Source organism: Callospermophilus lateralis, chromosome 17 (assembly GCF_048772815.1).
Source record: "Callospermophilus lateralis isolate mCalLat2 chromosome 17, mCalLat2.hap1, whole genome shotgun sequence".
Taxonomy (NCBI): domain Eukaryota; kingdom Metazoa; phylum Chordata; class Mammalia; order Rodentia; family Sciuridae; genus Callospermophilus; species Callospermophilus lateralis.
The window spans coordinates 46,106,985-46,250,826 of record NC_135321.1 but is presented as its reverse complement, the minus strand read 5'-3'; the positions used below and the strand labels follow the sequence as shown (position 1 = coordinate 46,250,826).

General features: G+C 46.1%; 1 protein-coding gene across 3 annotated transcripts; it reads left to right on the top strand.

Annotated features, from left to right (window-relative positions):
• The first annotated feature begins 23,979 nt into the window (after positions 1 to 23,979).
• Cables1 (Cdk5 and Abl enzyme substrate 1) lies at positions 23,980 to 131,383 on the top strand. Of its 3 annotated transcripts, XM_076836932.2 has the most exons (10): positions 23,987 to 25,429; positions 69,103 to 69,174; positions 74,007 to 74,099; positions 91,203 to 91,280; positions 110,085 to 110,181; positions 111,293 to 111,449; positions 112,532 to 112,635; positions 124,810 to 124,916; positions 126,321 to 126,528; positions 129,518 to 131,383. In XM_076836932.2, the coding sequence occupies exons 1-10, from the start codon at positions 24,600 to 24,602 to the stop codon at positions 129,656 to 129,658; spliced, it is 1,887 nt and encodes a 628-aa protein (XP_076693047.1). In that variant the 5' UTR covers positions 23,987 to 24,599; the 3' UTR covers positions 129,659 to 131,383. The 3 variants fall into 3 exon arrangements, with proteins under 3 accessions (XP_076693050.1, XP_076693048.1, XP_076693047.1); XM_076836933.2 differs by lacking the exon at positions 91,203 to 91,280 and having other exon boundaries at positions 23,986 to 25,429; XM_076836935.2 differs by lacking the exons at positions 111,293 to 111,449; positions 112,532 to 112,635 and having other exon boundaries at positions 23,980 to 25,429.
• The last annotated feature ends 12,459 nt before the right edge of the window (positions 131,384 to 143,842 follow it).

Sequence of the window (143,842 nt, the reverse complement as noted above, 5' to 3'; positions counted from 1 at the left end):
TTTCTCCTTCACTTACCAAAATGCCTCCTAGACTCACCTAAAAGTGGTGGTGGTATTTTGAATTTTATATAACAGTACCTTCTAGAAAAGATGGTCGTGTATTTACATACGTATTTTGGGATACTTCTTTCTCACAGCTTTTGAAATACTTCCAACTACCAGAGTTGTTGATTCTTACAAGTGCTTAACAGCATAAGTTTCAAGCTTAGGGAATGGGTCCTGGCCTGAATATCCATGAGAATCAGTGGGAAGAATCCCAAGAGAAAGACCCTGGAGCAGATGTAGGCCTTGAACCTCAACAGTCCTGGGAAAGGTTCCCAAGAAGATGCCATGGTTCTCCCCAACCAGGCTTCTCCCAAAGCACTCTGAGAAATAAAGGAACTACGCAGCCAGGGCCCAAACCCCTCACACAGCAGGATAAAGGGGCCTGTGCCATGATGTGTGGGCCTCTAGGAACCAACGTGCTTTTTCCAGATGTGCTAATGGGAGATTTATCTGCTGCACATTCCACAAGGTACTTCCTGGGAGACAGCCTGTTTCCTGTCCTGAGCAGGGAAGTAGATCCACACTGAAAATCTGAGAGGATGTGGCAATTGGTTAACATGACTTAATTCTGTTCCTCATCCACCCAGAACCCTCCCCAGGAGCCTGCCCTTGCATTCTGGAAACAGCCCAAGCTTAGGAATCAGGAAGTTTGGGGACTGGTTCTGCTACTTCCAGGCTATGTGGCCTTGGGTAAGTTGTTTACTCTCCAAAGCTTGGGTTTCTCATGTGTCAGATGAGTTAACTACGTGTAACCCTTCGAGTTATACCTAATCCTGAGAATTCCCCATGTTCTGGTAAATTCTGCACCTTTTTGTGTGGAATTGGGGTAAGGATGGACAATGAGAAGGGCCACAGTTGACTTGGTTTGATGTACAGTGGCAAGAACAGAATTGCTACAGGAAGAAATAAAAATATACTGGAAAAGAATGAGAAACAGGAGAGAAAAACCAAGGAGATTGGGTTGGAGGGAAATTGAGAGAAAAAAGGAGAAGAGATTCCCCGGGCACAGAGGAACATGGGAGCTATATTTAGAAAGGGAGAGAGCTGTGGGTCTTTGTGATTATTAAATTTCCCTTTAGTATTTTTAGAGATAATTTGGTTAAATAAGTGCATCGTTTTGTCAAATAGGTAGTTTAAAACCATTTTCTTTTATCAGCTTGTCCAAGAGTGAAATAAAAACAGAAATACCCAGAAGTCTATTAGATTCCTTTCCCTGGCTCCATCCTCACTCTCAGTTATAAATGGCACCACAATCCCAGTCCCTCACAGGTGTGGCTGTAGGCACAGGAAGACAGCAATCACACATGACATTGAATTATTGTTTTCTGTGCTGCCTCCACGCTTCAAATCTGAAGAAGGCTGGTGGAGAATTACAGCCTCCTTTGACTTTACTGCCATCGGTCAAGGGCTCTACAATGTGCCATATGAAGTAACCACTCCCAGGAACCTCGAGGTGAGTGCACATCAACTTTTCAGAAGCATCTGCAGAGCCCATGTATGTTATCTAAAGCTTTCTGAATCCAAAGGGGACCTTGTAAAAAGTCAGTAAAACACTTGTGCATTTAAAAACATTTCCTGATCTTTCAATGTCACCAAATAACAAAACGTGAAAAAGGTACCTCGGAGTGGTACTTCTGCCATTGTGAGTTGACATGTAAGATTTGATGCAAGCATCTGAACATGTATTTTTAAAACATCTTCCTTTTTTCTATCCTATAATATTAATTTGTTTTCATGACTCCCCAAAGTGCAGTGAAATTTTATATAGGAATTATATTTGGAAATAGAGGAATTCAGGAAATTCAAACCATCACTTTATTTTTCAGTTTTAGAGACTATTCCCATCAGGTTTTATTGCGTGGTTTTTCTGTATCTTCATAAAACTGAGAGCTAAATAAGGGGAAAAAAATAAGATAACTTTGTTTCCCTCTCACAATCCACCCATCCCATTTGGACTCCCCTGCAGGATACTTTCAGTTCACCACCACCCCATGTGCCATGCATTGAACTAATGGTGTCATCCCTTTATTTCTGCTGGAAAAAAATAAAGCAAACTCATCAAAACACTCACCTATGAACAGAAACACTCCGCACGGGGTTTGAATGGTGTTTAGATTAATGAAGTCCTTTCCTCCCCAGTCTTCCCATAGGATGCAGACAAAATGGCAAACCTGGTGTACATTCTCCAGTTCTAGGGAATGCAAAGCACGTACTCCCACAGTCCTAAAAATTTACTGCAGGGGTGAACTGCAAGACCAAAATCCCTCTCACCTTCACTCTGGTCTCACAAGAGAATGGGCTGTTGGAAATGTGCACACAGGGGCCTCGGGCCCCTGTTCAAAGGGGACAGCCATGCTCGTGTCCCCTCCCTATGAAGGGGTGATCACCATGCCACTGAAAAGGACTGGGTATTCCTTTTTACATTCTTCTCCTGAACAGAAAAGTGATGTAAGTGTGGAGCATTTAAAAACACAGAATGGAGATAAGAAAAATAAAATTTAAAGAATTTAAAATTTTTAGTATAAATCATTCTAGGCTTCTTATATGTACATTTCTTTGTGGAATTTCTATGTGTAGTGATGAAAAATAAAAAGATTTGATACATTTGCCCAATAAACTTTTTAAAAAATTAATTTTATAATGTAAATATGTTCCTGTTTCTTTACCTTTTATTTTATATCAGCATTTGGAATGACTATATCATTGCCATAATTTGTTTAACCAAGTCCCAGGGCTACACATTGTTTCCAGTTTTCTGGTATTAAAACAGTGTTTCATGAGGAGTCTTTGTGTACAGATCTTGGCAGAAGTCAGCCATAAATCCTTTGGCATAAATTTGGAAATGTTGAAATACCAGGTCACAGAGCATGCCCATTTTAAAGGTTTTTGACGTGCAACTTTTAACATCAATATTCTCTCCCCAGGCTTTCTAGCAGTGCATATTAACTTAAAAATCACTGATGCTGGGTGTAGAGGCACAGGCAAGTAATGCCAGCTACTAAAGAGACTGAGGCAGGAGGATGGAAAATTGGAGGTCAGGCAACTTAGTGAGAACCTGTCTCAAAATGAAAAAAAAAAAAGGGGGGGGCCTGGGGATGGTAGAACCTTTGCCTAGCATGGGTGAAGCCCTGGGTTCAATCCTCAGTACTACTAAACAGAAAACAAACTCAACAACAAAAACACTGCCTATCTGATAAAAGAAAAATATAGGGTTCAGAGCCCAGCAACACACACACACACACACATGAATTATTTTGGTTCAGTTTCAGTATGAATTTCTAATGATTGCTAATGAAGTAAAGTATTTTTCACCATTTATATTTTTCTTTTAATTTTGACTGTTCTCCTAATTTCTTGGAGTATTTGTCTTTTTCTTACTGAACTACGTGACCCCTTCAAATTATAACCCTTTGTTAATAATACACTGGCAAGTTTTTCCTGGCTTGCTATTGCCTTAATTTTACTTATGATGTTTTTCTATGCATAGAGATTTTCATTTTCTTGCAGGAGAAACAATCTTCCCCTTTATGTTTTCTGACTTTACCAGCAGACTGTCGTCAGTAAATCATAATCATGGCCTGCCTATAATAGCTCTTCTATTGTTATACAAGATTAAAGAGTAACTAAAGTCAAGGACCAGCCCTTATACTTAGGCCTTAAGTGTCTTGTATTTAGCAGAGATTGTAATCCAATCATTAAAAACACATTTTAATTGAGCACCTACTGTGTTCTAGGATTTTTCATTGTAGACGAGATGGATACTGGTCCATAACTGCTTCATGGTGAATTCCTCCTTAATTAATTACTTAATTAAGTAATGAATACATGTGAACTGTGAGGAGAACAGGGCAAGACAGAGGGAACAGTGATGAATCAAAAATCTCTGCCTCTTGAGAAATTTATAGCTCAGTATACTCTCTTTTCAAAAAAGAGCTTCATTATCATTGACATATAAAATTACATGTATTTAAGTTATAAAATTTGACACTCTTGAGGGATTAAAGAGAAGTAAGACTTCAGATAAGTGAATAACTATAATACAGGAGGGAACTATGAGTACCTTAGTGAGGTCAGGGAGGAGCTGTGGAAAGGAGTGTTTGAAATGAGCCTCACAGGAAGAGATGAGGGAGGCCATCCTCATCTTCCTCAGAGAGAAGAGGAAGCAGGCAGTGTAGACCTGATTTCTCCCTGTAAATTATAAACAATGTCACCAGCCAAATATGCTTGTAATCAACCCACAATACCTAGAGCTCAGTGAGGGGTTAAGGAAGAGGATTTTGCATTTCTTTAACCTGTCTTTTGCATTTACATTTTTTGTGGTATTTTTGGTGTACAGATAATTATTTTCTTACGAAGCTATGTCATCTTTTCCAAAGATGGCTGCATTAATACGTTTCACAGTGATGCCCTGTCTCTTTGATTTTTGCAGTACTGAGGATGGAACCTTTGCATGTCTAGGCAAGTGCTCTACTGTTGAGGTATATCCCCAGCCTCCATCTTCTTGTTCTAGAATGTGACCTTAACAGGAGGAGTCTGCGCTCACTCCCTTAAACCTAGGTGAGCCTTTATAACTACTTTACCCAACAGCATGGGGCAGAAGGGACACTACAGGATCTCCAAGGCTGAGTCTAGAAGGCAACATGGGTCCTTCAGGACTCTCTTTCTCTCAGGAAGCTTCCTGTCTGAACCCAGACCTTTCATTGTGAGAAAGTCCAGGCCACATGGAGAGGTCAAAGGTGGATGTTCTGAGGCTAAGAATCAGCCTCAGTTAGATTCTTAGCCAGCAGCAGGCAGGTGGGGTAAGTAGGCTTGGGGCTTGTGATGTAATTTACATCTTGAGATGATAACAGTCGGCCCTCCCTATCCACAGGTTCAGCATGTGTGAATTCAACCAACCAGGTACACAATCTATTCAGAAGAAATCATCTTGTACTGAACTTAAACAGACTTTTTTTTTCTTATATGATTCCCTAAATTATACAGCTATTTACATAGCATTTCTATTATGTTAGATATTATAGGTAATCTAAGGATCACTTAATGTATCCTGGAGGATATGTGTAGGTGATAGGCAAATACTACATCATTTTATATAAGGGAACTTGAGCATCTGTGGATTTTGGAAGCCCTGGAGGTTCCTGAAATGAATCCCCCACAGCTGCTAAGGGATGACTGTCTTATGACTTCTGGACACTTGTGGGGAGGAATCTGAGGCAAGACACGGAAGCAGGAGACCAGATAGAGAGGTATTGCAATGATCCAGGCAAAAGATGATGTGGTTTGGGTTAGGGTTCTGTAGGGGAAATATCTGAAGGTAGAAGCCAAGGTTTGCTGATGGTTTGGATGGAGTGGATGCAAGGCAAGGAGTGGCTGAGGAGGTCTAGATTTCTAGGCTGTGCAACTGGATGTTGGGTAAGGTATGATGTTATATATTGAGATTAGGACACCGGAAGAACAAGCATCTTTGCAGGACAAGGAAGATCAGTTTGATCTGTGGGTGTTCCATGAGAAGCCTGTCAGACATCCAAGGGGAAATGCAAAATAAACAGTTGGATATGTGAGGCTAGAACTCAGAGAAGAGACCAAGGTAAGATATAAACTTGGAAGTCATCAGCATGTAGATGGTATTCCAGATATTACTTTTCACTGTGTTTAAAAAAAAAATTATTCTAGGGGCTGTAGTTGTGGCTCAGTAGTAAAGCGCTTGTCCAGCATTAATGAGGCACTGGGTTCAATCCTCAGCACCACATAAAAATAAAAGTATTGTGTCCATCCACAACTAAAAAAATATTTTAAAAAATTTATTCTAAAACATAGCTTAAAGCAGCTATTGTATCTGCCCACCAATTCTGTGGGTTGGGCTTTCAGGGAAGAACACAGCAGGAATGTGTGGGGTCCATGTCTGGGGTCTCAGCTAGGAAGACTCAAGGACTGGTTGCAACATGACAGCTGGGCTGAATCACCCAGAAGTATCTTCCCTCACACATTGGGTGGTTGAGGCTGGTAACTGACTAAGACCTCAGCAAGGGCCACTGACTGGAATCCCTAATAGTGTCTTCTTGTAGGTTGGGCTTCCTTACAGCATGGCAGCCTTCAGGTAGTTGACTGCTTACACAAACAATGTGGAAGCTGCACTGTCTTTCCTTACAAAGCCTTGGGAGCTGTGCAGCCTCGTTCCTACCTCATTCCAGTGGCTACAGAGAATCTCAGATCTGCCTAGATTCAAGATGGGGTAGGCTGAGGTGGTGGACATAGATCCTGTGTTAGTTTTCCATTACTGTAATGAATGACAAGGATAATTGGTTTGTAATGAGAAAACATTTATTTTAGGTCACAATTCTGGAGGTTTAGGTCATGACTGGTGTCCCCATTGCCCTTCAGGCCTGTGGCAAGGCAGCAAGCAAATCTTGGCAGTAGTGCAGGGCTAAATTGCTCATCTCATGATTGGTACGTAAAAGAATGGAAGAGACCAGAGTCCCACAATCCCCTTTGAAGGTACATCCCCAGTGACCCAAAACCTCCCACTAACCCCCTCTTCTTAAAGTTTTTCACCACCTTCCAAAAATGCCAAGCTGAAGACCAAGCCTTTTCCATATGGGACCTTGGGAGACATTCCAAATCTACCCTGTAGCTGATGCCTTTTCTTGGTGGAAGTGTGCAGATCATATTGGAGAAGAACATGTAAGATGAGGGCTGGGGATGTGGCTCAAGTGGTAGCGCGCTCGCCTGGCATGCGTGCGGCCCGGGTTCGATTCTCAGCACCACATACAGACAAAGATGTTGTGTCCGCTGATAACTAAAAAATAAATATTAAAATTCTCTCTCTCTCAAAAAAAAAAAGAACATGTAAGATGGGAGATACTGTTTTGGCCATTTCTAGAAAATACAATCTGCCATAGATTATATTTAGAGCCCTATAATTGGATGAGATACTTGGGAAATGGGTATATACAGAGACAAGTACTGGGTTGGCCTTGGTACATTCAACCTTTGGAGAATGGGAGGAGGTAGAGGTGAAGGAGGAGGAGCCACCAAAGGGCAGAAGGAAGCCTGGAACAGATGCCACGTCTGGTGGTGGCTGCCACTTCCTGCTGAAGTTCCTTAGGAAGTGTGATCAGGATAGGTTCCTCTTTCCCCGCCACTTTTTTTTTTAATTGTGGTGAAATACATACAACGTAAAATTTACCATCTTAATAAATTTCAAGTATATTGTTAAGTGGAATTCAATAGTATCATCCATCTCCATAATTCCCTTCATCTTATAAAACTGAAATTCTATGCCCATTAAATACTCTGCCCCCATACTCCTCCCTCCAACAATTGGCAACCACCATTCTACTTTTAGTCTTTATGATTTTGATGACAATCAATTTTTTAAAAATCATTCTCTCTCTTTTAGTGACTGGCTTATTTTACTCAGTATAATATCCTCAAAACAGGGCCAGTCTGGCCAGCTAGGGCATAGGCTATGGTCATATCAAGATGATCAGACATCCTGAGTAGCTCTCCATCCTGCAGATGCTCAGTCTTCCAAAATGCAAGGCTGTCGGGGGGGGGGGGGGGGGGTTGCCATGGTCCAGCTATTTCTGTCCCTCCTTTAAGAGCTAAAGAAACCTCCAATTTACCCAACTCTAAAGAAAACTTAATGTCCAAACAGTAGCATCTGTTTATTGATTTAATTTGACTTCAGAGTTTTCTTTAGGAATAGCTGGCGAATAATTGCCTTACATCTTGGAGAATTTCCTATACTAAGAGAGTCCAAAGATAACGATGTTTTCACCTGCAGGAAACTCAACTGCTAGAAGCTTCCTAAATAGCAGGTCCCATGTAACAAAAGGAAATAATTAAGTCCCTCTCTACAGAGCTCCTGCCAACTTAGTTAAAATAAACAGTTCATGTGTTAGATTTGGAGATTCTTATTTAATATAGAGGACTTGCCGAAATGGGTTCTGACCTCCACAGAGAATTAGAAAGAACTAGATGCATACTGTTCCTTTAATGCTGTTTTTGCTCACACAAATGATGCCCTATTACACCCACTAATGCTTAACTACTAAGTTAAAAACTACATGGCAATTTGGACCACTGTAGAGTCTGCTCACTGTTTTGTGGTTTTATGCAATTCATGTATTGTATACAAGAAGACTTGACCTGGAGCAGGCAGCAAGAACTGTGTAATTACAAACACTTCCTAAGGAAATTACAGCGACAAGTGAAAGCTTGAGGATTTCCGTGGGAGCTTGGAGCTGCAGATATTCATTATAGGTACTTGGGAGGCACAGCTGTCTCTGCTGCAAACCATGTCCAATAGTGGTGCCCCTGGGTACATGTATGGAGGACAGCCCGCAGCCACCCAAAGCCAGAAATTGTGTCTATAGCAACGTATGTCTCTGTTTTTAAACTTTTCATTGCTTAAAAAGAATTCACTTAGATTTTTTTTTCCTTTTTTCTTCCTACCAATTTCAGAGTTTATACCAGCAGTGAATACCCTCCAGCTTTAGCATTTCCTGGTACTTAATGACTAGCTGGGTTAAATGCCTTTGGCTTTACCTCCAGCCAGTCCTTAATTGCTACACCAGGAAGCACTTTCCAATCAAATTATTGTTTAATCCAAGCAAAAGAAAATGAACTATTATTGCTGTCAACAATGATCAACTCTCCCTATGAGGCTGGGTGGGAAGGGTGGAAGTTTTAAGTTTTTGAAGTGCTTCTCTGGGGGTGATTGAGAAGGGCAAAGCGAAGCTGCCCAAGTACCTGTGAGGAATGATTCGCTTTGTAGGGATAGGGGCATGCTGAGTCACAGGCAGGAAGACCCACGGCATCCTGGGTCCTGCAGTCCTTCTCCTTCATCCATCCATGTAATCTGGAACCTTGCTGGTGAGCCAAATGCTCCTCTGGGAGAATCTGATGAGAAAGGAAGCCTCTCTGAACCTGCTAGTACAATAGCGAGACTTCCTGAGCACTGACAATGAGCCACGCAGGCACTGTGCCCTGAGGTTTATGACAGATCTCCAGTAACGCAAATGAGGAGGGTACAGTCATTGCTCCATCACAAATGGGGAAACTGAGACCCAGAGAGGTTAATCTGACCAAGATCTATCACTCTGGAAAACAGCAGAGACAAAACTCCATCCCTAGTATTTCTAGCAGAGTCTTCACTCTTTAAAAAAAAATTATAAAAAATCCACACAACATAAATGTATGATCCTCATCATTGTCAAGTATCCAGTCAGTGGCACTGAGCACTGTTACATCATGGTGCAATCATCCCCACCACCCAGCCACAGAATTCTTCATCTTGCAAAAGCTCTGTGCCCATTATGCACGATTTCCCTGTTCCCCCTCCTCAATCCCCGGTAACCACCATTCTCCTTTCTGTTACTATGAGTTTGATGACCCTAGGTCCTCATATATGTGGAGTCACACACTGTCCTTTTGTAATTGGCTTATTCCTCTTAGCCTAATCAAACCTCATCAAGTTACAGCACATGTCAGACTTCCCTTTCTTTTAAAGGCTGAATTCTAGTACCACATTTTGTTTATCCTTTCAGCCATGGATGGACATTTGGGTTCAGGACAGCTTGCAGCCCATGGCTGCCCCTTCACACTCCACCTCTGTGGATCAGAAGAGCATCAGGTGGCTGTCAGCCCATTCCACCAGGTTCCACCTCACCACGTTGGTGGCCTGGGGGGAGGTGTCTGGGGCCACAGACCTCATGCAGGGTGGCCAACTTGGGGCTCCATAGCTTCTCACTGGCGAATCTGAAGAGGAATTTCAGTGTTCAATCCCTGAGTCTTAGTTCTGAAGAAAATAAGGTCCTTTAGATCCAAGGGGCTCAGTTTGGGGCTGGGGATGTATTTCAGTGGTACAGAGCCAGCTTAGCTTGCGTGAGGTCTTGGGTTTGATCCCTAGCACCACAAACAAAACAAAAACACTGCATAGATGGAAATTGACTTCTGAATTCTACACCTGGACCCGTAGCCCACCCTGCAACTGCACAGTCTCATCTAACAGGCCTTGCAGGTCTCTCCCAACCTGCTGGTCCCCAGGTAGATGCGGGTAAGTGGATATTTCACACCCTGGGAACAACATTTATAGGGGGCTTTGTGGACATGTGAGGGCCATCCGGGTTGTCATAACACTTGGGAAACACTACTGATATGTAACCTTAAAGCCAGGAGCCTGACATGACTGGCATTGTGTGAGATAGTCATGCAGCAAATAATTGTTCTGCATCTTAACCCAAACATCTCATCAAAATGGATCTCCTTAATTCATGGGACCTCAGTACCATAGGCTTCCCAGACCCCCTCTTGCCTTCCCTGACTCCAGGATAAGCTATTCTTCCACCTGAAATGCCCACCTCATCCCCCTACTCCTTCAGGTAAGGAATTCTTTCTTTATGTTCCAGATTAAATGTATCTATTCAGGAGACCTCTCCAAACTCCCCCAAAGCAGATCCAATGACTTGGTATGCTTGTTCATTCCGGCTTTTTTTTCTTTTTTCTTTTTGAGAAACTGCTGTGTGCCAGGCACTGTGCTAAAAATGAATTAAGGCAGGGTCCTTGTCCTCAAGGAATTTGTAGAGCAGATAGAGCAACAATTGTCATGCAATGTCATGTGTGTCCAGCAGAGGTGAGTTGTGGAGTGTGGGAACCTGGGAGCCCCAGATTCTGCCCCAGGACTCTTGGAAGACCTCATTGGGGAAAAAACAGTTACACTGAGGTTTAAATAGTTGAGAAGGAGAATCAGGCAAAGAAATGTGCCCAGAGACAGAGCTGGAACTGATTCCATAGGGCTCTCCAGGAAAGGGAATCCAGGGAGGTGGGCAGAACCCAATCCTGAGGAGCCATTGCATTATGATGGAGAGTATAGACTTGGGTTCATGGGGTGAGGCCCCCCAAGGCCCTACTTGGGGTACAAGGCACTTCTCTCCCTTTGACCTTACCAAGGGTGCCAGGTTCCCTCTAACTCCTCTCCCCAGAACTGTTCCTTTCCCATGAAAGACAGGAACTTGCATAGGTAGAGCAAACACTTCATGTGCCAAACACTTTGGAAAGTTCTGTTCTCTTTAGAAAGGGGATCCTTGTTGGGATGCCCAGGAGACAAAATCCCAGGACAAAGGTGAAGCATTTTTCTAGAATGTTATTTTTAGTCAAAGATCAGAAGGGAAAGTTAATTCATGTAAATGGTAAATAATTTAGAACACTGTTATTAACTTTTACAGCAAATCAGCTGTGGATATGTCATGGAGCAGAAGGCTGAGTGATCACACATTTTCCTTATTTGAAGATGTCATATGCACTCATGTTACAAAATTCTAAACATATGTATAAAAGAGTTTAGAATGGAAATTTACACCTCTGTTTTCCAACAGGCTTCATTCCCAGGAAGCAACTACTGTTCCCAGTTTCTTGGGAATCCTCCAAAGGATGTTCTACCCATATTCTAAGGAAATACCTATGCATGCAGGTTTGTTTTGTTTTGTTTTTTATTTTTGTACCAGGGATTGAATCCAGGGGAACTCAACCACTGAGCCACATCCTCAGCCCTTTTTATTTTGAGATGGGGGGGTCTCTCTAAGTTGCTGAGGCTGGATTTGAACTTGTAATCCTCCTGCCTTGGCTTCTGGAGATTATAGGCATACATACTGCTCCTGGCTGCATGCAGGGTTTTTTTTAATATTTTTTTTTATTTGTTATTGATGGACCTTTATTTGTCTATTTTTTTATATGTGGTGCTGAGAATCGAACCCAGTGCCTCACACATGCTAGGCAAGTGCTGTATCACTGAGCCACAACCCCAGCCCATGCATGCAGGTTTTTAAGTGCAAATACCAGCATATATACACAGTATTCTGCAGCTTGCTTTTCCCCAGATAATACCACCTTTTGGAGACCCTTCCATGACACACTCATATGAGTTATCTTATTCATTTAACATCTACACAATAATTCATTTGTATGAATGTGCCAGAAGTGTTAGCTACTGGTTAAATACCAGTCATTTCCAATATTCTCCTATTATAAACAACACTTCAGCAAGCACCATCCTCACATTTTCTGCATTTGTATGTGCCTGGGATAAGTGTACGATAAATGCTTAGAAGTGGGTCGCAGATGAACCACATTGCCCAATCCAACTGCACCAGTGTTTGCTCACCCACCCCTGCGCCAACACACAATAGACAGTAGTGTGTTTTCAAACTGTCTTACCTTTGCCAATCTGATAGGCAAAAAGTCGTTTCTCGTAAGACTTTTTTATTTGCTTGTCTTGTATTATGAAAGAGGTTGACTCTTTTTGGGTTGAAGAGCCCTTTGTATTCCTTTTATGGGAACTGCTTATTCATATCATTTGCCCATTTTTCTCTTGTGTTCTTGGTCTTTATCGATGTTTCATATTTCTTTAAATACTAAGGGGGAGACAGAGGTATAGTCCATTGGTAGAGCACTTGCCTAGAATAAAAGAGGCCCCTGGGTTCAATCCTCAGCACTGGGATGTGCAGGGGGGAACTAAGGTATCATTTGTGATATGAATTGCAAATATTTCCCTCCCATGTGTTTGTCATTTGATTCCCCTCCTCCATAGTCATTTGTCATTTTTTTAAAATAGCTAAATTTACTTTTGCTCTGAATTTTATGTCATGTAGAAAGGCTGCTCCCCTATATGAGGTGATTGAAAACTATTCTCTCATTAATTCATTCCATCAAAAGCTTACTGACTCTGACTCTGCCAGGCACTGTTTCAGGTGTTGTGATTGCAGGTTGAACAAAACAAACTATAAATGCCTTTTTAGAGTTCTTTTGCTCAGGCTTTCCTGTAGCACTTTCCCAAAGTACTTTTACAGTTTCATTTTTGCAATTAAATCTTTATTTTTTTTCCATCAGGAATTTCATTTGGTGTAAAGTATAAGGGATCTTATTTTTCCCTCCAGCTGGCAACCCAGTTGTCCCAACACCACTGACAAAAGAATCTCTTCTTTACTGATTGAAGATATCAGTTTTATTCTATGCCCAATTTCCATGGTTCATTCATTTTTTTGTTTTTTGTTTTTTTTTTCCAGGACTGAGGACCAACCTCAGGGCCTTGCATGTGCTAGGCAAGCACTCTGCCACTGAGTTAAATCCCCAACCGCTGGTTCATTCATTTTTTGGTGGGGGGAGCCCCAAACAAAAACAAACAAACAAAAACCCTGAAAGAAATGTACTGTGAATGCATTGAGCTTCACAGACAGATCCATAAGATTGTTAGTATATTTTGCTCTTTCCTTGGAGCACTTGGGTGGGAATTCTGAGTATTACTGACAATTTTTTTTTTGTCTTTAATCATCACAATAACTACCAGCAAGGCAGGTAGTGTATCTCTATTTTGCATATGAAATAATCAGGTCTACAGAAGTCAAGAGTGACCCACAGTCTTGGTGGTGGACCCCTACTGATCCGTCCAGTCACATCTCCCTTTTTCTGGGAATTGCTCCCCACCATGCACCATCTATCTGATCCCCTGTGAGCTGAGATCCAGCCAGGATCTCAAGCCTGCTCATACAAGCTTTGCCAATCACACCCACTTATATATTTTAAATGGAAACTTAGAGGAGTCAGTCTGTTATAAAGGTGGGAATCTGTTAGGGGCCATACTTCTTGTCCCATGACCAGAGAAGCAGAAGAATCTACTCTATCTGTGAGGAGAGAGAATGGAGCCTGAATTAAGCACATGGAGAAGGTTGGATGTCCGGGGAGAGGCCCTACGTGTTCATGTCTGTGGTGCTCAGATGTGCTGGGGGCTCAGCTGTATTCCTAACTCTGTGTTCCTTGAGACCCTTCTATCTCCTTAGAATAAATTCTCCTAAGCTTTCACTTAAGTTTCTGACAAAGAGGTACTGGAAATGCCCCAGATGGGACTCATCCTAGAATGGGTTGTTTTCAAAGACTTCTCCTAGGTATATCTCCAAAGGGAGCCAGGGGGCTGGTCCAGCTGACTTGTGTCTCAAAGAACAAATGCAGAACAGTAATCCCCCCTTATCCATGGGAAATATGTTCCCAACCCCCAGTATTTCAGATGCCTGAAATCACATAGTACCAGACCCCAGATATACTGATTTTTCCTCTACGGACATACCTGTGATTAACATTTAATTTGTAAATTAGACATAGGAAGAGATCAATAATAACAATAAAACAGAACAATTTTGAACAATGTGAATGTCTCTTTTTTTAAAAGAGTCAAGGCAAATAATATCTTTGGACTGCTATTGACCACCAGTAATAGAAACAGCAGAAAGCAAAACCTCAGACAAAGGGGGGCTATATGAGATTGTGGCCAGGGTAGGGTCCCCACAGGCTAGTGTCCTCAGCCACCTATGGTTTGAGGTCATGTAAAACCAAACTGGAGGGTAATGCCAGTACAGATTCAAAGCCTGCTCCCCTTTCAGCTGGATACAGACAGGTCAAATTGTGATTTACCTTTCCCAGCCTCTTCACTGGGTCTCTGTGTGAAGGTATAGCTCAGAAACTCATGCCAAAATTTAACCCGAATTTCACCCTCAAATCTGCTCTCCCCTCCCCTGGGTACTTTTGGTTCTTTCAGGAATGACAGCTCTCTCCCAGGTTACAAATCTGGAAGCCAGTTTTCCCTCATAATGCCTCTGACCCTTGACCCTTCCTTTCCATTCTCACTGCCAAGTCCAAGGTTTATTGCCTCAGGCCTGAACTCTTGTAATAGAGTCCTAAAGCAAATGTCCCGTTCCTCTGCAGGGCCTGAGCCAGTTCTGACATGACTCCCTGAGGAGCCTCTCTGACCCAGAGGGATCACCATTCATAGCCTCTGACCTGAATCTCCATTCTAAGACATTGCAGATGGTGACTGTCAGGTGAACTGTGAGTTGTATGATCTGAGATTTGTCCCCGTGCTTAGCTCTGTGCAGCCTCAGCTTCTTCACCTGAGGATAAACAGCAGGCTGTGGAGAGAAAGTGGAGAAACTCTTGTGTCTAGGAAGGACCCTGTTAGGACTTGCATGTCAGAGTTAACCTGCCCTTCGCTCCCTTTCCCAATTTCCACAAGGCCCAAGGAAAAGCCTGGGTCCTTGCTTTACCCTATGTGCCCAACAGAGAGTATGGCACAGAGCAGGTGTTCAAGGGGGAAGCCAACAAAACCCTGCCTCACGCTTTCACTTTGTCTTCAGTGCCTTACACAAATTGAACAATTAAAGCTCTTCCAATATGGTTCTCAAAAACACGACACTTCTTGTTTAAAAAATCATATGAACATACACTTATTTCTATCTTTTTATTTTTTAAATATGTATTTAGTTGTAGATGAACACACAGTATCTTCATTTATTTTTATGTGGTGCTGAGGATTGAACCCAGTGCCTCACACATGCGAGGCAAGCACTTCACCACTGAGCTACAACCCCAGCCCCCATTTATTTCTATTTAGATAAATAAAAGGAAGCAAATAAAAATCAACATATTCCTACTGGCCAGTCATTTTTTAAAAAATATTTATTTTTTAGTTTTAGGTGGGCACAATATCTTTATTTTCTTTTATGTGGTGCTGAGGATCCAACCCAGTGCCCCACGCATGCCAGGAGAGCGCGCTACCACTTGAGCCACATCCCGAGCCCAAGTCATTTAACTATATTATATGTCTCCTTTACAAACATTGGTGTTTAAAATAATTCCATTTTTTTCTTGCAAAGTTGAGATATTATAATCAGCTTATTCTGTTTAGCTTGGTTAGCATTATTTAAAAGAAAAAAACATTTTTCATATCATGAAGAAAACTTGATAAAGATCATTTTTAAAAAGTGGAAGCATGATATCCCATTATATGAGTAAATCATAATTTACTTTTTAAATAATTGTTCCACATCTAAGGTCTTTCCCTCCCAAGCTTTCTTTATTTTAAATAATACTGGGATGAATCATTTTTGTGCATCAATCTCTGACCCCATTTTTCAATAGCTTCTTAGAAGTTATTTCACTAACCATGATTCTTGAGTGCTTACCATGTTCCAATCATTTTTCTTTTTGAAGCACTAAATCCTCATAACAGTGCTATAAAGAGACAGCATCAAAAAAAAAAAAAAAAAAAGAGAGCATCATTTGAATTTCACAAATGACAAAACTGAAACACAAATAAACAGAGGAATGTGCTCAACACATGATAGTGGGCTATCATTGTCCATTTTCTGTTGCTAATATCATACCTCAGACTGGGTAAGTTATAAAGAAGTTTATTTTGGCTCGTGGTCTGTTCCAAGGTCAAAGGGAAGCCATCTGTGATGGCCTACTTGCCAGTAGTCTCAAGGCAGAGCAGGGCATCTCATGGCAAGAGATGTCTCCTCTGGTATTTCTCTTCTTACAAAGCCACCAGTATTTAATCACAGGGGTCCCTCCCTGATGACCTTCCTTAATCCCAATCACTGCCTAAAGGCCACACCTTAAACACTATCATCAGAACAAGTTTCCACTCTCTTACTATCTCACAATGGGGATTGAACTCCAGCATAAGCTTCGAGGTGAGAAACCAGATTGAAACCATAGCAAGGGCTGAAAGAGTCTTTCTTAGTGCAAAGCTCCTGCTCTCAGCTGTGAACAACTTAAGGCTCTTGATACATATTGCCAAATGATTTCTCAGAGAGGTTATTCTAATGTACACCCCACCAACAGAACGAGTGTCCTTCGCTCTTCCTTCTTCCTCCAGTTGGTTTCTAGCCATTTGCATCTCTCCTTCTGTGAGCTGCCTCTTCTTGGATGCCCATCCAACAGCAAAGGCCACTATGGACCACCAGCCAGTCCAGCTGAGCAGCTGGTGATGTTTCCCCCAGTATCTGGCCACATTCGTTCCACTCTGATGTGAGAATGATCTGAGAGAATGCAAACACTACAGAACAAAGCTGTGACACTGGGAGTCAGAGCCCTGGGAGGGAAGAGTGCCTCCTGCTTCCCTGTTGGTACATGTAGACCTGCCAGAGGCCCAGGCACACAGGCCATCTGGAAGTCACAAGTTTATGAGCTGTATATACACAAGAACTGGTTTCTTTATTGTCCATAAGCTGTGCGTGCATCCCAGTATTATTTCAAAGAAAATAAAGCCAGGAGTCTGGTATGATTCAAGTATAAAGGTAACACAACAAAGAACATTCATTGGTTTTCTGAATGCCAATATCATTTAAATTCTGCAGCTAGATTATGAATGAAGTTTTCATGGAAGCGTCTGAAGCGTGTTTCCCTAACAGTTTTGATGTTAGGTTTTTCCTATGGTCGTTAATGCCTTAGACAGTGTGACATACTGAGGAGTATATATTTGGTTTCTGTCCCTGGTTCCTGGCACAGACAACCTAGACACTGTGTAATTTCCTGACTGATAAGGGTGCTAGGAGTATGTTTTGTTCTAATATTTGGTCTTTGACCCTGGTTCCTGACACAGAGCTCCTAAATTCCTGGGTGATAAGAGCATCCATCCTTTGTTCTAATGAGGTAACTCTTGATGGGCTCCCAGATACCTTTAGGGTGGGAGCTGGTCACCAGAAAGACTAAGCCATGATGAGAAGCTTAGACCTTTCAGCCTCACTCCCATCCTCTGGGGAGAAGGGCCAGAGATTGAGTTGCCCATGTGGCAAAGCCTCCATAAAATTTCCTAAAAGAGTTTTGAGAGCTTCCAGGTTGGTGATACACCAATATGGTGGAAGGGTGTTGTATCCTCCGTCCATAAAGACAATAACTCTTGAGCTTGAGACTCCTTGAGACCTTACCCTATGCACCTCTTCATCTGGTTGTTCATCAGTATCTTTTATCACATCCTTTTAAATAAACATAAGTCAGTGTTTCCCAGAATTCTGTGAGCCATCATAGCAAATTCTGGCACCCAGGTCTGTCAGACCTGGCTTCTAGTCAAAGGTCAAAAGTGGGGGGAATCTGAGTATTTGATACTTGTAATTAATGCCTAAAGTGAAGGGCAGCCTTTTGGGACAGTCTTTCCAGATAACATCAGAATTGAACTGAAATGAACTACAGGATACCCAGTTGGTATCCCGAGGGTTGGAAAATTAGTTGGTATAGGAAAATCCGCCCCCCGTGTATTGGTTTTCAGAAGTTTTAGTATGAATAGAAAAATGGAGTCTTTTCCCCAATTAGGCCAAGAAACAAGATATCTACTCCTCATTTGTTCAGTGGAATGTTTCTCCAGGTTTCTTTTTTATAGCCAGCCTCTAAATAATGAGAATAGCCACCACCCACAAACACCCACTGTATGCTACACACTTGGTGTTTTATACATACCTGGTTTATTTTTCTTTTTGTGGTGCTGGGGATCTGAACCCAGGACCTTTGCATGTGAGGCAAGCACTCTACCAACTAAGCTATATCCCCACTCCCTACATGCCTTGTTTCTAATCTGTATGATAATCCTGCAAGAGATGTAGGATTTGCTCTAGCTTGGAGGTATAGACACGAAGGCCCAGAGGTTCCAGATTTGGTGACGAGTCAGATCTATCTGCAGCTCAAGCCTGCAACCTCATACTTCATAGGAGCCACTTGTCAAATGGACCATTTCCTTCTGAATGCTTATTAATACCCTCTTCTCCACAACTGGCTGAGTTGCATCCAAGGGAGAATTTTGATGAATCAGAGGAAAATTGAAGACTAAATACATCTGCACTGTTGTCTTTGGACATCTCCTCCAACAAGACTGTGGAGGAAGGTTACCTGGAACACTGATACTTCTTCCCATATCGACGAGGTACCAAAACCCATTCTTGGCCTCAGTCATTGCCCTCGATAAATCAATAACACGTTTATTGGACAGTTCATACAGTCATTGGGCACCGCATCATCTACGTTCCTCAGCTTCTCACACAAGTCATAGAATCTGGAAGGCCCTTTGCAGGAACTGCAGTGAAATAACTGCTCTTGGGGCTGGGGATGTGGCTCAAGCGGTAGCACGCTCGCCTGGCATGCGTGCGGCCCGGGTTCGATCCTCAGCACCACATACAAACAAAAGATGTTGTGTCTGTCGAAAACTAAAAATAAATATTAAAATTCTCTCTCTCTCTTTAAAAAAAGAAAGAAAGAAAGAAAGAACTGCTCTTCCTCCTTCCTCCACAGTGTCAGAAGTCCAGACACAAACATGGTCCTGTTTGGGTCTATGCTTGGACAGTGTCAGGGATTGTGGTGTTAATTGCTAATCACCAAGGGAAGGGCAGGTCCTCAGCCAGGAAGATAGGTGGAAGACAGAACCCTGGCAGGAAGTAGCAAAGTCCTCTTGGCCTTTTCTTATAGGGAGATGGTGTCCTAAATGGGTAGCTCTGGGGTACAAAGGTTGAAATAGTCTCTTACATAGGAAGTATGCCAGGGATTGGTTGATCCCAGTGTATAGAGCTCTTCTTTTCTTCTTCTTTTAAAAACTCTTCATGTATTAGTGAATACATATTAGCCTAACTTTCTGTGCTACTTAGCTTGAGGGATCCAGGATAGGACCACATCCTTTTCTCCTGGTACTCAGAAACCAAACTGGAAACTGGCATGAAGTTGGCATTTAGGAAATATAGGGATTAAGGGTAGGAGAAAGTCATATTTTGTAAGATGCTTTATGGAGCTGTATATTTATTCCTTGTTGAGTTTATTTCTTCACCTAATATCCCTCAGCTTTTAGTGAAATCTTATTTAAATGTTATATCTAATCCCAGATGTCCTGGGGAAATTATGCAAGAAAAAAATAGATAAAAAGGTTATCTATGCCAAATTGTAAAAGGGGACATAGGTCCTTCCCCCATCCTCTTCCACCTCCCCATTCTCCCAGGGCAACAGAAGTGATCGTAATTCCCCAAAGGGTAGACAAACTTCTAGAAGAGCAGGAACATTGAGGACCATCTCTTGGACAGTCCCCGTTTCTAGTCTCAGCCTCTTTTACTGGATTGAGGAAAGCAACAGGTTTCTTGGGGCACCAGGCCTATATTTTAGATTTAAGAGTCTGGTGTATGGTTTAGTAGTGGGTAGCAGTCTGCACTTTGGTGGAACACACAGTAAAATAATCCGATCTGAACTGGAGCTGACAGCTAGAGTTTCTCATGGTCTTGTCTGTCTGCTGGCACCAGTGAAAACTACAGAAACCTAGAACCTAAAACATCCTGGCTGTTCTTAAGGTGCACCTTCTGTATTTTACATTTTTCTAATAGCTACCCAGTTAATGCCAGATACTCTGGTGCTAATTACATAATTTATATTATCAGTAATCTTCATAACTCTTCAAGGTAAAATATTGCTAAACCTACATTTACAGATGAAGCTACCAACACATAAAACTTATAATTTGCCCAGGTTGAAGCAAGGTCACATGCTGATAAGGGTCTATATTGGCCCTGGAACCAGGGTTTGCCTGAATCTAAAACCTTATTTTCTACCGTATCAAAAACATATGAGGGTTGTCCACTACCATCTATAAGGAAATTTTCAGACATTTTGGTTGCTGAATTATTTAAGGGTTACTGATTACTTGCAGTTTCTTTCTTCCTTTTTCTCCCCCAATGGACCCCTAGCCCTGCATATGCCAATCTAAACAGTTCTTGCATTTTTGAGTTCATGCATGCAAAGTACATTTTCAGATTGGGACTGAAAACTTGAAAGGAGCAATATGAAAGTGAAGGGGACTTGGCAGTAAAGAATTATATTTCAAGTTCTAGTTCTCCATACCTATAATACTCAGGGAATTTGTATGCAAAGTTTGTGTTAGCTTTCTGTCACTATAATAAATACCTAAGACATCAATTTATAAAGAGAATAGGTTTATATTGGCTCATAGTTTTACAGATTTACATCCATGATTGGTTGGCTCCATTGCTTTTGGGCCTGGGGTAAGGAAGCATATCATGGTGGGAGCATGAGGTAGGGCAAAACTGCTCACCTCATGGTTGGAAAGCCAATAAGAGAAAGGACAGGGTTAGGGGTATAGCTTAGAGATTCAGCACTTGCCTAGCATGTACATGCAAGATACCCTTGGGTTCATGCCCAGTACAAAAAAAAAAAGAAAAAAGAAAGAAAGAAAGAAAGAAAAAGAAAAAGGAAGGGACCAGGGAGGGACCCATATTCTTCTTCAGGGACATGTCCCCAATGACCTAATTTCCCCCCACTAGGCCGCACCTCATAAAAGGTCTACTACCTCCCTATAGTGTCTCCCTGAAGAGCAATATTTTGACACTCCATGGGCCTTTGTGGAACAATCTAAACTATAGCTAACTGCCTCTTCTTGCCTTTTTTATCTCCCAGGTCAACTCAAATCCTGGCTTTTGTTTAACAGCCTCCCCTACAGGTATCAGCTCAAATTAAAAGCTCCTTTTCCATATTCTGATAACATACTGCTCACTTGACACTTTAATCAGAGCTGACTTTGTACTTTCTTTTAAATGTGTCCGAGCTTTTGTTTTCCACTATTTCAACTATCAAAGGTACTAGGGCTTAAGGCCACCCTTCTTTTATCCCTTTGTCACAGATGGTACTGTAATCATAGGAATAGCTCAATAATACTTGATTGACTAATTAATAGTTGAAAAATAAATGAATTTGGGATAATTCAGGGACTAAGTAGATTAGGATAGTGGAAATAACAAGTGACATTTTTAAAGTAAGGTTTATAAAACATTCCTCATGTAGTCTCATTTTTTTTCTCACAGTAACCCAGAGAGGAAACTCAATGAGGTTAAGTGACTCTCAAAACCCAGACCCTCTTACCCCAAAGCTTGTATTATTTCCATTATTGTTGACTCCCAAGGCTGACTATACAATGATGTCTAGAGACTGCCCCTTCCTGCAGAGCATCCTTACCAGCAGAGGGCGCAAGAATGTAAAAGGGTCTTGGGATGGGTCGGGTTTGCATGCTGGCCCAGCCACCCTGGTCTACATGACCAGGGGCAAATTATTCATTTATTTTTTTCTTGAGCCTTCTCTTTAAAAATATTAATGATAATGCTCTCACCACCATAACAGGGTGGTCATAGGACAATAAATCACAACTTTCATGTACTTCGTAAGGGATCATAGAAGCCTGAGGTAAAACAGACATTGATTCTTATTTAATGCTTTAATAAATATTTGAAATTAGTTTGCATACTTGACACTTAAAAAAGAGTTACATCAAGTGGGTAAAGTAATGGAGATTAATGAAAAATTTCAACAGTCAGCAAGAATTCGAGGAAGCAGTTTGGAACAACCTTTCTGGATTGAAATGATAAGTGATTGGCCCCAGCAACTATTTAACTTAAGAAAATAATATTGCATGGTAGTAAGACTTTATCATTGATCATCAGTGCTCTCTTCATAATAGTAAAAGCAGAAATACCAATTTATTAAATGCACAGGTTTATAACTTATAGTTTCTCCATCATATTGAACACTGTGTAGCCATTAAAGCAATGCTCTAGGAAAATATTCTAAATAGAAAGATGATCAAGACAAGGAGGCAAAGCCCACATGATAAAAACAGCCTGACTTTGATTTTGTTTAAAAATATACACAAGACAAATCAAAATATTAAGGTATTTTAATGGATGAGATTGTTGATTTTTGTTCCTCTTTGCTTAACATTTACCACCTTTGTAATATAGAAAGTTCTTTCTTTTATAGGAGCAGAGTTGAAGTCCTTCATTAAATACTGCCTGGTAGCACAATCAGGCCAGTAGTTATGTAAATTAAGTCAACTGTAATAAAGAGACTTGGATGTTTCAAGGTAAATAAAGTAATTAAAATCCTGATGAAATTTCCCCAAGTTGATCACCAAGCTTTGACTTAGCTGCTGTAAGAATGCAGTAAATAGACACCAAGCTCCACTTTTTCAAAAGGCCTAAAAAGGCAGAAAATATGAACAATTGTTCATGTTCATGTAAAAAGCCATGTGACCTGTGTGTCCCAGAGCAAATGTAACCTGAAACACACCCTATCTCCTACCTAAGGCTGGCTGCACATCTCCGGACAGTGTGTTTGCTCTCCATTACTTAATTTACTTTCCTGAACTTGAAATGGAGTGGAATTTCAATGTAGAGTTACCCATTAGCTCCAGGGCTAAATTTAAACCTTTAATTAAATTAATCTGTTGATCTTAAGCACATTGCTTCTCCCTCAGAGAAGTGAAGCAAGTTTTTTAGGTGTCACAGAGTTTAATTCAGTGTGACAGTTGTTCTTTACTGCATTTGGGAGATTACCCAAGCTGCCTATAGAAATCCCCCCACGATTTTTGATTGCTTCAGGCGATGGCTCCACCCCCATCCTCCCTGGTTGGAGTTGGGGTTGGGGCTGCGACACCTCCTAGATTAGGTAGCCGCCCCTCTGGAAGGGTCATAGCGTCCTTGGCAAATAACCCACATCTCAACAAGCAAGATAGGCGTCAAACGGATGTTTATGAAATAAGTACCAGAGTAGCTATCCATATTGGTCCTGGCTTATGGGGGTGGAAAAGATCATAATCCTCAAAAATTTGCAAGGTGACAAGGAGAAAGGAGACTGTTTTAGCCCGTCTCAGTCTCTATAGAAAACCAATCACATTTTAGGGCCAAAGTGAAAATTTATGTTGGTCTTGACTCAGGGAGATGAAAAGTTCCAGCAGTATGAAATAGGGGGGCAAGGGTGTAAATCAGTTCGATCACACAGAAAATGTGCGTGCTCCTCAGCGCATATCTTCATCTTGGGGTCGCTCCCCTGGCCTGCGGATGAATAAGAGACACCTCAGTGGTTAGCTACGCTTTCAGGTGGGGCTGCGTACCTACGGGTGTAACTATTAATAAGACTTATTGGTCGGGTCCAACAGTAAGGCAGGGTCCAGTTAACTTGTCCAAATCTTTGTGTCGCTCCAAATAACTCTCCTGCAGAACCGCAAGTCTCCCAGGAGCACATCCCCACGCTGTGACTCACAGGTTCTGTTTGCACCCCCAATTCTCAGAGCTAGCGTGCCGGGGTAACGTGCTCGCCTCCCGCACCTGGCTTCTGCGCGCCCCGGGAGTCACCAACTCTCCCAGCAGGCAGCTGGGACGACCTGCACAGCCCCGCCACGCGCCAGCTCTCCCGTCCTCCTCTTCTTCCTCCTCCTCTGGCCCCTTACCCTCCCGCCGCTTGCCTCAGCGGCCGCCGCCTGCGGCTTTGTTTTCTTCCCAGGTTTCATTCCCCACACGTGATACTGTGTTATTGCTTCGGAGCGTGAGCGCCGGGCGCGCGCACCTATAAATACGAACACCGGGCCCGGGAGCCGGACCAGCCAAGCGACCCGCGGACGGGCGGACAGCCAGCGAGCCGCCAGCAGCAGCAGCAGCAGCAGCAGAAGCAGCCGCCGCCGCCGCCGCCGCACCAGCAGCGAGGGAGGGAGGCGCGCGCGTGTGGGTCGGCGGCGCCCCCCGCCCGAGCACCGAGGGGCGAGCATGGCCCGCCCGCGGGGGGGCTGGGCCGCCGCGCACGCCGCCTGCGCCCCGCGCCCTACCCAGCCCGGGTCGCCGCGGCTCGCGCCCGCCGCTTAGCATTCGGCGCCGCTCGCTTCTCCGGGCATCGCGGAACTAACGCCGCAGACGGACACAATGGCGGCGGCGACCGCCACCGCCGGCACAGCCGCCTGCAGCAGCGGCGGCAGCGCCGGCACCGACGCCGCGGGCACCAGCGGGTTGCAGCCGCCGCTGCCGCAGCCCCAGCCCGCGGCTGCCGCACCGGCCCAGCGGCCGCCCGAACCCCCCCGGAAGCCGCGCATGGACCCACGGCGCCGCCAGGCTGCCCTCTCCTTCCTCACCAACATCTCGCTGGACGGACGGCCGCCGCTGCAGGAGGAGGAGTGGGGCGGCGGCGAGGAGAGCGGAGCAGCTAAGCCCGGAGCGGGCAGCGCTTACGGCGCTAGGACTCGGCTCAGCCTACTGGCCGCCGGCTGCAGTGCGCTCGCCGCACCGGGCACAGCGGCCGCGGCGTTGGCTACTGGGTCTAGCCCCTTCCCACTGCAGCCTTCGCTGCTGCCGCCCTTGGCTCCGGGCGGCCACGCGACCCTGCCTGGCCCCGGAGCGTCGCGGGCGCTCGCTAGCCCTCTGGGCGCGGGCCGGACGTCGGGGGAGCTTTTGCAAACGTCCCGGTCGGCGCCTCTAGCCGCCTGTTCTCAACTGCAGCTGCTGGATGGGCCCGGGAGTGCCGAGCAGGAGGAGTTGGAGGAGGACGATGCCTTTACCACCGTGCAGGTGCCGGCAGCCGCCTTCTTGAGCTCCGGGACCCCCGGGAGTGGGAGCGGCAGTCGGGGCCGTCTCAACTCGTTCACTCAGGGAATCCTGCCCATCGCCTTCTCCAGGCAGATCTCACAGAACTACTGCTCCCTGGAGCAGTCGGGTCAGAGCGGCAGCACCAGCGCCTTTGAGCAGCTGCAGAGGTCTCGGTGAGTACCCTGGACGCTACACGCGCCCTGCTCTGCGTCGCTGTCCACCCCCCGGCACGCCCAGCCTCCCGGTAGTCTCTAGGCTGTACTGCACACACTGGTAGCTCCCACTTTCCCGCGCCCATTTGGATCCAGGGCTTCTGGTCCGAATTCCAAACCATTTGGGGCACGCGAAAGAGGAAGAGAGTCCAGGGGGTGTGTGGTCACACGTGGGTTTGCGAACCTGGTACTTGCAGAGCAGGAGCACCCTGCTAATGTCATGGCCCAGGAGTTGGGAGTTGCAGGAACCCATTAAAAAGGGGCTCCCGAACCTCACAGCACTAGGAGATCCTGAACTTCCTGAAACCCGGTTCAGACCCGGAGGTGCGATCCTCCAGCTGGGCTGGCAGCCGGCGGTCACAGCGTGGTGCGGTGGGTGGGGCTCGCGGCTGGGCGGCGCGCGGGAGCCTGAACTAGTAGCAGACACGCGAGAACTTTCCAAAGTTCCTGAGTTCAGTGTTGCTGTGGTAGGGGGAAACTTGGCGTTTTCTTTTTGCTTTCCTAAGAAGTGGGAAGTCTTTACATTCCCTTGAGCCCCCGTACCCGATTCCAGGATGAATTTGCTCGAGTTAGTTAAAAGCTTATTTTACCTGCAGGCATACTAGCAAAACCACGAAATGTTTCATATTTACTTATCCAGGAAATGGCAGGAGCTTGTTAACATATGCAAAGGACCGTCTGTTAGATTTGTGTGGGACTTGGAGTTTGGGGAGCAGCGGGAGTGGGGAGCAACTGGCGAGATTTATGCCCATTCCCTGGGAGGCTCTGATCTTAAGTCAATCTACTGTGAAGTAAGTTACAACATAGATTCCACCTGGGTTCGGTTGATTTAGCAGTTGATTTAGCCTCAGTTTACCCTTCAGGGATAGACCCTTGCCAGGATTCTGAAGGCATCAAGATGAGGTGGGAAGAACATTCTCTATTACAGCCTGTCTCCTGTAATGCGCCTGTTTTGCTCTGGCCCACGTAAGAAGGTAGCCTGTTGGAAAACTTCTCCTTGTAATCAAGTCAAAGAACAAGCCGGCTCATCCAAAATTGACTCTTTCCTGTGGATGAAATCAGGCCGGTGCTGATGTGTAGATTGCAGTTCAAGTGCCTGTAGGCCCAAGGGCCAGGAGTGTGGAGTAAGGGAAGCAACTTTGTGATTGCATGGATGAATTAGTGACACTGGGCACAGGTGACAGTCTGCTTCTGGCATTTCTTGTTAGAGCATGCATCTCCCCAGTAGCGGGTGAGTGTGTGGGAGGGGAATCCCTTTCTGGGCAAGTAGTGCACACTCAGCAGTTTCTGGGCAGCCCTGTGTTATTGCTTGACATTGCACACCGGCTCATAATTCTGGAGTTTGAGCCCAAGCCCCAGCAGTCAGTGGGTCATGACAGGAATTATAATAAACATACGTGTTATTTTAAGCCAGTGTGCAAGGACTGGCCTGTGTCACCTGGTAGACAGATGTGTTCCCTGTGCTGCAAACAGCTGGAGATCGGATTACCTCTAGCTCTTTCTCTAAGCAGCTAATTTCAGGGGATATGGATTATCTTGGGTTGTTATTTCTGAGCCAAAGAACATCCACAATTTACTCTCTAATCCTATCTCTGTGAACCTTTAGGATGTTTTTCTTGATCCCTCGCACTTCAACACATTAAGATGAGTTAGTATTAAGATGCATCCTTACCTGTCAATCATGTTCATCTTACTATATCTGAATAGTCCATATCTGGCAACTTGATAAGCACTTTTAAAATGACAACTGTCAACAGAAACAGTATCAAATTTGATGTGCCAGAGAGGGAGGAGGTAGGGAAAATTAATTTAAGAAGAGGCCTTTTAAGAAAGCCCAGCTTGGCTGAGGAATGGGGTCAAATGTGGCGTATCCTAGGACATGTACTGTCTGAAGTATACTGCTTTTATGATTTCTGAAGTGTACTTTCACCTGGTTTAGAGTACAAACTTATTTGAATAAGGCACGGGTGGGGCCTGTTTTCAGGGGCTTCCCTTCCCTTCCCTTCCCTTCCCTCCCTTCCCAGTGTGCTCCCTTTTGGAAAGCCTGTGTGCTTCTGTATACAACTTTACCTGGATGTGGTTTGCCAATAAAATTAGATTTGCCTTGGGTTCATTTCTAGCTGAATTCCATAGAACTTTCCTGCTCCAAAGTTGAGCTCCCAGATCTCAGCCTCACCAGGAGCTCTTAAAAATGCAAACTCCTCGGCCCCACCCTCACCTGCTTCAACCCAAATCTGCGTTTTAACGGGAACCTCAGGGGATTCATTTACAAATTAAATTGCGGAAGCACTGCTTAGTCTTTAAACCAGTCCCAAGGAATTAAAACCAATCGGGGTGAATTGCTTGAACTTCCAAACTTTGAAATACAATAGGGAGGAAGATTTCCATGCCTAAGTGTAGGCATGAGTGTGTGCTCAGTGAAGAGAGGTGCATGCAGAGATCACACCATTTCTGTATGCTGACATCTATCACATTTGACCCTCCCAGCCACCTGTGAGGAGAGCGTGGGCCTTAGGGAGGCCTATTAACTACCTTGGACTGGCCCAGCTACTAAGAGGCACATAAGATAATGGGTGGACCCCATTTGGGCCAGAATAGGAACCTGAGTTGTTTTTTTTTTTTTTTTTAAATTAATTAATTTTACAGTAGAATGCATTTTGACTTAGGGAACCTGAGTTTTTGACATCCACACCTGACATCTTTTCCCTAAGGCACTCAACCCCTGACACTCTGCCTTGCACACAGTAAGGTCACCTATCATGTTTGAGCTGCTGAGTGTAAATGAATGGGATACAGCTTGCAGGTCACTTTGGTGTGATTTGATATCTCGGATTACTGGTTACCTTGACGAGTCCTGCTTCCTCAAATGTTGAAGTATAACACCAGGGAAGCACACCAAGCCTGGAGTAGAAAGTAAGAAACTTGATTAAAGGACAGTAAAACAGACGTCTCCCGGGTGGAAGAAGGGATCAGACCCAAAGATGGAATCCGTGGGATGAGGAAGTCCTGTCGCTTTTATATGTCTAAAGTTTCCCTTGTTCTCCATTCTTCTCCCTTGTTTATTTCCCCTCATCCTGCAGAGTGACTGGGGGATGTGGATGGCCTGGCAGGGGGTGGGGGGTGTGCAGATGCCGGTGGGCTGGAAGGGCCTAGGTGGAGTGCTGGGTGGGAAGGGAGCGTCAGCCCAGGGGCATTGGTTAGCCAGCTCCCTGTCTGCTCTGGAGTTGCTTCATTTACAACCTTTTTGGGAGCCGGAGTACCTAAGGGCTCTGGAGACTTGAGCATCTTTCCAGTCTCTCAGGGGCTGTTTCCAATCCAGACTCAATTTTCTCCATCAGACCCGATTTAACTAGCTACCCTGACTACCTGTCTTTATATCTGGCTTCAATTTGTACCCCTTTAGTGATTCCTGGCAAGTTTTGCCTCTTTGTTTGGGTCTCCCCGGTTTTGCTGCTGCGTCTTAGGCTCTGTTCTGTTGGACTGTGGCCTGGGGATCCTACTAGCCTTGTGAGGGGTCCCCTGTGGCCTGGGAGCCTGCACTGGGGTGTGCAGAGGCACCCTTGTTGGGTTTCCTCTCTGCTGGAGTAGTGAGACTCCCATCAGGAAGGTGTTAATGGGTGAAAGGGAGTGTAAACTTAGAAGGTGTCTTAAGGCTTCTTTTACTTTAAAAACTTCACCCAGGCAGCTGCTGGCAGCAATCCTGATTACTCCATTTCCTGGAGCTTCTGATGGCCACACAGCTGCCCAGCAGCCGTCTCCAGCCCAGGTGGAAGCTCTGTGCCTGCCAGAAGGGTGGCTTGGTGACTGGGGTAGTCCTTAGAAATGGCAAGCGTCTTTTACCTTTTCTGAACACCTGAGTTTGAATCATGCCACTTGGAGAATTGGGCCCTCTATGGGAGGAGGGAACAAGGTGCAGAGGAGCCCCTTGGCCTGGGTCCCAGTGCTGTGGCCAGGGCAGCCTTTCCATCCCAGGCAGGTTAATTAGCCCTTCTCCTCCGGAGAGCCTGGGCAATGGCTTGGGCCCTTTAAGCCAGATGCCTGTGGCACTGACATTTGTTGTGGAATGCAGACTGAGTGTGGGCAGGGGGTGCTAAAAGCTTCCAAAGGCTAGTCAAATGTTAATGTAGTTAGGATGGGGGGAGGGGGGGTCCCTTCAATGGCACCTTCTTCTTTTTGATAGCTCCAAGCTCTGTGGAGGGAGGCTTATCCTGTACTGATTTGTTCCTATTGTAAGGCTGAGGAAACTGGAGCTCAGATGTGTTAAGTCATTTGCTCAAGGTCACTCAGCCCTGCTCGCTGAGTTCTGGCTCATTCCTGACTGCTTACCCTGGCCACTTAGGGCTTCTGCCCCTCCTTTGTGCACCGCCCCTCTTGGGGTGGAAACTGGGCTCTGGCTATAAACTAATGTCAGTGTCTTGCCTGAAAGAAAAATGCAAACCGACCAGTAGTTGAGAATCGGCGAGTGGGAAGGGAGATGGTCATTCTTCCTTAACTTTGTCACCACCTGGCCATGTGACTTTGATCTCCCTAGCTTATTGCTTAAGTTGTCTTTGAGCCATTTTCCCAGCCGCAGTTACAGAAGCCCAGGCTGCACGCAGTCTCAGGCCAGGCCCGGCTCTGGTCAGGACACTTTCCAAAGTCTACGCCTGGTTTGTGCCTGGCTGGGAGTTAGGCAGTCAACTAGTGGCCCTAGCTGCTGGCAGAGGCATCCCGGTCCCCGCCCACTCCCGTCCTTGTCCTCCTAGAGCCTGTGATGTGGGTGAGCTCAGGAGGCAGAATAAACGAGCAGCCTGTTCCGTGCTGGCAAGTGCCCAGTGAGGGCAGCGAGTTCAAGGGTGACCTTTTGCTCTCTGGAAGGGTGGGGCAGCCTGCAGGGCTCTGTACACTGTCCCACAGCTGGCCTGGGAGCTCCCCTTGTGCCTGGAGATTGTTAGGTTGTGGATGGGGGCTGAGGACAGGAGGCTTTGAGCAGAATGGGAAGAACTGGTGGGTGAGGTGGTGACCTCATGTGGGACAGAGACTTGGGGAACCCTACCTTCTGGGCCAGGTGGGTTCTTAGGAACCCTGGTGGAATTAAAGGCTTGGGACAGATGAGTCCGCCTTCTTTTCCTGATCTAGTATTCCTGTGGCCCACTGCAGGGCCTGGGACACGTTTAGCATGGGGACATGTGGGAAATTAAACTCTAGGCACCAAGCAGCTGTGTGTCTGTTCCACAGCACTGGTCTCAGAATGCGCATGAATGAATGAATGGATGGATGAATGGATGGATGGATGGAGTAGGGGGAGCTGGAGTAGCAGGGAACCCTCAGCTGTAGGTCTCCTAGCTGGACAAGAACTTAGGGCCATCCGAACCCCATTCCTCCAGGCGGAAGTGATCTCTATAACTTCGTGGCTAAAGAGCCTCAAGTTCACAAAGGGCTTTTGTAGACATTGACTTCAGCCCCAGAAGGCAGGAGTCCAAGGTCACGCGGTGGACTAGGGGTGGCATTAGGTGCTTTGTTATCTGTCAGGTATGTAGTAGAGGAAATTCTACTAATGAGACTTAATGCCTTGCATCACTTATTCATTCAACAAACATGGAACATAATGAGTATCAATCATGAGGCATCACTGTGCTAGTCGTAGGAGATAGAGACGTAAAACCGGGTCCCTGACTGTGTTGGGTGATGTAAACAAACAAGCATTTAGCACAGTGATGAGTGTGTGGTTAGAGGTGAACTTGGTGTTTGAGCCCCCACAGAGTGGGGCTCTTCTGACCCTCCCCTGTGGGAGGCCTTGCAGATGGCCTAGGACACAGTATGTTTATTTAACAAACATGGGACAGGCGTTATTCTAAGCACTTTATAGGGACTGAATTCATATACAGCACCCCGGTTTCAAAGCACAGAGAGGTTAAGTAACTTACCCAAGGTCTCTTAGTCTGAATGTGGGAACTGGGTTGGCAGCTAGGCTCCAGAATTTGCAGTCTTGCCCACCTCACTTGGCTCTGTGGACTACGGGCCACACTCACAAATGCTTGTTAAACTGGCTTCAGCTGAACCTGGCAGAAGTTGACCTAAATGACCTCAAAGGTCACCACCTACTCTGATTTCCTTATTTACATTTCTATCTCTCTGTCATTCAGGGAGGACCTTTGTGCATGAGGACCCAGAGGCAGGGCCAGGGTGGACAGGGATCACTGTGGCCACAGTAGTGAAATCCTGCCCAGTGCCGCCTTGCACTTCCCCTCTTGAGCTGGATCCCGTCTCCTTTGTTGCTTCTTACTTCTGGCCCTGGCTTGTCGGGGCATGGGGTCACCCTGGGGAGCATCAGCCTGGCCCCGCTCAGGGTGATGTGGGCTCTGCCCCTCATCCTGACCAGGATCTCATCCATGAAATGAGAATAGCAGCCCTGTCACCTTCCTGGGCCTCTGTATCTTCTCAGTGTCGCCTTTTCCCCAGGCCAGGGGTTGGCAAACGGTGGCCCTCTGGCTGTGTATGCATAACACTCTCTTGGAAACTGCAGTGTCTACTTGTGTACCGTGTCGTCTTTGGCTGTCTTTGTGCTCCGATGACAGAATTGAATAGTTGCAACTGAGACCACATGACCTGCAAAACTCTAAGCTATTTTTCCCCCTGTCTTGTCCCAGAAAAAGGGTGCCACCTCTGCCTTAGCCCAGTGCCCAGGAGGTGTGCAGGGCCCTGGGCCCCTCCCTGCCCACACTCACTGTCTTGGCCTGGACTTGTACCCTGGGGGATGAGTTTGCCTTCTAAGAGCTTCTGACCCCTGTCAACCCTCCCTCCCCAGAAGGACCTTGCTGAGACCCACATCTGATCTTGTCAGTCTTCAAATCCTTGTATTTCATTCAGGCAGCCTTTGGCCCAGTGCCTAGTTTGCCAGTGACACCACTTCTCTTCCCCGATGTACTGTCCCCGGCTCCTTTGCACCCTTGCTGTCCTGTGTTGGCTTTCTAGAGAATACCATCGCTGCTCTGGGTGTGGGCTTCTCCCTGGGGAGGGTCCCTCGCGCCTTCCCACAGAATGCTCCCTCCTTTGATGAAGCTTCACTGAGCCCTGCAGGCTGTCCTGGCTGACCTTCTCCAGCCCCTGCACTTTACCACTTCCTCCTCCCGGCTCAGGGGCTTGGTGGTGCATCAGCTGGGGGCTGGCTTCACCAAAATGGATCACCTGCCTTCCTCTGCAGAGCGACCAGGACACCCAAACAAAACCTAGTTGTGTCAGTAGGGAAATCTGATTGCAAGACACTAGGCAAAACCTCTTATTCCTACACGCCCCACTCCTCCTGGGGCTTTTATTTTCTCCCTGCAGCCGCTCCTGCGCCTTTATTGGGTGAAACAGTCTACCAACCACCCTTTTCCTCAGTCTCACAACTGACCTGAGCTGGCCAACTTGACCCTGTCCCTGTCCCTGGGGTGAGGTGAGCCCCGCCTGCCTCTGGGTTTCAGCTGCAAGCAGTAGCATGCTTCAGCTGGTTAATAGAGGTAAGGCCTCTGAGCTGCTTGGTGTCTTGCCTTCTCAGGGTGGGAGTGTTTACACCATGGGAATTGGCCAGCAGGCTTTTTATCCTGGTCCTAGAGAGCTGGCTTATTAGCATGTGCACCAGGGGCTGTGCCAAACCCATCTTTTTGTTCCATTCTGTCCTCTGGGGCTGTGCAAATGTCACTATCAAAAGGAAGCATGTGGAAAACCAATTTTAAAAGGATCTGCTACTTAGCAAGAAGATGTGACTTTCCCCCAGGGTCACCAGCCACCCATTTTTCCATCCCCTCAACAAAACACCCTGCTCTCATCGGTCAGGTCTCAACTCACATCCCATTTAAAACCCAAACTTTGGTGCAGATGCTAGAGCTGAAACAGGCTGCCTTAGCATTACATGTTAAGAATCATAAAATCATTTAGTTTTTTTTTTTTTAAACAAACTGTAATGCTGTGTTTTTATTTTTGTTTGGTTTTTAAGAGCCTTCAGGAACATAATCAATGTTTCCTGTTTTTTTCCCCCTCCCTCTTTGTTTGTGTTAGTAGTTTGGATAATTGCACACCAGTTTATATTTAACGAGGTTATCATTAATGTGGTTTGGGGTTTATTGCTGCACATTTAGTCACAAAGACAAAAGCTTGTAAAATAGAACATGCAATTGTTAGTGTTTGAGGACTTGGAATATTGCAATAAATTTGGGAGTATGTGAAAAAACCCAGTCTTGTCCCTGATTTATAGAATACTGTGTACTTAAATCTAAGGTACATTTTGTGATAAATAGATTAAAATACCGTTCAGCAAGAGACTAATAAAATGTTTGAGAATGCCAAAGATTTCTGTGTGCTAAGCACATTGATTTTTATTTTAAAGCACTTTCCTCATTGACCCAATTATTTATGGAGGAAAATGTCTTTTTTGATAGTTTCAGGAAGGCAGGGATTAAAAGGAATGGAAGACGGGCAAAGTCTAAATAGAGTTTTTTGCTGAAAGACAAAAATTGGCATGTTAATGGGGCTGATGATTGATCCAAAGTTGAAAATTAGTTCTTCAGGAAGTATTATTGAGTTGAATAAAAATTTGCTTTTGGAGGATGAATAGTGAAGAGGGCAGATGAGATTGCAAATGTCTAAAGTAATTGTGAGATTCAATTTATCTGTCACCATGTCATGAGGCCCTTGTGGTGATGCACCCTGTAATCCCAGCAGCTAGGGAGGTGAGGCAGGAGGACCACAAGTTCAAGGCCAGCCTCAGATCTCAGCAACTTAGTGAGGCCAGAGCAATTTAGTTAGACCCTGTCTCAAAATTAAAAGGGCTGGGGATGTGGCTCAGTGTTTCCCTAGCGTGTATAAGGCTCTGGATTCAATTCCCAGTACTGCAGCGGGGAGGGAGCAAAAACCAAAATCCATCACAAAACTCACAATTGGTAATCCTGGTGTTTTACAACTTTTACAAAGTGCTCTCATTTATTTTTTTCATTAAGGCATTTCAAAAAGGTGGTAGAATATCATCAATTAGAAAGTTGCCATGTGTGGAAGAGCTGGAGATTTTGTTTTTTTGGTACTGGGGATTGAACCCAGGGGGAATTAACCACTGAGGCACATCTCCAGCCCTCTTTATTTTTTTGAGACAGTGTCTCATTAAATTGCATTGCTAAGGGACTCACTAAATTACTAAGGCTGGCCTTGATCCTGTGATTCTCCTGCTTCAGCCCCCTGAGCCACCAGGCTTCCTAGAGCTGGAGGGTATTTTTGTTTTGTTTTGTTTGGGTATAGGGGATTGAACTCAGGGGCACGCAACCACTGAGCCACATCCCCAACCCTTTTGTATTTTATTTAGAGTCAGGGTCTCACTAAGTTGCTGAAGCTGTCCCTGAACTAGCTCTCTTCCTGTTCTCCTGTTTTAGCCTCCCAAGCTGCTGGGACACCTAACTGGTATCCAGCTGGAGTTTTTAAATCTACATCTTCAGATTTTAAGTTGAGAGTTTAAAAACAAAAACTCTACCATAGTCATATCTTTTAAGAAAACCAAAGGTTCTTGTTGAGTGCTTTGAAAATTTCTCCTTCCTGCCCCAAAGCTTCATTTATAAATCAGTTAAAAGAACAAAATTCTTAGGCCATTGTTCATGTCAGACCTATTGGCCAGAGTCAGTCAAGGTCAGTATGTTAAAGTACAAAGAAATACTGTGCCCGGGCAGATCAGCACCTTCTCATCAAGCCAGGATGCTGATTTTCACGTGATAACCTCTGGGCCAGGCCAGCAGGACCCTGGGCTGAGGTGAGTGGTGGAAAATTTTCCTACGGATGGCAGCTGTCTGGATTATAGTTTGGTTTCAGTTCCTCCCCCAGGGGGTGGACTCTTGCTCCTTTCCTGCCCCCCTGCTGCAGAAGTACGGCTTTGGAGCACAGAGCTCTGACCCTAAGTAGCACCTTCTGGGCAACTTACTGAACCCCTTTGAGCCTCATTGTCCTTATCTGTAGAGTGGGGATAAGAATTGCTGCCTTTTGGGGTGTCACAGTGTTAAAATAAAAAAAAGCAGCATTCAGCACCTAGTGAGGTCCGCCCCATAGTGGCTGAGCAGTAAAGCCAGAGCTGGTATTTCCATTTGCCATGGAAGGTACCAGACCACACCCTGCACCTTCTCTCAGGAAGCAGTTGAGAAGTTGGGTGAGGTCGTCCGAGATGATGGGGAGCTGATGTTCTGGCACCCTGAGTGTGTTGTTTTAGTTTCATAAATAGTAAAATCGGAGCCCTGAAGGAGAACTGTAATCCTGCATGAGGTGCTGATTTATCCCACCTAGCCTGTGGCCCTGACAGTTTCCATCACCAAAATCGAGCAAGGCTGGATGAATTCCCACGCCCGTCACTGTAGCTTTAGAGCAGAGGAAGGATGAGGTGAAGAGTAACAGCTGGTCTTGCCTATAGAAGAGCCTGTCCTGCCAGGAGTGTCCCTGTCACCCCCAGTGGGGCACCTGTGAGAGCAATGCAAAACTTCCTAGATAATTCCAGGAGGCTCACCTTTGCTCACCCCCTTTTGCAGAAGCCACAACCCTCAAAAATTCTGTGGTCTGTGTGAATCTGCCCAGCCCCCACTGCAGGATAACCCCCTTGGGAGTGAAGGCTCCTTGGGGGTCTCATGGGTCACTGTGCCCTCGACACATGGAGTCAGTGTTGAATGCTACTCAGAGGGCATCTCACCTTTCCCCTCTATCTTCCCTCCCTGTGCTCAGGTTCTTCTGCACGTGGCCCTCACCTTCTGCCTTTGCTCCCCTGGTTAAACAGAGCTAGGTCTTTGTCCAGGGCTCCCAGATATAGCTGCTTTGGCTTTGGGTCAGCAGCGATTTCAGTATCTATTCTGCACGCGCATCTGTGTGCCAGCTGGGGTGGCTTGGTCATCCAGAGATGATGGAGCCCGGTGCCTGCTCCAAAGAGGAGACTGAAAGGGCAGGGTAGGAGCTGAGAGGGGGCATTCCTGAGGTAGGAGCCTGTGGCAGACTTGGAGATGACTTTTGAGGTGGGCCTACAGATTGGCTATGACTTGGCTGTGGGTGCTTGATGTTTAAACGTGCCGGATACTCTGTTAAGAAGAGCGAGTTTCATTTCAGAAAGAGCATGTAGACTTTTGAGCAGGGACAGGTGTGAACAGAGCTGGGATGTTAGAAGCTGGAGGCAGGTGCCATGGTGGAAGGAAACCATAGTTGGCCCCATTGCTTTTGGGCCAGTGATGGGGCAGCACCTCAGGGTGGGAGCATGTGAACTGCTACATCATTGTCCAGAAGCAAAAGGAGGAGAGGCTGGGGTCCCACAGTCTCCTCTGACGGCATCCCTCATGACCCCCCTCTTAAAGGTTCCACCACCCCCGAGTAGTGCCAAGCCTTGAACACGGGGGCCTTTGGGGGACATTCGATCCAGACTACAGCAAGTCCCAGTGCCAAGCCTGAATTGGGGGAATGGGGATCTGTAGGTGGCTGAGGCACCATAGAATTTTGCGGGGGAGGGGAACCCTAAAGTCTATACTGGATACATCTGGTTTTAATTCTTTGATATAGCTATAGACCAGTAGTTCTGAGAATGCGCTCCCTGGTCCAGCAGTATCCGGGAACTTGTTAGCAATGCAATTCCCAGACCCTGCCTTGGACCTATAGCATCAGGAACCCCTGGGGGTGGGCCCAGCCATCAGCTTCATCCAGCTCTCAGGGTGTGTCTGATGCCCATTCATGGTGGACACAGGCAGCTAGACAAAGCACCTGAGTTCCTCAAGCTTCACTGTACCTTCTGAAAGATGGAAACAGTACCTGGTGCTTTTATTAGGAGATATACTTTAATTTTACTTCATGACATTCTAGCATAAATCAGTGGAAGTGACCTCCTAAGCCAGGCCCCGCTGAGAGCCCGGGTGTCAGGATGGAGGCTGTACATAACTGTGAAAGTTCATGGCTCCTTTTCTGTCTTCCCTGGGCCACGCTGTATATGTGGTGAACTTCTAGACTCAGCTCTGAGTTCCTTGCACCTTAGCTCTCCCTGGCAGCCCCCTCCTGTCTGGTGTTTCTCTGTTCCCTCATCTGTGTCTTACGGCATCTTACATTGACTTCTATTTTAAGGTCTTAGCAGTTTTGTTTTAAATAGTGAAACATATTTGTTCAGTGCCTTTTACCCAGCCCTGAGGATCTGGGGGTGCATCAGAGAGATGGGGCCCTTGTTATCGTGGCTCTTCATGTCTAGTCTGGGAGATGGGCTGTAAAAAGGCAATCAGAAAACGACAAGTCAAATACATTCTGGAGAGTGGTGGGGAGGGAATCACTGGGGTCTGAGAACATCTGGTGCATCCAGGGGCCGGGAAAGGCCTTTCTGAGGAAGATGAAGAAGCAGTTAAAGCCGTCGAAAGATGAAACACAGGTTTCAGGCACTGGGAACCATATGTTCCAGGGCCCTCAGATGTGAACATGCTTGATCTGTTTAGGAAGAAAAAGAAGAGTGGGGTTGGGGCACAGTGAATGTGGGGGAGCTGACACACACTGTGAGAGTTCTCTTTTTTATTAGAAGAAGCCCCTGCACAGTGCTACCCTGGGCAGCAGTGTGCTCTGGCTAGTGGTTTAAAATCCCACGGATGGCTGTGTGGAGACTGGATTGATGGAGGACAGGCGTGGATTTGGGGAGACATATTTGGGAGCCTTCTGCTTTGGGGGAGAACATTCCGAGAGGGATAATAGCCTGGGCCAGGGCAGAGATCATGAGGGCTTGATGCGCTCCAGGGGTGTGTTGGTGGTGACATTGGTCGTAGAGGAGTTGAATGGTCCCTGCCGTCGTAAGCTTAGATCCCAATGGAGAGAGACTCTTGAGCAATCATACTGCAGTTGGAAGGCTGCAGGCATGGTTTATGTTACAGGTGGGGGGCAGCCTTGACTCTGTTGGCCTGTGATATGTGCCACGTTGGTGGGTCAAGGAAGGCTTGCTTCAGGAGGTGACTGCTGAGCTGAGGTCTGAGGACAAACAGGCAGAGTTGATGAGGACTGGGTAGGTAGTCAGGAGGAGCAGCAGGTGAAGGAGACTGGGGCTAGGACTGCGGCGGATGGGAGGAGCAGCAAGTATGAGGAGGCCAGAGAGAGGCCATTTCAGTGGTCACTGGGACCACAGTGGTGGGGATGGAAGATCTGAGCAGAGTCAGCAGTCACAGGGCAATGGAATGGGTTTGGAGACGGATTGAGCATGGAGAACAGGGACGGAAGAGGGCATCGGGAGACCCCTGGGTTTCTGGTGTGTAAACTGGATGGTGCGGCAGAGAGAAGAGGATGTGACATGATCCAGGGTTACGAGTTTTTAAAAATGCCACCTAGAGGAAAAAATTGTATAGCCTAGGATGACCCTTTTTCTTTTAATTGCCACAGTCCCGCACCCCCCCAAATCTCATGTCTTGCTCTCCTAACAGAAGGGCTTTATCTACAGATTAGAAGTATCTTTTTCTTCTTTCTGTGCTGGGGATTGAAACTCAGGGCTTTGAGCTTCATCCCCAGCCCCTATAAATAACTCTTTGATGATGTGCATATGGAGAGTTTCCTATTTCTCCCAAAGTTAAGAATGGTGTTTATGCTTAGAGGTCACCCCACATCCTATACTCATTTCTAACATATTTGGCTTAAAAGTTCTAATAATACCTTTCAAAATAAATGTTGAATGTAACAGGGTTTTTTTTGTTTTTTTTTTTTAAAGAATCGGATTTTATGCATCTAATCATAATGACATACAATTTCTGTGTATTACAGGAAAAAAAAAATCCTTGTGCTGGGTCATTAGATTTCCTGAACAATTCCTAAGTCAGTCTGTACAGATTTTCAACTAATTGCCAGGTGCTGAAGTCTGAACCCTCTTAAATATGAGGGAGGATCTGTTCTCCAAGAGGAAAAAAAAAAAAATCTTTGGTCAAGCGCACAGTGGTTGCCTGTGGTAACTAAACCAGTTCCCAGTGTGCGGGAGAGGTGTTCTTGATCTGTGGTTCAGAGTCAGTTTGGTGTAGGCTCTGCATCACGGGCAGCAATTGCATATCTGTTTTGTTTTATTGGCTTTTTTTTTTTTTTGTAATAATGGTGTGTTTATTAAATGCTCACTTTATGAGCTTATGGAGCAATATGGAAATTGCTGCACAGCTCAGCTCTGCCCTTTCTTGGATGTGTGGCTTTCAGAAGTTCAGCCTTGTGTAGCTATGTCCAGAGTTGGTCACTGCATTTCCGTTTTCCCTGAGCTTCAGCTGTCCTCTATGAAGGGGGAGATAATATTTAATAATTGGACACCTCATAGTGTGACTGCAAAAAGCAAGTCTGATGATCTCAGTAAAGCACTTATTATAGTACCTGAAACTTAGTTCTCAGTATCTGATGTGATTATCACATCTCAGATACTCTTCTGGTGTTTTACAGATTTTGCAGGAGCTGATATCACCATGTAAATGAGGGACTTGAACTTGAGAGTGTGTACTTTTCTCCCTAAGTCCTGGGGAGCCAGCAGGATTGGGATCCTGTCTAACTAAAGATGGTGGGTTCTGTCACCTTTTGACACTTGTAACATTTTATCTAAAATTTGGTGGCTTTCCTGAGCAAAGTAGGTTCTGCTCTAGAATTTGGGTGGTGTTTCTTGATACCTGTGCTGTTTGTCACTTCCACTGTCTAGGAATATATGCTGATGTTCTTGTCATTTACAACCCATCCTGTGTTTGACTAAGGCTCTGCGTCGGTGGGAAGCTGCTATGTGTACATGGGATGGTGAAAACCAGATTTTTAAAATGGACCCTGTCTGCTACAAACGCAAGTGAATAATTGAGGCCAGGCAGACTGGGAGCAGTGGGAATGATATATTTCAATCCAGTCTTCCTGCAAACAGTTATTTCACAGAGCTGGAAAGAATTTAGCCTTGCAGAGCTTAGTAAAGAGGTGCGACGTTCATTCTGCGTAATTTTAGTTCTTTTGGAGCCAGGAAAATAAAAGTCAAGACTGAAATATAAGGAAATGAATAAGATACGTGAAGGCTGGTGAAATCTGGCATAAAAAGAAATATTTACATGGGAGTTCAGCATTGATTTTTATATTGTCACAAATTAGTACCAGATGCCTGCATTTCAGACAGTCTCCCGAGCTGATCTGAGAGTGTGAGTTGGACAACAAGTCATGCTGCCATTTGGAGTGCCGATTGGTGTTCTAGAAGTTTTTCTTTCTTTCTTTTTTTTCCAAAGGGAAAAGAATGTGTATTACAGACCCAGAAAAGAGAACTTTTATAAATGGCAATTAACAGAAGATGCCCCAGGGAGGAAGTCTCCAGTTTCTTTTTATAACCCTGGCAAAAGTAATTGAGGTGACATTTTATTAGCATTGGCATCTCCCGCGTGCACTGGGAGTTAGTTCAGCCTTGTGTAGCCATGTCCAGAGCTGGTCACTGCATTTCCGTTTTCCTTCAACCTCAGGGCAGAGGAGAAGTACAAGAGCATTTCTGTCTGGGGCTGCAGGGCCTCATGTGGGCTCCACGTGGCAGGATCCCAGAACCCTGGTGGGGTGGACCACATTTTCCCCTAGAGTTGAAAACAGTAGCTTTTTTCGTTTTTGAGTCTTAGGTTTGGACTGAACAGAATTTCCTTATCCTGTAGGCCCCTCTCTCTGGCCTTCAAATGGGAATGGTCTGATGGCCGTGCCTGCTCCTGGGATGCTCTCACAGAGGTGTGGCCGTGTGAGAATAGGCAGATTTCCCCTGGAAATTATCAGAGGCCACCTGGATGGCTGGGAAAGTGGAGTCTATTCTGGCTCCAAACTTGGGATGTTGTCAGACTTCAGTAAGAAACTCTTTCTGACACTCAGCCTAAAAAAGAGGATTATTGGTTGTGAGGATGTGGTTGGAGGATGGTGGGGTGGAGTTAGCCACTACAACAGAGAGGGGCCCACAGAGACCCCTCCAGCCTGCAGACACACCTTGGAATTGCTCACAGGGGCCGACATGTGGGTGAAGAAGGAAGCTCCTGTACATTGGAACAAAAGCATGAGAGCTGTTGAAGCTGTGCTCTGGGCAGATACTGGCCAGTGGCTTCCTGAATGTGGACGGGAGACCCAGAGATTAGAGGCCACTAAGACTGTGGGTTTCAGTACTGTTACCTCCTTGTCAGGACCAGGATTCTGGACGTCAGGTTCTGGACTCTGTTCTCCTATGTTAGCTGCCTCTCCTAAGGGGATGACTTCTGTAACAGAGTTTAACATCACCAGTTCTCATTACTCAGAGTGGTTCATTTATAAAGTTGTTGTAGACACTGACCTAGGGAACACTGGGCCACCAATCCTAGGGGAAGTGCAAGGTCAGGTTCCTGCAAGCCTCTGGTCACAGCATCATCATAATCAATCTGTACATAATCTTGTTCTTTATGTGTTCCTGTTTAAAGATACTTTATTATTATTATTATTATTATTATTATTATTATTATTATTGTTATTATTATTACTTGGTACCAGGGATTGAACTCAGGGGTACTCAACCACTGAGCCACCTCCCCAGCCCTATTTTATATTTTACTTAGAGACAGGATCTCACTGAGTTGCTTAGTGCCTCGTTTTAGCTGAGGCTGGCTTTGAACTCATGATTCTCCTGACCCAGCCTCCCAGGCCGCTGGGATTATAGGCAAGCACCACCGCACCTGGCTAAAGATACTTTAATAAACACTGTTGGTTCTTAGTTGACTCACAAACAGCAGCACTGTAACTTATGCCTGCAGGAAGCTTTCCTCACACTACTTTTGTCCCTAAAATTCATGGCAGCCTCCTTGTGCTTAGGGATGCTTGGACGGTACTGAAACATTATGCTTTGGACCATTTTATAGTAAAATTACCAACAAAAAAAGAAAGAAAAAGTGTGGTACATAGTGCCATGAAGTGGACGCGTGTTTACCATAGGAGCTGAAACAATGGTCGAGTGTCACCTTGATCACTTCAGCCAGGTGGCTCCCATCTTTTTAACCACTGCACATGCGCATGCCTGCGCATGACCTTGAAAGTGGGATGGATGTTATTATGGGTTACAAATAAATTTTGCAAGTGGGCAGATTTGCAGATACAGAATCCACGAATGAGGATCCAGTGCACTTTCTTCAGACACTGCTTAAGATGGCTTGCTGTGTGCTGGGGGCTTCCCTAGATGGGGGCGTCTGGAAGGAATCCATTCTCTCTCTACCAAGGCCTGCTTTGTCCCATCATATTTATTCCTTGCAGTTCCCTTGAGGTGAGAAGGGCTGGCTTGGTCCTCTTCCCTTTATGGATGAGGATACATGAGGCTCCTGGTCACAGCAGAAGGTGGAATCTAATCTCCCAGCCTGAGTTCCATTTCCCTTCCATGATGCTGTGCGGGCAGCTGAGCTTCATGATGGGACAAGTGTCTTCAACGATAGAAAGTTAAATGCTGTCATCATCTTTGAATAGCACCTAAAGTGACCTATCTGTGATTGCATTAGACAAGAAGCAGCATCGAGTTATGATTAAGAGCTTAAATTCTGGAGCCAGACTCCGCTAGGTTGGAATCCTGGCTTTGCTGTTCCTTACCTGTGGGGCTTTGGGTGATTTAGAAGTAAAGTAAAACCTTTCTGATCCTTGGTTTACTTATTTGTAAAACAAAGATAGTGATGAACCCAACCCTAGGGACAATGTGTGACTTAACTGAATTAATTCAGACTTGGTGCTGAGGTCTGGGCCTAGCACCCTGTAGACCCTCTGCACTTTGGCCCAGATGGTCATTTGGTGTGATAGGTCCTCGGGAAATGCACATCGAGTCTATTAACAATGGGGAAATGGTATAGTATGGCTGTAATTGCACAGCCCAGAGCCAAGAAGGGATTTTGTAATTTTCCAGTTCTTTTTGATCTGTTTGGGTTACATAGCTCAGGCCTGGAAAATCTGTCTTCGAGCTTTATTTTCCAGTTTGACCATCAGCAGTCAGCAGATTAACTTTGTGTCATTTTTTTGGTGAGTGGACTGCTAATCAGGTGAGCAAATATTAGTGGGTACCTGCTGAGTTTAAGAGTCCCTGTGAAAATTTAAAGTAAAAGAGAATGAGGACAGGAGATGTCACAAGGCAGAGCATAACTAGTCAGGGAAGGAGTGAATTCCCCCAGCACTCCAAATCCCCATCTTTACAGCCACTGAAGTATATTTAAATCTTCCAGTTTCCTTCCCTTCCTTCTGCCAACCAGCATCTGTTTAGTAAAAAAGCAGTTGTGTGCCCCACAGGGATGGGGAGGAGGAAGCCACGTCCCATGCAGGGTCTTCAGGTTGCAGCCTGCCCTGGACCCAAACAGACATCTCTCAGGCAACCAGTCCAGCCACTTGGTAGAATGCCTTTCGTGTCACCAACAGAAGATGATTACAAAACACACAGTTGTTTTCCACATCTGTATAATAATGATGCATTAGTAATTTGGGGCATTTATTTATTTCCCCTTCTGAGAGCCCCCTTTTGGCCTGTCTTCGTCCCTCTATTGGCCCTGCTCTCAGTTGAATGGGAGATGCCTCCGTTAGAGATAAGTAAAGCAGGCCTTAGACAACTGAGAGTCACTTAGGAAATGTCTTACAATCAGGGTCTCTGAACCTTCAGTCCCAGGGACCCAGGGGGAAGCTTTGTTATTTCTTTCCACAAAATTGCAGGCCTAAATTCATATTTGCCATGTTCCCTAATAGTAAATTTTTCTTTGTCTCACCTGCTTGCAATAATAGTACAGGCTTGCTGAAGTGCTATTTTTGGAAAACTCCCATTTCCTTGAGAGAAGAGGGGACCTTTCGTATAAACAGATGTTTTGTGACGTGGTTGAAGTAGACCTTGTACCCTAGATATTTTTTTCTCCTGCATACCTTTTATCAGTGAGCAGCTGATTCTTTCTTCATCTTTTCATTCTGCCCAGGGCAAGATTTGCTGCTAAATAGACTCCAGTCAGCTGATCCCGACCATGAGAGCTTATGAAAGGCATCTGTTTAAGTTGAAAAATAAATAATTAACACACACGCCTAGACAAAGGTTGTTGCTCCTAGCAGGATTAAAATTAGTCTACCCTTTTGCACAGACTTTTTGTACTTGTCTTAAAAGAATCTTTTTTTCTTTTTGGTACTATGGATTGAGCCCAGGGATGCTTAACCACTGATCCACATCGTGTGTGTGTGTGTGTGTGTGTGTGTGTGTGTGTTTTAATCTAGAGACAAGGTCTTATTGAATTCCTCAGTACCTTGCTAAGTTGCCAAGGCTGACTTTGAACTTGTGGTCCTCCTGCCCCAGCCTCCCAAGCCGAGAATCTTTAATTTTTACTAAAGATAAAAATTTAAAGGTAAAATGAGTGATAAAGGTTCCCCCTCCCCCCACCCCTGGGATTTTTTTTTTTTTTTTTTTTAACACATTGGAAGCAACACAGGCTATCAGGACTTTTCTATCTCTCTGCGCAATCTTAAGGTAACTCTTTATCTACAGCTTCTTTGAAATTCTTAAATAAGTTAAAACTAGCCCAAGTAAGAACTTTCAAAAGGATATGTTGACTTTTTTTCAAATAGCTTTTTTGGTAAGTGATGGTGTACAAGATTCTCAAATTTAGAAATGGAAAAGGCTAAGCTGTCTTTTTGTAAGATCCTCCACTGCACGTCCAGGACCCAGTAGTGTGTGGCTGCCATCTGTGACCATGTGATGGCCCAACACACCTGTCGATGGCCTGCCAGTGGCTCCAGCAGCCCCTTCCTGGAGGCATCTTGAGCACATTCAATGTCTGAAATTCTAAGAGTCAGGTGTGGGGTACTCAGTCATTGTCTCCAAACAGTTCCCAGATGTGCTTGGTAGGGGACCCTGTGTCCAGCCTGGTCTTTATTCTGAGATTCCCTTGTCGGTGAAAGCTTCTAAATAAAATCTGACCTGTGGCCAGATGTGCTGGCCTGTGCCTGTAGTCCCAGCTACTTGGGAGAAGGCAGGAGGATCCCTTGATGCTAGAAGCTTGGGCAATATAATGAGACCCTATCTCAGAAAAAAAAAAAATAAAAAAAAATAACAGAGGGTTATTGCTGACTTCCCGACTGATAAAAATCTCACTTTGAAAATGTAAAACAAAACAAAACAATAATGGTAACTCTCACTTTATCATCATATCTTGCCTGTTTCACATAAAATTTTTTTGGGGGTGGGTACCAGGGATTGAACTCAGGGGTAATTAACCACTGAGCTACCTCCCTATCCCTTTTTTGTATTTTATTTAGAGACAAGGTCTCACTGAGTTACTTAGTGCCTCGCTAAGCTGCTGAGGCCAACTTTGAACTTGTGATCCTCCTGCCTCAGCCTCCTGAGCCACTGGGATTACAGGCATGCACCAGCGCGCCCAGCTTACCCAAAACTCTTCACTGGTGCTTTCTGTGGGGTGCTGTGTCCTAAAAAGGTTGTATCTAAATTACAGTTGTGTTAAAAATGAGGGTCAGTTGGCCAGGCACGTACAAAAGAAAAAAAGAAAAAGAGGGTCAGTTAAAAACACAATAAGTCTATATGTATATCACTTTTGCTAACTTTTGGTGCATTTAACTCCTGGTGTGGGCTCTATCTGCATCCAGCCATTTATTTTTCCAGTATTTCTACTGCTGTCATGGAGTCTAAGAACTAAGTCATGTATGTGTCTGTATATCTACACCTATTTTTTTTTTTTTTTTTTAGTGTTATCATGCTTTATATACATTTTTGGAATTATTTTCTTTTTTACTTAGGGCAACAAAGAACTACTTTTTGGGGGCTGGTTGCTGGGGATTGAATGCCAGGGCCTCATGCACACTTATCCCATACTACAGTGTTTAAGAATCAAGAAAACATAAGACAGTTCTTATAATAGGTAGCTAATTTTCACTGATTATTGTGGGTGCCTTACAGTCTTTGTAAGCAGGACTCGGACAACTTAGACATCTACCTTCTTAAGGTCCAAATGTCCTTCTACAAATTTAGGCAGTTTAAAGGAGATACACCTGGCATTCGCTTTCAGATCTTTCTTTTAGGAGGCCTTTGTTGAGTTTTTACTGGGGGCATGGAGGGTGGAACAAGATATCCTTGATTCTCACCCTGCAGGAACTCACAGTCCTGGGCAGGAAACAAACAAATAAATACATGTAATATAAGTTGTGTTAAGCGACCTGGAAGAAAAGGATGTGAACTGTGAAAGATAGAAGTGGGGTGTTGGGGGGGGCTGCTGCCATTGGTGGTGGCAGGGAAGACCTCTTGGAGAGGGGTCTTAGGCCACTGGAGGTGGGGATCGCCAGCCAAGAGATGTTCCAAGGGCATGTTCCAAGGCCACTTGGCAAGAAATAGCAGAGTTTGGGCAGAAAGGAAAACTGCAGTGGGGCTGGGAAGGGTGAGTGGTAGGGAGAGGTAGGCAGGGCAGCCCATACCCAGGGGGGGCATTATTGTGTTCTTGGTGCAGTAGGCACACAGCTGCTTGAAGCTCTGCTGCTTGAAGCCAGAGAGGTGATGGTGGGTCAGGCTGGGATGGGCAGGCAGCAGAGGATTCATAGTCTATTTCAGAAATGGGACAGTGTTTGGTGATGCATGGAACGTGGATGTGTTGGGGAGAGGAGTCAAAGGCGACTTGTAAGCTAGGCTTGTGACTGGCTTCTTGGAGATCACTGAGAGGGGCAGCTTGAGGGAAGGGCTGAGTTTGGCACGTGAAGTTAGAGCTGCCTATGAGATGTCTCATGGAGGTTTAAGGAAGCCACTTATATACAGGAGCCTGGAACTTTGAAGTAAGAGGTGACAGTGTTGGGCTTAGGTGCATCAGTATGTAGGCGATATTGAAAACCAAAGTTAAAGATGAACTTACCCAGGAAGAGGTACACAGAGATGACAACCGAACCTCAGAGGGTCTCCTGTATTGAGAAGTTGAATAGAGGAGGCAGGGTGGCCAAGAAGCAGAGCCAGCACCCTGCGCTGTCACTGTTTGGGGCAGGGAGAGACCACATGGGTGAGGCTGGGGAAGGGTCTGAGGACGGGAAGCAAGCACAGGTAGCATTGAGGGAGTATGGAGAGGGAGTGGATGCAGAAGCTTTACAGGCTGGGCACACCATGGAGTGCCTACCTAGGCTTGTAAGCATGATTTATAGTGACACAAGCCACTGGACTATGCAGTCATTTAACAAACGAAGCAAGTATGGTTACCGAAACCAGGGGTCCCTTTAGATGGAAGTTGCATCGGGGAGCATGATGTATCCCAGTTCCCTTTTGCTACGTGAACACTTATCTTGTTGGTTCTTGTTTTCTTTAATAAGATTTAAAAACAAGTGCTTGAAGATATTAACGTATATAATCTGTGTCCTTGAGAGTAGGTGGTGTTATCCCAATTGCAAATGGGAAAACCGAGGCACATAGTGTTTCTTGAGCTCATCTAAAAATCCCTGGGCCCAAGTTTATTCCGTTGGTTCTGGGGTCGAGGTCTTACCCAGTGTGCCATGCTACTTCAGGGGCTCTTTGTCCAGTGTGGCGGACTTTCTCACCCTCCTTTGTTAAGGAGGTAGAATTGTTTCAGGAACTTATGTAGTCTGAAACACCACTTTCCCCTGAAGTATCTAAAGAATCCTTTCTCTCAGATTACCCAGAAACAGCACTGGTGACTAATTTTACTTTTCAAGTTAGGGTTGGGCCAATTCTAGCCCACCCAGTGTGCCATCCTGTGCAAGCGGGTATTTTAGGGTAGTCCCTTCTCAGGTTCATGCATGCCACTGTCCTTCATCATAGTGGCCTACAGCCAGTACACACCTGACCTTGTCCGTGTCCTCCCAGGGGCCCCACTGTCTGGACAGGGCAGTGCAGAGGCACCCATGTGTGTGCTGTAGCCTATTAAAGAATACTTTTTTGATATCTGAGCCGATGTGGCCACTTGCATGAGCGAGATTGAGATTCTTTTTCCATGTTGTTTAGCTCGAGGCCAGGTCTCCCTTGAAAGAAAGGTATGAGACGAGGAAAGGAGATGTTTCTGTGTTCCAGAAATTGCTCCCTGCATCTACCAGTCAAACTAAGCAGAGTGCAAAGCAATAACATGCTGAAGCTTTTTTTTTTTTTTTTTTTTTTTGGCTGAATAGTTAAAAAAATTTTATTAAGGTAAACTAAATCAATTTTTGCCATCTTTTAAATGTACAATTAAGTAGCATTGAGTATATTCCCATTGTTGCACAACCAATCTCCAGAACTCTTTTGCTCTTACAAAATTGAAACTCCGTACCCTCTAAATAACTCCCCTTATTTCACTTAGCCTAATGCTTTTAGGGTTCATCCGTGTGCTGGCAGTGCCAGAAGTTCCTTCCGTTTTTCCACTGTTAGGTATGGACTAGCTTTTGCATATCCGTTCACCTATCAATGGATGCTTTTTCTTTTTGTACCTTTTGGCTATCTTGAGTGATTCTGCTATGGACACGTGCTCGTCTTGCTAAATTTAGCTTTTGTTTTTTTCTCCATCTATCCAGACGCAGCCTCACATAGAAGCCTTCCCTTTCCGAGTTGCAAAAGGAAAAGGAAGTCTTTTTAGAATGCAGTGATTTCTTGATGTTGCCCGATAATTCACATTTCAAGGGAAATGAGTGACTTTCCTGTCTATTGGAAATCAGCAGTTCTAGGAATTTTGTGTGTGAAAGCAACCAAGAAGTATTTAGTCACAGCCTTTTATTTTTTTTTAGGATCAACTTTTTATTGTTTCTTGCCCTTCCACCTATTATGTTCAAGAATGTTGCCAATTGTTTAATTACTACCCAGAATACCATAATAATATGGATATACATGTTTATAACTCTATTTAATAAGAATGCATTATTTTCAAAACTGTATTTTTCTCTAATAATACACAACAAAAAAATTTAGAAAATACAAATTCAGATTACCTATAAACCTACCACCCCAAGATGACTGACCAATTAATACATTAGTATAGGACATGTACATACATACAGGGATGGAGGGGTCATGTTCTGTCAGTTATGATGTTTGATGGTGTATAAATGTTTGATTTTTAAAAAATCAAACCATGGCTGGGGTTGTAGCTTAGTGGTGGAGCACTTGCCTAGCACATGTGAGACGCTGGGTTCGGTTCTCAACCACATATAAACAGACAAATAAAAGGTTCATTGACAACTAAAAAATATTTTTTTAATTTTTAAAATTTGTTCTAATTTGCTATATATGACAACAGAATTCATTTTGATTCATTGTACACAGATGGAGCACAGCTTTTCATTTCTCTGGTTGTGCATGATGTAGAGTCACACCGTATGTGCAGTCATACATGTACCTAGGGTAATGAGGTCCACCTCATTCCACCATCTTTCCTTGTAATTTAAACTCTGCATCCCCTTCCCTCCCTCTCTTTGCCCAAAGTGCCTCCATTCTCCCTATGCCCCCTCTCCCCATTATGGATCAGCATTCATTTATCAGAGAGAACATTCACCCTTTGGTTTTGGGGATTGGCTTACTTTGTTTAGCATGATATTCAGCTCCATCCATTTACCTGCAAAAATGCCATAATTTTGTTCTCTCTTAATGCTGAGTAATATTCCATTGTGTATATATACCACAGTGTCTTTATCCATTCATCTTTATCTATTAAAAAAAATAAAATCAAACCAAACTTCTTTTTGGGTATGCTTCCCCCCCCCCTTTTTTTCACCAATCAGTACGTTGTAAGCATCCTCCCTTGTCATTAAGACCCATTTTTTGTGTGACTTTGAGTGGTAGCATAGCACTCCATTCCTGGATTGTGTTGAGGCTGGACACTGTGTCACCCTCCTGTAATCCCAGTAATCCCAGCAATTCTGGAGGCTGAGGCAGGAGGATTGCAAACTCTGGGTCAGCTCCAGGCCCTGTTTCAAAAAAAATAGAACTGGGGATGTGGCTCAGTGGAGGAGCGACCCTGGGTTCAATTCCCAGTACCAAATTTAAAAAAATATACATATATCACACTGAGTTCCTAGGGTGGCTCTTCATCAGAAGTTGGGGTGTCCTGCAGTGGCTGTGCATGATTTCTTTGCAGAATGTCTTCATGGAGCAGGAGGGGTGGCGTATCCTCCATTTTATAGAGCAGCGAACCAGGAGCAGAAACCAGCCCTGAATGACTTAACCAGGACCAGGAGAGCTGGAAATAGAAACCAGATCACTCACTCACTGCCTTGTGCTTGATTCACTTGATAAAACTAGTCTTAAGATCATTATCAGCGGAAATTATTTCCCTTAATCTCCTGGGAGTATGCTTCAGTATTTTTATGTTTGCTTAATGATAATTTAAACTCTGCATCCTTTTTTTTTTTTTTTTTTTTTAATTGTTAATTAAAAAAATGAAAACTTTCCAGGCTCCCTTGGAATACATCTTGGATCTTTCTTCTTATGTGGCTGGAAACTTGGGGAGCCACTTCACAAGAGTCCAGTCGTCCTGAAGGAACTGGCCCCTTGGGCTGTCTTCACTTCTCCCGTGGAGAATCATCAGGCTCCATATGGTCCAGCTGTGGGCCAGTTTTTTTTCAAAAGTGTTAGGAAATTCTGTCTTTTTTTATTTACCAGATGCCTCTTTTGGCCGTTTTATGAGCTCGTTCAAATATTCTTCAAAAGGACTTACAAGGTGCAATCCATATGGAAATCATATTGGTTAGATTCTGTCGATTAGAATTTGTGGTGTTAATTTGGTGCTAATTATTTCAGGGTCTTGGGGGCACTGAGTATTTTGGTTTCTTCAGTCATTCAACAGTCCTTTGTTGTGGACCTGATGTAAATTACAACCCTGGGCCTAGGGGACCCTGAGTTCTTGGGAAAGGTAGAATAGAAAATGTACCCTGCAGCAGAGGGGATGCCCAGGAGTTCAGGGGACTGTGGGGGAGGGGGTCCTGTATGTAGGAGAGGAGACTGGAAGGGGCATTCCAAGCCAGGGGCTTTCTGGAGTCCATAGGTGTTCCTTTGGGGACTTCAGCAGGTGGCACTGCTTCATTGGAGGAAAGGGGGCATATTTTCGGAGGCATGATGCAGGATTGGCACTGCAGGAGATTGGAACCTGCAGGCATTTGAGCCCTTGGACCATTCCCATGCTTAAAAGCAATGGGCAGATTCTTGTGTGAGCCCCATGGAGCTGAGCTCACAGATCCCTGGGTGACACCAGCAGTTGTGTCAGGACTGGACAGTGGAGCTCCTGGGACTCCCTCCATTCCTTTCACACAGGAGGCTACTTGGGGCAACCCCAACCCTGGAGTTTGGAATTGATGATAATTTTCCCTCTCAGAGTAAAGGAAAAGAGGTGTGAAATTTGCACACTCGTGTTCACAACAGAATTAGGTCCCTTAGCTAAAAAGGTGGAAACAACCCAAGTGTCCACTGAGGAGTGAGCAGATAATGAGGTCTACACATGCCGTGGAATATCTTTCAGCCTTAAAAAGGAAGGAGATCCAGACACAAGCTACAACGTGTATGTACCTGGACATTACCTAAGAGAAATAAGCCAGTCACAGGCGGTCAGATACCATGTGATTTCATTTATATGAGATGCCTCGATGGATCAGAGTCACAGAGATAGGGAGTATAAGGGGGGTTGCCAGGGCCTTAGGGAGGGGCAATAGCAAGTGAGTGTTCTCTGGGTGCAGAGTTTGGGATCATGAAAAATTCCAGAAGATGAAAGATGGTGATATTGGCTGCATAACAATGTACATGTAGTCAGTGCCCCTAAATAGCATTCTTAAAAGTTGGTAAACTGGCGAATTTTATGAAATGTATGTTTTACTATAATAAATTTGGACTTGGAGCAAAGCTTTCTCCAGGCAGGACTGACGTGGAAGCTAGAAGACAATCCCCTGGGCCTGTTCCTGTCTCGGGAGACACCCTGTCCTGTTCAACTCGCTCCCTGATCTGTGTGTGCCCTTATGCACTAATGTTTCCCTGGCAGAATTCTTTTCCATATCCCTGGTCATTATCTCTACTAGACCCTGGTCACCTAAGACCTGATCTGTTATATAAAACCCATTAAACATGGGATCTCAGACCTCTTAAGCAGCTGCCTCTCTGCCAGAAAAGCAAAGTTATTTCTAATGTCAGTGGCGCCTTGGAATTCCAAGAGCGAAGCCTCCTCCAGCCCAATTCGAGGTTCCAAGGTTTATTTTTTAAAACCCAGATCATCCCTCCTCTGCTGGATAAAGCTTTTCTTTTTTTCCTTTGGCATAATAACTTTCATTTGAAAATAAACTTTGCAGTTGTTGGAAGCTAAAAGAGCTTTTTTCCAAACATGACAGAAACAGAAAGAGCATCACTTCTATTGAACGTTCCAGAGAATTCATCAGAATTTAGAAAGAACTTGGCGACAGGTGCCCTATCACAGGGAAAAGTACTGAGAGAGTTTGAAGGGGTGTGTGACCTGTAGAGGCCCTGGGCTCCTTTGAAAACCAATGTTTGAGGAGAGAGAACTGCTAATCATCCTGATTTTGATCATTGCACATTGTAGTCATGTGTCAAGTTATTACACTATGCCCCATAAATATGTACAAGGTTTATGCATCAATTTGAAAAAGAAGAAACCTCATCGTTCCCTCTCATTGGAGCCAGCTCCTCTCTGGGGTCATAGGCAGTCATAGGGTAGATGGCTCATACGTGGACAGCCTATGGGCTGCAGGCTGGCCCAATGTGGGCTGACAGTTGAGAGCCAGCAACAGAAGGGGCAACCAGTCCCTGTAGGAGGGTGATGGCCAAGTAGCCCTCTGTCCCTGCCAGTTCCCTTTGCTCTGGAAGACAGCCCCCATTTCTTTCTCCATGCAGAGACCTACCTCTGAAGATTGAGATATGAGAATGTACTCCTCTAAGAGTAGGGCCGCGGGCTTAGCCTCATCTACCATCTCTTGGCTCTGAGGTCCTGGGCAAGTTATATGCCATATTGGAACTTCAGTTTCTCTATCTGGAAAATGGAGAATGGTACCCATGTTGCAGTTACTGTGAGAATCAAATACGAAGATGTTCTGGACAGTTCTTAGCTGAGTACTTGGTGCAAATTGTTCCCCAAAGGGATTATAACATGTAGCTAGGGTCTGCCTTAAGAGCATTCATGAGGTGTGAAGGACATCTGACCACACACAGAATGATGTCCCCCTCTGCGCTTGCCCTCTGGCTGATGGAGGGCAGGGTTGCTTCTGAGCTTTACCTGTTCCTGGGTTCTGAGACCACACATCCCAGGTGCCTGGCAGCACATGGCTGGGCGTTGGGTTCATTTAATGCCCCTTATGCTTTTTATTGCTTAAATAGCAGAAGCCAGATTGGGGTTTTATGGACCCAGGAAAATGGGCTTTTGATGATTACAAGGCATTACATGTGAGAATCAGTTTAATAGGCACAGATCAGCATAGAAGGAGCTTTGCATGTCCTGACATTGGACAAGTTCAGCTTCAAAGGGCATTGTGAAAGTACAGACCGAGCAGAGAGCCAGGAGCAAGTGGATGGGCTGCCCTACTCTGTAGAGAAAAGGTTAAGAGTGCCTTTTCCCATGCATTGGCTTCTTCCCTTATAGATAAGATGATTGGGTGGGGTGGGTGGGGCTATGTACATGCGACCTCTGTAACTAGTCTCCTTGCTCAGGTTAGTGACTTCCAGGGCTTGTCCTGGTGCCAGCACCCAGGAAGGCTTCTCTGGTTTGTTCCTCTATGTCCCTAACCCGAGCTAGGCTGGCTCTTCCCTCCGTGTTCCTATCCTTGGGTGTACTCTCCATTTTTATAATGAGCTCTGTGTTTGCCCACTACATTTTCCCTGAAGGCAGGGTCTTTGCTGTTGTCATTCTTGATTCCCCAGCACCTTGTACTGGGTGCTTAATCAGTGAAGGATGAGTGACTGGATACATGGATGAACCACAGTTTAAGTCTGGATGGTTTTGGTCCCAGGGTGGTAGAGGGTGAAGAGGGGCTCATGTGCCCTGAACCATTCCACTGTGCATGCTGTATCCATGCCTCAGTTTCTTGGTGAAACTATACAAACTGTTGTCTGCCCCATCCCCTTTTCTGTTTGATAATCAAAGTGGTCTTTGTCCTTGTCATCTTTACAAAGCTACCCATTTTTCACAGGATGGCCTCATTTCTACTTTGGTGTTGCTTTGGCATCTCTCAGCTTTTTCCCAATCCCTGCTGTTCACTGAGACCCTAAAACCTGGTCCTGGCCCCATGGAAGGCACCAAAATTCCACAGAGACTCGGGACACCCACTTGCCACTTGCATACTCCCTGGAAATTGAGTCCTCTGTGACCCCATCAGCCTCACATTCCTGTCAAACCAGGCTGAGCTTGCCCACTTTCCAAGCTCTGGCCTGCGTTGACCACAATCCTAAAGTTTCTCCACAGTAGCCAGCCCAGTGGTCCATGCCTGTAATCTTAGCAGTTCAGGAGGCTGAGGTGGAAGGATTGTGAGTTTGAGGCTACTCTCAGCAATTTAGAAGACCTCAAAAAAAATAAAAAATAAAAAGGACTGGATATGTAGTTCAGTGGTAAAGTACCTGGGGTTTAATCTCCAGTACCCTATCACCCCCCAAAAAATTTCTTGGAACTAGCTTGTCCTATCTTCCTAATACTTCAGACACTACCTAGAATGGGCACAAGTCTTAGATTTCTTGATCCTTCTTTGTATCCCCAGCACATCTGAATGTTAGTGTGTTTGTCACAATGATAGTGATGCCATAGCAACTTGCTTAGGTTACACAGTCAGTTCCATGTGGAGCCTGCCTTTCCTGACCTATTGCCACCCTGTGGTTATTATCCTTTGCCCTACAAAAGTAGTTTCTAATTTTTTCTTGGGATCATTTGGTCTATTTTACAAAAGAGGGGGAAATGGACAGGTGGGCACACCGAAGACACACTTTGAATGTGATTTTACAAGGTTCACATAGAACCCCTTTGAGGTTCAGAGACCCCAGTTCAAACATCTTGCCCAAAAGGATGACATCATTAAACACTCTTAGGAAAATAGATGGTAGTTGATTGCATTTATTTTACCTGTTGCTTTCTGAAAACAGGATATCCCACACCCTTCTTAGTTGTTAAGAATATATTGTTTTCCACAATAACTGTGAGATGCCACACCAAAGCCCTGGCATAAAGGGTGCCAACCTTTCAGACCTTTGAGATTGGCTTTTGAATCCGATAAGCGGAGGAATCCACATTACATCTAAGTGACTATTCATGTGGCTTTAGGCACAGCTCTCTTGCTGCAGCTTCACTTTGGAAACCTGGTAATTAGAACTGTGGTTGCTAATTATATATACAGTAAGGCAGATGCACTAATAATATATCTTCAAAAGGCTCTGAGAGAGCTGTTAAAAAATTAAACTACTCTGCAGACACAGCGGCCTGGTTGGTGTATTGTCTTTCCTCCTGGATGACCAAAGGTGCTTGTGGGTTGCTCTTCTGAAAACCAGAGTGGCCTTTAGAGAGGTGGTTGGCAAGGAAGTCTTCCGCCAGGGGCCAGGGATATGGGAGGGTGTAGCCCCTAAAGTCTCAAGGATGCAGAGGGAAGGAGATATACTCTCCAGCAGACGCTGGGTGCTATATTTGAGGCAAAGTGGACAAATTGTAGGGAAGGGAGCTCAGGGCAGCTTGTTGGAGATGCTACAAAATCTGCAAGTTGAAAGCTTGCTGTGAGGCTTTGTCCATGTCTATTGCCTTCCCTTCTAACCTGATGCCCACTGCTGAGGGCTTGGCAAACCCAGAGGAGCTGTTTAACCCACATTCAGAGGGAAGTGAGATTGACTCTGAAATGAGATCACCTGGTCCCTAATCCTTGTTCTCCCATCACCCAGCTCTGACCTGGGTAAGCCATTCACTCTTGCAGAAATTAGTGCATATCCGTGGTTTTCAAGATGTGTCATCTGGAGGCCTGAGGATCTCACTCAGCAAGACTTTAGGAATTCCATAGTTTCACTATATATTTTTTTCTATATATATATATATATATTTTTTTTTCTCTCTCTCTTTTTTTTTTTTTTTGGTATCAGGGATTGAACCCAGGAGTGCTTAACCACTAAGCCACATCCCCAGCTCTTTTAATATTTTTGAGACAGGGTTTCACTAAGTTGCTGAGGCTGGCTTAGAACTTGCGATCCTCCTGCCTCAGTATCTCCAGCAAGCATGTCCCACCACGCCCAGCTTCCAATATATATTTTGCTATGTACTAGATTTTATGTGTCATATATAAATATTGTAACAGCTTTATTGAGATAAAATTCGCATGCAATCTGTGTAAAGTGCTTTTTAGTATATTCACAAAGTTGTACAACTGCCATGGCTATCTAATTTTATTTTTTATGGTACTGGGGATTGGACCCAGGGCCTCACACATGCCAGGCAAGCCTTCCCCCTAATTTTAGAACATTTTTATCACCCCAAAAAGAAACCCTGTGGTCATTAGCCATCGCTCCCCACTCCCTGTCCGCCCATCCCCCATCCTCCACAGTCACTCACCTGCTTCCGGTCTGTGGACTTGGCTCTCCTGTGACTGGCTGTTTTAGCTCAGCATGGTGTTTTCAAGGTTCATGCTGTAGCATGTATCGGTGCTTTACTGCTCTTTATGGCTGAATAATATTGCATTTTCTTCATCCATTCGTCTGTTGGTGGACATTGGGTTTTTTGCCTTTTGGCTGTTATGATTAACTGCTGCTGTGTAAATTTTTCACATGACCGTATGCTTGTGTTTCTCTTGGATTATATCTAGGAGTGGAGTTGTTGGTCTTACGAGGTAACTAGCATTTTGGGGATATTATTTATATGTGCATATGTATTATATATGAAATGGGTGTATAGAAAGTTTTTGAAACTGCAATAAAATATACAGTAACACATATGTAGTGTCAATGTTCTGTTGCAAAGTTGAACACACCAGTGACCTATGCAGTAATTACCTAATTAGCCATGTACTGATTAACTCATGTTGCCAGAGTAAGTAGATTTTGTGCAGTTAAGCTTCACTGGCCACATCTATTAAATTGAATTGGGTCCTGAGATGTTTAAAAATGGTTACCATAGATACCTACTTATCTCCGTCAAGGGGGATTATATCCCTACCGTACAACCAGGGCCAAAAGAAACACGTTAGAAGCTGAGATTGACCCCAGACTAGAAATGCCATCCATACGTTCTGGATTCACATTCGTTTATACCTCAGAATAGTTTCACTGCTGTAACAGTGATGGAGTTAAAAGTAGATGTTTTACACCTAAATTTATACAAGTTGGAATTGTTCTCATTTGTTTTGTATTTGGAGAGTTGGTGAAAGGTTTAGTTTGGGGGGGAAAAAGCATTTGGCTACGTAAAACAAGTTTGGGCATCAGCGTTATAGATAATCTCTAAGTCCTGGCTTTGGTTTCTACCTCCTTCCTGATGTGGCCTGAGCTGCTCTTGGGTTCATGAGGATCCTCAAAAGGGAAATATTAATCTGACTCCCTGGGGGACTGTTAAGCTCCCTTTTTGCCCCTCCTAGACCAGCTGTGGCTGTGGAGTTGTTCAAGCTGTGTTTAGGATTTATTGAATACCTACTGTATACCAGGTAACTTGCTAGTCAAAAGGAAAGGCATAGTTACCTGACTTCAAGGTACTTATAGTCATAGTGGAGGTAAATAAATGTAAAATAGTAAGAATCCAGTAAGTATCCAGTCTACAAATATTTTACATATGAATATTTCCAAATGTGGTAAATATACCAGATACAGGAATTCAGAAGATGTCAGGGCTGAATTCACAGAGCAGGTGGCCTAGTTCACTGTGTCTTGGGATGAACGGAGGATTCTACCTATTCTGTGTTTTTATTTTTTTCCTTTCTGGTACTGGGGGCTGAACTTAGAGGCAATCTAACACTGAGCTACTTTCCCAGCCCTTTTTATTTTTGGAGACAAGGGTCTTGCCAATTTGCTGGCCTTGAGGCTGGCCTTGAGGCTGGCCTTGAACTTGTGATCCTCCTGCCTGGGCCTCTTGAGTAACTGGGATTACAGGTGTTTGGCACCATGCCCAGCTCTGTGTTTTCTTTTGAAGTAGGATTTGGTCACCATGGGGCATCTCATATCCCTTATTAGGCTCTCATTTAGTTGTGCCCAGCCCTCCTCAGTTTTTTATAAAAGGGAATGTATAGGGTGGCCAAAGAGAAATAGCCACTTTTAAAAACGAATCAGATAATCCAGTCCCCTTGGTAGGAAATCGGGAAAGACAAGAAATAGGTCTCCGTCTTTGTTTTCATAAACTGCTGATCAGCATGGGCCACAGTTAATCTGAAAGACTCCTAGAAAATAAAGATTTATGAAACCCCATCAATCTCGAATTTGCTATAAATAATTGCTTGCTGTTCCTGAGCTGTCAAAATCCATTTCTGTTAAAGGCCCTTCAGAACAGAGAAAGGTCAGGCTGGAAACCAAGGGAGAGAGACTCAGGGGAACATTTAATGCCAGTGTCCTTACCAGGAGGGCACCACATAAAGGTCCCTAAATACCAGCTTGGCTGTAACCAGCTCAGCCTGACCCCCTGCTGGTTCTAATTAAATTAGCTCCCATGGACCAGGGAGGAAGGGAGAGGTGTTTACCTCCATGCAAACTTGGGCTTTCTCGCCTCCCTCTCAGTCTTTGTGCAGCCAACTCCATAGAGCTGGGTCCAGAGGACCCTCATTCCGCTTTCTAATGAAAGATGAATGTGCATCTGACCTAGAAAATCTTCAGCATATAAAGGTGTTCTTCTAAAACACCAATAATTCATCCAGTGTCTGGGAAAGAAAGAAGGGTAATATTCCCAAGGCTCAGGCCATTGCCAGACTTGGTGTTTAAGAGAAGGCTTGGTCCTGAATAGAGAGGAGGGTGCAGGATAAAACCAGCCCCCCACTTTCTTGCAAATGCTGGAGATGCGTGAGGGCTGAGTTCCATCAGACAGTGGACGCTGGTGCTTATGAGGGTGGGTCGCCTCTAGCCCCTGTTTGCTGTGCCTTCACCCCCGAATGAGCCTCGCTAGTGTCCCTGGACCTCCTTTGTTCTGACCTCAGGCAGAATTGGTGGTGTGTGAGCACATGTTTGTACCATCATGATGCAATACCAGCTCTGCCTGTCTGTGCATGTGTCCAGTGTGTCCACTTGGCCTTCAGGGTCTCAGATTCCTCCTAGAGCTAATGTAGCTATCTGGCTAGCAGCCTGTCTGTCCCTGGCTCCTTCCCTGGGCCTGGACTTGGCTTCCAGGCATTCCTCCTAGGCCTCACACAAACCTTTGTCCCATCCTGTTCCACTCTGGGAAGCTCATTCTGACTACACCTGTGGAACCTCCCTCCATACTCAGGGGGCCTCCTGCCGGTAATAAATCTTGTCTCTCCTTTGAGCTCACAAGTGTCCTCCCCTGCCTCCTCTACACTTGGTTGTCCTGGCCTGTAACACCCAGCCCACGGACCACATTCCCAGTCACCCTTCCTTCCTGGCTCAAGGAATCCCTTCTATAGAGAACACCTGAAGCCGGGCGTGGTGGCTTGTTCCTGTAATCCCAGCTGCTAAGGAGGCTGAGGCAGGAGGATGGTGAGTTCAAAGCCAGTCTCGGCAACATCGAGGTGCTAATCAACTCAGTGAGACCCTATCTCTAAATAAAATACAAAATAGGGCTGGGAGTGTGGCTCAGTGGCTAAATGTCCCTGAGTTCAAGCTCCTGTTCAGAGAGACGGGGGGCGGGGGGAATCTGAAGCAGATTTCGTGAATCCTGATTCAGAACATCTGTGAATTGGCCCCAAGCTTCTTGGACTTGTATTAGGGTGTTGGTGGGGGGGGGGGCTTCCCCTTTTATGGTGAAACTACTCTTTTTGAGTGTTTTTCCTTCCTGGTGTGGCTCTCACCTCCCATTTCCCCCCTCTAAAGGGGAATCCAGTGTGTTCTGTAGTTAGATCAGTGCCCTTCACTTAGCAGCCCCACAAAACCTTTCTGTATCTTAACTTAAAAACCCCTGAAACCCCTGTGCGGCCTTCTCCTGGTTTCTCTTCTGGGTACATTTGATCAGTGTGCACCCGCTGGCTGCAGGATAGGCCCCTCCCTCCAGGATGAGGTGACTGTGATTTGTCATCCAGCCAGTGGCCCTGGACTGGCATCTGTATTTCCTGATACCCAAAGATGTCCCAGGAGACTGGGCAGTGTCTTCAGAGTGGCTACATGTGTCCTACCCCTGCTTGTTTCCTGACCTGTCTCCCCAGCCTCCTTATCTGAGGGGTTTGAATTTGTTTCCAGATCATTGTGGATCTTCCACTGACCTGGTGGAAAGGGGCTATTGGCTCTTATCAGATCAGCAGGGTGGCAGTGGACCAGGTGGACCGTGGCTCGGGGGATGAACACCTGGCTTGTTAGAAAATCTGGCGGGATGACTGCTCCTGATCTTAACAGCCTGACAGGCCGAGATGACCTTACGCTGGGTTTTCCAGGATTTGGCAGTTCTGAAGAGAACCTTGAAACCCAAGCAAACCCAAGCGCCGTTTTGTATTCTCTGTAAACTTGTAGAGAGTCTCTTCTTGACCTGCGGATAACAATGTAGAAACAGATCTTATTTCAACGAGCCAGTTGACTGCTCTTGGTGTATTGACTTTAATTGGCTTTTGCCTGACTTTTCAGCAGGAGACTTTAAAATAGGAGTCAGATTTAAAATCAGTTCTGTAGCTTTTTTTCCTATTTAAAAACCAAATCCTGGCCAGGTACAGTGGCACACACCTGCCATCTCAGCGACTCTAGAGCCTGAGGCAGTTAAGTTGCCCACCCTGGACAATTTAAAAAGCCTTATCTCAAAATAAAAAGGCCTGGGGATATATAGCTCAGGGGTAGAGCACCCCTGGGTTCAATCCCCAATGCTGTAAAACAAGACAGAATCCTAACCATTCTTCCTTTTTTAAAGATGATTTTATTTTCCTTCCTTATGAGAAAGACTCCGTGAGCCCCTGGGGATGTTGAGTTCTTCCTCTGAATTCGTTCCAGCTGTGTGCCTTTTGTTCCAGCACCCTGCCTGGGTTCACCCAGCCTGGTGACCTGGCTGAGTCAGTATGCCACTATTCTGTCAGATTCCACAGCTCTTCTTTGGGACTTCTTCCTGCAGCATATTGCCAGATAAACAAGTAGAGGGCCACATTCAAGTTCATCAGCACCTTTGCTGCTGGACAAAAGCGTAGATCTGTGGAAACAAGACTAAGTTCTTACCTGCTGAACACATCCTCAGACTGAAGCGATGGCCATTTTGCTTTAAAAATCCATGCTGTTGGTGTGGGGCTGGGGCTCAGTGGTAGCACACTTGCCTGGCATGTATGAGGGCACTGGGTTGTATTCTCAGCACCACATATAAATAAATAAAGGTCTGTCAACAACTAAAAAAGGTAAAAATAAAATAAATCCATGCCGTGTCTATCAGGAAGTGACAGCTGACTTTGCTGTGAACCTGAGGCACGAGGGCCCAGTGGTTTGCTCCTCCAGTGAGCAGTCTGACTTGAATTCTACTGAAGGATTATCTGGAATCTTGGCTTTAAAGTTTGCCCGTGCTCAAACAATGTTACCTGAACTTACCTGTTGCCCACAGAGCGAAGAGTGTGCTGTGGCCCTTGGCAGCTTAAAATTTAGAGAAGTGAAGGAGGTAACTGGGAGAAGTCATCTTGCTTTAAGGAAAGCCTAGTATCTGAAAACCAGCATTTTCACAAAAGATACGTAAAAAACAGTCTAGGTCTTGGGTTGACACATAGTTCTGCACTGTAGGGCTCCTTTAAGCAGTAGGCTTCTGTAGTAAAACCCATGACAAGTGATAGATTTATGTCATGTGTTAGGACCACCTTTTCTGCATGAGCTAAATACTATTTCCAGAGCAGGAGAATGTGTCTGTGAGGAGGGGTGCAAGATCCAGGGTGTGGAATCTTCTACCCAGAAAGTATGGGACCTTAGAACACTTGACAGAGGGATTGTCCAGCTGTCAGAAATGGCCAGTTCTACTTTTTGAGGCTGGTGAGCCCCCAAGCCTCGTCTTGCTGGGTCCTGACTGAGCACCTTGAGGCTTTCAGTCAGAAAAGGAGACGGAGATGTACCCTCCCTGAGTCTCTAAGGTGGACTTGGAACTCCTCACTGCCCGGCCCCACTCTTTCCCCATAACCTCGCTGTGCCCAGGCATTGGGGAGCTTCCTGAGGATGAGCTCTGGGTTCTGCTGGCCACACTGAGAACTCGCACATGAAATGGGGTGTCTGCTAATAATTGTGCCCAGAAGAGCCTAGAGTAGAAGACCGGGTACTGTTCTGGGAAAAGTCTTGGAACACCCACCTGCCTGAGAAGGGGTTCTTTAGTTTATTCAGCTGCCCTTCTGTTTGCAAAGCCTGGTCCCTTCCTAGGAGACCCAGGAGGGGAAGGCACAGGCCAGCCCCAGGCAGCTCACTGTCTAGCCTGGTTCCCTCTGGTTAAAGGAAGGTTGGTCAGTGGGCAGGTGAGTCCACTGAAGCTTGTGGGTGTCTCGAGACTCCACTAAAATTTTATTTTTATGATTGGGGTTTTTTCCCTGTCATTACAACGGTCTGAACAGATGTGAAGTCATCGTGACCTCAGCCTGCCTGTCACCTGTGTGATGGAGGTCTCTGTGCTGGCGCTCTTCCCCACCTGTGAAGAGACACCTTGCCCTCTAGTGGCCCAGCTCACAGCCAGGCAGGGAGTTCCTACGCTGGGAAGACGAGGGCCACGTGGAAATGGTCTTTCCATGAGCCGAGGATGACTGGCCCTGGGGTCCCTAAGGTTCCCTCCTGTCTCTCAGCTGATGTTTCACTCCCTGGGAAACAGAGCTAGGTCTTTGCTCATCTGATTCTTGACATATGTAACACATACATTCCATACTCGATCCACCTGCTTGTACCTGAAAACCATCCTGGTCTTTCCATAACCTCAGTCCTTTAGACTCAATAGCCCCCTTTCCTTTGCTCACTGACCCTTACAAGACCTTCATTCAAAGAATAGAGCCATGCCCACCCTTGACTTGGGCAGGACGACAGGGAAGACCTTTCTTCATTCCTTATTAAAATCCCCGGGGCTTTAAAAAAAAAAAAAAAAAAATCAAACCTTCACCCAGCCACAGCCAGACAAGTTCGTTAGACTCTGGAGGTGGCCCAGGTGCCAGTGATTTTTTTTAACCTTCCCTGGGCATTTGGATGTACACCCAGGCTCCAGAGCATTGCTGGAAACTAACCTCCCTGTTTTAAGGCAAGGAAACAGACCAAAGCCAGGGGTCACCTTCTAGCACATCACAGGCTGGGGCTAATTCTCTGGCCAATCCCCGTTTCCTTTGTCTTCGAGTTGACCAGCTTGCTCCACTGGACCCGAGGATGACCCTGTGACATCCTCATTGGTCAGCAGGGATAACAGTGAGCCCCAGCCAGGTGCTGTGGCCCATGCCTGTAATCCCAGCGGCTCTGGAGACTCTGGAGGCTGAGGTAGGAGGATTGTGAGTTCAAAGTCTGCCTCAGCAACTTAGTGAGGCGCTAAGCAACTCAGCGAAACCGTGTCTCTAAATAAAATATAAAAAAGGGCTGGGGATGGGGCTCGGTGGTTAAGCACCCCTGGGTTTAGTCCTTGGTACCAAAAAAGAAAAAAAGCCCCATTCCTCTTGATGCCCAGCCCTCTCTCTGAGGTCCTGTGCTTACCAGGCTAAGGAGAGATGGACCTTCTTCTGAAATGGCTGACAAAGTCGCCACACATAACTTTTACTTTGACCTGCTCCTGAACCCTTCAGAGCTGCTGCCAACTGGGACAAAGACGGAGAAATCACTAGGAGGCCTTTCAGGACCCTCAGATCCTGGGGTCCCCTTCCCCCTGGGTGGTTACTTTGTATATCTGGCCACTGTTCCTGCCCTAGAAATGGGGCCAGTGACCCTTCTGTGATAAAAAGACACTTTGGAAATGCTGGCCCAGGTTCTGCCTCTCCTACTCCTCTGCACCCCAGTTTCATAGTCTTATCAGATGGGGGTTTTTCCCCATTTTTCTTCCACAGCCACCTCTCCTTAAGGTCTTGGTGTGGGATTATTATAACAGGACCCCTTTGCCCAGCACTGGGTCCCTGGAGCATATAGCGACTTCCCCATCCCCAGGATGAACCATTAGTGCTTAATGATGAGTGCTGCATTAATTTGGTCTACATAGGTGTGTTCAGATGTCCATGTTGTCTTGGATTGTGACTTAGGCACAATCGTGCACTGAGTTGTTCTAAAACAATTGTTCTAAAACAATTCTGCGTGTCTTGGGAGCAGATAAATGTAAGCATTATGTGTGGGAGCCACATGGGCGTCTTAGCATGGAAAGTCCCAACTTGTAATAGACCACATGAGATGGACGTCAGTCTGGAGACTAGACAGAAGTGCTTCCATTTGATGATGTCAGCGCATAATGCTTTTGCTTTGAGCCCTGCCAGTCTCTTACTGGATGCCTGTTTGGTTAACAAGGTGGCCTGCTATTTTGGACCATGGCTAGGTATTCTTTATCAGTCATTAAATTATGCAGATACCTCTGCTTACTAACTATGCCCTATGATAAGGAGATGGCATGGTGATGCGTTTAGCCCATGGGGCAAATTGTAGGGTGAAAAGTGACTGGTTAAGGTTGGCTGCCTGCCCTTAGCCACCCCATCCATTGTGGGCTCCCTAAGGACAGAAAGGGAGGTGGAAGACATTACTGCATATCCTGGAAGGATCTAGCAAGGTGGTAATGAGCACTATTGAGGTACCAGTCCAAAGGCCTGCCCTTGTGGCAATGCACAGGTCATCGTAGGAAGGGCAGGTATCACAGGATGCCACATGACAGTGTCTTTGTAATGACTGTGGTGGTCCTTACTGAACTCTAGCTCCATCCCGGGTGGCTTATATTAATATAGATTTATTTTCTCATAGTTCTAGAGGCTGGAAGTCTGGGATCCGGGTGCCACAGTAGTGTGGGGCTAGTGTGAGGGCCTCTTGTAGGTAACAGACAACTGGCTTCTTGTGTTTTCACTCCTCCTTGGGAGCTGAGAGCTCTCTGGGATCCCATTTATAGAGACATTAATTCCATTTGTGAGAACCCCACACATCTAATCTACTTCTTTTTAAAAATATTGGACACAGTACCTTTATTTTATTATTTTTATGTGGTGCATGCTAGGCAAGCACCCTACCACTGAGCCACAACCCCAGCCCCTCTAATCACTTCTTACAGACCCCACTTCCAATCCTATCACATTGGGTGCTAGGATTTCAACATGAGTTTTAGGAAGGGAGGGTATGTTTAGTCTGTAGCAATGCGTGTGTGAATCTATACATGTTCAACTCATGAGGAAAATATTAGAACTTTTCTTTGAAAAATGTTCTTACTGGACATAGTGGTACATGCCTGAAAACCCAGCTACTCAGGAGGCTGAGGCAGGAGGATTGCAAGTCTAAGGCTAGTCTGGGCAACTTAGAGAGACCCTATCTCAAAATGAGGGACGAAAGGCAGCTCAGTGTTAGAGCACCTACCTAGCATGTGCAAAGCCCCGAGTTCAATTCCAGTACTACCAAAAAAAAGTACTTATTATATTCTTATAACTGTATAGAAAGACTATATATTCTAATTTGGTTATTTTGCAGATAAATAGCTTTCTCTTCCAGTGTGGGAAGAGCTTGCTGGTAGGGTTACTGTGGAAGGACTTGTTCTTCTAGGGTGAATACGTGCTCTGAATGGTGGACAGGGCCCCAGTCTGCGGGGCCCCTGTGTGGGATTGGGCTGGAGGGCTTTCCTGGCTGCCCCTCACAGGTGGTGGGGTTGAGAGATTCTGATGGAGTTCTTGGAGGTCCTTCAGATTCCCACTTGAATGTGAGCCCCTCAAGGGCAGGAGCCAAGCCAGGGCAGCTCTGGGTCACAGCAGGCGAGGTGCACCAGGTTCTGGTTGAGCAGGTGGGCAGCCGGTGGTCATGGCTCCATGGGGAGGATGAACGTGGATGCACTTTGCTGGGGCCTGGGTTGTGTCTCCCACCCAGCAGCTGACTGCAGACCCTCCAGAGGACCTGCTCTGGGCGAATGAAGGAGGGCTGTCCTCAACTTCAGGGTCCCTGTAGCCACCCGGTGGCACATTCGGTTTACTATTTACTGGTCACCTAAAAAAGCTGCTCTTCAAAGGAAAGCTCAAAGTTTGTGAATTTGTTGAGATTTCCAGCACATGAAGCTCTATGTTTGTTTCTGCCTATGGATGTTACGTTATCTCCAAGGTGATTTAGGTGTGCATACTTGGGTCAACGTTTCACTTTTAATTTCAAAATTCAGTGTTCTCCAGAGGTAGAGTAAATATCATTGAAACCATTAACTCTCTCATTGTTGAGGAGACACACATAATAGCTTTCCCAGAGCACCCTGTGGAAGATAAGCATGGTTATACTTTAAAGTGTGGCAGGAATACGTGACTCTACTTACTACTGACTGGAACTGGAGGGAGGGGTCAGAGCTAGGGCAGTCTTCCTGATCCTAGTCAACTGAACTGGGATGCAGGTCACGGTGCACCCGATATTCATTTAGAATTTCTGAATGCCAAGGACTTTGCATGTATTTGATTTTTAGTTACTCTCATTTTCCCATTTTATAGATGAGGAAACTGAGGCTGGAGCAGCTTTCTAAGGTCCCAAAACTTTAGTATCCAGGAATGACCATTGGTGGAGTTATGTAGACCTGTGGATGGGACTTGTGGGGACGGAGGGTGCCTGTTGCTGAGAGCCACAGTGGCAGGCACATGATGACCCATTCCCAGCTTGAGACTGCATACCAGCTAAACTCAGCACCTGGACAGCCTGGGGGCTCCCTTGCCCGCTTTCTCCAGGATTAACTGAGATTTCAGAGAGGCTGTGCTTGAACTGAAAATGCAGGTGCTTCAGAGCCACAGTTGTAGGATGCTATCACAGGGGTCTTGGAGAGCTGAACCCTCCAGAGTTACAGGGTTGCACTGGGAAATCCTGCTTACTGAGGAATGCACTAACTTTAAAATCGCGTCCCTTCCCCTGGGTCCTCTCCCTCAGTTCCAGTAAGACCAGTGTCTCCCCTGCAGCTCTGGTTAACTGGGGAAACTGGAGCAATATTGTACAAATGGAAAGTCAGGGTTAGTTAATCACAAAGTGAAACTGCGGAGCCTGCAGAAGGTCCAGGGTGTTACAGGGACAAAGGCAGTGATGTTGGGAACTGTTTGGTGCTCACATATTGATGGATGAGGATCTGAGGAAATCAGACCTGTGTACAGCTAGAGAAAAGGAAGGAGGAGTGTGTGTGAGGAGCAGTTCAGAAAGGATTTGAATGTCAAAAGATTAAGAAGGACTCTTGGAAAACTGATGTAGCCCTTGAAGAGTTTGCAAAAATGACCTTTCTGATTATCTTAGCAAAAGTAAAACATGAAGCAAAAGGTTTTGAGGGTAGTTGTTCAGAAGAAGTTTACACAGAAGCCCCAAAGTGTTTCATTCTTTGTTCTTCAGAACAATCTAGAACATAGTTATGATTGCATGCTCTTAACCTAAAAGTTGTCAAACATAATAGAAAATTGACTTTTAATTTTAGTCCTATTTTCTTTTTAAAGGCTTGACCTGGTCAAGCCTTGCGATCCACTCCCCTCCACCCCCTAGGCGGATCATTTTCTATAAAATGAGTGATCCTTGTTCAAATGGATTTATTTAAAGTTACCACCAGCCTGCCCTGCTCCTGTACTAGATATTCTTAGTTAACTAGGACCTGTTCTTATTTCAGCCTGGCAAAAGAAACTAGACTAAGGAGGTTTTAGCAGGTGGTATGCGATTCTTTAGCAGCCCAGAAAAGTTATTGTCACACATAATCATGCTGAATATTCATTCTTACTGGTCTCTGAGAAATTCCTTTGAAAGAAGAATTTCTTCTTTGCTTCTGGTTGTTTTTGAATTCAGGGCCTTGCATAGACAGCAACTTTTTAAATTGTTTTCTAATGATTTTGAGATTTTATTTAGTCTGGTTTGAAAATTGATTTATCCATTCTCCAGTTCAGTTCACTGATACTTCATACTTAACAGTATTATCTAATGTTTTAGAAAACCTTCACACAGTGCTTAAGTTATACTACATGTGACAAGAGATACCTTGTCTTTTAGGGAAAAGCGTAGCCTAAAAAGATAACATTACTTTCTTAGTCACCACAAAGAGGGCCCGATCCCGAGGGGGAATGTTCAGGATGCAGCAAGACAAGGTGGAGGTGTAGGTCCCCTGCAGGGTAAGAGCAGGGCAGCCTTTTACAGACAGCTTTTGTCAAATCTTTATTTATTTATTTATTTTTTACGTGCTTTTTTTATTTTTAATTTTTTGGTACAGGGGACTAAACTCAGCCACTGAACCACATCCCCAGCCCTATTTTGTATTTTATTTAGAGACAGGGTCTCACTGAGTTGCATAGCACCTCACTTTAGCTGAGGCTGGGTATGAACTCATGATCCTCCTGCCTCAGCCTCCCAAGCCACTGGGATTACAGACATACACCACCACACCTGGCAACGGGCTTTCTTTCTTTCTGTCTGTCTGTCTGTCTGTCTATCTATCTATCTATTTATTTATTTATTTATCTATAGGCTTTATTTTTAAGGACAGTTTTAGGTTTACAGACATGTCTGATCAACTTGACAACCTGATTTTAACTCCTAACTTTTGTTTTTTTTCTCCTCTCTGCAGACGTCGCCTCATCTCCCAGAGATCATCGTTGGAGACCCTGGAAGATATTGAAGAGAATGCCCCTCTCCGGAGGTAATTTTTCTGTTTCATTTATGTATTTATAAATGGCTGGTAGTATAAGATTGATTTATTTTTTTAAAGTTATTGATCTACAGAGTTAAAATTTTAAAATGACCATCTGACATGGAGCCCCAACCCTGAGGACACATTTTCTAGTTATATATATGCAAGTCGCTTAGTTAATCTGTGAATTTGGGTGCTTTTCCTCTTGTGGTCCCCGCCCCCTGCCACCCCCCCTTTTTTTTTTCTCTGTTGAGTGCTGGGGATTGAACCCAAGGGCTTGTGCATGCTCCATCTCTGAGTGAATTGCCAACCTTTTCGTTTTGAAAGCTGCTACTTTATAGAAGAGCCCGGTATTGTCCTGGGTATAATTACACAGTCGTTATAGTCCTGGAACTTCATTTTTAGCAAGAAGGGACAACCAGAACTCCTTAGGAGGGCACTGTGACATCACTCCCTGGCTGGTTGCTGGGGAAACCCAATTAGGACAGTTTGAAGAGCTCCCTTGGGTCTGAAAGCATTCCATTTCCCCCTTGAGATTAGGAAAGTGCTGGCGAGGCATCTTTTTTGGGTGACAGCGATTGCTGAGCTCTGCGGTACCTGTGACTTACCCCTCCTCTACTCTTGCTTTCTCTGTTGACCGACACCCATACAGAGGCCCAACCAGGCCCTCTCCATGGAGAAAATACTGACCTCTGCAGCCCCCATCTGGATGGGGGCAGCAGCATGGGGTGGGGAAGGGGGGCTCAACCCTGCAGAAGAGGCTGAGGCAAGATGGAACTCTAGGGCTTCCTTCACAGGGACCACAAGGCAGCCAGTGGGCAGGAACCCCAGCCCCTGTGACCTCCCATGAACTTGCATCCATTCCTCCTTGAACCTGCATCTGTACTCCCTGTGCCTTGGCTGCTGGTCAGGACTTGGAAGTCCCCGGACTCCCCCCCTGAGCCTGGGAGGTGCTGCTGTGGAGGGCGGTGTCTTACCTAGAGAGGGCTCCTTGTCCCACTCCCAGGCTGGAGGTGGTATCCACAGGTCCCAACCACGAGAGAAGTAGAGGGCAGGGTAAGCCCAGACTGGCCAAGGCTCTAATTGAAAGTGGCATGTGACTGTGAATCTGGTCACTGACATCATCCCAAAGAGGGAAAAAAGCCAAAGCCACAAAAGTCTCATCACCACTTTTGAAGTCTTTGAAAATAAGTGCAGCCTCTGGGAGCACAGGAGGATGAAGAGCGTGGAGCCGCCGTGGTGGAGAGTACGCAACTTGGTCACGAGCCTTCTGCAAGGCACCGTTGAATCTTGGGAGGGGGCTGTTTCCCGCAGGAACCTTTCAGTGACCTGCATTAAAAGTCAAGGTGGGAAACTAGCTTTGGTCCAGATAATTGCTAAGCATGGAGGAGCAATGTCTTCAGGGGGTTGGCAAGTGGCTTTGTCCTTAGAGCAGTGTGGTCACCTCTGACCAAGGCTCCCTCTCCCCCTGCTGCAAATGGGGACATCAGTGAAGAAAGCTAAAAAAGGGCCCTGGTGCTTTAAGAGGCTGCTAGAAGCTCTGTTTTCAGAACTATGTGGCAGCTGTGAGCAGGACACTGGGTGTACAGGCGAAAGTTCTCCCTCCCCAGGGTTCCATGACAGGGCCACTGTGCCTCTGAACACAGGTGACACTGGGTCTCTGGGAGCTAGGAGGGAAACCTGGGTGCTGTGTTCATGGTCTATATCCTGGAACCCTCCTCTCAGAATCTGTCTAGACTGGCAAAGGATCTAAGTAAAAAAGTGGCTTATCTACCTTAACTATGACTTCATTGAACTTTCACTTACAGAATATAGTGATGAAAAATTCAAACCAATTTTGTAAACCATTTAAAACAATCAGAAATCAGGGCAGTTTTAAAAGCCTTTATTTTCCCAAATGGACTTTTTTAATTCAAAAAAAAATTTCTCATACTTAACTTAGAAATGTACTTGTTCCTAGGAAATAAAAATTAACACAGTGTAGAAAAAAGGTCCTTTATTTTTGGGATCTGGGGTGCTGAGAGATTGGCCTGACTATTATAACTGGTTATGTGGCCTTGCAACCTCATTAGTGTCTCTGGGGCCTCGGTTTTCCCATCTATAAAATGGGAGGGCTGAGTGGGCTGATCTCTGAGGGTCTTTCCAGTTTCTGATAGGAAAGGACCAGTAATGACATCAAAATGTTTTGGGAACTGTGGGGGCGGAAGGCTTTTTAGCCCAACTTGCTTTTAAGCTTAGCACATAAAACAAATGGCTCCAAGGCATCTATTAAAACTTTTGCATCATTAAGTGTATCCTATAATCAGTGCTAACAAGAAAGAGCTAATATTTCATTAAATTAGTTTTTAATTTAATTCTATCCTACTTTAATTTTGCATCACTTAAAATGTATGGTTTTAAATGGATATTTACAGATTAATGCAGGCGGCTTTGAAATTAATTTGTTCTTTGCTTAACCTGCTGCAACCGGCGCACTCAGTATTCCTGTTTCCTTGGCAATTGTTGCTAATGCCACAATTCTCTTAAAGCATCGCTTAGGTTCCCTGGTGGTTTTAGTTGAGTGCTTTAAAAAGGCAAGACAACAAACAGCTTGCTGAATGAAGAGCTAGATTAGGAGGGTATATAGTTAGAAAGGGGAGCTGATATGGAAAAACAGGACTTTTATTGAGTTATCCTGTTGATGGGTGCTGGTGGCTTCTGCTGTTGAAGTTCTTACTGTCACTGCCGCCTTGCTGAGCTGGCATGGACAGCTGCCTCTGGCCTTTTGCTGACTTCCTGGAATTTGGTGCTCCTCTTCCTAGAGATGGGGAACAGCTAGGATTTCCTCCTATGGGCTGGCACCAATTCCTGCTTCCCAGAGGTGGGAGGAGGAAGGTGCTAGAGTTTGCTAAGGTAGCAGGATCAGTGAGCTGACTGCACTCTTGATCTCTTGACCCCACCACCCTCAGACTAGCTGGCCCAGAACTCTGCTTTTGCGGGTGGAATGAGGTAAAAGTAAGACACTTCTGAGCCCTTGGCCCTATCCAGAAACCCCTGGAGCCATACCTTCCTTTAGGCTTTCGGAGATTTTCTTCTCTTCAGCAACTCCATATTTCTAGAACCTTCTGTGTCTGTGGAAACTTTAAGTGACTTGCACACTCAAATGGTCATGGGTCAGAACTCACGGTGGTGAGTTCACGGTGGAGGTTGGGAGGATGTGGTCTTTGCCAAAGCTTCTGGCTCCAAGGGAGTAGATGATGATCAGACGTGGGGCTGTCCTCCTCTGGATCCACAGCCCATGGAAGGCCCTTGGCCAAGAAATATCTGATAGTGTATATCCCTTTGCTTTGGTCACACTGACTTATTCAAAGGTATTTTTGCAAGTTAAATTGCATTTTAAGGTGCTGTTTCTTAAAGAGGGAAAATAGCATTCAGCACTATGAGAAAGGTCTCCCAGAAGTACTAGCCCTTGTTAGAAGTGTAGGTCAGGGTGGATGGAAGATGCACCAGGGGTGACCTCCCTGGAGATATTCCTGGGAGACAGTAAAGACAGGGATTGCCCTATAGGCCTGTGATCCTACCCATTCCCCAGCCTACTTCCTGTTGGGTCTTGATCTTACTCCTTTGCCTGAAGCCTATTAGTAAGAACTGATTGAATTCAGATGAGGTCCCAGCCCGGCCTTTGTGAAACTGGGCACTGCTTTCCCAAACTTGTTTTTGAAACAAGGTCACGGGTACCTGTGCCCCACAGCAGAAGCCAGCTCTTGGAGCCGATGGTCAAAAAGGATTTTTGTTGTGTGGTGTTGGGGGCGTGTGTGTGCCCAGAAAAGTCATAGCTCCCTTTGTCAAGAAAAGACCAAGGGCTGGGGATGTGGCTCAAGTGGTAGCGCGCTCGCCTGGCATGCGTGCGGCCCGGGTTCGATCCTCAGCACCACATACAAACAAAGATGTCGTGTCCGCCAAAAACTAAAAAAAATAAATAAATAAATATTAAAATTCTCTCTCTCTCTCCTTCTCTCCCTCACACTCTCTCTTTAAAAAAAAAAAAGACCAAACTCCAAATTCTCACTTATTGGGCTTTTTGCTTTGGTGGTGGTGATGATGATGTTAGTTTTGTAACTTAGAATTTCCCAGGTAACTTTGAACATATTGTATAGAAGAAAAAGATCTATATGGCCTTTAGACTTGCAGTACAGTGAATGTCATGTATTTTGGGGTGGGGGAGAAAATTTGAATCCAGATCACTTTGATTCAGTAGATATTTATTTAAAATTTACCTTAAGGCAAATAAATAAATAAATAAATAAAAGATGAAACACACTAGCTGGGTTGACTCTTCTTCACATTAAAAGCATGGTCAGGTTGGAGTTGAGGCAACCGTCCAGACAAGTCAGGCCAAAATTGCGCTTTGGAAGCAAAATGATTCAGGATTGTTTTGAAACTGAGTTTCCCATGTTATTGCTCTAGCCCCAGAGCCTTTAAATTTACAACTTTTGTCTTCCCTTTACCTGTGTTGATGCAGGAGGATTCTTCTTTTTAATGACAATAAAGAATAATGTCTTTGGAATCTGTGTAGACTGTGTTATGATAACTGTAGACTGTAGTTTTCATTAGCCAGCTTTTGGAGACGCATATAAAATATTATCGGTATTATCAAGGAAGTTGTCTGTCATTGGGTTTTTTTTTTTTTTTTTTTAACTTCCTTGCTTCTAGCCGTATTGTCTTCATTATCCCAGCGACTCCTGCCTGCCTGGGGGTGACTCAAACCATTTGTCTGGTCTTTCCTTCCTGTCTTTGTGTGGAGATGTCTCAGCTGTCCAGCGGGCAACTGACTCTGTTTTTGAAACCACTTTATTTTTCAGATGTCGAACTCTCTCAGGTTCGCCCAGACCAAAGAATTTTAAGAAGATTCATTTTATCAAGAACATGCGGCAACACGATACCAGGAATGGCAGGTACCACCTGAACCCAAAGCCGCCTTGCCTGGCAGGGGTGGGGTGGGGGGGGACCATTTTCATGGCCAGAGCTGAACAAGGCTAAGCCTACACTTTTAGGATGAAAGGGATCTCAGGGGACCCTGCCCCCTCCAGATGATCTCTACCCACTCAGAATCACCAAAAGGAATCTTGGTGGGAGCCTTAGACCAGCAAAAATTCGATTTTTTTAGAGCAATACGTAATATTTTTATAAAACACTTTGAACAGAAAAACAGGTTTTCTTCCCCTGCTTTGTTGGTTTTATTTTATTATTATTATTTTTTTTACCACCACTGTATGCGGTGGTCAATAAATTCCCTGCCAGATCTGCTCCTGTACTTGGCTCTAGCTCTTGGCTTTGGTTCTGGCTCTGACTCTGGCTTCAGCTCTCTTTAGGAAGACAGAACCAAGGCTCTGCCAACAGATTCTTTTTCAGGGCTGGTTCAGATTCCTGGGCCAGTTGACCTCTGACATAGGTGTTTCTCCAGCTCTTGGGTACTTCCTTTGAAAAGCACCATTAAATAAAAATTATTGTAAATGACACTTATATGGCCTTGAGATTCAGAACTCTCCTGATGACAGATAGAATCACCATTGCCAGCATGCTTATGATCGCATGGCTAAGTGCATTCATCCCAGCCCTGTGGTGGGGATCAAGCTCCTGATTTCTGGATCCTCTGATGCTCTGTCACCCTCAGGGACAGCTCCTCCCTGCTGGCAAGAGTGGGCGAGTTAGAGATGCTGACCTAGAGCCCGAAGTGTCCTGTTTCAGATCATCATCTTTTTTTTTTGAGGGGTGGTGGTGGTATACAGGGGATTGACCCCAGGGGCACTCGACCACTGAGCCACATCCCCAGCCCCCCCCCCTTTTTTTTTTTTACTTTATTTAGAGACAGGGTCTCACTGAGTTGCTTAGGACCCTACTAAGTTGGTGAGGCTGGCCTTGAATTGTCGATCCTCCTGCATCGGCCTCCTGAGCTACTAGGATTAGAGGTGTGCGCCACCACACCTGGCCCATTTTATTTGGTCTGCTAATTTCTAGAAGACCATATGTGCCCTGCTAATATTCTCCAGTCCTTACAAAAAAATGAAAATTGCTAAACTGTCTTTCAGTGAGGCTCCTTCAAGCCCAGAATTCTAGAAATTTGATTGTTGAAAAATACACTTTACAACCTACTTAATAACACTAAAAGTGACTGTGGTTTTTACGGTTTATTTTCTTAGGAGTTATTTAATTTTTAAGCCTCATCAAGATAGGGAACCTAATTTTAAAATAGTTGGAATGGTTTTGGAACAACAAAATGAAGTTGGTATATGTTCGTACATTGAGTACAGAGCTTTTTTTACTGGAATACTTTAACAAATTTCCTCTCACCCTTACACATACTGTCACAATTATTATACTCTACTCATTTAACCACGCTCTTTTTTCCTTTGAGTCTGTTTAGCATAACCGTCACTTATTTACATTTGTGTTTTTTCTCCCGTCATCTCTCTGACCTTAGCGTAAGCACAGAAAGGATTTAATTCCTAAATAAAATCAATGACAGAGCCAACAAAATGGGCCAAATGAATAGTGTTCTGCCTCTTTGAGGCTGGCACAAAGTCAGATAATTCCCCGGCATGGTTAGGTAGCGAGAGGATGTAGTTCATAAAAGATTTGGATTCATGGGATTTCCAAAGGACATTATTGGAGCCACCTCCCCACGTACCCTTGACCTACAAGCGGCATCGACAGGAGAGACTGCAGTGGCTGGAAGTTTGGCCGGGGGGATTGGAGGGGTTGTCGAGCGACTCTTGGCCTACCCAGGATGCACGGGCTGGAAGTGAGGGCAGGAACAAGAGCTGTGAGGCCCACAGGCCTCTGTGGGCCGTACCTGCCCAGGTGAGAGCTGCCCTTCCAGTGCCAACAGAACGTGAAAGGCCTCATGTTTTGGAGGGGCTCACCTTCCTCCCTCAAGATTTATTAGCAAGGATGGATTGTCCTCAGAACCTGGGAGGAAGCCAAGAAGAAAATAGGATTTCTGAGGTGACAGGAGGAAATTGTGGTTAGGAGCCGATGAATGAGAGGATGTGACCCAGCTTTGGAGAAAGGGAAGCAGAGCACTGTGGGAGCAGAGGGGGGCTCCTGGTGGGGGGGGCTATGCCACTTAGAGGAGCTGCAGCCGCAGTGGTGGTGGGAGGAGGGGGTCCCGTGGTGCTCATGGAGGGGTCTCTGGCCACACCTCAGGAGTGGCAGGTGCACAGCTGCCCAGGTTCCTCCCACCCCAACATTCTCAGTCACCGCTCCAGTCCTGCTCCTGTCCAGCTGTAAGCCACTTCCTGGTGACTTTCATCTAGCACAACCCAGCCCAACCTCCTAGCAGGGCAGACCCAGGGCCCAGTCACTCTTCCTCCCTGAAGACCCTGGTGTTGAGGCTCCCTCCCTTGTCCCCAGATCCGGGACTGTGTGATAGAGGCCCAGTCTTGAGGAAGACTTGGGTCCCTCCTCATAGCGAGGACCAGAGAGCAGCTCACAAAGTGAGCAGACAGCTTTGTGGTGAGACTCTGACCTAAGCAAGAGTTTCAAGAGCAGTTTTGAGATAGGAGAAGAGGATAGATATCCTCAAACGGAGAACCAGATAAGATGAAAGACAATACTAGTAGCATGGAAAAAAGAAAAAAAAAAAAAATTCCCAAGCAGCTGTTGAGGAAAAAACTTTGGGGCCTGGAGAGTGCCGAGGAAGCGAGCTGAGAGTAACTGGGGGTTGTGCTGCAGGCCACTGGCTAAGAAGGACCATTCCCTGACCCAGGTCTCAGGCCAGACACAGCCTCCACCATTATAGCCCAAGGGAGTGATGAGCCCTTGACTGGCCCTGTAGGTGTTTTTTGTCACTAGCAGGTAGGGGAAATCACGAGGGGGGGCTGCTGCTCTTCTGGCTTAACACAGAAGACAGAATGGTGCTCTGGGACCCTGGGGGGAGTCATGGTAGACTTAGAGTTGGAAAGGAAAGCAGCATTCCCCTGGATTTTAGAGGCACAGATCTCCAAAAGTGCAGGCTAAGGAGTGAATTCTTGTGGCTAGGACCATGTTGCCCAAAGAGCCTATAATAGATACATGGTAATGGATGACATTGATTGATTGCTTACTGGGTGTCAGACTCAAAAGTATTTCATATACTTTTCATTAACTCAAGACTTGATATGTGTTTGCTGAATGTCTGAGTGGAGGTACCTTTTAAATAAATTTCAGTCTTCAGGAGTAGATCTTGAATATGTTTGGTTACATGGCAAGGGGGCTTTTAGGTTGCTAGTGAGCTGACCTGTAAGTAGGAGATTTCGGGCCCAATGTAAACTGTCCTTGAAAGTAGAAGAGGGAGCTGGGTGCCTGGTGCACACCTATAATCCCAGCTGAAACTGGAGGATCATGAATTCAAAGCCAGCCTCAACAAGGTGCTTAGCAACTCGGTGAGACCCTGTCTCTAAATAAAATACAAAATAGGGCTGGGGATGGGGCTCAGTGGTTGAGTGCCTGAGTTCAATCCATGGTACCCCTCCCCCCAAAAATAGAGAAGAGGGAGTCAAGATTATCAATGTCGGGTAATGGGATATAAGACTTATCCAGCCTTGGCAGGATAAGAGAGAGATGGGGCTGCAGGTCAAGGCATGCAGGCAGTCTCTAGATGGAAAAGGCCAGAAACCAGTTCTCCCCAGAGCCTCCAGTGGAATCCAGCCACGAGACCCATGTCAGTTCTAACTTCCACAGTTATTATAAATTTCTGTTGTTTTAAGTCACTAAATTTGTGGTAATTTGTTACCACAAACACAGTAAACGAAAGCACCGATTTTCTCCGTCGAAAGAGCACACAGCTGGGAGGAGGAAGGTGGAATTCCGACGCAGGTATCTGATTGCGAAGCTCGTTTCCTTCTTGGAAGGGAAAGGTGAAGTCCACACACGGTGACAGCACGTCCTGGTTGAGTGTGAGAGAAGGCTGGAATTTTGATTTTTTAAAAAATCATTACGACTTAGAAAAGAATGGTTTAAGCAAGCTTAGAAGAATGAAATAAAGTGAGACTAAAGCCCCAAAGGAACTAAATACCGTTGGAAAGAGAAGAAAACTGGAGCCCATGTACCTTGCTGGTGGCACCGTTCAGTGGTGTGGCTGCTACGGAAATCAGTTTAGTACTTCATTAAAAAAAAAACTCTAGAATTACCACATGAGCTAGCAATTCACTGCTAGGTGTACACCCCAAAGAATTGAAATGAAGTATTCAAACAGGTATTTGTAGACCAGGGCAGCATTATTCATGATAACCAGAAGGTGGAGACAAGAAGTGTCCATCAAAGAATGGATGGATAAACAAAATGTGTTGTGGGAGATCACTGGGCTGTGAAGAGGAATCAAGTGCAGAGACACGCTGCCATGCACGTGAACCTCAAAAATGCTGCTGAGCGAACAAATGAAGCCAGATGCACAAGGTCAGATGTTGTGCGACTCCATTTATATGAAATATCTAAAATAGGTAAGCCCTTAGAGACAGAAAATAGATGGGAGCTTACTCGGGGCTGAGAGGCAGGGGAATTATTGTTGAGTGGGCACAGTTTCTGTTTGAGGGTCACAGAGAAGTTTTGGAAGTAGACAGGATGTTTGCACGCATGGTACATGTCCTGCGTGACACTGAATTATACTCTAACAAACTGTCCGATGGCATGTTTTTTGTTATGTATAAAATAAAACAGTGATACCATGGTGTTTAAAAAAAAAAAAAAGTTGTAGATGGACACAATACCTTTGTTTTATTTATTTATTTTTATGTGGTGCTGAGGATCGAACCCAGTGCCTCACACATGCTAGGCAAGTGCTCTGCCACTCAGCCCCAGCCTTCCATGGTGCTTTTAAAACCATATTCAGCAGAGGAAGGGACAGGATCTGAGCCTTTTGGGGTTGATGGCAGCTGCTGGCCTACATTTAGCCTCTTCAGAGAGGAACTATAAAGAACTATAGTTCTTCAAGCAGAACTATAAAATGTAGACCCTACCAAAGCAGTGTGCCAGCACACAGTAGGCACTCACTAAGTGTTAAGTAAATGAATGGAGAGGTCTGATTAGTAGGTTTCAGTCTTCAGATCCCAGGAATTGGAGAGAATTTAGAAATATTCCTTAAAATGCCATGAAGGCTAAAAGCAGTTCTGAGTCTAATGCCCAGGCAAATGCCGCCTTGTGTAGGAAAGAGGCTGCGGTAGTAGCGGAGGGTGAATTCTGATAATCACCCTGGAGAAGCCTGGGGCTGACTGCAGGCAGATATTGGGAACAGATGGTTTGTGTGCTGTTTAGCAAAGAATGTGGAGGGTGCTTGCCGTCCGCATGAGTTCACCAAGGAAAAGTCATGTTAAATTAACTTCATCTTCATGGATGGAATAACTAGGTTAGTAAATGAGGGGGCTGCTGTAGACATTACAGTTTTTATTTCAGCAAAACATTAGGCTGCTCCTGGAGGCGAGCATAGCCCAGTGGATAGGACGGTGCAGGGGCTTGGCGATTCTGAAGCAGCAGAAGCTGCTGCAGCTGGAGTTTGTTAGTGACCTTTGACCATCATCTGCAGGGGCGTACGTGCGGGGATTGGAGCAGAACAGCACTTGTGTTCCCAGCAGCAGCATCTCCGCCACATAGACTGTGATTGGAGAGGAGGCTGGGAAGCCTGGCCGGCAGCACATGGAAGACAGAAGCAGGGACAGGCAGAGAGAATGCATGCTACAGACGGGAACCAGGATGCAGTTGCTTCATCAGCTAGAAATGCGGAGTCTGGTTCGCCAAGATTAAAATGAGCACAAATGTCATTTAGTTAAACTATCAGTTGCAGTACAGTACTTTTTCAGAAGTTCATATGAAAAAAAAAAAAAAAAAAAACATCTTGGCATTTAGATGCTCAGCGTGTTCCCAAAGGCAAACAATCTGATGTAAGGTACAGTGTAAGCTAATTTAGCATGTCATAGTAGGCTAGTATCAGACACATGTGTGGCTTTTGCATACTGTTTTTTTGTTGTGGTTGTTTGGCATACAGTTAGGGTTGGTCCCATCTGTTGTGTTGGGATCAGTGTGAGTGTCATGTCTGAGGACATTGGATTTGTGTTCTGATGGCCCCCTTGCAGTAGACTTCTCGGAAGGAATCGTGCTTCTAGACAGAAGGTGAAATTCGGGGGTCCAGTCTTCTTTTTAATAGTCTTTAGTTCCTTCTGGACTTCAGTGTCTCTCACACTGAGTTATGAGTTTGCTTAAGCCATTCTTTTTTTAGTCCTTGGCCTTTAGCGAAAGGTTTTTAAAAAATCAGAATTTAACAGAGACTTTTTCTCACGTTCCACCATGCCATCCGTGCTCTGTTACAGCACATGGGTGTTTACCTCCCACCATCCCCTTTGCCGCGGGCTGCCTGGACTGGACTCCCCCCCCACCTTTTCTAGCTAGTGGTTTAACTACACGGACTGCGGTGATGCCCAGGTATGGTCTGTTCAGAACGTGTTCCCGACACCCACTCTGATGGGGCTCTTGGGATAGGGTAGTGAATAAAGTGGACAGGGAAGGTCCTGCCTTGAGGACTTGGAGACTAGTTGGGAGACAGTTGATGAACAATTCAACATGTAGCAGGAGAGACAGACGTGCGCTATGGAGAAGGACTGGAGCCACTGAGGGCCAGGGGTGGGGGAGGCGTGCTGGGCAGCACCCAGGGAGAGCACCGAGTGGAGGTGCGCAGGAGGGAGGAAGCCAGCCCTGTGCTATCCCAACAGGAGGAGCCACAGGGTAGATGCAACAGTAGTTGAAGAGGCACTGAGGCCAGAACACAGAGGGGTGTTTGAGGAACTGTAAGAAAGCCAGTATGGTGGGGCAGAGTGAGAAAGGAAGAGAGAAGAAGAGCCTCAAGAAGTTGGGGAACTTATGCTTATAGACAAGGTAGGAGCCATGGAGGTTGCCAAGCAGAAGAGAGGCATGACCTGGCCTGCCTTTGAACGTGACCACTCTGACCAACCAAGAGTTGAGGACAAGCATTACAGATCATGTTAGGTAACCTCTTTCTTATAGAAAAATCAATAGGTGAGGGGCTGGGGATGCAGCTCAGTGGTAGTAAAACTCTTGCCCAATGCGTGGGAGGCCTTGAGGCAATACCCAGCACCAGCCAGGCGTGGCTTGGGAGGCTAAGACGGGAGAATTGCAAGTTCAAAGCCAGCCTCAGCAACTGTGAGGCACTAAGCAACTCAGTGAGACCCTGTCTCTAAATAAAATACAAAATAGGGCTGGGGATGTGGCTCAGTGGTTGAGTTCCCCTGAGTTCAATCTCTGATACCAAAAAAAACAGCACCACCAAAAATAAATTGATTATTAATTAAAGGGTGGTATGAATTCATTTTGATGTGAAGTTCAAAATAACTTGAGGCCTTTAAAAAACTGTTGTGTACATCTGCTCCTTTGGTGAAGAAGAGAGGCAGCCAATGGCCCCACACCACAGCATCCCTTCAACATCCTGGGTTGAGGGTGGTTGGCAGGGGGAGCTGCCAATCACCATAACTCCCATCTGCATCTTCACTGACTTAAAGCAAAAGTAAAGACAGAGCTCAGTTCTTGGGCCTAAGTTACACCCTGGAAAATGACAGGCATTTACAGAGCCTTGGTGAGCAAGGCCAGCTGTTGCTATGTGAAAGCCCACTGCTGGGCAGGTAGGACTGAGTCCCCAGAGCGGCAAGCAGAGATTCTGAGCGTGAAGACTGAAGACAGCCAGTACTTTCATGACAGTGATGTCTAGTCACCCTCATCATCCTGTTAGGAAAGGAAGGACATTTCTTCTTGGTGCTTGCAAGTCTTGAGACTCATAAACGTGTCTTTGAGAACAACAGATGAGAGTCTTCCAGGTCATCGGACTTTGGAACGCCGTACATTGCACACAGTGACAGCTGCCACATGCCCCGGAAGTGCCCACGTCCTGGGGCTTCTTCCAGAAGCATTTCATTGTGAACAAGGAGAGAAATGCTCTCAACAGTAAGTGGACTGAACTACTGAGCTGTGATATGTCTTGGGAGGAATTTTCAAAATGATTTAAAATTAAAAGGACATGGGATGGGAGTGGATTTTTTTTTTAAAAAATGAGCAGACATGGAAGATTTCAGCACCTTTTATTTTTTTGAAATAAGATGAAAAAAGAGCCGGAACTAGAATCGCATGGTAGCTTTTCTTTTTGGTAACGAAAACTTTGGGAGGAAAAAGGCCCTGAGTGCACTAAGACCTTGTTTGTGATCTCATCGATTCCGTCAGCCTGGTTTAGTTTGAAAAATGAGTTGGAGAAAGTGGCATGTTTCAAAAAATACATGTGGACTGGCTGCCTTGGAGGAAGATGAGTATCATTGCTGCTTCTTCCTGGAACCAATCTAGTATGTGACAGAAGGCGTCTGTCCTCTGGGAGGACAGCCCCTGCTGAGCATGCATCTCACTTCCCATCACAGCAACAGCAGCAGTCCAGCAGGGAAACTTCATCCCTGTCATCTTTGCAGTAGCCACCAATTTTCAGCAAAGGCTCGGATCTAAGGGAAAGTGAGTGGCCAGCCTGAAGGAGCCCTCCAGAACTTCTAGGCCGTCACCAAGGCTCCCAGCCCCAGCCCGTGGGGTTTCGCTGCCCATCATGTCTCAGTCCGTCATGTTTCCTCCACTTTACCTGCCTGTGCTGATGAGTAGTGGGAGGAAGGTTGGAGCTGCCACTTGGCACTAGATTGCAGGTGCCCAGGGGGACCCAGCCATCCCTGGTGCTGGCTCAGCATCACACAGCCCAGGTTTCATTATTCATACCTCTTCAAAAAGTGTGGAGGTGCCAGGTGCGGTGGTGCACGCCTGGAATCCCAGTGGCTCTGGAGGCGGAGACAGGAGGATCGTGAATTCAAAATCAGCCTCAGCAAAAGTGAGGTGCTGAGCAACTTGGTGAGATCCTGTCTCGTAAGTAAAATACTAAATAGGGCTGGGGATGTAGCTCAGTGGTGGAGTGTTCCTGAGTTCAATCCCCAGTAAATCCCCTGCACACCCCCCCCCCCCAAAAAAAAAGCATGGAGATGGTGCTGTGATGTCGGCGTTTTCTGTGTCCTTAAGAGAAATGATCTTCAATCTCAAGTGCACTAGGTGCCTCTGTGGGTGTGTGCACACGTGCGACCTTTGCTGTTGGAAAGTTCATGGTCTTAAGCCCTTGCTGTTTACAGCCAGTGTGATTTACAGACGATAGGAAGAGTCACAGAAGGAATTGTAGAATTGGAAACCACTTCCATTTGGACAGAACCTTCTCTCGGCAGATCTGTTGTAATTCTCCCCTTAGTGAAAGAGCCTGGAGCCTCGGCCATCAGGGGAAGGCAGCGCTTGGAAGGAAAATGTAATTATTTTTAACAGACCAACCAGGGCCACACTGAGGACACGGTTCCCAGTGCTGTCCTGTTAGAGCAGAGAGTTAGGGGGCTGTCTGGAGGATTTCCTAACTTTCGTGACACCAGGCTCAACCTGTTTTCTTCTTACCTCCCTATTGTGTCCCCCAAAATTCATAACTTGAAATCCTAATCCCCAGTACTACAGAATGTGAGCTTATTTGGAAATGGAGTCATTGCAGATGAATTGGTTAAGGTAAGGTCATGCTGGAGTAGAGTGGACTCCCCCACACCCCATCATTGTGACCGGTGTCTTTATACAAAAACACCGCACAGAGCCTTCTGCCTTATCAAAATGAGGATGATGCTGCCCAGGTCAAGGAACTATCCGCAGCCAAGAAGGGCCTGTCCATCCGAGCAGGGCCCCTATGACACTTCAGAGGCTTTTGACTCCCAGAACTGTGAGACAATACATATTTGTTGTTTAAGCCACACTGTGGTGCTTTGTCATGGTGGCCCTAACAGATGCACACTCCCTTGCCTCACCTTCTGTGATCCTGACCTGCTGCTTTCCTCACAGCTCTATCCCAGCCCCCTACCCTCTGCTCATGGCACTGCCATCCCTGTGAGAGCTCCTCTGTGCCATGGCTTCCATCACCCACTGAAGCCGGGGACCCCCAGCCTGCTCCCAGATCTGCTGAGCTCCAGGATGACTCCAGGTCCGCTAACTGGTGCCTTACCAGTTCCTGCCTCTCTTCCCCCCATGCCAGCCTTCAGCTGTGCTGAATTGCTACAGTAGTGCTTGGTTAAGGGCCACTGTTGGTAAACACTAGAAGAAATGCCCACAAAGTCACGTACACATTTGTACATATTTAGCATTGTGCTTTAAGGCATATTTAGCGATTATTGGTTCAACAGTCTTGTGTTTGCCTGTGGGTCTAGGGAGAGTTTGTGACATCAACTGTCCACATGTCATCACCCCCACCCATTGCTGGGATGTCCAGACTGGACCCAAGAATGTTAAGTACAAATCCTTTTGGATTTTGACCATTTTTTCCCCTAAAGTTTTGTAGTTACCTTACCTATACTTACTTCAACTGCATTTTTTCCCCCCAGTGGCTGGCCTCGCTTGAATTTGTTGATATTGTTTCTGTTTTGCTGGAGATAGAATCCAGGGCCTTGCATGTGCTAGGTAAAGTGCTCTGCCACTGAGCTAAATTCCCACCCTTATTTGGATTTTTAAAAGCATTCAGCCGTGTTTTAATATAACACCTCTTTTTTTTTTCACATTAGTTCAGCTTTTATTGAATAAAAGCAAATAGAAGTAATGAGTACGACTAAATGGAAACAGGTTTGGGACACAAAAAACATACACATGCAAGTCAGTGGGGGTGGCTTATACAGTAGCCCTTCACCTTAGCTTTGTGGGAGGCAGCATCGTGGGTCAGTGCTTTGCAGAGGGAAGTGGGACCAGCGGCGAGTGGCACAATGAAGGGAACTGTACTATCCTCAGTTAGGCTCTATGCTCCTCCTCACCAGTCCCTTCAGCCAACATGTCTCTTTACTGTACCCTGATTACCATTTACTCATCTGGTCATTTCCTCCAGGCAGCCCACCTTTCCTCCAGGCTGGGTTAGCTGCTCTTCTGTGTGCTCACTAGCGCCCTCTATGTCCCTATCTCAGAATTTACACTCCTGTGTAAACATATCTCCGACCCCACACCAAGCTGTGCTGGGATAGAGCTCTTGGCTGCATCGTTGATCATCAGAATCTCAACTCCTAGTGCAATATCTGGCATAGAGGGAGTGCTCACAAAATATCTGTGGTAGGCAGGAGGAGGGGCAGACAATCACATAACTTGTTTCTCTGAAATCTTCTGCCACTCCCTAGATTGCAGGATAAAGTACACTTCCTTAGCAGGCAGTGAAGGCCTGTGCTGTAGTCCTAATAATAGCAGTAATGGAGTTGATTATGGTGGTGGTAATAATAATAGTCACGATAAGAAGTCTGATACCACCAATATCGGTGACACCATCTCTCCACTTGATGCGTGCTAGCTGTCTGCCTACCTTGTCTGAGTCTCCCTTCTCCCTGCATTTCCTGTTCTCACTTGCTGGAATCCTCCTCCGGGGCCTGACCCAGATACCAAGCCCTGAACCAGGTGAGCCCCACCACCTCCTCAGGCTCCTTGTTCTGGCACCCTCTTCTCCAGGGGCTCCTTCCCTCCTCCCAGCTCCCTGCACCAGGATATCGTCTCCATACCACTCCAGGAAGGGAACAGATCGCTTTGTGAAGAATGTTCTTGGACGCCCCACAAACTCTGCTTTGCCCTTGTACCCAGAATGAGCCACCTCCAATTACCCAGAATGAGCCACCTCCAACAGCGAGGGGCGCGTTTCCCAAGGAGGAAGCGCATCCCCCAATGGCTAATGAGTATCTGAATGGGGCGCACAGGAACATTTTCTTGTTGTTGTTGCTGTTTTCGCTCAACTCTCATTATGTAATTGCCAACCCTTCAGAAGAGGGAGAAAGGGGTCAAGTCCCCCTTCTTCCAGATTTTAATAAAGCACTGTGAGGAGAGGACGCAGCAGTTGTGGGAAAGGGGGTCAGAGTGGAGCTGGGCTGCCGATGGCTTTCCAGATTTCACTCCACTCATTTGTTTCCTGGTGTTTGTCTCTATCATTTCATCTTCCTGGGGCTCAGCAGATGTATTGTAGACGCCCAGAGGATCTACCCAGCAGGTGACATGTGGCACAGAGCCCTGCCGGGAAGAGAGTGACGCTGCCAGCTAGATTTTCTTTTCCAGGACTGCCCTGTAAAGCACCATGAAATGGGTGGTTAAAGCAACAAAAAGAGGTTCTCTCGACTCTGGAGGCTGGGCGTGCAGGACCGTGTTCCTCCTGAAGGCTGTGGGGGAGAATCGTCCCTGGCATCTTCTGGGGTTGCTGGCAGTCCCTGGCTTCCATGGCTTGTGCCTCACAGCCTTCATCCCTCTGTGTCTGTCTAGGTATCTCCAGATCCCTCTCTCCTTATAAGATCACTGCTTATTAGATTTAATCTAATATGACCTCATCCTAATTGTATTGCATCTTCAAAGACCCTATTTCCAAACAAGGCACATCCATGGATACTGGGCCTCAGTAAGGAATGAATTCGGGAAATGTGTTTTTGCAGGTGTGTTCAGTATCGGGCGCGACCCCCCCCCCCCCCCGCCGCCCACACACACTGGGCTATGGACACCCTTGGGCTACGATCAGGCCTCACTGTCCGTACCTCCATTGTGGGAGACATGATTTCTTCACCCCGTAAAGCTGGTTGCTCATTTTTAATGTCCTTATAAGAATATTTCCGCTGTCATGGAATATTCCACCTGGATGAATTTGAACTTTGTCGTGGCCAGCAGACTCCCCGGGGTTCTGGAAATGGATCAAGAAGACAGCTTGTGGCAAATGATGGAACTCTTGAGGATCCTGGGTGGTGTCAGACGCTCCCCGGTTAAGTCTCCTCCAGCTCTGGGCCGAGGGGCTGAAAGCAGATTCAAGAGGGATGGCGATGTGTGGAGCGTCTCCTGGCAGCTCTGAAGCTCCAGGATCTCCTGAGCCAAGTGAGGCTAGGGAGGCTTTGTGGGCTGAAGCCACAAGATCCCTCCTGCCGTCCACACTTCCCAGGAGCACGGAAATCAAGTTATGTGGAGAAGTTTGATGACTTCCAGCTGCAGGGCATACTCGGTGCTTCCTGGAAGTTTTGGAGAACATGGCGTTTCCAGAGGCATCTTGGCCCACATGGGCGGGCGGCAGCTCTGAGGAACTTTTTCCTTTGCTATGTTTTCCCCCCTCTGACAGATGTTTGTGTGGAAATGTAACCTTTAAGATGGGTCTTCCTTAAAGACCCATCTCCCTGGAGTTAATTCCTCTTTTGAAGTCATCGTCTTTGGAGCAAGGCTTTCTGGCCTTCTTGACTTCAAGTGAAGTCTTGTGTGTCACAGATGGTGAAAATTATGTGAGCTTTTTGTGTGCCATTGGGCATAAAAGAAGATAGCTACAGTAGTTGGAGGCAAAGACAAGGAAGCAGTCAACTTCTGAAGCCTGTTGGGTGTGGAGTTTGGTTGTCCTGTGACATTCTTTTGTGTTTTTTTTTTGGGGGGGGTGGGTACCAGGGATTGAACTTGGGGCCACTCGACCACTGAGCCACATCCCCAGCCCTATTTTGTATTATTTAGAGACAGGATCTCACTGAGTTGCTTAGCACCTCGCTTTTGCTGAGGCTGACCTTGAACTCACGATCCTCCTGCCTCCGTCTCCCAAGCTGCTGGATTATAGGCATGTGCCACTGCACCCAGCTTGTCCTATGACATTCATGACTACCAGCATCTGATTTAATTCTTTCATCCATAACAGGCACTTGAGGAGATTTAACAAATCACCAAGACTTTCTTCTTGGGCATCTGCATTTTGATGGATGTCCCCCATGTGAGAAAAGCTGCAAATTCCCATGAACTCCGAGGTTCTAAACACAGCAGAGGGTCGTGTAGGACCTGTTATTAGGATCATGATACCCCAAGTAGTTAGCGTGGGAAGCTGAGCAGACTGGTTCACCTGCTCTGCATGCATTCTGCTGTTTCTCCTGGATGCCAGAACTCGTTCAGGAAAAACGGAAGATGTGTCTGGGAGCCCTGTTGGCAGTGCTCTTGCAGGGCTGCTGTCTGGGTCCCTGCCGGGATTCTGTCTCCGATCTCTGGGGAGAGCAGGAGTCCATGAGATGATCAGATCCTGGGAGGAAAGGGAAAGACCCAAGGATGCAGTGTTCTTCCTTCATCCCTCCCATTTCAGTTGCTGAAGATGGGCCAACCGGTGAAGAGCCAACCCTCCTGGAATTATTGGGAGGCCGTCCATGTTCACAGTTGCCAAACATGGCCTATGCCTTAGAGTAACACTTTTTTCTGAATGAGAGCCACGTTGCCAGCATCTCCTAGACGAATGGCGAGGACCACCCAGAGTGAGCACTCATTTTCCTAGGACAACACAGCCACAAATGGATAGGCACCCTGCGTTGCAGTACTGGGAAGAAATCCTGGGTTGTGATTGCATCAGTATTCTCTCATTTTCTTGTTCTCTTAAAAATGTCCAAACAAGCTCTTGTGTGGAAAGGAAAGACGCAGCACTGGGTGATGAAGGCAGCGGGATCATACGGAGCCAATAGTCACAGGGTGTCGAGTGACGGCCAGTGGCTCCAGGCTTTCCCTTGGATGGATGGTGGAAACGGCAGTGGGAAGGTGGAGAGCCTCTGTCCATCAGAAGGGGCCCAGACTGAGCAGAGGGTAGGGTGCAGCCCGCGTTCCTCCAGCTCTGATAGTGGCGCTGTCCTGGTGTATCACTCTTGGGGTGACATGCAGGCCAGGCTCCTAAGCCACTGTGGAACATAAGTGAAGACAGACTTATTGATGTTCAAGGGTGCCCAGCTAAGCACCAGAAGCAGGCCTTTCTAGCACATTATAGAAGAGCACTCATGGTGGTGAAGAGTTCAGGTTCAAATCCCTGGTCTGCCTTACCTGCTGGAGCTTCACTGAACTTTGGCACATCTCTTGCTGGCTCATGTCCCGTCAGTTAAAGCATTTAGAATCTGGCATGTAATTGATGTGTAACAAGTGGTAACCCTTGTTATGCCTGCTTAAATAAATTTGCAGGGTCACCGTCACGTAGGAAGCTCTGTGGCCAGGCTTCATGTCAGAGCCCAAGGAACCTGGCAGGTATTGAGCAGGAGTTTTATTTGGCCCTTGGCCCCACAGACCTTGGAGGACCACTCAGGACATGATGCTTCTGTCCTCGCTGCAGTTAGCAGAGTTGAGGTCTCAAGTATCTGAGGAAAAACATCTTTCAGACACGTACTGCTGTATTCCATCGTTGCAGATGGGCCAGGCCTGTGGTCCTTCAGCTGTCCACAGCACAGCCTCTCACACTTAGCAGCCTGGGTACTTAGCACGGAGATCTGGAGAGGTACCAATCTAAGTACTGTGTTGCTGAAACAACTTCACCCCAAGAAGCTGATCTGCAGGGAAGACCATTCCTATCCATCAAGTGTGTACACTCTTTGCCAGGTGCTATTCCAAGAATTCTCCCAGTGTGGACACATTTACTCTTAAAGCATTCCAATGAAATACTTCCTAATTTTACCCCATTTTTTAGAGGAGGAAACCAAGGCTCAGAAGAGTTAGTAAACTACCTGAGGTTATACAACGGTGACAGCTGATATTAGCTGGGAGCATTGCTTCCATCCTGTGATTAACAGACAGCTACAGTCCCACGCGCCCCTTGGTGCATCTTCTGGTGCTGCTCTGTAGTCAGGCTGCATTTCAGTGACATCAAATGGACATTTATGGAGGAGACGCTATGTGCTATAAACCCTTGGACTTGCTATCTAGATGAGGAAGCAGCAAATGGTGAGCAGCACTGGTCACACCAGGGCACTCCGGGAAACGTGAGAAGGAGTGGAGACAGCAGTGAGAAGAGAAGGAATGATTAGCAGGGGGTTGCGACAGCAGGGGGACAATCTCTGAAGGGGTAACTTCTCAGCTGGGTTTTGAAGAATCAATAGGAGTTCACCAAGTGTCCCAAAATGTGGCATCACATAAAGAAGGAATAGCATGTGATGGGCACAGGTATAAAACAGCAAGTATTTTTGGTTGTTGCTGTTGTTCTTTGGTTTGGGATACTGCAAACACTTTAGTATAAATGAGTGAGAAAGCTCAGACGAGAAAGCAGAGCCAGGAGCAGGGGCCTGATTTGCCATGCCAAGGAACCAGACTTTCTCCCAGGGCTGTAGGCAGTCTAATAGCCTAGCTTTAAAACAAGGTTAAAATTCCCAAACCTTGATCCTTGCCTAAGTACTATTTTCTCTGCTCTCGCTATGATTATTGAAGGAAAATATTAGAAAAGTAAGTAAGCTCTGTCTATGATGTATGTTGACCTGACACTAAAGAGAATGCTGTTTTTAAATCTCTTTCACTCATTTATCCATTTTTCTCATCAGCGATTCCCTTTGGCAAAAGTTATTCTCAGATGCCAGGATAAGTACTTTTGAGGGTCTTTGTTTTTGTTTTGAATGTTTTTCTAAGTGGCTTTGGATTGCATAAGAGCATCGGTGCAGAACTGTTTCCAGTAGTTTCTTTATTGCAGGAATGGAAGCTAAGACTGATTATGTAATTGTTCCCTCGATCTATTCTCAGAACCTAACACGTTGCCAGCATATAAAAAAACCCTAATGATCATAATGGCATCGGAGTGTCTTTCCTGCTCAGGGTTTCTGGCGCTATTGCTCTTGCATTGTTTACTGCAGAAGACAAATGAGTAGTTTAAATGTGGCATGACTGTACACCAGCACTGCCCACCCCAGACTCTGCACTGTCTGCTCCCGACTTGCATGTGCAGCCCATAGGCAGCACCACTTTAAGGGAAAGGACTCACGGATCACTGGTGTTGCACGTGTTAATATTTGGGTGAGAGAGGCAGCATACTTCTGTGCTGAGGCTGCATTTTGCAAGGAGAGCAGAATACCATCTGTTGGAGGAGGGGGCGGGAGTATGCAAATACTGCTGTGAATCCTGTGAATGCTTAATTGCTATAGAGTTGTTTTTTGTTTTTTTTTTTAATTTGAGTCTTTGCATTTAGTTTGTTGTTTGTTTTTTGTTTTGTTTTGTTTTTATTTTTTTGTTTCACTTTTTAGAATAGTCCTTATCAGTGGCAGAAGATCCTTCTGTAGTATATTTTCCGTGCTGCCGTATCGCGACAGTACCCAAGCCGGGTATGTATATGCATGCATGATTTGTAGTTCTCTGGGTGAAAAGTTCAGATGCCGGTGTGCATAATGTGGCTTCCCTTTCCATGTTCGTGAACTTGCCTTGCTTTGATGCTGCAAATTCAGTATTTGTGAATCTGAAAGAAGAAAAAAAAAAGACGTTATGCTTTCTTTTCAGCCAGCAGCCTTCCTTCTTTGTGTGTGTGTGTGTGTGTGTGTGTGTGTGTGTGTATGTCTCTGTGTGTGTCCTTCTCATATTGCCTGTTCTAAGTGTGCATTTTGTCACCTTTCCCAATACTACAAAGCAAGAGCAATATGGGGCCCACCATATCCCACAGGGTCATACCAACTTTTGGAAAAAGGTACATCAGGAAAGGAATTGGACCAAACTGTGTGACTCTCTGTGCAAGACACACAAGATGTGTCTTGGGCTTGGTTTAGAAACTGACCAACAAGCTGGAGCTGCCACCGAAGGGCAGATATCATAAGTGGCACCAAGAACAAACATATAATTAGCTACAGGTTAGAGAAATGTTCTCCTCTTTAAATCAAAAAGGCCCTCCATTGACTCTAGGGCAAAAAGTAACTGTGGATCTGTCCTTGCAGAGTGTCCCCTCCTAATCTCTACCCTGCTGCCTATGTTCATTTTTTCCATTGTGTCTAGATCTCAGACCCCATCCCCATGTCACTGAACCCAGGGACATCAGGGTGCTGCTGGGATTTAGGGCAGGGCAGTTCACTGCAGAGGCTGTCAGGAGCATCATAGGATATTGGCTCTGGCCTTCAGTCACTAAAAGCGGGAACTGCTCTCTGGTCATTGTGACAGCCAAAAACATTACAGACCCCTAAAGAGGGCAGTGTCGCTTCTGGTGCTGATTCACCATTTATTCATCTTGCACCGTCTCCGTGAGCTCTGCCCAGAATTCTCTTTGACCACGACCTTCCCTGGCTCTTCTAGACTTGTCAGATTATAGTCTGTTCCAGAAGCTCCATGGGGCAGAAAAACAGCCATCTTTATTCACAGAAGCCTGGCGCAGTTATTGGCTTGGTGTGTGCCTTCAGAGCACCAATGATCCCACTGTGTGTCCGCGCATGCATTTTTGGCTGGTCCTTCTTCTTATCTGCATCCTTACAACCACCTTGCAGAAGAAGTGCTCTGGGGAAATTATCAGCAGGTCTTGCAGCTCAGAGGTGTAAGGACCATCTGGGGGTGGTGGCCAGTGGGCTGGCCTAGAGGATGTCACAGGAAAGCTTTCTTTACCTGATCACCCTGCCATGGCCCCCGTAGGCTCATTTCCTGGGGAATTCAGCTTGTAGCAGCTCTCACACCTGGGATATGACCCTAAAGGGCCAGCTCTTTCATCCGGTTGCAACTGATGTCCCCAGGACCCTGAATATCCTGAGTGTGAGCAGGCTGTACATAAACCTCCAGAGGAATGTGCATCATCAGGTGACGGCCGTTTGCCAGCACATTCTCTCCCAGCTGGGGCTTAGGTGGGCATTGCAGAGTCAGCCTCATTTCTCTGGGGTTCCTGCAAGATTTCTCCAGTTGACCCAGTTTTTCCTTAACTCTGTCTCATTCACCGATTGCCTTACTTTGTGATCAGATACTGAGGATCCAGGGAATGAAGGATGGGCCTGGTTCCTGTCCACCCTGAACTTGAGACACAGAATTAGGCACAAGTAATTATAACTTTTAATAGATGCTAAAGATAGCCCAGCAGGTAACTACTGCGTCTTCCTGGCAGAGGACTCATTCCATTTCTTTATGATAATTTGGTTTCTCTGTGCTTTTATCTTTGAAGTGTTCACATTGGGTTCATCCTCAAAGGGTGAATTAATTTCCATAATTGAGTTCCTTTAACACTTATCCTCATATTATAGATATGATCTTCAAGAGTTGTAGTCTCAAATCCCAACTTCGGGCCAGAATGGGAATTTGAGCCTCTCTCTGTCTATCCAGCCAAAGGTTTTTCCATATCCTGGAAGCCAGGCCAGACAAGTTCCTATTTGTGGAAACTTTTCCAAACACAAAAAACCCCAGACATTACATTATCAACCTTCCAGAGGGTAACAGGTTCATAGGAGCTTGTGGACACAGTTTCCCACATGGCACTTGACTTTCAGAGAGGTAGGTGGGACCAGCTGATCAAGGACCCCTAGTTCTGATAGTAGAAGAGGGAATCAATGTGGAGAACTTTGAAGACTTAAAAGTTTTTCAGTTGGGCAGATTAAATTACCTTCTGTGAGCTTGTTTGCCCCTCCATAGAATGGACAGGCAAGTTACTTCCATGCATGGCTAATTTGAAGATTAATTGAAGATAAATTTGAAAGTTGGTTGGAAAGCCAATAAGAATTGTGTTTTAACCAAGATTACCCAGGAGGAGGTTATCCAAGCCCTTTCCTTAAGGCATCCTGTGGACCCGTGTGGCCCTCTGTATTTTTAAAAACCTCAGGAAATGCTTAGCTGTCACCAGTTGGTGCTAGAAAACAATATCTGTCCATCCCTAGGTCTCCTTCCCACTTCCAGAAGGCCTCACCTGTCGTAGGAAAGCCCACCTGACAGAACTGTCAGGGAATTTGACCATTCTGCCTTTTGGCCCTGGATGGAGAAGCAAACTGAATGTGGAGGAGCATGGAACATCACTGTTTGCATCTTGGAAAAGAGCACATTCGAACCCGCCACTCCTTAAGGAAAACAAGGTGCATAAAAATGAATCCTATAACAGTATACGTTGGATTCTTTGCCATCCCTAATGCCGTTACCTGCTCAGCAGCAAGTTCTACCTGAGCACCTGAGAATCCATGAGTACAATTCATAATGCTGCATTTTTTTAAGCAGCAGGATTAAGAACATTCTGCTCTTTTAACTTTTTAATGAGCAGGCGTCCTGTTTATAAATAACCTGTTTTCCATAATTAAGTTTGCTTTTTACTGATTATTGAGAAACGGCTATGCTCAAATATTAATAAAAATATCCTGATAAGTATATACTAGTCAAAACACCAGTCAATTTACTAATAATATACAGATTTCAACCTACTTTAGTTCATGGATGTGTTAACTAGTCAACTAAATTCCTTTTAAACTGAAACCCTCTCTGTGACTTGGATATACGTCTAAGGGTCAATGGTGGCAAGGCCTTCAGGTCATGTAGTTTGTCCTTCGTGCTTTGTGGCTGAGGCACAGGTAGCAGCTCTGCAACTGAGCTCTGGCCTCTGGCACCCATGTTTCCGTTGGACTCAGGCACGCAGACCAGGCCATGTGTGCCTGACGGTTCCAGACAAACACACGTCCCCAACGAAGGGGATAATACACAGTTCCAGCTTGGTCAGAAGAAAGTTATAAAATCAGGAAACTCCAAAATTCCTCCACTGGGGCCCTGAGCCACCTCCACCCGGGAAGCATCTCCCGGGATGGCCTCATCTCTGTGCACCTGGCTTCTGGCTTCTCATGCTACAGAGTAGTTCCCAGCTCCACCTCCTGCACCCTGGCTTCCCTGCCTCGCCTCCCACAGTGGTCTCAAAGCTTTGTTCTTGGTTTTAGCTGGGAATGAACTGATTTTGGCTCCTGGCATCAGTTGGTCCAAGCAGACAGATCTTGGGAGAGCTTTTACTGTCTGTTCGTTCATTTGTGCGTTGGGCCACTCGTTCTTACCCCAGTAAGTGTGAGGTCCTGATGGACTACAGTGAATGGAGTGGACAGTGATATAGAGATGAGTTTCCAGTTCATGAAAATTAGGGTCCCCAAGAAGGAGCTGGAGAACACTTTAACTGTCCACAAGTCATTACCTAAAAGTCCTTTGCTATATAATGCCCCTTTCCCTCCTCCCACCTCCACAAGTACATTGCCATTCTTACACACTGCCTGTGTGGACCTTCATGTGCTATCACTGCATGCCAGAATTTTTTTATGCACTCAAGTCTGTTGAGCACCTACTACGTTAGGCACCACCCAAGGCAGTGGGGATACAATGACTCTTGCCTCATGGAGCCTAAACAGAAATTGGGTATAAACAAACTCACCATCAAACAAAATAGCGAATAATAGCGTGAGTTCTAAGCAGCGTGTGGTTGGAACACAGAAGGAAGAGTTCAGTGAATTCAGGCAGAGGGATTGCAAAGGACGCCCCGAGAGAAAGTGGCTCTTTAGTTAGAGAAAATTGAGTACGGCTGTCTTCAAGTTGGAATCTCATTTCTGGCCAATGTTGCATCCTTGGGCTCTGTGTAATGAGAGGAGGGAAGAGAGCTGGGGACCAGGTCCTGGGATGTCCCTAGTGCTCACTGAGCCTTCCGTCTCAGCTCCTCATCCATAAGGTGGGGACATTTGGCTCTCCTCTCCAGAGATCCTGCCAGCTCAGATGGCTGTCTTCGTGTTTGCTGGCACAGCCCATGTGGAAGCGGTAAGTCTCATACAATGAGGAATTCTTGAGTGAGACGTGCTCTTCACACTTCCCACCTGTAGACGATCGGCAGTTTATAAGAGCTCATGCCTAAGTAGTTATTCTTCATCCAGCTTTTTTAAATTGGCGGTTTTTAAAAATGTGCAGACCTAGTGACTTCTATGCAGTTTTATTTGGTATATTATTTTCTGGAGTGACCACAGGAGAGGCCCTGGAACAACCTGGGCTCCAGAACAGTGTGAGATGTTTGTGGTCATTTTGCATGCCACCTGGTTCCACTAAGCTGATGTTAGGATGGTTCCCAAGGTGATCTCTAGAGTTTCAACTGGAAGCAGATGGCTCCGGTTATTTAAACAGTGAATTCAAACTTGTGCTTCCTTGCCTCAATTTGTAGAGAAATCTGTTTGAGAGAAGAGTGTATTTCCCTAGGAATAACTGAAGAGTGTAGTCATACATTTGTGTGAACCTGCTAAATAAAGTTAATAAAAGCTAAAACCTGCTCTGGGGGTGTAGCTCAGTGATAGAGCATTTGCCTAGCATGGGTGAGTCCCTGGGTTCAATCCCTAGCACTGGAAAAAAAAAAAGAAAAACCCCAAAACTTAAATGTTGTTTTCAAGGTGCTAGGTACTGTTCTCTGTGCCTTCTAGAGCTCTCTCATTTCTTCCTCCCAAGAATTTCATATAAGGGAGGTGCTCATAGTACCGTCTTGAGAAGGCTGGAGTAGAGAAGGTGTTAGCAACCTCCCGCACTGGTAGGAGGGTCGCTAAATATCCTGACCTGTTGTGGGGCCAGCTCAGCCCACAGAGGCAGTCCCCAGGCTTAACACACACTGGAGCAGCAAGTCTGTTTCCCTTTATGACCACCCCTTGGGGGCTGGGCTTTCTGGCTCAGGACCAGGGACACCCAGGCAATGTCAGCTACTATGCATCTGGGTGATGGTAAAGCTCCAAGGTCAGGACCAGCTTGGCTCTTGTACTTACATGTGCCACATGAGGGCCACCTCCTGGAGCCTGTCAGCTGAGCTGTTAGGTGGTGGCTTTCAAAGGTCTTAGAGGTTGCTTGTTTACCCTGTGGTATTGAATCCTCCAAGGGCACACCCCAGGTTTCTCTGGGTAGAATCCTGAGTGAAGAATGATCTGTGAATCCCCATGTGGGTATTTGCCATCTGAAGACCAGGAAATGTGAACAGGGGGAGGCATCTATGTGGCACTGATGCTGTGGCTGTCTGCAGAGGCACATTCCTGTCGTGACACTGAAATGCTGCCTGTTTGTCTTGGGAGCAGCATCTTCTCTGCTGCACCCAGGTCACCCTCCGAACACCACCACGACATGATTTACAGCTTCCTAAGGGCCTTTCCCCAAAGACTTGATCCAGTGCATGAAAAAAATATATATGCTTTTGAGAAAGCCGACCAGTTAGTGGGAGGGTGACTGTGTACAATGCCAGAAATGCCTCTGCACAAAGGATGGGTGGCAGGACAGTTCGAATACAGAGCTTTCTGCTTGCCTGTGACACTTCAGGAAATCGTCTGTTGGTTAAATGAGATCAGGGTGGTGACTTTCAATGGCTTTAGAGATTGCTGGTTTACCCCTGGCATTGGATCCTCCCAGGGCACACCCCATGTGTCTCTGGGTGAATCCTGAATGAGAACTGCCCTTTATTCTCATATTTAGGAATTCAAAGTCGTGCCTGCCTCATGAACCTCCGACCGTGGCCCTGAGCAATACGGGTGTGGAGTACAGAGTAGTTAGTGTACACTGTCCCGAGTTGCAGACAACAGAATCCTGATGGCCAGTTTGGGGCAATAGCGCACAAACTCTGGTGGAGAGAAACAAGGATGGCCACGTGGGGATAGCACAGTGGGAGCCAGTGTGGCCAGGGCCAGAGACACCCACGTCCTGGGACTTCTCCACAGAAACACTATTGCCATTGCCACTGGTCCCCGTGCCAGGGCTTGTTAGAAGTCCTCTGCCACGTGTGATTCACTTCCTCTGCCATGTTTCACCTGAGCACTTCCACTTGGCAGTTTTTAAAAATGTGCAGATCTAGTGACTTCTTGTAGTTTTATTTGGTATATTTTCTGGAGGGGACCACAGGAGAGGAGGCCACCTTAGACATGTGGTGCAGTCTTCCTGGGTGGGCTGAGCCAGTCTGTGGTCTCTGCCACAGTGGGTCACTGAAAAATCCACCTGTGCCCAAACTGAACCTGGGGTGACCCTTGAAGACTTCAACCCAAAGAAAATTCTAACCCGTGGAACCCTCAGGACAACCAGGGTCCCTAAGAAATCCCACCCAGTGCTCATGTCTCCTTCAAAGCAAGACAATTTCCTGTCAGATTCCATAGATATCCAAATAAGCTCCCGAACCCCAGGGGGTCTAAGTTCTGCCAGGCCCAGCAATAAGCAGCACCATCCAGCCCTGGGCTTGATGGCAGAGAGGGCCAGCCGTCCTGCTCTGCCCACTCAGGCCTCCCCTTTGGTACTGAAGCCAGCTCCTCATCCCAACTCACATCTGTGATTTCTTTCCTGTTCAGTTTAAGAAAACAGGTCTGAAGTCAGATGAGAGCTGGAGGTTCCAGCCTTGTGTCTTTGGAAGGCTTAGCCCCTGCTCAACCTCTCTTGTTGTCCTGGGCTTCTTAGCAGAGAGACAGGGCCCTTCTTAATATGGCTTAGGTTCTCCTCCCTAGCACCATCTCTCCCCAGCCCCTCTCAGCCCCAGCAGGGTGCTCACAGTTCCTTAATTGGTAAGGTTCTCCTCACTTGTGGGGCTCTTAGGCTTGGTGCAAAGTTTGGAAGATTGTTCTGTTCTCAGGAAGCTGCCCCAGCCTTCCAACCCCCACCCCCAAGACCCTGCCAAGGATTTGTTCATGTTTGTGGCATCTCTGCCTCGGCCCGTGGTAGCACTTACAACAACTTAAAGTGTTAAAAAGTTTTGTGAACGTCTTTTTAACTTGAGGGTATGGGCTGTGTCTTAGTCTGAGGCAGCCCCAGCACCGTGCATGGTGCGTAGAAGACACTTGGGTTCCATCTGTTGAATGAAGGAATGAAATGTTTCTGAGGGCCATCTCCAGGCTTTTGAGAATTGCTAATATTGTAGAATATTTACATATATACACACGTATACATATATACACGTGTGTATACATGTATATATGGGAAAACATACGTGTGCATATATGTGTTTATATTTTTCCCCAACAAACGAGGCTAGTCTACCTTAGCAGGAGCAAGTCCCGTCTCAGAAGCCCTCAACCTGGCACTGTGTTCTTGTGGACCTCTCCAGGGAAATGGCAGAGCTGCTCTGATGGCTGGGAGGAGGGGCCAGGGAGAGGATAACAGGTGATCTGGCCTGGACCTCAGGGTCCTGCCTCTCAGAGTGCTTCTGGCACAACAACAATGAAAGTTGCTACACCTACAGTGACAAAAGAGGGTCTCAAGCCACCTCCAGATGTAGGTGCCCTGGCCCGTGCTCCCTCCCCGGTGGCGCCCCCTGCCCATCATAGTCCCTGCCCAGCCTATGCAGATCTGCCTCGGCCTGAGCAGCCTGCTGCACATCTTCAGTGCAGCTCACAAATACTTGAATCCTTAACATGAAACCCAAGAAAGCCCAGGGCCTTTTGCTAAGGTCACACTTGCTGACTTTCCCTAAGCCCCATTGGCCTGCCCTGGCTCTTGGCTGAGTGGCTCACCTAGCCCTCTGTCACATCGAGTTGTCTGAACTTCGAATCAGGACCACGTGAGCAAAATGCAAATAACACCCAGCCTTGTTTTGAGCAGATCAATACATGATTTTCCCTTTGTGTATAATGCTTCTGTTTAAAGCAAGGGTCGGGTTTGGATGGCATCTAGCATAGTTAAGAAGGAAGCAGTTTTCCCAGGCTTGGTACTTTACCCTTTCCCTAGAACCCCTCTTCACGTCCAGGATAAGTGAAGCCCCTGCCTTGGTTCTCCTCACCCCACCCACAGGCACATTGTCCGCATCACCCCCAACCCTTTTGGAGCCCAGCCTGGCCGTCTCTAATCAGTACGTGCGTTAGGAAGATGTCAGGACTTACTGGTGTGCTTAGATTGATGAGTGGCTATAGGCTGTGCCCACTCCATTCCAATTACATGGCTAAGAGCCTGTGGTCCCACCAGTCATTACCAGGGATGGATTACCTCCCACAGCAGCAGGCCTACGAGCCGAGCTTGGTAAGCCAAACATACTTCTGTGGACATGGAAGCCCTTCCTGCACATAAGGGCACTGCTACTTCTTGACAGAGTGTCCCTGATCTAACTTATTAAAAGATGCTTGAAACGGGAGCTAGTTTGTGTAATGCCAATTCCATGGAGTTCAGTTATAAGGAGCACTCCTCAGCCCAGATGAGAAAGAATGTGCAGCCTCTTGAGGCCTGTAGCTTTCTCTTTTGCCTCTCTGGCTCCCACCACCCCTTCCTCTTTTTTTTAAAGCTTCAGAAGCCAATCTTTCAACCCAAGTTTATACAGAACACCAATAAATAAAACAGCTAACCTCAGAATTGTTCTGGAGAATCGGGAATGGGAACAAGAAAAACCCACTCCTCCTCTCCACCCTCTACCCCCTTAGGAAAACTGTTGCCATGTCCATCCTTGCCCTTGGTGCTGGTGGGCATCTGATGGTGGTGGAGTGGTGCACTCGGTGGTGCTGGTGAACTAACTAGTCTTGTTGATCCTGGGTTTACTCATTTATAAAACTGACTGTGATGTTAACCTCAGGGAGCTCGGAGAGTGTTAGGTGAACTATTCCCTCTGTATGCCTGCCAGGCTGTGTGTGCATTTCAAATCCATTTCAGGTCCATTTTTTTTGTCTAGTCCCAGAGTTGTCTCCTTGCTCTTTCTAGAACTGCTCCAGCCTGGTTCCCTGAGTGGTTCTGTATACACAATGGATTCATCTTCAGATTTGTTTTTATTTGGACTTTAATTTTTTTTTCCTGTGGTATGTGCTTAGAAAGCAAATTTGGAAAATCCATACAAACAAAAGGAAGATATAAATGAGGGGCTCACCTCCTTAAACAAAGCCAGCATTAACATTTTGGTGTATATCCTTCCAGTTTTCCCCCAGTAGTATGTTTGGTGGAATGCGAAGATGATTGTTTTGGTCTTTCTTGCCAGATTCCACCTTTCACAACATGCTAGTAGAAACCTGTTGTGGAGAAGGGGAACAGATGTTGCCCATCTTTTCCACCATAACTGTAACATCAAATCTCCCTGTTGCTGTAAACACTCTTCTCAGACGAGGCTTATAAACTGTACCGTTTTCTGGAAGAATCCCAGTCTTAAACCAGCTTTTCTTCCCTCAGCTCACAGTTGCCAAGGCCAAGCCTGAATCTCTCTGCCTTTTATCCCCATTAGTCATCATCGCGCTCTCTATTCTAGCGTGGATCTGTGGTTTGGCTTGGCAAAGTTTGGTGCATAAAAGGACTTTGAAGGAACTTTCTCGACTCTTCCCCTGCTTAGTAAACAACTCGCCCCGTGCTTCCTATCCAAGACCACTCTCCTCTCATCCTCCAGTCCCCACCCGCATCCTGCTTTGCTGCTGTGCCACTACCGCGGAACCAGGGGTGGAAAATCAGGAAACTGCAAGGGAATTTATGGGTTTAGATGTAGATAGGGAAGAAATTGTGGGAGGAAAAAAAAAAAAAAAAAAACACACAGCTTAGGAAAAAGGATGCCGGAGCTCAGAGAAGGAAAAGGAGGTTCAGAGAAGAAGCTGGAATAATGCAAACTAGAGCTTTCAGAATGCTGCTGAGGGTCAGTCGCAAACCAGGAAACCAAGAGAAAGGCTCCACTTCCTCCCTTTCCTTTGCCTCTCTTACCCTCTGATGTTTTGCTTCTATGGCCAGAGCTCTTGCTTGTACAGTGGGGCTGGCTCAGTGACATTAGAGGCAAAAAGGGTACCCTGTGGGCTGATCTCCATGTATCACACCAGCAGCGATGAGAAAATGCATTCTGAGAGTCGGGCTGCCAGCTCAGAAACTTGGAGTGTAACTCACTGGTGAGTGAGAGAGAGAGAGAGAGACCACAGGCATGGTGTGGTCCCAGGAGGGCTGGTCCTGGGACTGTTCCTATGCAAAAGGGAACTGAAGCCAGTGCCCCCAAATGTTCTTAATTTCCAGAAGCATTTGGACATTGGTAGGTATATGGATCTGACCAGAGGAAAGTAGAAATGAATCCAGTAAACTTGGTCATGTGAAAAACAAAAACAAAAAAAACAAAAACAAACTAGAGGATTCCAGCAAAAACCATTTCCTTGGTGCCCGTGGAAGATGCAGACCCATTTGGATACCCATCCATGATTGAGCGAAGGTTTCTGGGTTTGCTTACCCCAGATGCATCGGCGACTGTGTGATGAAAGTGGCCTCCCAGTGGACTGCAAGGTATCTCTGGGGGTGTGACTTTAAATTGTCAACAGCTTCCACATGGTGTTTATGTCCTTAGCTTTTGGCTTTCAGGGCACTCAGATGAGGTCATCCACTTGGGTCCATTTCCTGAGTGCTGATCATTTTGTGACACAGAGAACAGCTTCTTCTATTCTTAGAGAGAGCCCTCAAGCCTAAATGCTCTCTGCCTGGCTCCAGGCCCACCCCCCCCCCCCTTCCTGCCCAACCACTTTCCCCCAGAAACTTCTCTTTTTTCGTTGTGGAAAATTACACATTCACAAACTGTGTTTCTTTCCTCACACAAGCATATTCCCACACACAGACCGATTCTGGAATGATCTCATGGGTGAATCATGCCATTTATCCGGCTGTTTATAGGAGCTGCCTTGACACAAAGATTTTGGTGTAAGCTACATTAAGACCCCCTTCATTGTCTGCCAGTTGCCCTTGTGGGGTGGCTTATCCGTGAAGTGCTGAGTGTGAGGGGGCAGGGCTTCTAGACCAAAAGCTGCTTTTGATTTCACTTTTTTTTTCCCCATTCGCTGTGGGCCTTGTCCATTGGCTCTGAACTTTGTTGGTGTGATTCTCTGCTTTGACCCAAGTAAGCAGACCCCATCCAAGATGGCAGCCGCACAGCATCTGAAGGAGCAGGGTGTTAGCCTTCTGTTACTTTGACAAATACTAGATATAATCCACTTATCAAGAGGAAACGTTGTGTTGATTCGTGGTTTTAGAAGTTTCAGTCCATGGTCTATTACCTGCTTGCTTTGGGGCCTGTGGTGAGGTAGTATATCACGGTGGGAGTGTGGGATGGTGGAAATTCATGCACCTCGTGGCTGGGATGTGAAAGAAAGGAAAAGGAAGGGTAGGGGGTCCCATTCTCCCCTCTAAGAACATGCCCCTTAACCTCAGACCTGCCACTAGGCACCTAAAGCCTCCACCACCTCTCCATAGCAGTGCCACTGGCTGGGGACCAAGCCTTTAACACATGGGCCTTTGCAGAACATTCCAGATCCTAACTCCAGCAGGCAATAAATGGGGCTTCTGCAGCTAAGATGAACACTGGTGGAGTTCCAGTGGATGCATAATCTCTTAATTAAAATTAGTGCACAGTGGTATTTCCTTTCCTAATCCAGCTTTCAAGCTTTGCTTTCTGTGCAGCCAATCTCAGTCTTTATTCTTTTTGAAGGGGCTAGAAATCCTGTTAATATTTAATTGGCTCCTAAATTATTTACACATCAAAGTGTTTGAGCTATTGTTGTCCTTTAAAGAGCAAGTGCCCAGTGGAGCGCCTTGCTGGCATTCCAGGGTCTTAATCGAGGCCACCATTAGAGAAAATGATCACGGTTAGAAGGCAGGACAACCTCATCTGAGAAGAAGAAAGCCCTGGAAGCCAGTTAGTTGGATCACAAACACTTTTTTCCATCTACTTCCCAGGTGTAAAGGATTTAGATCATATTTTCTTTAAAGGAGTAATTCTAGTTCATTAATCATGTTCCCCAAGGAAAGAGCCATAGCTTGAACTTGGTGTTATCTAATAGGGAATCTTGTTTTCCCATCAAGATCAATTCCATGCATTATGGTTCAGTGAGCAGCCAGCTGGGCCTTTGCCAGCACGCCACGAAGAGGAAATGAACAATCATTTTGCCTTTTATAAAAGATGAAATCAGGAGTTGGCTATTTTATGGTTAATAGTAAGCTAGATAATCCCCTTTGGGCACTGAGATATCTAGATTGGCCCTTTGCTTTGATCAGGTGACCCCCACAGTGGCAAAATCACATGCATTTTGGGGGCTTTATGCTGTGGAGGCAAAGACTTAAGACGGGTCTGGGGATTCCTACCAAGAAGTTACAGACTTTCAAGGAGAAATATGTTAAATGAATCATGAGGCCATCCTGTGAAAGATGTTACATCCCCAAAATGAGCCAGCCTGTTTTTCTGTTTCTTGCTTAAGGGTGTAAGTGCTGCTTGACTCTCTTGCCAAATATACTTTCACCTCTGGTTTTAATGGCCTCACACCTTCCTTTAGCCCTTCCCTTGTTCCCCCATGCAACTACTCCTCTGGGCCAGTTTCAAACATCAGTCTTTGAAAAAAAGAAGAAAATCTTTATGCTGGGTTTGCAAAGTTTATTTATTGCCTACCACCTCTGCAGAAGTTACCAAGCCTGCATAGAATGGGAAATGGGCTTGTGTAGGGAAGTAAGTCCAAGCTGAAGCATCAATAGGATATATGGGAGACAAGAACTAGGACCTTCAGTTGTCCATGGCTGCTTACCAGTGGTTCCGTTAGGGCATCTGCAGAAATGAGATTTCCTCCTGTAACCTGACTAATCATAAGCTGTAGCCTTTGAAGCTTAATAGACACAATTTTGGATGATATCCGTGTATGGCATTTCCTCCTCCATTTTTAAAAGGAAGTGGAATATAAATGTGTTAATTAGCTTTGCATTAGGGTAACAAAATACCTGAGAAAAGGACAACTTAGAGAAGGAAAATTCATTTTGCCTCGAGGATTCAGTCCACAATCAGTTGGCTCCATTGCTCTGGGTCCGAGGTGAGGAGGAACATCATGGGGAATGAAAGCTGCTCAGCTCACGGTAGCTAGGAAGCAGGGCTGGGAGTGGAGGAAGTGGCCAGGGACAAGCTACACTCTCCCAAGGCATACCCCCAGTAACCTGTTTTCTCCAGTGGACCCTAGTTTCCACCACCTTCCAATAATGCCATCAAATCATTAATCCATCAGTGGACTAATGGACTTATAAGGTCAGAGTCCTCGTGGTCCAGTCACCTCCCAAAAGCCCTACCTCCAGACACTGCTGCATTGGGGACCAGGCCTTCAATACACAAGGTTCTGGGGGACACTTCCTATCTAAGTCATAACAATAAATTAATATTTGGACTCTAGATATATCTGGGGGAACGAATAATCTAGACTCTTTAAAGAAGTTGAAAAGTGCAACTTTAACTCGCTTCTATGTCCTTCAGCTCTGTCTTCCTGGTCCTGGAGGGTTAGTGCTGGCAATGTGAATCAAACAGATATTTTCATTTTCATAACGTTTGTTAGAATTCAGAACAGTGATGTTGGGAAACATGGAGATTTTTATCGCTACTCCACTGGGACTTGTGCTGAATTCTTTGTCACTAGAGTTTCTTAAAAAATTCTTTTTCAGTGACTATCCAGTGTTCACAGTTACTGTCTGTAGGCAACCCTAACCCTTTAGGCTTCTGAAACCATGGGAAAGCAAAGGCCACTCAAGGCCTGAGCGGTCATCAGTACTATTAGCGGGTACATTGTAAAATTGCTGTCGTTATATGGGTCAAATACAGCCAAAGAAGAGCAATTTCCTATGATTGACGTTAATTTCAGGTTACAGTGACATTATTCAGAGCATTTAGCTAAGAAAAAAATTAACCCAGAGTAGTTGGTCAGCCTTTTTATGAAAAATGTTTTTCTGATCCTGACGCTCTCCCTCTACCCAAATTCGACAGGGAACACATGTTCATTAGAATTGGCTTTAGTGACCTGTTTTGTTTTCTGTGGTGGGACTGAGCACCTATGTGTTCTCTTAGTTCACACCCACCAAGATGGGAACCCCAAAGCTAGTGACAGCCTCTCCCTGAATCCAAGAGAGAAAAGGTACAGAAAGGTGTCTGTCCCCGGCCACCATGAAGCCATCAGTGGTCTAGAGTGGTGTGATGGTGGTCATCATGCCAGTGGAGTGCCTACAGTGTGAATGCAGCAGATTCCAGGGTAGTAGATTCAGTGTGCAACAAACTGTCTCTTTTTAATCTATTTAATATGAACTATCAGCCTCCCTTCATCAGGACTGAAAGGAATTTCAAATTTATTTAGCCTGGGGTATCCTTCCCTCCTCCTCTCTGGGATCATGTGAAGGACCTGGGGGCTCCTGTAATCCCTAGGACTTGGGGAGCACAACCAGTCATTGCTTGCTGGTATTCTCCAGCTCTGTCAACACCCCACTGCTCCTACCCCCATTGCTTTGGGCAGGAAAATCCACTACAGCGTGCCGTGTTTGGACTGGGAGCTTCTGTTAAGGCTGGGAGCTCTATTCAAGGGTGGAGATGGAGTGCTGAGCATGAGAACCCCGTGGTCATTATTTCCCGCCCCCATTATTTTCCTGCTGGGTCTTGTCTCTAGGACATCTGACAGTCTCTTCAGTGAGCTGGGGCCTATTAGGCAAACGTGTCCTGAGGACAACAGACAAAGAAATGGCCAGGCCATTTTGGGGAAGAAAAACTCAGAGACCAGATCAGAATCAGAAATGTGTCATTTCTGACTGTATTGTCTTGCCGTGGGAAGGTACCAGTTCATGGCAGCCTAAGTCCTGACAAGCACTAAGACAATCCAATATGGTACTTATCATCCATCTGTGGCTGTTTTACATTTCAATTAATTTACATTATCTGCTTTATCACTGCTGGAACCAAAAGACCTGAAAAGTTTTAGAGGAAGAAAAGTTTATTTGAGGGCTCACAGTTTCAGAGGTCTCAATTCATAGATGGCCGACTTCATTGTCCTGGGCCCATGGTAAGGCAGGACATCATGGTGGAACAGTATGGCGGAGGGAAGGAGCACAGAGCTTGGTACCAGGAGGCAGAAAGAGAGAGCGCCACTCAATAAGGACAAAAAGCACATGCCCAGGGACCCATCTCCTCCAGCCACACCCTACCTGCCTACAGTTACTACCCAATTCGTTAGGGGATTAATGCACTGATTAGGTTAAGGCTCTCATAACCCAGACATTTGTACCTCTAATCTTTCTTGCATTGTTGTGAGCTTTTGGAGGACACCTAATATCCAAACCATAACATAAAAATTGGATTCCTCAGGGGCTGGGGCTATAGCTCAGTAGTAGGCCACTTGCCTTGAATACAGAGTTCGATTGATCCTTGGCATCACATAGAAGTAAAGGTATTGTGAAAAAAAAAAATTTTTTTAAATTGAGTTCCTCAGCTGATCTTTTCCCAAGTTCTCACTTGTCACATGTGCCCAGTGACTATCACATGGGACAGCACAGATGGAGTTCTGGTGGACAGTGCTGGTCTGTCCTAGTCTATATGTAATTTCAGGTGTGGTTGAAAGTGGACCCACTGGTTTTCCTTATTTCCTTACGCTTGGCCCCAGCTACTTAGAAAGTAGAATGACGTAAGTGAAAAGCCAGTGGGAAGTAGTGACTCTCCAGCAAGTCACACTAGTTGTCCAGATCGGTTCCTCTGGATAGGTGTGGTGGAGCCTCCCCCAATCCTCTTCCATGTCCCCGAGGCCCTTGGACAATCCACTGAGTCTGCAAATCTTAAAAAGGGTTTGGGGTTCAGCTTCTGGAGAGAGGACTCTTAGGTTTAAGATGAGCACATAGAGTATATTTTCTGTTACAGCTTCATTTCCCTTGAGGGAAGCCCCCGAGAAGCAGGGTGTGGGGTGAGCCATGGCTGGTTTGCTTCCGTTCACTGGGATGTGCACCTTTAGCCGCAAGCAGACAGCTGGCCTCTGGGATGAGGTTGTTCTAGGGAAGGCTGTGAGCAAATTGAAGACAAATGAAGAGGGGTTCAATGAAAAAGCACCCATGTTTCATCCCATCTTTATAAACCAGTACTGGTGAGACAGACTACTCCTGCTCAGTAAATAAGTCCTTCAGTGTCCTTACCTGTGAGATGCTGTGTAGACAGCCTAGCGCTCCCCTGGGAGTGCTCTCAATTCAGGCTGGCTTTAACATTCTCCTTTCCCTTCTCCTTTCCCTTGGCCTTCTCATCCTAGAAGATCTTCCCTTCTCTTCTATTAATTTCAGCCCTAAATGACGTTCTCTGAAAACAAGGAGAAAATTGGGAATTGGGAATATGAGACACACATTGCTGGCTTCGGCTTTAGCAAATTTTTAGCAAAGTTGGAGTGTGTGGAACTGTGCCAAGGTCCTTTACTGAAACCAAAGCCTGCTTTCCTGTACTAGCACTGCTGCTGTTAGTCCCCTGGGTCCCTCCCCACCGTGTGACTTCTGCCTCCTCGCTTTGCTCAAGGTTTTCTTTGTAGGCATTTCTCCCTGTGTGGGTACTCTGGTGTGTTCATGTCTCCATCCTTAATTGCTTTCTGAAGGCTTCTAGAAATTGCCCTGGGTAGCTTAGTAGCAGGCAGAGCAGCAGGTCTTGGAGGTGTGGACAGTACCTGGTGACCTCACTGAGCCCCACTGTCCTCTGGCCTGCTGGGTCTTGGCAGCAGCGAGTTGAAGGTGGGCACAGCATGTTTGGGTTTAAATAATCCTCGGCCTCATAGCCCGCAAGGAGTATGGTCCCTGCCAGAGGGGACACGTGTGGCAGATTTCAGACACATGGAAAAGGGCTTCCTTCTCAGAACGTGTTTAGAGCCCTCATTTGGGTGACTTGCACCTTCTTGAAAACCTGACAATTGTGAGACTTACTGTCCTTTTCTGTCCCTTAAGGGGCAGGTGGGCTGTTTAGAATGACCTGAAGTCTTTTACACGCATGGGATATGGGTGGAGGAATGGGAGAAGCGCTGATTAAAGTAAAATAAATAGAAAGAGCCAAGACTTGTGGGATGGGCGGGTTGGTTGCTCTTGTTCTGTGGCTTTGGTGTTGTTTTGAGCACGCCCGTGCCATCGCCTCCTGAGGAGGATTGCTGCACTTGCTGGGTGCCGAGGGTCTGGGGTGTTTATTTTGAAAACTGTCTCAGATCAGTCTCTGCATTCTACGTAAGATCAGAGACCCAGTCCATCCTTGGAAGGGCACAGATGAGGACAACCTCTCAGCAGAGTCCAGGAAGCCCTGTTGGGGCGTGCTCCATTCTCCCCACTCCCACTCTGTCCCTCTCTCTTTCTCCCTGGTTACCTTTGGCCAGGAGAGTCTCCCTTTATGTCTGGCTTGTTCTTACTTAGCTTCTCCGTCCCTGAATATGGTCCCTCCACCCAGATCACACAGTGAGGTGGCTTTCCCTTACCAGTGCCCTGTATCATAGAGACAGAGGCCGGGAGACGGTCCCCAAACGAGGCTGCAATTTAGAGTCACCTGGGTCACTTGAAGTGTGGATGCCCAGGTCCTCCCCATATTCTCAGAGATCCCCGAGTGACCCTGATGTGCAGCAAGGTTTGAAAAACTCATAAAGAAGAAGGATCATCCTTTGACAAAGCGAGCAGTTACACATGAGGGTAGTCACGGGGAGCCCATCTTGCTTCTCCAAAGCAAAGCAAACGTACTAGAAAGAGCACTGGATACAAGACTAGTCCCTTCAACGTATTATTATCCTGGTGGCTTTGGCAAGCCATTTACCTGCTCTGAACCTCTTTCTTTGCCCCTCTGTAAAATGGGTTGACAATAGTAATGCCTGTCTTGTCCCTACAAGTTTCCTTACAAGTGTGTGTGTGCAAGTCTTTGAATCATGTGGTGTTGTGTAAATGCTTGTCGTTTTACTGGGAATTACTGTTTTATAAAGAAGATACTACCTTGTCAGGCTACCTAGAAAACAAGTGAGGGTGACTGTTGTGCCACTCATTCTTTCATTGCCAGCAGTGAAACGGATGCCTGTTTAGGAGATTTACTTCTCCTGTCTGGTAAAGGAGAGGTGGCCTCATTAGCTTTAAAAAGAACCCAGCAGCAGGAGCCCCAGAGGCCCACTTGTCCTGGGTGCTCAGAGAGCATTCCCTTGGCTTCTTAGTAACTGGCCTTCTCTGAGACGTAGGGCCCCGTGCTGAGGAAGAGGTGGCATTGGTCGCCTCCAGCTTCTAAGCCCAACTCCCATCTGCAGACTTTGTGATCAATTGGATTTCATTTGTCCATGTAAATTAAATAAAATGGAGTTGCTCCCAGAAAGAACCTCACTGTGAGACCCCCAAGGAAGGACACAAGGTCATGCCATCCCATCCCCCAGGACCCACTTGGTCATTTTGTCAGTGTGACTGTGGTGTCTCATGTAGTAAACATCATCGTAGTTCTTTGGGGTGCACACAAAAGCATTTTTTCCCCTTTGGCTTGTACTCCTCAGGGATCTGAAGTTGGATGGAGGGAGGCAGTCGGCAGGCGCCATGAGCTTGAAAGAGATCATTGGTCTTGAAGGTGTGGAGCTGGGTGCTGACGGGAAGGTAAGTCCACCTGGCCCTCAATCACCAGGAAGCGGAGGCAGTAAGACTATATCTTCACTTGTGATGCGGGGAAGCAAGCTCTGGGGGCAGATTCCTGGGCGTGTGATACCAGCCCACCCCAGCTCTGCCACTGTGCACATGGAAACCCACCAAGCTGTTTCAATAACTGTGTGGCGGAGTCCACTGGACATGTGGATTTTTCTGTCAATACTGTTGACAACTGAGTGTGTAACACAAGTACCTCACACACTCTGCCCCACAATACATGCATATTCCAGGATGAAGTGGCAGTTTGAACATACATTAACTGGTGGTGTAAGCAAGCAACATTCCAGCTACTAAAAAGAAGTTTTTGGCTTCTCATGGTCCCAAGGGGCCAAGAATCCCTCGACCTTAAATGGTTTCAAGCTGGGTTGAAATCTGAAGAGTAGAAGTTGAAAATGAACTTGACCTGCATACACTAGGTTCAACCCTCCCAAAGCCTGTGTTTCTTTGGGGAAACCATCCCAGAATAGTTCCAACAGGGGAAGCTTCTGGGGCTGTGAATGACCTTTGCCCTCCTTACTCCCAGGTTAACTGGTCACTCCTCTACCTGAATGACAGGAACCCTGAGCTCCAGGTATAGATAGGGTGCAGTTCCCCAGGCAGAAAAGAAATGCATTTGCTCCACCTTTATACCTCAGGAGCTGATGCTCACAGAGGAAGGAGGGAGGGGAGGAATAGAGCTGAACATCACAACAGCATCTGCTGAGGAACATAATGGGAGATTCTATGGCCTGATGTGTTCTGGAATCCTGCCGGATAAGTTATAAAAAGCCATACAATGTGTCCAACATGTTAACATTTCTGCCACAAAATGAGAATAGTCACACTAAGTGAGCTCAGTTAAAACTGTGTTTCACCTCATGTCCATTAGGGTGGAATTTGGGCACAAATTTGGCATGTGTGAGTGCCAATTTTTTTTTTTTCATTTTTCAGATCTCATTGGATTTTAGAATTGCAGGTTTTAAAAAGTAGATCTGAACTTGGAGGAGCCACGTATCTTGGTCAGAATGCAAACCTAGCATTGCCTGGGAATAATCACTAGTTTGTCTGTTTGTTTACCTTTTAGACAGTTTCTTATACCCAATTTCTGTTACCCACAAATGCCTTCGGAGCCCGGAGGAATACTATAGACTCCACCTCCTCCTTCTCCCAGTTCCGCAACCTGAGCCACCGCAGCCTCTCCATAGGCCGGGCCAGCAGCACCCAGGGGAGCCTCGACACAGGTAACTTTGGTCCATCTGCTCTGGGTAGTTTGCGACAGGAGGTGCCTCAGTTTACAGTGTGGTTTGTGTCTCCTTCTGCACGCTGGAGGACAGGTGCCCCCAGAAGACACTACTTGATCTCGGGCCATGTAGGCCCATAACCAGGTGACAGGGGATCTTATCTCTAGAAGCCACACTTGCCAATCCTGTAGGATCTTACCTACATGGAGAAATGCTAAGGTTGCTTCATTTAGAGCTGATTGGGTTTCCCAGCTTCTGTGTGGACCACTTGGCTCCTCATTCACCTTTCGCCTGGTTACAATCCTGCATTGTCACAGTGTGGAACTCTGGGGTTCTTTCGTTCGTTTGTTTTGTTCTTTTTTCCTGTTTATTTTCCCCTAAAATAATTGGACCCTGAAGTACAGAATGAGGGTGATATTTCCTTTGTGGATATTCTGGTGAGCAAAGTTGGCAACTGAAGGAAAATGTGCATATCCCAACTCTATCCACACAAACCTTAGTAAGGATTGGCATGAGGGTACCAGTTCTTTAAGAAATAGCATTATTTCTACTTTCAGAGAAATTCCAGTGAGTGTGCAGTTCCCTAGGTCAGCCCAGCCTCTGCCCTCACGTCCCAGACACCTGTGGTCTTTTACAGCTGTGTACGCTGGTGGATGCTCTGGTTCGAGTTGCTCTGCACACAAGAGCCTGCCCAGAAGCTTTCATGCCAAGTCATGCCTCTTAGGTGGCATGACATGAGTCTAGTAATTTGGCCTGCAAATTTAGAAAATGAATCTTTTCAAGGCCACATTCTATAACCTGCAAGGGCTCTCTGCATCTTAGGTCCTATGTAAAGATTTCTACACTTCTGGGTCAGGAAGATTAATATATAATTTTCTAAGATGAAAGGAAAAAAGAGAGAATGGCAAGGGGCTACATCTCATTGGCATGCAGAGTCGTCTGCTAAAAGCCAGAGCCAGGGATATGACACTGAGCCAGATTCCCTGAAAACTGTCTTCAGTGACCGTACTTGGCATTCTCCTAGCTGCCTCTGCCTCAGAGAGTCCAGGGCCCCTAATTATCATTTTGCATGTGATCTTCAGGTAGTGACCTGGGAGACTTTATGGACTATGACCCCAATCTCTTGGATGACCCCCAGTGGCCTTGTGGCAAGCACAAGCGAGTTCTGATCTTTCCTTCATACATGGTGAGTAGCGTGGGATGGATGGATGGTTTGCTCATCCCCACAGCCACCTGGACTGGCTTGGAGGTGGCTTGCTTGCATTCACAGACTGGGACTGAGAACTTTATCAGAGACTGCTCTGCCTGGGGCATCTCCTGGAACAGCACCAGTGGAGGTTCTTACAGAAGGACCAGCATCTTCGTGGTGTCCAGGAATCTGATCACCTGGCCTGTAAACACCACTTTTAGGGGTTTGAGAAGGCTGGGTTGCCAATGTCTGTGAAAGCCACCAGCTCAAGTTGGGGTCCTTCATCTCTGAAGTAGCATGGCCCAGCTTACACTTCCATAGGGGAGGACCTAGCCCATCCCTGAAAGTGCCAAGTTCAAGTCCAGCTCTGTTTGAATTGCCTCAGTGACTGCAGGCTTCCACGTGCACTCAGAGCAAACAATTGGCACCAGGTTGGGGATGACAGAATTATCTCTTGGGAAAGTGAAAGTAGGACACTGTGGGTGTTAGATGCAAACGCTTTCCTTGCTGTTTTTATTTCACAGACTCTTCCTGTTTTTCCCTTTGTTATAGTTCGAGTTTCTGCTTTGGGCTAACCACCTTTCCCACCGCCAAGGGCTACTATTTCTCCTGACACCAGGGGGAACTTCCAGGGTCCTATCCCATACTTTCGTTGGGCAAACCTGCCCTGACTCCAAGGCAAGCAGAGCCCGGCTGCTGTGGGAGGAAGAGAGAATTAGGCTTGAGGGAAAAGGACTGACCAGGCCTGCCCCACACAGCATCAGCAGCCTGGGCACCAACCCAGAATGCCCCACCTCTCCCTGCCTTCTGGCAGGGCAGGCATAGCTCAGCACTTCCTCCTCTGGTTCTCTTCCTCCTGTGCTGTTCTTAGGAGCCCTCACCTCAGCATCAAGCATCCCAAAGGTCCTTGTTCTGGGCTTTCTTGTCTGCAGACACCAAAGCACAAACCAACCCCATGTACTCAAAGGACATCCACATCTGCACTTGGAGCTTAGAGTTTTCAGCCATTGTCAGGAAAGCCCTGGCAGTACCCGGCCAGCCCTTGCCAGGTACCTTCAGCATATCTCTGCTTATATTTGGCATCTCTGCAGAGGCCATTCGGATGTGCCACGCTGAGTCAGAATGGATTTCCAAAGGCATTTAGTTTAAAATTACTCTTAATCCTAGGCCTCCGCTCTAGGACACATTTATTGAACAGTCTAATAAAGTGTTCAATAAATGACCAGAGCCGTGCCCTGACATCGAGGAGGGAGCAACTGGAAATCTGCCATTCCTGTAAGAACCCGTTTTTTTTTTTTGTGGTGCCCGGCTTTATTTATTAAAGTTCACTTTGTTGACTGAGTAACTTAGGCAAGAAACTGTGGCCCAGAGTCCAAATGAGAGTCACAGTTGATGGTCATGATTGGACAGGCAGGAAATGGGTGCTGAGGCTACAACTCCTGGCCCGGGGCTCTGTTCGCTTTTCTGGGTCATGTCTGAATACCTATTGCTGGGCTTTGTGCAGTGGATTGCTGACCCAAGGGCAGGACATAAAGATGGTTCTTTGGGCCAGCAGTTTAACAGATGCCTAAGTGACCAAGAGTATGAAGTGCATTATGGCCAACAGTGGAGTCTGGCGGGGACCTTTCCGGTGGACATGTCACAATAACATTGACCTTCCCTTTGACAAGCCTGCTGTGGGGCTGGTGCCAGATCCAATCTTATTTTTTCCTCCTTTAAATTTCATTGTGCACTTTGATGTCCTGGGCTTAGTATATGTGTGTGTGCATGCACGTGCACACAGGTAATTCTTCCTCTTTAGACGGTGTGTTAGATGACCTGTCAAGTCAGCATATAGGTCCTTCCTCCTCATTTTATGTTCCCAAATGGATCATTTTTCATTTCCTCATGTTGGCTCCACAGTTTGTGCTTCCCGTAAGGGTTCATGTTTTAGAGAATGCAGTTGCTCGTGAGCTGCATTTAATGGTCAGATCTGTAAGACCTCTTTGCCTCCTAACTATAGATACTGGCACTTTGATAATGTGGGAAATCTACTTTTAAATGTTATCTTCCAAGTTTTGTTTTCTGTTTTTTCAGTGCTGCAGACTGAACCCAGGGCCTTGCACATGCTAGGCAAGTGCTGTACCACTAAGCTATAGCCCCAGCCCTTTTTATTTTATTTTGAGTTGCCCAGACTTGGCCTGGAACTTGAGGTACTCCTGCCTCAGCCTCTTGAGTAGCTGGGATTACAGGCATGCACCACCATGCCCGCTGTTATCTAAGCCGATGACAGTATGTATCACAAAGAGCCTCAACCCAGCTTCCCAGAGACACCCTTCCTAGAAGCAGGCATGGATGACAGGACTATTTTCTCAGCATTTGCACTGAACTTGTAGGAACAAGAGTACAGGGGTGGTTCTTTGTCTTTGTGTGTTTGCTTGATTTTTACATGTTGAGTAACAGGTACAGAATTTACCCATTCAGCAAATTTGTTGGGGCCCTCATGTGTGCCAGACTGGGTGTTTTAATATTCAGTGGAAAACTAACTAGCCACAATCCCCATTCTCATTAACTTTAGAGCAAATGGGGAAGTCAGACTATAAAGGGGGAGACAAATCACTGTAGCCGGGAAGAGTGTGTGGAAGGAACCCACTTGGACAGTCAGTAGGAGAATGGGTGGAGGTGAATTTCCCCGTGGGAAAATCCTGAAGTGTCAAAGAAGTTGACTTTGTGAACATACACACATGTGCGTGCAGGGAGGTCAAGGCCACAGAATGATGATCCCTACAAACCTTTCTTCCCCATTGTGGCTCCAGGCTCAGGGATGTACCTGTATCAGGCTAGTGACTCTCAAAGTGGGCAAAAGCTAGAGGGTATTTGAACCAGGTTGCTGAAAGCCGTCTTTGAGAGCCTGGGGCAGATTTGGCTCCTAGGTGGGTGTGGGAAGCTCTAAGCCAACAGACCCTACTTAGGTCTGCTCTTTCCCTCACTGGATGCCCCCAGCTTGTGAAGCAGGCTCTGGCCCACTCTCCCCAGGGCTTCCTGCTGCCACCTCTGCTTGCTGATGGGAGTAGGCCCTGGGGACCACGCAGCCTCATAGTATTGTTGCCTTATCCTGGGTTTCTTGGGTCCTGAGGCTGCTGTCCAGTCTTTCAGGAATATCCTGTTCTTGTGGAATTTCAGGCTATGGGATGTCCAAGTGGCCTCTGCAGAACCAAGCACCCCTCAAAGTGATGAGCTAATCCTTTTACCCATCTAATTCTGTGGCAGCTGTATCAGGTGTAGTTTATACTCAACCAAATGCACCCATGTTAAGTGTACAATCCCATGAATTCTGTCACCGCCCCTCTGTTCTAGATAGGACATTTCTGTCCCCTTAGAAAATGCCTTCCTCCTGCCTTGCCCTGTCCATCTCCTCACTAGGACAACTGCTGGTCTGACTTGGCATCATATTTAGTTTATCTACCTATTCTGGAACTTCATGTAAAAGAGATCATAGGCTATGTACTTTTTTTTTTTTAAATCCATCTGCTTTCTCATTTGATATCTGTGAGAGACACCCCTGCATGTATATCAGTAGTTTTTTTGATTGCTGAGTGGTGTTGGATGCACAATTGTCTGTTCCCCTGTTGATGGACATTTGGGAGATTTCCAATATAGAGACATTAAGAGTGCTATTGCTATGAGCATTCTCGCACATGTCTTTTGCGGGCAAATATTTTCATTTTTCCTGGGTAAATACCTAGCGGAGAGATTCGAGTCACATGACATCACCCAGCCAGGATATAGTCAGATGCATATTTTCATTGTTTGAAAGGCCACTCATCACCACAGTTAGGGCGTGCCTTAGAGTTGGAGAGTTCCAGAGGTAAAGCGCATCTACAGAGTAGAAGTGATATCTTTTTTAAAAGTGGCCTTGAACTTGTAGTGACATTAGTATTTTCAAACTTGAATCCATGCAATCACTCCTGCTAAGATCCATTGAGAAAGGGCATAAGTGAGATTTCTGAACTTGAAAAAAAAAAATCCCCAAGCCAGGCATGGAGACCGAATTACAGCTATTCCTGCGGTTTGGTCTTTGGGTTTCTAGAAGGTGACCACAGGACATGAAAGTACGTTGCACCGCTCGGCTGCATGCAGGTTCTTGTAGGGCATTAGTTAATGTGCTGCCCAGGAGGGCAGGAGGCCTTGAGTCAGAACCGGATGCTTCCGGCCGCTGCACGGCCTGGCATGTAATTAGGGTTTCACTAGAGAGTTATTATTTATCATTAGAACCTGGCAGCTCATGCGGGTAGTGGTTTTTCATTGTTGTTTTTTTTTCCTCCCTTTATGGGTGTGGAAAGCAATTAAGAGAAGAAAGTGACAGCGTTGAGGTAATGCCAACAAAATTAACTTTACTTGAATGGAATTTTGGATCCTTTTCCCTTCTCAGAAAGAAATCCCTCTCACCCTGCTTTGACACCAAAAAAAGGGAGGAAGGAAAAAAAAAAAACTATCCTTTATGATACCTCTGCGTCTCAAGAGAGCATCTGTGGAGTTGATCTTCATGATAAAGTGCCTGTTCTTTATGATAGCAGAATCTCAGCACTCCCTCCCTGCATTCCACAGTGTCAACAGACAACGTCTGAGACTCGGGGTTTTCAGTACAGTGTGAGATGCTGGCAGTGGGAGCTGAGCAACTCGACGAAAGGGCGACTAATTCAACCTGCCATGTGCCCCTCATATGTACATAATTTTTTGGTGTCATCATGGCTTTTTGTTTCATTAAAAGTTGTGTCGATGACTTAGGCAATTATGTACCTACCTGCAGGGTGGATCTGCTGGGGAATTATAGCAGCTGGCACTGGGGTCCTCCCTCCCTTGCAAGGTCCCTTCCAGGATGCTCACTTTTCATGGTGCCTATGGCTCACTCTTTGGGGGAGGGGGCCACTGTGAGAGAAGCGGTGCTCTCTAGAGGCTCCATCGGGTGCCTGGGCAGCAATTGAGGAGCAGGGTCTTGGAGGCCTGCCAGCTTTAAGCGTGGGAAATTAGAATGCATTGTTGGGTTGTGGTGGGGGGTGGCTGTTTTTGTTTCTCGTGTGGTTTTGAGCAACAGCATTATTAGATATAATTCATGTAGCATTCAATTCATGTCTTTGGTGTGCAGTTTAGTGGGGATTTTTAGTATATTCAGTTATGTGGCCATTACCACAATCAATTCCAGAACATTTTCATCATCCCCCAGAGAAGCCCCCATATGCTTCAGTAATCCTCCTTGGTCCTGTTCTCCCAAATCCCTCGGCGGCCCCGTGTTCTCTCTCTCTGGATTTGTCTATTCTGATGTTTCACATCGGTGGACTCATACAATAGATGTGCTGGCTTCTTAGCATAATATGTTGAAGGTTCGTTCATGTTGTATCATGTATCAGTAATACACTATTCTTTTAAATCATTTTTTTCTTATAAAAACAGTCCCAAGATGTGCAGCATCTGCTCACTGCCTAAGTATTTTTCTTGGATTTTTGGTCATCATTTCGTAATTTTGAACATGACTTTCTATGCAAATTTGGCTCATGTCTGTGGCCACTGTTTAAGAAGCATGTGTAGGGGCTGGGGCTGTAGCTCAGGGGTAGAGTGCTTGCCCAATGCATCGATTCTCAGCACCATATAAAAATAAATAAAGGTATTGTGTACATCTACAACTAAAAATATTTTTTAAAAAAGAAGCATGCATGTTGAAGTACATCCAAATAACATCTGGGTATGTGTGAACTTGGGGGTATAGCCACCTAGTGTCATCACAAGTGGGTAGAGATACCCAGAAGTTCTGGAGCACCAGGTGAATATCCAGCAGATACCTGCCACAGAATGAGCTCTATACTGCCTTACGTGACAGCATAAACCTCAAACCATTTCATGTCGGTGAGGAATATTAAAGGGCTACTCCCCTAAAGGGATGGGAAGGAGAATCCATTCAGGATCACATTCTTAATTAGAATCCAAGGAGTAGAAATAGCAAATACAGCCCCAGGCTGTGTCAACTGCCTGCTCATTCCTATAGTTTCCTTGTGATTTACTGTCCTCCTAGGGAAAGGGATTAAATGCACAGGACAGCTGAAATGCTCATCTGTTGGTGGTTACATAGATTTAGTCCAGGGCCGCCCCCCTGCTTAATTAACCTGAACAAGCATCAAACATCTGCTTTCCCAGTGCCCAGCTAAGCTGGAAATGCTGATGGCTGGTGGACAATTGCAGGCAAAGCAGAAGAGCCCTGATTTTGCAGGGCTGGAAGGAGCTGCCCAGATGGTTGCCTTGGATGCCTCCTTCCTTTCACAAGTGTGGCAGGGAAACTGAGGCATGGAGAGGTGTCTGCCTGCCCCAGATCACCAGCCAGCTCCTAGGGTATAAATAGCCCTGGGGCTGGAACCCAGATCCCTTGGAATGTTCCTTTCTAGGGATTAGGAGTCTGGTCCCCAGAGCAGAATCCGCAGCAAACACATCTGTTCAGAGGTGCTCATAAATTCCTATGGAGAGTAGGGGACAAAGGTCAGAGCTCTTCCTGGCCCTGAAGCGGAGGCACCTTGGCTGCTTTTATCAGAATCAGACCAGCAACCTGTCTGCTTTGAACCCCTGACCTCTCTAGAATTAGTATTGCGGTATATGTGCCCATACCTGCTCACATTGCACCCCAACCCTACCCTGGGGCTTAATTCAGCTGGGGCTTAATTCAATTCCTCGGCAGCCCTTACTCCTTTTGTGGTTAGTCAATTTCTGAAAAACAAAGGGTGTCCCAGCATGTCCAGGATAGAAGTGGTGGACTCTTCCAGCTAGATAACTAAGTCGTGAACTTTTCATTTTGGTATCTTGAAGGGATTCATGGGTGTTCACCCCACCCCAGCCCTTCCTAACTCTGCTTCCCATCTCCAGTGGAACAGGCTGGGCAGGGCTTCTTTGTGGACAGTTTTGGATAGTCTCCTCCTCCCAGCTGACCTCCCTCCCTTCCCCTTTTTGCAGCTGTGCACAGGCAGCTGCGAGAAAGTGCATTCAAGTGACCTCTCCAAGAGCACAGTGACCTCTTCTACAAAAAAATGCAAGCACCGCAGGGCCAGGGCTGCCCATCCGTCTCCTAGCCAGCTCTGCTTTGGCTACAGCTGCAGGCCAAGAGGAGCCCTTCATCTGGCAAATTCTGTGGTCTGGAATTAGGTGTCAATGACACAGACTGTCCCAGACCAGGAAGGAGCCACAGTCTGCTTAATTAGCACTTTGATTTATAGTAACACACTCTGGCAAAACTCAGGCATTGCTAATTTTTATAACTCCTACAATTCCACTGGTAGGTGAGCCTAAACAAGGCAACAGCCTCATGTTTAATTGATTCTCTCCCAAGCCAGAAGGAAAGGCTGGGGGCTGGGAATCCCTGCCTGTAGCTTAGTTTCCCACTAGTGCTCTTTGCCCATGACCATGGCTGGAAAGAAGAGAGTGGTCTCCCACATGGTTGAGATGTCCAGCCTCTGAGTGTTATCATATGGCTCCCTCAAGATGTCCAGGACTGTGCTGAGAAATCACAGCCTGCTGTGCTCCAGAGACTGGGACCTGGGGTAAGAGGCCAATGGGGACATCATTTCCCTGAAGACATGAGAGATGGACCTGGTCACAGGGTGATTTGTTTAATACCAAGAATTTGGCCTGTTTATAACCTCAACTCTGGATGCAAGGCCTTGTCTGAGCAAGGGTCTGGGGTCAGATTGTCACTTTGGGGGCTGCTGACTCTGTTGTCCCAAATGAGTATCCTGTTTGCTGAATGTGAGCGGGACATGGAGCCACCTCCTGAGCAGATGTCCCACAGCCATCAGCATCTAGCAGATGATGGAGAAACCAGAGGAGGAAGCCTAAGTCCAAATGCTTAAGCAGTTTGCTGGAGGCCACCAAGATACTGCACAGCAGAGCTGGGTTTAAACCCAGAGGTCTGGCTCCTGAGTCAGTTCTTTCCCATTGAGCCACAACTTGGAGAATCGGGGACACAGAGAAGGGCGGTCATGGCCAGCAGAGGAGGCAGGGGAGGAAGCTACCTATGAAGTCCTCTCTCAGACCAAGACTCAGGCCTTCTGTGAGGGGCAGAGCTAGGCTCAGTGTGGAAGCCATGGATCAGGGTCCAGCGAGCTGCACAGAGTGCACCATTAGGAGTTAGTGGGCAGAGCCGTGTCCCCCAAAAGATTTCCTAACCCTCCACTACCTTAGAATGTGTCCTTATTCAAAAGTAAATTAAGATGCAAATCAGACTGGAGTAGGCCTCATGATCTCACATGATTTTGTCTACATAAGGAGACACGAGTCATAGAAGACAGACAAGAGGGACAGCACCATGCGAAGGCAGAGGTTAGAGCAGTGGCATCTACAAGCCAGGGACAAGCAGGGCCCACCAGAAACTTTGAGTAAGGAAGGTCTCTACCCAGAGCCAGAGTTTCTATTTCAAGATTCTGTTTCAGAAGGAGCGCAGCCTGCTCATACCTGGATCTCAGGCTTTCCGCCCAGGGACTGAGAGACTGTGTATTGCTGTCATTACCTAGTTTATGGTCATTTGTCACAGCAGCCCCAGGAGACTAATAGTTACTTCATATTCTCCACCAGCCTCCAGTGCTCTGATTGATAAGCATGATTTACTAGGGCCATGGGTTGGGCTGAGTTGGTATTCAGGAGTTATTCTGAGACTTAGATTCACCAGGAAATGTGTGTCAGGGATAGGGGGCAAGACCCCCAGTGGTCTCCAGTGACCTGACCACATTTAGATCTCCAGGGAATCAGACACTCTTATCCTGTTGTCCCCATTGGTAGTTGTGAAGACCATCAATGGGAGTATAGAGTGTGTTGTTTATGGTTTAGTTGCAGAACTCCGTATCCACTCTTGCTAGTTTAAGAAAGGGGTGTGTTACAGCTGGGTGGATACCGAAGAGTTCAGAGAATCATTAAGGAGGCTGACAGAACAGCCCAAGTCAAAATTCAGAAATGATCCCCAAGCCACCCTGCAGAAACTCGCATTCTCTGGGATCAGGACTCCGACTCCTGGCTTGGAGGGTGGCACTGACCACCAGACCCAGACCCACGCTGCCTGTGTTGTGGTCTGTACCTGCAAAATGGACTCCAGGACTCTCCCTCAGTGCATCTTGGTAGCAGGAATGACAGGTGTGTAACCTCTGCTCCAGTCTTGCCTTCTCATACCAGAGCATTCTAAAGGAAGCACTGGAGTCGTTTTGGGGCTACTAACTACAAAGTTGTAGGGAAATAGAACTGTTGGCTGTCCTGCCCTTCACTGTGGACGTCCAGACCTTACTGTTTCATGAAGGCGAGTCACAGGAAGAGCAATGTGCGCAGGGGGGTGGCTTAGCAGGATGAGCCTGCGGAAGCGGCATCACAAGCTGAACCTGGGACAGTTGCTAGTCAGGCTGGGAGAGTCAGATGTGCCGCTCCCTGGTCCTCAACACGTAGAAATCACCTAGGAAATGTGTCTTGGTGCAGATAGGGACCACATGTTAAGTGACCTTCTCTGGGTTGCCTGACACTGGAGGGGAAGCCACCTGGCTACTACTTCAGCCCTCTCTATGGTCAGCCAACTTCTCCAGACCTCCCAAGAGCCCCTTAAGGTGGGAGCTCCCCTCACTGCCCATTCAGTCTGGTCAAGGAAAGAAAAGCCAGGAGGACTGTTGGTGGGGGGAGTGGGTTGTGGGAGGAAGAGTTGGAAGCAACTAATCTGGAAGACCAAGTTCCCAGCTCTGAGGTCGGGGTGAGCCTCTTCACTCTGAACCTCAGTTTCCTTGTCTATCAGGTGGGGTGGGTGGGATGCCTTCACAGACTTCTCTTTTGGTAGTGGGACCTTCTTTCAAGAGAAGTGTTGCAAGGATCTTCAGAGAAGCACCGTCCAGGTAGCTGCAGGGTGAGATCCAGGCCTCCCATTGCCTCAGACATTTCCATGGAAACCAGTTTTAAAACTCAAATGATCATTACAGAATGGGGTATTCTTGCTCAGGACTCGTAGGGCTTCTGGCCCCCGACAAAGGCAAGTGACACTTTGCTTAATCCTGCTCACATCATTCCAGTCTCATGGTTTTTGTCCACAGCGGAAGAGCAGAAGGGGCCTGTCTGGTGTGTCAGGGTGCCTAGATGGGGGCATTGTGCTGGGTATTCAGGATACAAGGACTGGCTGGTGGGCCCAGCTGGAGGCAAGCATGGTAGATGATAACCCTCCATCCTGCTTCCAGGAATGGGAAAAAAATTATCTATCTGTCTATCTATCTATCTTACATCCTATTCAATCCAGAGATGTTTTTTGAGATGAAATTAAGTGGTTCTTGAAGCAGGAAGGGAGGCAAATCCATCTTGGAGAGCTGCCCCAGGGCAGTGCCCACTCTGCCTGACCTTGGCAGCCAGAGAGGCCTCCATAAAAATTCCAAGTGCACCTCCCCTCCCTGCCACACAGTGCAAGCACACATGCACGTGTTCAAATACTTTGGTCAGAGTTGGATTACCACTTCTCAAAAAGCACATCACTGGCGCGTAAGAGAATGGGCATGTTACGGACCAGCCCCAGGGAGACCCTTCCTGATCAAGTATCAGGAAGAAGATGCACCAAGTCTTTGTTCACTCATGTGTTACAAAACTCTAAGCCAGGTTGGGAGTTATATTGGGACCATTTGCTTTAATTCTCCAGAGAAGCAAAGAAGGTACCATTAAGATCTGTTTGAATTGGGATCTATTAGCTGTTTGCATGCTCTTGGCTGTAAACTACCACCAGAGACATTCCATGAGCTTGTTCTAAAAATCAAACCAAGTATCTCATACATGGAAATGATCAGAGAAAGCCACCAACTTTTGTTAGAGCCATTAAGGAAACCTTGGATGTGCTTTGCTGGCGGTGGGCCATGCTTGGGAATGGGCCTTCACATCTGAATTTGCAGCTGCTGCTTCCTCTGGCTTTGCTTGGTGAAGATTCTTGCCATACAGTCAGCCAGAAGACAGCCAGCCCTTGGCAGGCGTACAGTGAAGGAAGGATGAGACTAACCAGGGAACCCAGCAAAAGACTGTTTAATTGACAGTTAACTGTGCAGGGCACGGAGAAACAAGGAAGACTAGAATATTCAGAAAGCGCTCAAAGGAGCCAGTCTTCAGGGATGAATAGAATTTAGAGAGCGGGGAGGAACTCAAGTTTCAAGGGACTGTTAATAATAGCTACCATTATATACATACAATGGAATGTCATTCAGCCTCTTTAAAAGAAAGGAAATTCGGACACATGCTGCAGTGCAGATGAACCTTGAAGACATGTGAAGGGGAAATAAGCCTGTAACAAAAAGGCAAATACATAATTCCACTTACGTGAGGCAGATGCACAGAGGAAAATGGTGGGGTGATGGTTGCCAGGGGCTGGAGGGAGTAGATGGGGAATTAGAGTTTGATAGGTACAGAGCTGCCCTTTTCAGAAGATGAAAAGGTTCTGGAGGTGGAGGGTGGCGATGGGTGCTTAACAATGTGAAATGTGCTTAAAGCCACTAGACTATACACCTAAAAATGGTTAAAATGGTAAGTTTTGTACATTTTCTAATTTTTAAAATACAGTTTATGCATTTATAAATGTCAAAGTGAACCCCGCTGTTTTTATAACTGTAATGCACTAGTCAATACATTTAAAAAATACAGTAACTAGCATTTATTGTGCTTGCTGTATGCCATGAGCTCTTGACTTCTCACATAGTTCTCCAAGTGGCCATGTAAAGTAGGTACAGTTATTGTTTTCATTTTACAGACGTGCCACTTGAGATAGGATGATTAACTACATCTTCCAAAGCCCGCAACTGATGAATGGTCTGCTGTGGATTGAACCCAGATCTGTGCAAGTTCAAACCTGGTGCCTTTAAGCACCGCACTGTGTGAACCATAGGTTGAAATGCAGTAAAGAGAGACTCCCCTCCCTCTCTCCTGATGGTCTACAGGCTAGTTTTTTTAAAAGATCACTATCAGTAGGAGGAGGTGATTGATTTTCTTTCCATCTGCTTCCAGAAAGCCACTGTCCCTCCTGGATTCAGCAGAGACCCTAATTGTGGCTCTAATCTGAGTTTCCTCATTGCATCACATTTTTGGAGTTGTAAGTTGGCTGTGACTTGCATGTCATTAGTTCATAGGACCCTTACTTAATGAGTGACCTGTTTGCTTTATCTGTTACAGACCACAGTAATTGACTATGTGAAGCCCTCAGATCTCAAGAAGGACATGAACGAGACCTTCAAGGAGAAGTTTCCTCATATTAAGCTGACACTCAGCAAAATAAGGAGGTACGGGAAACTTATGTCACTTTAACTCACCTTGAACTTGCCCTTCTAGCCTCTCTTCCAGCCCGCATTAAGCTCATGCTTTGTATGATGTTTTTTTTCCTGTTCTTTGAGGAATGAAGCATTAACATTCAGTTAAGGGGGGAAAAAAAACAGTCTTACAGCTGGCTGACTCGTGCCTGGATGTGGTGGGAGAGTCCAGAGAGCCAGGACAGAAGGCCAAGCTCCAGACCTATGATTGACACAGATCTGGAAGGACATTCATTCAGTGAAAGAAAACATTTCAGTCTATGGGCATGCAGTGTGCCAGCTCAGTAAGACGTATATTTTGAAAAACAGAATGGGTGACATTCAGTTCTCTGGTTTCTCAAGTATATGCAAAGCCAAAGAGAAGAGGGTTAATATCTTAGGGAATGGGATAACTTTACCTAAAATCACTTTCCCAGAGATGATAGCTAGGACCTGTATTTAAGTAGTCACCAAAGCAGCAAAAAAAAAAAAAAAAAAAAAAAGACAAGCTGTACTTCCCATGTAGTTGATTAGATCAATCCTACGGTGACCCTGGCTGTCAGCCAAATAGTTAAGGTGACTGACCCTGCTGGGCCAGAGAGGAGCTACTAGTGTCTGTGTGCTGTGACAGCATGGTAACAGAAGCTAGGCTACACAGCCATGTCATGTTGGAATATGTGCCGGTAAGTATTTATGCTAGTGTACATCCTGATAAGATTTGATTCCGGCATGTTCCAAGCCAAAGAACCCCCCCCGCCCCCCAAAAAAAAAAACTTTGAGAAAAATCAAGTATTCACACTTTGTCCATTTGCTGGGCAGCTTTCCCAAGGACACTGGTTGATGTGCTCTTAGGCTGACTCCTTTTCTGTCCTAGTTAATGAACATAACTGATATTTGGCAGAGTTTAGACCAAGTGCCTGATTTATTTCTATTATCATCCCTGGAATGAGCACAGTTCCCCAGATGGTGTCCCTCTTTGACTCTGGATAGCTCCGCCCTTAGTTTCCAAGGGGACCCTCAGATATCCACATGTGTTCAGTGGGGTCCTTCTGTGTTCCGCGTCATGTTCGTTGGCGCCCTTGCTGGCCCCTCTGTCTGCCTGGCCTGCTGCCTGTCTGTCATCCTCCTGGAAGTGGCGATTTTTGGCACTGGATCTGGGGCAAAAGTGAACATGGTCTGGGCAGCCAGACCAACCAGGGAGGGTCCGGACCCCCAACTGTGTGGCCTTCTTCCACACATAATGTAACCTTCACACTTCTGGGGATTTAATCCCATCCCACATCACCCTCTGGGCATGAAAAAGAGAAGATGCTTTCCCGATGGAGTCATCCTCCTCTTTGGGGGTCCCCTGAGACTCTTGGGTTCTAGTGAGATTCTTCCCTGCTTTCTTTGTCTTAGTCTGAAACGAGAGATGCGGAAACTTGCCCAGGAGGACTGTGGCTTTGAGGAGCCTACGGTGGCCATGGCCTTCGTCTACTTTGAGAAGCTCGCCCTCAAGGGAAAGCTCAACAAGCAGAACCGGAAGCTTTGTGCTGGAGCGTGTGTGCTGTTAGCAGCCAAGATCGGAAGTGACCTCAAAAAGCATGAAGTCAAGCATTTAATTGATGTAAGTAGCCTACATCCTGGTGTCTAGGGGACACACTTTCAGTCCAGGGGTCTTCTCAAAAGGACCCTGGCTGTGACACCTAGTAATACAAAACTAAGGGCCGTGAAGTTGTCCTTCCCATAAGCAATGTCAGATGCCTTCTCCTAGGCTCTCTTAGAGTCGGGGGAGATGACCTACTTGGACAAGACCAAGAGCTCCAACATTGGATCTGGCCATAAAAATCTATTCTTAGACACCATGAGGAGTGGAAACTACTGTAATGACACGGGGTCTGTTCACAAGAGGTCTTGTGAACAGTGAGACCCTAAAAACATCCGTGGTCTAGCAGGCCCTGGCCTCCTGCTGCCTTGGTTACTTCCTGGGGTACTATCATCTTTCTTTTAAAGGAGAGTCTCATCAAAGCAAGAAAACACTGATCTCATAAGGTGAATGCATGAATACCTGTTTTAAAATTCAGTATATTAATAGGAAATTTGGGGAACAGTCAGGAGACAAATGCCATTGAAATGATAGGTTTATTACTCACAGTTCCCAAGAGGAGGGGTGTCTTAGGTTGGGCTACCATAGCAAAATACTGTAGGCTAGGTCTCCTAAACCACAGAAACTTATGTCTTGTAGTTCTGGAGACTGGCAAGCCCAAGGTCAAAGTACCAGCTGCTTTGATTCCTGATGAGGGCCCTCTTGCTTACTTGCAGGTATCTTCTTGCTGTATCCTTAATTGCATAGGGAGAGACAGAGCAAGCTTTCTGGTCTCTCTTGTAAGAACACTGGTCTCATCATGAGGCCTCTACCCTTAAGATCTCCTCTGAGCCTAATTACTAGGAGGTGAAGCCTCTAGGAGTATAGGGTATTGTGCATCCATGGATTTGTGGGAAACACAAACATACAGTCCAGACAATGGGCATGCCACAGCCATGGGAGGCCATGCTAGGGAGCACCATTTTTAGTTGAGAAGCAAAGGGAAAGGAAAAGAGCTGAGGTAGGTACTTGCCAATCTACAGTCAACCAGTCCAGAGATACTACATGGAAAATTTCAGAAATTAGCAATTTGTTTTAAATTCTGCATGCTTCTGAGTAGCGTGATGAAATCTCACTCTGTCTGGGACATGGGTCATCTCTTTGTCCAGGATACCCACATGGCATATGCTACTGCCCATCAGTCACTTTGCCATCTGGCTTGTCAGGTTGACTCTCCCAGTATCACAGTACTTGTGTTCACGTGACCCCGAGTAGCCTGACTCGTCCCAATGCCTTCATCGCTGGTCTTCATCTCATCACAGAGGCATTATATCAATTCACACCACAAGAAGAATGAGTACAGGACCATAAATAATTAAGATCACATTCACATAATTTTCACTATAGTATGATTACTCTATTTTACCACTAGTTATTATTGTTAATATCTTATTGCACCTAATTTATAAATTAAATTTTCCCATAGGTATGTATATATAGTAAAAAATAATAATAATCTATAGGATTAGGTATTATGTGTAGTTTCAGACATCTTTAAGGACGCTTAGAACATATCCCCCATGGATAAAGTAGGACCACTTATACCTGTGTATATATTTTTGTTGAATTAATGAATCTTGAGAAATATTAATAAAAATTATACTGTTCACATCATAGTTAAATAATATGCCACACAGCAAATGCTGATAGTATTAGTCCAGAATATATCAGTAATGGTTTAAAAAGCTATTTGCATTAGCAATAAACCTAAGAGCAGAGAGATCAGTAAAGAGGAGGAAAAAGTAAGGTACGGGGGACTGAATTAGAGCAAAGTATATCTATGCTTTTATAATTATGTCAAAATGGATTCTACTGCCATGTATAACTAAATTTAAAAAAAGAAAAAAAGCCCATCTCAGTTATAATCTGAGTGCAGGCAACAACAGCTCTACTGGTGAGATTTCTCCTCCATTTCTAATGCCATCCCGCTGCAGTCGGATGCACAGGCAGGGAGCCACAGCTCACATACGTGACACTGAAAGTAGGGCAGCCTCACCAGGACTTGAGGCCCTGTGGGTAAGATGAAAAGAATGAATTGCAAATAATCATCTCCCCGCATTCTAGAACTTAGGTGTGGTTATTATTGTTGTAGGTGATGGGCTCCGTTTTAGTTTTACTTCTAGACCTGAATAACTTAGATGTAACAGGGTGGCGCTGGAGTCTCATATAGGTTTGCTTCTCAGCACTGCCACCCCTGGACAAGTGATTGACCTTGGAGCCTGTAAAATGGAGATCAGTGCAATACCAACCTTGTGAGAGTCTTAAGATTAAATGAAGCGATGGGATCTATGTGAGCCTAGCAGACCATAGGCCACTGGAACTAAAGGCAGGAAGTGCCGTCCATACCTCCCCTTCTTCCTCCAGAGCCTTGCTTGTAATGGGTGTGTGGTTTGAATATGGTTTGCCACGTCTGAACCTCATGTTGAAAATTTTTCCCCATCGCAACAGTGTTGAGAGGTGGGGCCTTGGAGAGGTGATGGTATTAAGCATTCATGCCTGGGCTGGGGCTGGGGCTGAGCGGTAGCACACTTGCCTGGCATGTGTGAGGCACTGGGTTCGATTCTTAGCACCACATATAAATAAAATAAAGGTCTATTAACAAATAATAATAATAATTCATGCCTTTCTCTTGGGAATTGTTCTTCTCAGAACTAGATTACTTACCACAAGAGTAGCTCATTAAAAGCAAGGCTGTCCCTCATTTGCATGTACCTGCTCACCCTTCCAGTTTCCATCAGGAATTGAAGCAGTACAAGGCCCTCAACAGGTGTGACCACCTGACTTTGCACTTCCCAGCCTCCAGAACTGGTATTTATGGTGACCCAGTCTCGGGTATTCTGAAAGCAGCAAAAAAAAACAGACTCGTAAGTTTCTCTGTGAGCACTCACTAGCTGATGGATAGGGAAATTGCACTTGGAAGAAAACCCTTAGATTTTAATTTTAAAACTAAAATGTCTTAATTTTATTGCAGAAACTGGAAGAGAAGTTCCGGCTGAACAGGCGAGAACTGATTGCCTTTGAATTCCCAGTGTTAGTGGCCTTAGAATTTGCACTCCATTTACCAGAGCACGAAGTCATGCCACATTACAGACGCCTGATCCAGAACTCCTAGCACAGGGCCCAGCAGGGTGAAGGACCATTCCTCTGAGCGCCGTGGAGCAGAGTTCACTACTGGAAATGCAAAAAATAAAAGTACCAAGCTTCTTATCCTCATCGTAGTTTTCACAGAGAAGAAGTACTGGAAACTTCACAAAGTCTTCAGTCTGGCTGGCCGAGAAGAGTGTGAGCCATTCATTACACAAGCAAGTGAAAAGAAGATTCAGGCTGAGGACAGCAACGGCCTCTACCTAGCAAGAACTCAGCTGCCTCCAAGGGGCTTCCTGCCAGGCATGCACACCTTGCCAGCCTGACCCTGGGCCTTCGCTCCAAACCCATTCCAACTCTGAGCACAGAGTGCTAGAGCAGATGAGGGAAGCAGATTTGCAGAACTGAAGGAAAACTTTTCTACCCTCCCTGTGTCAAAAGAGCGTGCCAATCTATTTTTGTATCAGCCATTGGAAGTGCACTTTCCCCCGGGGGCATGTGAGTGTGCAAGTGTCAGAGGTCCTGCGTCAGCCCTCAGCCCCCAAGTCAGTGCCACCCTCTGCAGAGCTGACTTGGGGCAACGATTTCTGGGTGATTTCTGGTTAAGAATCCCTCAGTGCCAGGTTGGCATCTTCTGCCCTTAGGAAATGACATTGTTTTTGTGACTGCTCCTGCCACAATCGGACAAAGACTAAGTTCTCAGTGTTGGAGGAGTCGCAGAAAGGCATGGAGTGTGGCGCTACCTTCCTGCCATCCCACTGCGGGCATCTGTCTGGTCTGCACACTTTGCCACTGTGGAGATGGCAGGGGTTGTGCTCCATCGATCTCGTTCCTGTGCTCTATGTTAGAGTGCATAATAAGCACATTGATTGTGCTAAATATGTGTTTTATAAAAATCCAGTATAGGGGTAAGACGTATGACGTGTCTTGTGGCTTTTGCACTGGGACAGACTGCATCTTGAGCCGTGGTTGAGTTGATTCAGGAGACGGTGGCTCTTGTTGCCGTGAATCCATAGCTCTCAGTGCAGAATTTTAATCACGACTTGTCCTGATGCTCGGGCATGACCTGTGCTGACTCATGTCACTGCATGGTCACCTTGTAGCCACAAGACAGGTGTCACCTGGCTGAAGAAAGTTTGTAGCCATGTAAAAAGAATTAAAATATTTTGTTTTATATATAGATGTATGTGTATGTGTAGAGACGAAGGTCTCACCAGTCACCTTGGCCCCCTCTGTGGTAAATTCCTCGGCCTCCGTCACAAACAGGCTGTAGTGGGGTCGCAGACCTGGATCAACCGATATCACCCAGGGAAAGGGGGATGTGAGTAGTGAGGGTATATGGCTTTTGTAAGCAGAGCTCAGAAGAATCCTACAGCCCTACAAGATGGACTTTTTTTTTTTTTTCCTTCTGTTTCCCAGGCTGGTCTCAAACTCCTGGGCTCAAGGGATCCTCCTGCCTCAGCCTCCTGAGTAGCTGGGACTATAGTTGGGCACCACCATGCCTGGTTCCTACAGGATGGGGCAAGGGCAATCAAGCAGCAGCTGGTGAGAACAGGGGATGATACTTGGCTTCTAAGTCAGTCTTAGTCTGAGTTCAATCCTAATCTTTTGCTAACAAGTTTCCTTGGCCAGAATCAGTTGTAAATCGGTGATTTTGAAGTAGGGATATAATGAACGTGGTCTACTAGTTGAAAATTAAATCAACTAGTATTTAAGGTGCACATATTATCAATAAAGCAAATTGAGAAGCTCAGAGTGTTCAAAGCATCTCCTGAACTACAAAATTCCTTTCAACTTCCTGGTGTCTGTCACCTTGTTCCGCTCTGATGAGATGCCTGGCTCAGGTGTGTGGACAGTGGCTACAGGTGGAGAGCCGTTCTGAGAAGAACCTCTAGCATGTAGAAATGACCCAGGCAGGCACTAATGACTGACATGGGAGGGCAGCCTGATACTTTGTGTCATGAAATAGTCCAGACTAATATTCTTGGCTTTGGGGTGATTTGTTTTTTTAGTGTTTATGAGGTGGACTTGGAAAGTTATTGGTCCATTTCTCTTTTAAAGATTAATTTTGAATTTTAAGTTCTATTCTGTGGGTTTGTGGAGGGGAGAGTTTTGTTTTGAATTGGAAGGGAGGGGTGTCTTCATGAGAATGAAGGCATTTTCTCATGTCCCCACCAGCTTTCTGGAGACAAAGGAAGAGAAGGAGGGGGAAGGACTTGGGTCACACGCAGAGCTGCCCCTGTGACTCAGTGCAAAGCCTTGAGCTTCGGCAAAGATCAAAGAGGAAACGTGAACCTGTGAGGCAAGAAAGTCACTCAGACCAGTTCTAGAAGATTCTAAAGTTTTGCCTTTGACCTCTGTCACAGTGCAGTCCTGGACATTTCCAAGCCCTGCTCCCTCTCAAGACCTCCCTGAAGCCTCCCTGGTTCTCTCCATTCACAAATATCCATGGGGAAGCTCACCCCAGCCAAATACTCCTCAGTAAAACACTAGCGGGTTCCGCCTGAGTGGGCTCCTCTAGTCAGCCCTGGATGTTGGGGAGCAGATGGGAATCAAATAAGCAGAAAGGTGGTACCCCCATGGGCTGGGTCAAGTCTCTGTCCTCTTCCATACCTGCCTGAAGGCCTGAGCCTCAGCCAACCCAGAGACACAGAAATCCCCACTCTCCCTCCTTTCTCCTCTTAAATAAAACCCATGTTAAAACAGGAAATCCATACTAAAGGCAAACAGTTTATTTTCCTGGGCTTTTTCTTTCTGATCAGAAATTCCCCTTCCAGGATTTTTCTGTTGTCATCAGCCAGCAGGTTTTGCTGGGGGAGGTCACTTACTCCACACAGATCACTCTGTACCATGTGCCCTAGTGATTGGGGGCAGGGGAGGGGGTCGAGGTTCCTTCCCCTTCTTGTTATTCTTTCCTGACCCTTCATCCCCACAACAGCAAATAAAACTGTTTCATGCTCTTGCTACCGAATTCTTTATCTCTCCCTCAGACATTTCCTGTTCAGTGCTGAACAGCAGGCCCTCTGCCCTCGCCAGCCCTGACTGCCTCAGATAACTGGAGAACTGAAACCTTCCTGCCTCTTGCAAACTGCAAACAAAGTAAAATTGAACCAGTTACTCAAATTTACTAGAAGGTTCTGGTGCCATCCACCCAGCAAAGGAACTGAGTTCTTCAAAGCAAGGAGTCGATACGGGGAGCATCTCAAGAGCAGCTTGAAGTCACCTCTCTGGGACAGTTTGGTTAAGGAAAACACTAGCCAGGTCACAGCAGGTCCAGGTAGGGGAGTGCTGAGGGCCGGAGGTACAGATCTGGAGTCACTTTTTTAAAATACCAGCTTAAAAGGCAGTTTTCCAAAATGCACTTGCAAGGAATAAGTGACATTAAAAAAAAAAAGCCAAAAGTAACCACACATGGCCACAACACAGTACCCCAGCAAGGCCCCATCCCATATAGGACCATTTAAATTACTAACTAGTTCCTTCAGAAAATTGCAAGTGTAGAGCTGGTTATACCACAAACATGCCTGCGAGTACCCTGCTTCCCTGTACCCCACCTCCCTCCACCCCCTCTCTGCTCAGGGTGGGCCGAGAGCCAGCAGCATGTGCATCACCTAGGGGCACGTTAAGATTGCTGGATCTGCATCTTTACATCCCTGGTGATTTGTATGTATTGAAGTCTGAAAAGCATTGGTCCTCCATATAAGCACAAGACATAATTATCTTCTTAAAAGGTATAGCTTGCCCTGTATAGCGTTGGCCTTAGATAAAGGTACAGAAAAAATGCCAATGGTTTTTAAACCCCCCCAAAATTGTCACCCTGTCACTGGGAGGTAGTTCTAACTCAGTTGACCTAGCTGCCTCATCAGATAATCTCTGCATGCAGAAAACCAGAAAGATACAAATTAGACTCAGCCACAGTGAATACACAGGTCCCAAGCAAGCAACTGGATTCCAGTAGCCTTATCGCCTCAGCCAGTGTTGGGTCAGCCTGTGTGCCTGGCTCTCCTTGGCTCAGGGATAGGAAGTTTCAATGGCGAGTTGGGGCAACTGAAGGCACCATGACCCCTACACTATGGCTGGGACCTGTAGAGCTGTGACCTTAGGGACACCCTGGGTAAGCAGGTCTCCAGTTACTATATTCATTAAAGTTCACTTAATGTTTATTAAATGTATCTTATATTGGGTTCATGGGCTTCTAGTTAGACCAGAGGGAGCCAAATAATGCAGAAACTCAAAAGTGCTAGGGGAGGGTCAAAGCAGCAAGGTTGGGAATCAGCCTGGCATCCAGGTAATAAGCTGGGGTAAGTTAGAGCAAATGTTTGGTCCCACCAGAGAAAACCAAGAAGCCAGAGCTGACAACTTAAGTTCATGTTCAGAGGACTAGAGGAAACGAATTTGGAGACTACTTACCAAGGCACCAGGAGATTCGTAAGACGCCAGAGACGGATACTGTAGTGGACAGATAAACCTTTGGACACTGGGCGCTGGTGTTGGGGAGGATTCACCAAGAAGACACCACACCCAGGCCTGTGCTGGGCACTTAAAGAATGTCTTATATAACCCTGAACAAGCTCTAAATCTAGGTATCCTGCTCCCTGTTTCATACATGAGGAAATTGAGGCTCTGAGACATCACCTGACGTGCCCAGCATCATACAGCAAGTGACAAAGGCAAGATCCAAACCCAGGTCCCTTTGCAATGCGCCACCCTGCCTCAGCTTGGCTCTAAAAAGAAACGCAAAGAAGGTGGAAGGCCAGAGCCAGGCTGGAGTCAGTTGTCCCCCTGGGCCTGCTGCACTGCTAGCCTCTTAGGTGAGAAGGGCCTCATCCTGACCCCACCCAGCAACCACCAGCCCTTTGACCCACTGAGAGGAGAAGGGATCTGAAGCCACTAACTCCATAGCATCATGCTATTAGGTATGAGTGATCTCCATGTCTGCTGTGGGGCACGCATCTGGGCCTCTAGTCAAACATTGGGTATTTGGGAATGTACTTCTCTAGCAAGTGAACTAAAGGTTTAGGGGGAGTAAACAGATCACAGGGAAGTGGCCAATGTTCTTGTCCACTAACATCCCACCCACTGTTTTATTGTACATGCGTGATCTTGCACCGTGTGTTATAATTAACACAAATTCTCTTTGCCCGACTGCTCTGCACATTCCTTGTCTCTTGTCCCCTCAGTCACTGTATTGAGTATAAATGTGTTTTTCTGTAATGCTAAGCCAACCATACCTGGGCAAGCGGACAGTTATCAAAGGACACATCTCACAACGCAGCCCCAAGAATGGCCCAGAGATTTTGAGCTGTCCAATACCACTCATGCTACAGCCTCCAGATGTCACAGGTAGGCTGAGAGGCACCTCCACGGTCACTTACTGCTACTCAAGACCACAGGGCTCAGCAAGGCAGGACTGTGTTCACTGCCATCTCCCCAGACACCAACCACAGTGCCTGGCGCACAGAATTCTCCAAAATGGCTGGTTATGTCAGATAAGCCATCACAAAACAATGACCCCATTGGACAAAATGTTCTCCTTGCAACTCTGAATCTGTTCTTACTGCAGACCACAGTAACTAGCTTCCCTCACACCTTCAGGTTCTGGTTAGATTCTGGAGGGAGAGGCACTGATCAGAAATTGGAAAGCAGGAGAATGGGTCCGGGTGTATGTCCACAGCCCAGGTCCCACCCCAACCAAGAAACCCTGATAGTCGTGGTCCCACCATCCCTCCCTTCTCTGCAATCACTCCAGTTACCCCATCACACATGCCATCAGTTCCTGCTTGCCTGCTTGATTCCCCCAGATGACAGCAAACACAGGCAATGGGCCCGGGGGAGGTCTATACTTCCAAGCATTTCTCAGGAGAGACCTGAGAAAGCATCAAGAATGGGTGGGAGAGGTCAAGAGGATCACATGAGAAAGGGAAGGAAAGGGAAAGGAAAGGACCCAAGGTAGCTTGGCTTCAGTGAAACTGACCTCAGAGCCGCCCACCTGGGCCCCTGCCCACGACTTTGGAGTTCTCGTGAGTCCCCCTGAGGGGCCTCGGAACAGGAGCTGATCATAAAAGACAACCAAAAAGAAAACCCCGTGGTCCAAAGCAGAGGATGGATGGCGTGTTCTGCCAGAACCACTCACTATCAGTTATTTTTTAAAAACCCTTATTTCTAGAAAAAGGACCCCTTTGAGGCACATCGAGAAGTCCCTTATGAACACTGCATACTGTTGTACAAGAATCAAAGCCAGATAACCATTTTTTCCTAAGGCAGCTGCTCTCTCCCATGAAACCAAATCTCATTTTTATTGACCAAATTAAAAAAAAAAAAAAGACGCAAATAGAAATAGCCTATGTTCCCCCTCTCCTTTTATGTGTGAATTAGGGAGAGTGACAGCCATTTTCAAGGAAAACCTAGAGTATGGACATTTTGGGGGGAAAGAGTGCAGTCAAAAACAGAAAGAAAAAATGGTTCTCAGCAGGGGCCCCCGAGGGAGCCCAGAAGCTGCTGACCTAGGTGAGGCAGGCGTAGGAGGTTGGAAAGTTCCCAAGACTGGCAGGCCACTGTGTGTCTAAGCAAGCCACTGAGCAGACCTCCCATCAGGAGGGTTCTGGAAAAATCAAATGAGGGCCCAGCACAGAGTTGGCTCTCAGTAAATGGAAACAATTACTACTCCCTCCCCTGAACTGAGTCAGTCCACATCTGTGTGCACATACATGCACACTCACGCATGCGCATGGACTCACATTTCTATGGGATAACACAATGAGGGACAATGGGACCTCTAGAACCAAACGGGGACTCATTTGGATTCTGTTCCTTTCTTGTCCCCATTGCTTGGGCACAACTGCTTGGGCAAACAGAGGCCATGGCTGCAGTCCCGGGAACATAGGTGATGTCCCTGAAGAGGCACAGTGATCCTTTTAACTAGGTGGTTCCCACACTCGAGGGCCAGTGTATTATGGACACTGGGTGCCTTGATGTTGCCTTTAACACAAATGACCGTAGGTGCTAACTTGAGGAACTAAGAACCCCATGGGGGTGATTATCAGGCCTCCGTGGCACCGAGGATTCCTCCTCAGTGATGAACAGGTCAGTTACAGCCTTGGCTGAGTCAGGACACCTGTCCTGACAAGTGGCCTTTCCCCTCAGTGACAGCCGGTTTCTCTTCCTCTATTCTCCTCCCCATGCAGAAGATGAGCAGGTGACGCTGGGCGCATTGATGCAGGGTTGGCAGATGGCCTGGCCTTATCTGTGTCTCCCACTGAGCCTAGGTCCCCTCACTCTGGGGCAGAGCATCCCAGAGAGGGAGGCCTGCTGGCCAACACTGCCCTACAACTGAATCTGAGCAGGCCTGATACCAAACGGCCACCCTGGTTAGGTCCACATCAGAGCCCAGGCTAAAAATGCTGCAGTCAGTCCCTCACTGCTGAGGAACCTGGGGCAGTCTGTGAAGAGCCTTGGCCCCACCGTGTCACTGGTAAGACCCTGCTACATGGTTCACTGTTGTCCACCACAGATGAGAAATGCCCTGGTCCAGCTAGCCAGCCTCAGGACACAATCACAGACAACAGGGTCAAGGTGCCTCACAAGTCCAAGAACAGGTCCCCAAATCCAAACAGATTCTTCTGGATGAGATGCTACTTGTCCCTTTTACTGGGCCCATGCCATCCCTGTGGTGGCTCTGTGTAGGCCTAGGTTGTTCTGCATTCTCTCCTCCCCAGCCCACCTCTAGCCCCACCCTTCTTCACTCAGAAGGGTCTTGCTTCACCCACCCCTTACCCCCCCACCCCAGGTCACTCCATACTCCTGGTCTCAGCAATGTGGTCACTTTTCTCACTATCCTGCCTTTTCAAATTTTTTTTAATATTTATTCTTTGGGGTGTAAACCGGACCCAATATCTTTATTTTGTTTGTTTTTATGTGGTGCTGAGAAGCAAACCCAGGGCCTCGCACGTGCTAGGCGAGCACTGCATCACTGAGCCACAACCCCAACCCCACTATCCTTCCTTTTATCCTGCCTTTGTCACAGGCTTTCCAGGCCACCCTTCTCTGTCAACCCAGAGCCTAGCTTACCCCCCAAGCCCTCCCTTTCCTGCCTCTTTGCACCTCTGCCTCACATCTGGGATCTCCTATCCCCATGTCCTTCCTCAAAGCTCCCTCTGGACCTTGGCTGCCACCTGTCCTGCTGGCTGGTCCCACTGAGGGCAATCTGTTCCCCAACAGCCACACAGTCCCTTTCCCTTTCCAGGACACCTCAGGATCCTACATTCCCACACACACCCACTGGACGTACGCTGCCACTCGAAGCGCACCCATCATCCCGTGGTTTCAGTTGAACAGAAAGTCCTTTGGCCACTGGGTTTGGGAAGTCCCTACAATTCCCCATCACTTTGGGGGATGGGTGTTTTCCACAGCCATCTGGTCAGTTAGACATTTGGGGCCACAGTTTTGGGGAGACATTACTTTGCCCTGAAGGGTTTGCAGAGCTCCCGTTCCAGAGCGGTCTGGCCTCACCAAGCCATCCAGAAAGGTATGCCAACTCAGCCACCCTGGAAGACACAACATACCCTTTTCCCCATAGTAAACAATGTGATTCTTAAAAAGTCCCTACGACAGCTTTAAATCAAAGAACTGAAAACATGCCAGAGGAAGAGAAAGAGGAGAAATACCCATGTATTCTATAAATTTTTCCTAGTTGAAACAGTTCATCTCTAAATTCCCATTGGCACAAGACCTAGACCTGGAGAGAGAATTCTTATTGTTGTCAAGAGAAGTCTTCAGAGACCAGTTACTATCAGAATCAAACAATCTGCTGGAAAACTAAAGAGGTTATTATTTTTATTGTTTTGCAGTGCTGAAGGCTGAACCCTGGGCCTTGCTCATGCTGGTCAATGCTCTATCACTGAACAACATCTCTAGTCCCTAATGAGGTGTTTGATGAGCATCTGTCAAGTGTGGTCCTGGTTACATCAGAATCACCCAGGGTCCTTTTAGAAAAGAGAATTCTAGAATTTCTGAGGATGGTATCTAGGGATTTTTATGTGCAACAAATCCCCCAGGTGACTTTTCTACATTTCAAAGTTTGAGAGTCACATCCATAGAGGTGTCAAGCTGTCATAACAAAATGTACTGAAGGCAATCAAAGGTTTTGATCCCAGCAGGGCTTCTCAAACTGCAACACACATAGGAACTTGTTAAAAATGCAGGTGCCCAGGCTTAGGGATATAGTTCAAGTGGTAGAGCACTTGCCCAGCATGTATGAGGCCCTGGGTTCCATCCCCAGCACCACAAAATAAAAATAAAATACAGATGCCCAGTCAGAAGGCCTAGGATGATGGGACTCAAGATTCTAGATAGCCAGTTGCCAGTCCAGAAATCACATTTTAATATGTTTAGTAGCAAGGGGCTAAGAGGACATGATTCTTCTGCATTATCTGCTTGTGACAATGTGTGTGAGTGCGTGCATGTGTATGCACAAAACATCTACACCCTCTTTTCCCTACAACTGGAGGACACAGAAAATGGAAGAGCCACAAGATGGAAGAAACCTTGGCCTTTGATTTATCATGTGGAAAGAAACAGTCTAAAGAGGGACCGTCAACCAGGAACTCTCTCTTTGAATCGTTATGCCAGTGAGAAATAAATTGTGTTAGGTCCCTGTAATTTGGGGGGTTGTTACAATATGAACTATAGAATCTCTACTAGAAAAGCCTTGAAGACATTCAGAGGAGACATGGGGCTGTTGCAAACGTAGGTCCAGAACTTCAAAGAGGCTGCACTGGCAACAAGGATGTGTGAATTATCTGTGCAGAGGTGGTGGCTAAAGTGATGGGTAAGCATGACACTGCCCCAGGAGGAGGTGCCAGACCAAGTCTTGAGGGATGATAACTTATGGGAAGAAGAGAATAAGTCTGCAGAGAGGAGAAAGGGTGGTGAGGAAGGTAGGGGGCAGATGGGAGAGTGACAGTTGATGAGAGCTGAGACAGGACTGTTTCCTTGGTAGCAAGAATTGAATGAATGCCCCTGAGAGGCCTGAGAGTCTCAATTGCATTTAAAGATAGGAACATCACTGAGGACCTTCATGAGCACAATTTTAGAAAGTGTCTGGAGTCAGACTGAAGAGCTCAGGACAACTTTGCCACTTTGTTGTCTTTATTAATTTTTGTTATTGTTTGTTTTGCTTTCGGGGGACGGTTCTCCTAAGCACATGGTGTGATTATTTCCAGCAGAAACTTCCCCAGAGGCCCATAACTCTTCACTGGAAAGCACCAACAGTTTGTACTCGAAGATGCCAACTTTGAATTTCCACCAACCCTGGAATATTTGCATCCTGATCACTGCTTACTCCTGAATCTCCATAATAAAAGACTCAATCCAAATTCCTAATTCCCCAAAGATGAGCTTGTCTTCCTCACTCCAAAGCATGCCAAGCCCTGTTGTTCTCCCGGATTGCCACAGTAAATTCAGCTTTGTCTCCTCAATGTGTTGGCAACATTTGGGGAGCCGACTTAGGACAAAGTGGATGAAGGAACAAGTTTTGTTTTTGCTTCATGGCTTTTTAAATGGGAAGGACACGTGGATGCCTTAAGCTGATACAGAGGAGAATGTTTAATGTTTAAACCAAAAGAGGGACATCCTCAGGTTCCTGAAAAGAAAAATCGGAATAAAAATGAGACCAAGGAGCCAGGTATGGTGTTGCACACCTATAATCCCAGTGACTCAGGGGGCTGAAGCAGGAGGATTCCAAATTCAAGGCCAACCTCAGCAATTTAGCAAGGCCCTAAGCAACTTAATGAGACCATATCTCAAAAATTTTTCAAAAAGGACTGGGATGTAGCTCAGGGGTCACCTGCCCTCTGCCAAATGTGCCCAGGCAGAAGGGTTAATGTCAAGTTGAAGGGAGGTACTCCTCAATTGCAGAAAGGAGGAAAGAGAATGCAGATGTGGGCAGGCATGCATGATAAGCAGTGGGAAGGAGAGAGCGTTCTCCCTGACTGCTTCTGCTCTCCCTCTAGACATGAGGTGAGGCCCCTTTAAATGGGGACAGAGGGCAAAGGGGCCAGGGGGCTTGGAGAGAGTGAACAGTACTTGGAATCATGCTGGAAATGGGGAAAGTGAACCAACCTGAATAGCTATCGTTTCCCTAAGCACCAGAACTACAGGAGACTGATGATCATGACTGTCTAGAAACACAACTCACCCTGTGACTTCTCAAATGAATGAATGTGTGTGAGTCTGGTTTTTCACCCCTGAGACCAAAATATCTGACAAGAACAACTTAGAAGAGGAAAAGTCTATTGTGGCTCATGGTTTCAGAGGTTTAATCCATGACTGGCTGAGTCCATTGCCCTCAAGGTGAGGCAGAACGTCATGGTGGAAGAGTGCTGTCACCTCATGGTAGCTGAGGCAGGAGGATCCCAAATTCAAAGCCAGTCTCAGCAACTTAGTGAGACCCTGTCTCAAAATAAAATATAAAAATATTTTTAAGGGGGGACTGTGTATGCGGCTCAGCGGTTAGGCACCTCTGGGCTCATTCGCTGGTATCAAGAAAAAAAATTTTTTTCTCTACTAATTATCTCAACAAAACTAAGAGGAGATTAAAGTACTTTTCCCACTTCAAAGATGAGAGAATTGGGTCTGAGGTTGTGGCTCAGTGGTAGAGCACCTGCCTAGCATGCGTGAAGCACTGGGTTCCATCTTCAGCACCACATAAAAATTATTAAACAAAATAAAGGTATTGTGTCCATCTATAACTAAAAAAATATTTTTAAAAAAAAGATGAGAGAACTGGGTGGGTTGTTCACCTCCAGCCCATACCTGGGGCAGCCATGGACTCTAAGCAATTGGAAAAGACCACGCAGGATGAGGAGAGAGAAAATTCTTGAGAAAGAAGAATTAGCTTTGCCACAGAATAGAATGAATACCGTGCCTTAGCACAGGTGGAATTCATCACTTGGGGTCCCAGAAAGGGATGGGGGAGTTGGGTAAGGGTAGCCCAAGTTTCCCAAGAGAAGCCTGATCAATGACAGTTCTTCCCTGTCTGCCACTTCCCCTTCTTGGATGCCAAGAGTCTCTGAGTCTATTGAAATTGCCTCCCCATGGCATGACTATCTTTGTCCACTGGGCCCCAAGAGCTGACCCCCATTAGTCAAAGGGCCAGAGCAGTGATATGTTCTCAAAGAATTTAAAGGGAAAAAAATCCTCTTCCTTCTGTTTCATAGCTGATCCCACTGTCCATGCCCACTCCCACCACCCCCAGGCTCCCCTGGAAAACACTCAAGTTAAACGTGGAACAACACTGTCATCCCAGGCCTTAAAAAATAAGTCCCTGAGGCATGTGTGTGTGTCTTTATGTGTAAGACACATGGAGGGGATGCAGAGGGTAGAAACAGTGATAATTCTGCATGTGCCTCATCTTCTCGTTGGCCTCACCAATTCATGCAAACAGGATATTTACAGACCTCAGGCTTCCCCAGGTGTTTCTGGTACCCCAGGACTGGTTGGATTCCCAGTTACCTCAAGCCAGAGCATCTTCTATTGGAGAAATAATTTCATGTTCAGCTTTGGACATTATACTGGGTAGGGTACCTCAAGGCTACTTCAGGAACATGGGTTATGTCCCCTAGGGGCTAATAAAACAAATATGAGGTAACCATCTGTTACAGTTTAGATATGAGATGTTCCTCAAAAGCTCATGTGCAAGACAATGCAAGGAAGTTTAGAGGTGAAATGGTTGGGTTATGAGAGTTTTAACCTGATCAATGCATTAATATGCTAATAGGGATTAACTGGGTGGTAACTATAGGTAGGTAGGGTGTATCTGGAGGAGGCAAGTCATGGGGGGGGCATGCATTTGGGGTTTATGGTTTGTTCTTGGTGAAGGTTTCTTTCTGCTTTGTGGTGGCCATGTCCTGAGCCACTTTCCTGAACCTCACTCTTCCACCATGATGTTCTGCCACACCTTGGGCCCAGAGCAATGGAGTCAGCCATCTATGGACTGACACCTCTGAAACCATGAGCCCCCAAGTGAATTTTTTTTCTCCTCTAAAATTGTTCTTGTCAGATATTTTGGTCACAGTGTGAAAAAGACTGACTAAAACACCACCTAACCCACCATGCTTCTCCATCATCTGACTGGAGGGTAAAGGTACTTTGTGAGAACAAGTCAAACTAAAAAGGTAGAAAAGGAAATTGGAAAGTGGGGGAGTGTCTTAGCCTCTTTAGGAGCTTGGTTAGGAAGAACGATTTCTTTTGTTTGAGATTTGATGTGGAAGAGGGATATACTTGTATCCCAACTCATACAGCACATCAAAGAAAATAGGATGGGATGTTAAAGAAAGTACAACACCTATATGGGCTTCTTTTCAGATGTTTAAAAACAAAATGTTTGGTAAGAATTGAGGGCTGAGAGACACATAGGGATACAAATGTATGGCTCCACGGATATGGGGTATCCAGAACAGGCAAGTTCATAGATACAGAACGTAGAATGGTGGTTACTATTATTTAGTGAGTATGGAGCTCTACTTGCGATGATGAAAATGTTCCTGAAATTAATGGTGGTGACAGTTGTACAACAATATGAATATATTTAATGCCACCAAATTATACATTTAAAAATGGGCAATAAGGTAAATTATGTTTTGTAATTTTACACAATTAAAAAGAAAAACAGCTAAGGGAGACCAAAGAAGCCATGAAGGAGAATAATCAGCAGGGTGGAGCCCCAGAAGAACATTCCCGGCTGGCACTCCAGCGTCCAGCGTCGTGGTGCTGATATGTCCCACTTCTTCGGGGCCCCTTAATAGCTTGGTTCCACATGTGTTGAAACTTGAAGTTATTTGGAATATAGGCCTTAACGGGTACCCAGGTGGCACATCCCTCTAAGTCAACCCCAGCACATCCTCTCTGGCCTCTTGGTTACCACCTGGTGGCTTAGGGAGGAACCCACACAAGCAGCTACAAATCCATTCTCCTGTCTCCTCTTCTCTGGATTGGCAGCCAAAGACAGGGCTGACTTGAGATGTAGCTCAGTAATAGAGCACACGCTTAGCATGTGTGAGGCCCTGGATTCAATCCCCAGTAACACACACACACACACACACACACACAAACAAACAAGGTGGGGGTGGGAAGGGGGCTGTCCCTCACTAATGCTCTGGGAACCATACAATATACACTGAGGACCCATGAGCTCAGGGAAGAGGATCTTTCAGAA

Excerpts from the sequence above, each read along its gene's own strand:
- Cables1 (XM_076836932.2), top strand. The coding sequence starts at position 24,600 with ATGGCGGCGGCGACCGCCACCGCCGGCACAGCCGCCTGCAGCAGCGGC. Across the intron at positions 25,430-69,102 it reads GAGCAGCTGCAGAGGTCTCG|ACGTCGCCTCATCTCCCAGA; the intron begins GTGAGTACCCTG and ends TCCTCTCTGCAG. Across the intron at positions 112,636-124,809 it reads TGATCTTTCCTTCATACATG|ACCACAGTAATTGACTATGT; the intron begins GTGAGTAGCGTG and ends TATCTGTTACAG.